Source organism: Stenella coeruleoalba, assembly GCF_951394435.1.
Source record: "Stenella coeruleoalba genome assembly, chromosome: 1".
NCBI lineage: Eukaryota > Metazoa > Chordata > Mammalia > Artiodactyla > Delphinidae > Stenella > Stenella coeruleoalba.
The window spans coordinates 32,519,632-32,624,057 of NC_137169.1; the positions used below are offsets into that span (position 1 = coordinate 32,519,632).

General features: G+C 40.4%; 4 protein-coding genes and 1 long non-coding RNA gene across 11 annotated transcripts; all 5 read left to right on the forward strand.

The window, feature by feature from the left end:
* The first annotated feature begins 4,792 nt into the window (after positions 1 to 4,792).
* On the forward strand, positions 4,793 to 18,007 carry ZFP69B (ZFP69 zinc finger protein B). Of its 3 annotated transcripts, none has more exons than XM_079926342.1 (6): positions 4,793 to 4,871; positions 5,385 to 5,818; positions 9,486 to 9,571; positions 11,552 to 11,678; positions 11,942 to 12,040; positions 15,617 to 18,007. In XM_079926342.1, the coding sequence occupies exons 2-6, from the start codon at positions 5,692 to 5,694 to the stop codon at positions 16,783 to 16,785; spliced, it is 1,608 nt and encodes a 535-aa protein (XP_079782468.1). In that variant the 5' UTR covers positions 4,793 to 4,871; positions 5,385 to 5,691; the 3' UTR covers positions 16,786 to 18,007. The 3 variants fall into 3 exon arrangements, with proteins under 3 accessions (XP_079782468.1, XP_079782470.1, XP_079782469.1); XM_079926344.1 differs by having other exon boundaries at positions 11,945 to 12,040; XM_079926343.1 differs by having other exon boundaries at positions 4,822 to 4,880.
* An 8,407-nt stretch (positions 18,008 to 26,414) lies between these two features.
* On the forward strand, positions 26,415 to 41,994 carry ZFP69 (ZFP69 zinc finger protein). 2 transcript variants are annotated; one of them, XM_079927492.1, is made up of 6 exons: positions 26,415 to 27,286; positions 28,428 to 28,921; positions 30,287 to 30,372; positions 36,068 to 36,194; positions 36,526 to 36,624; positions 39,992 to 41,994. In XM_079927492.1, the coding sequence occupies exons 2-6, from the start codon at positions 28,795 to 28,797 to the stop codon at positions 41,125 to 41,127; spliced, it is 1,575 nt and encodes a 524-aa protein (XP_079783618.1). In that variant the 5' UTR covers positions 26,415 to 27,286; positions 28,428 to 28,794; the 3' UTR covers positions 41,128 to 41,994. The 2 variants fall into 2 exon arrangements, with proteins under 2 accessions (XP_079783618.1, XP_079783619.1); XM_079927493.1 differs by having other exon boundaries at positions 36,529 to 36,624.
* Positions 41,995 to 47,887: 5,893 nt separating this feature from the next.
* On the forward strand, positions 47,888 to 55,112 carry EXO5 (exonuclease 5). Of its 3 annotated transcripts, XM_079932859.1 has the most exons (4): positions 47,888 to 48,188; positions 48,738 to 48,908; positions 49,013 to 49,069; positions 53,469 to 55,112. In XM_079932859.1, exon 4 carries the CDS (start codon positions 53,478 to 53,480, stop codon positions 54,588 to 54,590), a length of 1,113 nt encoding a protein of 370 aa, XP_079788985.1. In that variant the 5' UTR covers positions 47,888 to 48,188; positions 48,738 to 48,908; positions 49,013 to 49,069; positions 53,469 to 53,477; the 3' UTR covers positions 54,591 to 55,112. The 3 variants fall into 3 exon arrangements, with proteins under 3 accessions (XP_079788985.1, XP_079788984.1, XP_079788986.1); XM_079932858.1 differs by having other exon boundaries at positions 48,738 to 49,069; XM_079932860.1 differs by lacking the exon at positions 48,738 to 48,908.
* A 6,194-nt stretch (positions 55,113 to 61,306) lies between these two features.
* ZNF684 (zinc finger protein 684) lies at positions 61,307 to 74,546 on the forward strand. 2 transcript variants are annotated; one of them, XM_079913188.1, is made up of 5 exons: positions 61,307 to 61,443; positions 62,834 to 62,871; positions 68,347 to 68,473; positions 68,798 to 68,893; positions 73,035 to 74,546. In XM_079913188.1, the coding sequence occupies exons 2-5, from the start codon at positions 62,857 to 62,859 to the stop codon at positions 73,937 to 73,939; spliced, it is 1,143 nt and encodes a 380-aa protein (XP_079769314.1). In that variant the 5' UTR covers positions 61,307 to 61,443; positions 62,834 to 62,856; the 3' UTR covers positions 73,940 to 74,546. The 2 variants fall into 2 exon arrangements, with proteins under 2 accessions (XP_079769314.1, XP_079769315.1); XM_079913189.1 differs by lacking the exon at positions 68,347 to 68,473.
* Positions 74,547 to 86,605: 12,059 nt separating this feature from the next.
* LOC307182092 lies at positions 86,606 to 93,358 on the forward strand. The gene is made up of 3 exons (XR_013827111.1): positions 86,606 to 86,884; positions 87,569 to 87,664; positions 91,858 to 93,358. It is a non-coding gene; the product is annotated as an uncharacterized lncRNA (long non-coding RNA).
* Positions 93,359 to 104,426: the final 11,068 nt, after the last annotated feature.

Consider the following 104,426-nt stretch of genomic DNA (forward strand, 5'->3'; position numbering starts at 1 on the left):
TACATAAATAATGGTGTATTTAAAATAAATGATATTTTACAGTCAAATACATATTTTTGTCTATCTGCATTGCAAATATTTTTTTCAGATGTCATCTGTATATTGACTTTGTTTGAGTGATCTTTTGCCTACAAGAGTTTTAAATTTTTATCTAGTCAAGTATGTTGATCAAGTTTTCAGACTTTTTGTTAAAAACGTTTCTCCCACTAATAGATTGCATACGTACTTTTTTTCAACATTTTTATTGGGGTATAATTGATATACGAGAAAACTGCAAGTATTTAATGTCTACACTTGATGAGTTTGGACATGTGCATGGACCCATGAAACCATCACCACAATTAAGAAAGCAGAATCTATATAGAATCTATTTTCACCTCCAAAAGTTTCCTTGAGTCCTTCTTATTTTTGTGTGTGTGATGAGAACACATAACATGAGATCTACTCTCAACAAATTTCTAAGTGTGCGATACAGTATCGTTAACTATAGGCACAATATTGTACAGTGGGTCTTTAGAACTTATCTTGCAGAACTGAAACCTTATAGCAATTGAACAACTCCCATTTTCTTCTCTCCCCAGCCCCTGGTAACTACTGTTCTATTTGTATATGTACTCTTTTGGATTTTCTTGCAAGATTTTTGTTCTGTTATTACATGTAAGAGTTTAATACAACTGGAATATTTCTGAATATGGTTTAAGATAGGGATCTGTTTTTATTTTCTTCCAGATTGGTAAGTACTAAAATTCCATAGGCCTCACTTATTAAACAATTCACCCATTTCCTTCTGAATTGAGCTACCATCTTTGTCATTTAATAAATTCTCATATATACTAGAATCTATTTTTCGATTCCCTAGTCTGTTCCATTGGTTTATTTGTCATTTTTCACACCAGTATCATAATTATATGGCTATGATGACCCAAAGACACTCCAGAATCCTTTCAATAATCATCACCATCATTATCATCATCACCATCATCATCATCCTTTGAACTTAGAAAGCAATTCTGGTGAACTTGTTCCTTGCAAATAAAAGAGACTTAATCACAAAACTATGCATAGAATCACCTTTCTTTGAACATTTTAGTAGTTTACTTTAATAACTTTCCAGAAATTATATGATGTGTAACATGTACAGTAGAAACCCAACTTGATTTGTTCCTGTTGTGGACTGAATGTTTGTGTCCCTGCCCAATTCAAATTCAGTTTGAAGCCCTAATATGACTGTACTTGGAGATAAGATCTTAGGTTAAATGAGGTCTTAAGTAAAGGATTTGTGTCTTTATAAGAAAAAACACCAAAGAGCTCACTCTCTCTTTGTATATGCCTACAAGAAGAGGTCATGTGAGACCTCACATGAGGTCTCACACACAGCAAGATGGCAGCTACCTACAAGTCAAGAGAAGAGTCCTCAGAATGTAATACCTTGCCAGCACCTTGATCTTGGACTCCCCACCCTCCAGAACTGTAAAAAAAAAAAAAGTTCTGCTGTTTAAGCTATCCAGTCTATGGTATTTAGTTGTAGCAGCCCAAGCAGACTAATTCAGTTCCCTAAATGGCTAACTAGTTGTCCTAATGACACTTACTGAATAATTCATCATCACTCCACTAATTTGTAATGCCACTTTTATAATATTTTAAATTTAAGTAAATTACCAAGTCTGTTTCGGGGGTCCCAATTTCATTTCATTAATTTATGAGTATATTTTGGCACTAGTTTTATCTTATTTTGATTATTGTGCCTTATATTATATTGGTAAAACAATTTATACCAATTATATTGGTAGGTCAAGTCTGACATCATTATTTTTGGAAAATTTTACTGGCCATTCTGGAATACTTACCATTCCAGGTAAACTTTAGAATCATTTAATTTAATAAAAGGAAAAGTTGAGCTTTTGATTGTGGAGCATTAAAGGAGGAAAAGTGACATATTTAGAATGTTTTATTCCAATCCATGAACATGGTGTACATCATTATTCTCTCCATTTAAATCAGTAACTTTTGTGGTTTTATTTATAATGTCCTGCATAACTCTTGTTGTTCGTTCTTAGCAATATTTTTCCAATATTTTAGTATGAAAATATTTAAACATACAGGAAAGTTGAAAGAGTTTTACAGTGAGCATCCATGTACCACTACCTAGACTCTACCATTAACTTTTTACTATATTTTATGCTGTTTTTTTGTTGAGTAGTAGACAGAAGCACAGACTGCCTGGATTCACCACTTGCAAGCTGTATGATGCAGGGCAAGTTACTTAACTTCTCCAAACCTCAGTTTTCTTATCTGCAAAGTGGGAATAATAATAGCATTTACCTCAAGGGGTTGTTACGAGGACTACATTGGTTAAAATATGTAATGCGGGACTTCCCTGGTGGTTCAGTGGTTAAGAATCTGCCTGCCAACACAGGGGACACGGGTTCAAGCCCTGGTCTGGGAAGATCCCACATACCACAGAGCAACTAAGCCCGTGCATCACAACTACTGAGCCTGTGCTCTAGAGCCTGCGAGCCACAACTACTGAGCCCATGTGCCTAGAGCCCATGCTCCACAACAGAGCAGTCACTGCAGTGAGAAGCCTGGGCACCACAACAAAGAGTAGGCCCCGCTTGCTGCAACCAGAGAAAGCCACATGCAGCAACTTAGACCCAACACAGCCAAAAAAAATAATTAATTAATTTTAAAAATATGTAATGCACTTAGAACAAAGCTTCATACTCTGTAAATACTATATGCTGGTGTGTTAGTCTACTTGGGCTACTATAACAAAATATCATAGACTAGGTGGCTTAAACAATGGAAATTTATTTTTTCACAGTTCTGAAAGCTACAAGTCCCAGATCAAGATTTGGCAGGAGCTGTTTCTGATGAGGGCTCCCTTACTGTCTGTATATGGTGACTTCTTGCTAAATCCTCATATTACCTTTCCTCAGGGTCTGCCTTCAGAGAGAGATTAAGCCCTCTGATGTCTCTTCTTAAAAAGACACTAATTCTATAGGATCAGGGCCCCATCCTTATGACCTCATTTAATCTTAATTACAGACAGTCCCCAACTTATAATCTTTCAACTTTATGGTTGTGTGAAAGTGATATGTATTCAGTAGAAACCACAATTTGAATTTTAATCTTTTCCTGGGCTAGCAATATTTGGTATAATACCCTCTCATGATACTGGGCAGTGGCAGTGAGCCTCAGCTCCCAGTCAGTCACAGTCATAAGGATAAACAACCAATGTACTTACAACCATTCTGCACCCACACACCATTTTTCTCACTTTCAGTACAGTATTCAGTAAATTACATGAGATACTCAATACTTTATTATAAAATAGGCTTTGCGTTAGATGATATTGCCCAACTGTAGGGTAATGTAAGGGTTCTGAGCACGTTTAAGGTAGGCTAGGCTAAGCTATGATGTTTGGTAGGTTAGTTGTATTAAATGCATTTCTGACTTACTGTATTTTCAATTTATCATGGGCTTATCTGGATGTAACCCCATCATAAGCCCAGGAAGGTCTGTACTTTTTTTTTTAATTTATTTTATTAATTAATTTATTTTTGGCTGCGTTGGGTCTTCATTGCTGCTCAGGGGCTTTCTCTAGTTGCAGAGAGCGGGGGCTACTCTTTGTTGCAGTGCAGCCTTCTCATTGTGGTGGCTTCTCTTGTTGCAGAGCAGGGACTCTAGGCACGTGGGCTTCAGTAGTTGTGGCTCCCAGCCGCAAGGGCTTTGTTGCTCCGCGGCATGTGGGATACTCCCGGACCAGGGCTCCAACCCGTGTCCCCTGCATTGGCAGGTGGATTCTTAACCACTGCGACACCAGGGAAGTCCAAGATCTGTACTTTCTTACTCCAAATATAGCTACACTGGGGATTAGAGCTTCAACATATGAATTTGGAGAGCTGGGTGGGGAGACACAGACATTCAGTTCATAATAGCTAGCAATCACATAGGTTTTTTGTTTTGTTGTGGATTTTTGTCTTTGGCCGCACCGCGCGGCTAGCGGAACTTCCCTGACCAGGGACGGAACTCGCGCCCCCTGCAGTCCAAGCGCAGAGTCTTAACCACTGGACCACCAGGGAAGTTCAGCAATCACATAGTTTTATTCTATTTTCTGAATTGTTATTTTTGTAGGCTATTGATGTAGAAAATAAAACAGCATTACAGTATAATCGTTTTTGCAGAAAATACATAAAAATGCATTTTAAAAATTGTGTGCGTGTAGGTGTCTGTGCACCAAATGTTAGCAATGGTTACTCTGCTTGGTGAGATTACCGGTAACAGTTATTCTGTGGCATTTTAGAAATATAAGCAAAGCAATTAACGTGAGAACTTATTGAATACTAGGACAAACAACTACCTGACCGTGGTATTCTTTTAATGAAACACTGGATTCCATTCCACTTTCAGTCTTTTCCACGTACATATTAAGTGAAAGTGGTATGGATTCTTTTACACCAATGTTGTTTCGACAAAAAAGAGATACAGATGTTTCCCTTTGTCAAGGGTTTCAAATCTCCCGGCGGAAACATACACACATCTATGCCTGGCAGAGGGGAGCCGGTTCTATTCAGTAGTCTCGGCGGGGACGGGAACACAGGCTTTGTTTCCTTCCGCAGGAGCAGGCTGCTTCTCCCTGGGTTCGGGTCTCGAGCTGCGTGCAAACGGAGAGTGATGGGACAGTATCCCAGGGCGCATCCCGGGAGGCACCGGCGAGCTGGCAGGCTGCCCCGCAGGACGCCGGGAACCGCGCGCGGAGGCTGCTGCCGCGCAGGCGCACCGGCCGGGCTGCGCTACGTGGGGCATCTTGGCACTGCGCGGAGACCGGTCCGTCGCGGCGGGAGGGCTAGGGCGTGCGGCCCGAGCTGGTGAGAGGGGTGAGCCAGGGCTCCCCTGGGTCTGGGGAGGGGACAAGCCGGGTAGCGCCGCCTCGGCCCCACCCGCTGTCACCAGTGGCGCGCAGTGTGCCCCGCGCCCCAGAGTCGGCTCAGACAAAGGCTGCGAGGGCAGGGCCGGGCGGTTCAGCCCTGGAGAAAAGGTTTATCCTCTCCATTTCGGGAGGAGGAAACTGGATTAGCGGGGTTACGGGATTTGCCGCAGCCGGCAAGGGAGGGAGCTGGGATTCAAAGCCAGATCCTTTTTGATTCCAAATCTCAGACTACTTTAAACCTAGTGCTGCCTAAAACAAAGAATTGGGTTTTATTTATCCCTTTATGCTTCATGACCCCAGCACGGTGTTTTGGACCATATGGACTGTATATATCCACGGTCTCCATGTATCTTTTGTAAACAATGTTCAGTGATTGGTGCAAGTTCTAGAATTCTGACCATGTGATTGAACTTTCCTGATCCTTTTGCTGACTCTGATGTTTTCTAACCAGCATGGCTAGGGGCCTGTAGACTTGGCGATTTAGAATAAACGTCTGGAGCCTCCCGCTGCCTGCTGAGGAGACAGATGGAGCGCAAGGATGGGAGGTGTTTCTGAGAGCCTAGGGAGTAAAAAGGTCCAGACTCCGGATTTTGGTGCTGTATGTTCGCCGGGTTCCTGAGAGTGGAGGACACCCGTGCAACTGTGAAGCCTTCCGTCAGTTTCCGGCAGTTTCCTCATAAAAAGTGGACAAGCCCAGTCAGGACTCTCTGCCCTGTGAGCTGAGGTACAGTTCGCCAGAAAGGAGCGCCGAAGTTATCATGCTTCAGAGACTCCTAATCACCCTGCCCGTCGAGACCAGCACCTGGGTGAAGTTGCACCATCCAAAGAAGGCCACGGAGAGGGCGCCCCTGTGGGAGGACGTGACTAAGATGTTTGAAGGAGAAGGTGAGAATAGACTGCTGGGTGGGAGGGAGGCAAAGCAGCATCGTCTAGGGTGGGAAGGAAAGTGGGCACCTGAGCAGAAGCATCTGCTTAGGTAAAAGGTCTCTGGAGTTCTTGATTATTGCTCCTGGCTTGGGGTTTTCCCAAGTAGTAGTGGTTAGTTCAGACTAAAACTAATATTTCATAATGGCTGTGTATGTTATTTCTTTTTATCTTCCCCATGGGTGCGTGGGGCTGGGAGGACTTGCCTGATTTTCCTTATTTTACAGTGAGGAAATGTGAATCAAATGAATGACCTGTCCAGGTATTGGGTGGGTAGGTCAGAAGTAGAAGGCAGTAGGGAAAGTACCAGGTGAGACCAGAGTATCTTGTGCTAGAATAGCAAGGAAGAGCTCAAAGACCAATGGACGTCTACCAGAAGGATGCAGAAGCCCGGTTCAAATTGCGGACAGTTTAAGTGTCCAGCTTTTTTTTTTAAAGGGCCTTTTATTTATTTATTTATTATTTTATTTATTTTATTTTTGGCTGCGTTGGCTCTTCGTTGCTGGGCGCAGGCTTTCTCTAGTTGTAGCGAACGGGGGTCACTCTTCATTGCAGTGCGCGGGCTTCTCATTGCAGTGGCTTCTCTTGTTGCAGAGCATGGGCTTCAGTAGCTGTGGCTCGTGGGCTCTAGAGTGCAGGCTCAGTAGTTGTGATGCATGGGCTTAGTTGCTCTGCGGCATGTGGAATCTTCCTGGACCAGGGCTCGAACCCGTTTCCCCTGCATTGGCAGGAAGATTCTTAACCACTGCGCCACCAGGGAAGCCCTAAGTGTCCAGATTGATTGTAACACCTTAAATAAGTAAAATTCCACGCATTCATGATGACACTTAAAATAGAGAAAGAGAGTCACAGATGTAGAAAATAAACTTATGGTTATCAAGGGGGGAAGAGGGGATGGGATGAATTGGGAGATTGGGATTGACAAATATACACTACTATTTATAAAATGGAAAACTAATGAGAACCTACTCTGTATAGCACAGGGAACTCTACTCAATGCTCTGTGGTGACCTAAATAGGAAGGGACTAAAAAAGAGTGGATATATGTATATGTATTACTGATTCACTTTGCTGTACAGCAGAAACTAACACAACATTGTAAAGCAACTATACTCCAATAAAAATTTTTAAAAATGAAAAAGAATTTAGGAACCCCCCCCAAAATAAATAAATATAACAGAGGAGGGGGGGAGAAAACTCATCTGCCACATTGGAAGTGATTAATACACTGATTTCTTATGTTGAAAATAGATTTTTATGGGAATGAAGGATGCATTTACCTTGCTTTTTACATCCTTTTCAGAGAATACCTGCCAATAATAAATGTAGAAAGAATGATAGAATATTTTACTGTAAATGAAGTAATTGGAAGGTTGGTAGGGAATAGGATATTCACATGGTGTCAAGGTATGGCCCCCACAAATCACTTGCTAAATGCCAGGGAAAGGACATACTTTTTCAGTGACAAGATCTAGTGGTCACTATCTTTTGTTTTTTTATAACTGTATTTATATTTGGCTGCGTTGGGTCTTCGTTGCTGCGCCCGGGCTTTCTCTAGTTGTGGCGAGCAGGGCTATTCTTCGTTGCGGTGCGCGGGCTTCTCATTGCAGTGGCTTCTCTTGTTGCGGAGTACGGGCTCTAGGCGTACGGGCTTCAGTAGTTGTGGCTTGCGGGCTCTAGAGCACAGGCTCAGTGGTTGTGGCACACGGGCTTAGTTGCTCTGCAGCATGTGGGATATTCCCGGGCCAGGGCTTGAACCCGTGTCCCCTGCATTGGCAGATGGATTCTTAACCACTGCACCACCAGGGAGGTCCTAGTGATCACTATCTTAACCAAGTGTCCCAATGATGGGATAACCTGACATTTTGTGCCTTCTGGGTGACGTAATATAAAGCACATGGTATCACCCATGAAGAATCCCTGCCTAAAATGTTTCCTAAAATGTTTAACCTGATCCAAATTAATCTTAAAGGCTGAACTTCTGGTTTAAAGAAAATACAGGGGATGGAGAAATAAGAGAAACCCCACCATGAGGATACAGTAAGTCGATGCCAGTGTCATGAAGGAAAGGCAAGTACTGTCTAGAGTAAGAGAGACTTTGACTAATAACCACTTAAAATGTGTGAGCCTTAATTGGAAAAACTCTAGGATAAAAGACAGTTTGGGAACAATTGAGGAAATCTGAATATGGACTGAATATTTAGATGATCCTATGGAATTATTGTTAACTCTCTGAAGTGTGATAATTGGTATCATGGTTATGCAGGAGAAGACTCTTTGAAGTATTTAGGGAGGAAGTATCATAATTTCTGCAACTTTGAAATGGTTCAGAAAAAATATAGATAGATGAAACAAATATGGCAAATGTTAACAATCATTTAATGTGTTAGATATATGAGTGTTCAATATTCATGATAAAAAGTTAAGGGGAAAATACAAGGACAATAATTCATGTGCCTTAATTGCTAGTTCATATTTTTAATATGTCAAATTTCAGCCACTATTTCTTGAATTCTAGCAGCCTGGCATAATTTAGTTGTGTTTAAGTAGCAGATGGGAAAAAATGAACCAGATACAGTTTCTATGCATATACTCATACTAATACTCAATTGACAGTGATAAGTATAAAAATAAATATAATAGGAGGCAGCCTGAGATAGATACCAGAGTAGAGATAAAAACCAAGCTTTGGGGCTTCCCTGGTGGCGCAGTGGTTAAGAATCCGCCTGCTAATGCAGGCGACACGGGTTCGAGCCCTGGTCAGGGAAGATCCCACATGCCGCGGGGCAACTAAGTCCGTGTGCCGCAACTACTGAGCCTGTGCTCTAGAGCCCACGAGCCACCACTACTGAGCCCACGTGCTACAACTACTGAAGCCCACGTGCCTAGAGCCCGTGCTCCTCAACAAGAGAAGCCACTGCAATGAGAAGCCCACGCACCGCAACGAAGAGTAGCCCCCACTCGCCGCAACTAGAGAAAGCCCGCGCGCAGCAATGAGGACCCAATGCAGCCAAAAATAAATAAATAAAATAAATTAATATTTTTAAAAAAAAAGCGTTGGAGGAATTCAGGGGAGAGGAAGCTTTCCTCTCATTAAGGGGCTCTGAGAAAACTTCACTCAGACTGGTCTAGAAGGATACCTCAGTTTTTCACCGAGTGGGACTTGGGGGAAAGTACTGAGGTGGGTGCTATCCAGATATGTTCAAAGAATGGTGAATAGGATTATGTGGTGGGTGTGTCCAGAGGATGAAGGATGGTGTTTAGAGGCAGGTAATACTTGAAGAAGCAGTTTTGGACTGGTTGTGGAGGATCTTGAAGTCTATGGTAAAGTGTTTGGATTTTTCTTTCTTGAAAGTGGGGAACCTTTGAGGATTTTTGTACAAAGGAATGGCCTGTTAGGTCTGTGCTTTTGGACCAGCGTTGGCCATTGGGAAACATTAATCCCCCAATCAACGCACTGCAGATCCTCCTCATTAAGGAGGCGCCAGCCTGCTCTTGAGTTGCTCTGAATGTCCCTCATTGTATTGAATGTATTGAGAGAGGGGCCAGATTCAGCAGGTCTGCAGGCAGGTTTTCTATTTGGGGGATCTGGGAAGATGCAAACCTCATAGCTCTTTTCCTTTCCCAGTTCTGCTATCTCAGGATGCTGATGAGACCCGGGGAGAAAGTTTTGAAGATGAAGTGGCATCTGGGTCCCTGACAGCAGAATCCCAGGTAGGTTGGAGTTTCCTGTCACTTTCTTGAAATTGTTTCTCAGATTTTAAGAGCCCTGGCTTCAATTTTCTTTGACTCGACTTCCTGGATTGGATTTTCTTAACCTGTTAGAAACCAGGCTGCATGGATTGATTTCACAGGCATTTTCCCCACCTGTAGTAACCTTCCTCAGAAACCCTCTTGTTTCTAGCAAACCTCTAGCCATTTATACAACAAATTTAAAAATCATGTGTGTGAGTGTGTGTGTGTGTAAGAGAGAGAAAAAGTATATAATATAATTCTTGCCCTTAAGCATCTCAAGATGTCATCCAGGGGAAAGACAAACATTGTAAAATATTTAAAGCAACACTTTAAAATGAACAGAGAGGTTCTGATATTCTTGGAGATGTATACACTTCATTAATGACCTTTAAGAAAGGATTTTTGGTCATGTCCTGGAGCAGAATTATAGATGATAGAGAAATGAGTAGAGAAGCTACTGACAGGTCCTAAAGGACACAAACTAAACAGGCTAAGAAGAAAAGGAAGGAGAACTTCCAAGAGCAGTGTAATAGTGTCTGTGTATCATACACGAGCTCATCAGAAAACCAGTGACACTAGCAGGCAAAGCTCTGCACAGCCAAACCCCGGAAGCATAGAGAAACTCAAGAGAATTAGAGAGTAATCAGAGAAAACCATTATAGAAGGAGATATTATTAGAGAACAGAAGAGTTTTAAAGTGGAGTGATCATAACTTCCAAAATCACATGGTACAGGGTTTAGTCCCATGTCTTTAACCTTCCTCAAATTCATCAGTTAAATATGGAGGCTAGTGTCTAGTAGGCCTAAAATGCATTCCAGAATTATTTACAATACATAAAAAGCATTAAAATAGTCTTAATTCCATACTTAAGGAATTTGTTATTATCTCAGCCTTCCGGCTTCTGGGTTCTCTTTGCATTTGGTAATATTTTTAAAAAATAACCCAAATGGTTATTTAATTTGTGTAGCTCATTCATAACAGGCTCTTGTACCTCACAATGCAGTGTCTGCTTTGGTCAAGGAATCTTCCTTACTAGGCAGAATTCGTGCTCCCTCTAAAAATGTGCTGTTCTCACATACTTTTTTTACTAACAGAAATACCCAGCTAAGGGTCTTATCCATGCTGAAATGTTCTCATTTTTTAAAAAAAAATTATTTATTTGGCTGCGTCGGGTCTTAGTTGTGGCACGCAGTATCTTTCCTTGCAGCAAACGGGCTCTTCGTTGTGGCACGCGGGCTGTAGAGCGCGCAGGCTTAGTTGCCCTGCAGCACATGGGATCTTAGTTCCCTGACCAGGGATCGAGCCTGCTTTCCCTGCATTGGAAGGCAGATTCTTAACCACTGGACCATCAGGGAAGTCCCGAAATGTTCTCATTTTAACCAATTCTTTCAGCCCAACCAGGGTCCCTGTTTTCTCTTGTGGCCTTAGCCCCTTTTGAACCCTTTCCTTTCTCAAATATTCCTGATTTTTATTGTCCTTAACCTAAATTACTATATACTGTTCTGTGACCTTCTTTAATATAGTTCATGAGTATTTTGCCTTCAACCAAATTGTGAGTTGGAAAAGACAGCTTACACACTCCCTGCATTGTTTTGTAACCTCCAGCAGAGAATCAGCCAGTTTTCAAGAGGGTGTCCGTAGGAACTGGCAGAGGCTTGATGACAAAGAGATCTCTTTCTAGCCTTTCCTGCATCAGAGATGGGCTCCCACATGTGGCAGGCTACCTCATAAATTTAAGTCCTTACATACAGACTGACATAGACTAGACCTGTCTAGCCTGAGGAGAATCTCTGCTGAGTGGTGTTTCTCCAACCCTATGATGGATTTGCTTTTATTTAAAAAAAAAAAAAAAAAAAAAAAGGGTATCCAGGAAAACTTGGCTAAAATCTCTTAGCATGTAGACAAGGTTAGAACAACTTCCTAACTCTGGCTGAAAAGGAACATATTTGATGTTCTAGGAACTGTTAACCTTCAAAGACATATCTGTGGACTTCACCCAGGAGGAGTGGGTGCAGCTGGCCCCTGCTCACCGGAATCTGTACCGGGAGGTGATGCTGGAGAACTATGGGAACCTGGTCTCAGTGGGTAAGGATGGGTTCCCCTTGTAACTAGAACCTGTCTATTGGAATAACAATCTTTATTTCTAAGTTAAGTGGTATGCTTGGTCTTTGGGTTCTGTGTTAGAGATTTCTAATTCCTTCTGAACATCAAGTCAGGATTGCTGTGGTCTTTTCTGCTCTGGTCTTTCTACTCTACCCTCCAGAAGGCCTGAATAACAAAGAACTATCTTTAAATTCTTGGGATGCCTCTTTGACCTCAGCACGTGTAGTTTTCTTCTTCTTCACAAGCAGGGTATCAGCTTTCCAAACCTGGTGTGATTTCCCAGTTGGAGAAGGGAGAACAACCATGGCTGATGGAGAGAGAGATTTCAGGAGGTCCAAGTCCAGGTAAGAGCAAGGCAGATGGAGCCTTTGTCATGTTTGCCAGAGAGTTCGGCTTAAAGTCTTCTTCAGGCCACTGGGGAGGTTGCAGCCACCTGAGTGAGACCCACAAGAAACCTGATTACCACTCTGTCCCCCCTTTCCTGCACTTGCCTCTTCTCATTAGTTTCTTTGGAGTCAGAGGAAAAGAGATGCCTTTCTCATCATGGTTAGCGGCCTTCACCATTTCTCCTGACCTGACATTTGTGGTTTTCTTGCTTTCTCCAGCATTCTAAACCTTACCCTGATCATAGTTTCTTTCTCCTGTACATTCAGTTATCCATGGATCTTGCCTCATAAAGACAGTACCCTTCACCAGATCCTTATGTTATTGTATCCTGACTTTCACTTTCTGTGATGATTCCATTTAAAATTTTTTCCTAAATCTTATTTTATGACCATATCTTCAATTCTGATTCTCTTTTTAACTTGTGTAATTTAACTTTTGTTTCAGATAATTTATGACTCTTTGAGAAGTCACTACAGAATTCCTTCTTACCAAATCCAATGGCTTTTAATAGTCTTCTTCAACTTCAGTAATAATGTAACAGTAATAATGACACTGTTTTCCAAGCTGGCTTCTGCGAGTCCTGTGCCTACTTTAACCCCATCTTACAAATGAGGAAAAGAAGGCTCTTAGGTTAAGAAATCTGTACATGATTGTTTAGCTACTACTTGGGGAATCAGTATTTGTCTAATCATTCTGAATCCACAGTTTGTGTTCTTTTTTTTTTTAATTACAACCCATTTTTATTTTTAAAAAATTTTTTATTTATTTTATTTTTGGCTGCATTGGGTCTTTGTTGCTGCACACGGGCTTTCTCTAGTTGCAGCAAGAGGGGTCTACTCTTCGTGTGGTGCACGGGCTTCTCATTGCGGTGGCTCCTCTTGTGGAGCACAGGCTCTAGGCTCATGGGCTTTAGTAGTTGTGACATGGGGGCTTCAGTAGTTGTGGCTCGTGGGCTCTAGAGCTCAGGCTCAGTAGTTGTGGTGCACGGGCTTAGTTGCTTCGTGCATGTGGGATCTTCCTGGACCAGGGCTTGAACCCATGTCCCCCACATTGTCAGGCGGATTCTTAACCACTGCGCCACCAGGGAAGCTGCCACAGTTTGTGTTCTTATGGTGCTGTCCTGCAGGGCAGCATTAGGTTATATAGACCACACCACCTTCTTGGTATCTTTTCTTCCACCAGCTAATTCAATAATTTTTGTCTCCTCTGTCTCTCTTATTGCTTCTTCAATGCTTCTCATCAGTCTCCTTTTTTAATGCAGATATATAATTGACACCTTTGTTAGGCTAAGCTAAACTACTATAGTATATAGACTGTAAAGTTTGGCTCACACAGAATAGGACTTTCTTGCTCATGTATTGATCTGTTTAGTTCAGTGGACAGTTCTTTTCCCCCTGACAATTCAGGGACAGAGATTCCTTCCGCATGGTGGTTCCATCATCCTCAAGGGCCTCCTCATCAACTAAGTTTGGCCAGCAGTAGAAGAAGAGCACAGAGGGGTTCATTTGGGTGGTTTTTACGGGCCAGACTGGAATGGCTAACATCACTTTTCACTCTCATTCACTTAATGGGGGAGACCTTTGTCACTTCACTCAATCAAATTCAAGGAAGATTGAGAAATATAGTATAGTTGTGTGTCCAGAAGTAGGGAGAAGAGATTTCAGAATGGCCAACAGTCTCTGCCACAATCCCTGAGGAGACTCTGTCTTTTACACTGCTGTTCTGTTTCTGCACAAACTCCCACAAATGCATTATGATGGTCTCAACTATCCCTTTGACATCTATATTCCCCATATTTTCATCTTTGTCATATATGTTCATATGAACTCTATTCTCACATATCCCTGGTGTTTGGGACATCTCTATATAGACATGCTGTTGTTACTTCAAGCCCAGCATATCCAAAAACAGAAGCTATCTTCTCTCTCAAACAAAGTTCTTATCCTGACTCCTCCTGTTCTTTTAGCCTCTGAGACTAGAAATCATGGTATCAGCAAGAATGTATCATGCTTTCTACTCTGTTTTTCCCTCATTCTCCGTGGTTTTTTCTTTGATATTACCTGCTAGGTCCACTTCTACTCTTCATCTCTGTTGACCTTGCTAAGCCAGGTTCCCATCATCCCATGCCAATTACTATAATTTCTAGTTGCATTTGTTGATGTCTTCCTTTTCTTTCTGAATCATTTTGAATGTTACTGCCAGATTTGACCACTTGAAATATCACATTTATCTTTTTTTTACCCTAAAAAGAAAAGTTAAATGCCTTCTTATTCCCTGTAGTAAGTAATCCAAACATCTCTACTTGCTTTGTGAGTCCACTCCAAAATTTATTCAGCTATTACCAAGTACTGTGTATGTGCTATTACTAAAATGAGGTTAGACATTCTGGGGACTAAGATTTTGCTGTGAACTGGAAATATTGGTGCTTTAGGATGACAGGGTCCAGACTGGTTGGATAGGAATAGAGAGTAAAAATCCAGGAAACTCCCTCATACAAAAATGCTGTGTCATGTATACTACGGATAAAATACATATTCTCTATCTTTTAAGAGTTTACAGTGTAATTAATGTTTTGTCACAAATTAAGAAATCATTTTTCACCTCTTATGTAGGCAGAAATTTTGAAGATTGATAAAAATCCAGTGAGTTTGCAGGGAGGGGCACCCATATTCAGTGATAGCCCACATACTCATACCCAATACTTTCTTTTTAGTAAATCCTATGAAACATTGACAGGAGTGTACACAAGCTTACATATAATGACAAAGTGAAAAATCAGAGACAACCTAAATATTTTTTAGTAAAGTCAAACAAATATGTTTGTAAGTAGAATGTAGTACAATTGTTAATAAGAATGAGATAAATCTAAATGTACAGACATATAATTGAGCTTAAAAAAAAACCAGATGCCGAACTATATGTATTCCATGATCCCCTTTTTTGGGTAGAAATGTATATTTATGACCATATATACACAAATGCACACATTCACATGTGTATATTATTGAGAAATGTCTGAACAGATGCATTCCAAACTCCTAAGAGATTAAAGGAAATGGGGATGAGATTGAGAGAGGCTATCTTTTTTCAGTGAATGCATTTCTATATTATTTGATGTTTTATTTTAACATGCACAGAGTATGAGATACTTAAATTTTTCTAAGTAAATAAAATTTTATCATAGAAATATAAGCTCGAGATGATATCATGTTAGAATTCTTATCTCCTTGTCTTATCTCTGATATTTGCCCTTCCAGTGATGCTTTCATCTTAGTCCATTTCCTCTTGCAATTCTCATGGATGAACTCCTCCCAATTTTTAAAGTCACCTTACATACTTTTAACAGCTTCTTTGTGTTGACCACCTTGTTACTTTCACATCAGCTCTCTACGTGGTAGGATCCTATTTGAAGACAGTCCAACCCTCCTGTACCTAGTATATATTATTTTTTTTTCCCTCCTGTTCTCACTGTGGCCATTTATTTTTTAAAGTTCAGTGAATATGAGTTATTTATATTTTTGGATTTCTTTCAGACTTGGAGGATGAAACAGAAACCAAAGAGTCAGTCTTAAAGAGTGACATCTCATGGGAAGAATTACACCATGACCTGATGATGGAAAGGTCCACAAGAGGAAGCACCTTGGTTTCCACATTGGGAAGGGACTCCAAATGTCATAAGTTAGAAAACCACGAGGAGAACCAAGGAATGGGTGCAGGGCAAATCCCCTTGATCCACAAGAAAACACTCACACAGGAGAGAGGCCAAGAATCTAACAGATGTGTGAAAAGTATTAATGTGTGCTCAAAAGTTATTCCAGGACCAATAGATCCTCCAAGAAAAAGACACCATAAATATGACATATCTAGAAGGAAAAGTAGATACAATTTAGGTTTGATTAATCACTCAAGGAATTATACAAGAATGAAAACCTTTGAATGTAATATTTGTGAAAAAATCTTCAAACAGCTCATTCATCTTACAGAACACATGAGAATTCATACTGGAGAGAAACCTTTCAGATGTAAAGAATGTGGAAAAGCCTTTAGCCAAAGTTCATCCCTTATTCCACATCAGAGAATCCATACTGGCGAGAAACCCTATGAGTGTAAAGAATGCGGGAAAACCTTCAGACATCCATCATCTCTTACTCAACATGTTAGAATTCATACTGGGGAGAAACCCTATGAATGTGGTGTATGTGAGAAAGCATTCAGCCAGAGCATTGGGCTGATCCAGCATCTGAGAACTCATGTCAGAGAGAAACCTTTTACATGCAAAGACTGTGGAAAAGCATTTTTCCAGATTAGACACCTCAGGCAACATGAGATTATTCATACTGGTGTGAAACCCTATATTTGTAATGTATGCAGTAAAACCTTCAGCCACAGCACATACCTAACTCAACACCAGAGAACTCATACTGGGGAGAGACCATATAAATGTAAGGAATGTGGGAAAGCCTTTAGCCAGAGAATACATCTTTCTATCCATCACAGAGTCCATACTGGAGTGAAACCTTATAAATGCAGTCATTGTGGGAAAGCCTTCAGGCATGATTCATCCTTTGCTAAACATCAGAGAATTCATACTGGAGAAAAACCATATGATTGTAATGAATGTGGAAAAGCCTTCAGCTGTAGTTCATCACTCATTCGACATTGCAAAACACATTTAAGAAATACCTTCAGCAATGATATGTGAAATATGTTCGACATCAAAGAATCCCCAAATCAGAGCAAAAACCTCTAAATCTATGGTTTTCTGACTTTTGGATTTCAAGAACCAATAATTATTTTTTAATGGTTTGACCCAATGTTACAACTATTAATTTTGCCATATTAAAAAAAGAACTACCTATTATCTGCATTGTTTCAGAAAAGAAAGGGCATTTTAATATTTAAAAATACAGGAAGGATATATTCATAGAGAACAGCCCTTTACATTTGAATTAACTTAGCTTTATGAAAATCTCCCAAATTTGTCTTTATTTTTCTCATTTCACTGTGGGCCAGTGAAATCATCACAACAGGCCAGTGATCTGTGATTGGCTTTGAGAGTCACTGTTTTAAATATCCCTTTAATGAATCAGAATAAAATATAATCTTTACTATAGCTCTTTATATGGCTAGAAGAGGTATAAATAAAAATGACAGTTGTCTCATTTCTAGAAGAAATAATGTTAAAGGGGTTTTTCTAGACTTGATAGATAATGTGCTATACATGAGATACTTATATTTTATGGTTTTCTATAGAGAGGAATTGGCAAACTTTTTCTATAAAGGGCCAGATAGTAAATATGTTAGGTGTTGTAGGCCATATGGCCTCTGTCAGAACTACTCAACTCTACCATTTTAGTGCAAAAGCATCCAGAGGCAATATATAAATCAGGGTATCTCAATCTTGGTGCTGCTGATATTTTGGGACCAGATACTTTGTTATGGGCAGCCATCTTGTGCATCGTAGGGTGTTTAGCAGCATCCCTGGCCACTGGATGCCAGTAGTCCCCTCATCCATTGTGATGACCAAAACTTTCCCCAGACATTGCTAGATGTCCCCTGGAGGGCAAGGTAGTTCCTACTTGAGAACCACTGACAAATGAATGGGTGTAGCTGTGTTCCAATAAACTTTATTTAAAAGACAAGTTTGAGTTGCATTTAGCCCGAGGGTTGTAGTTTGCCACTCCTGCTATAGAGTATGTAAAATGATTGATACTGACAATGGACTGTCATTTAATGTCAAATTTGTATGTTTGTTTATATCTATGCCAAAAATCTTATTTCCTTACCAATTCCTTTGGTATTTTGTTGCAAAAAAAATTTTTTTAAATCACAATTATGATGCTATTGTGGAAACCTAGGAATTATTTATGGAGATATTTATGCAGACTTTAGTTCATAATGATGCTTTTTTGTTCATCCACAAGTGCTTTGAGATGTATCTCTAAAAGATAACCACCACTCTGTTAAGACTTAACTGCAATGCCATTATTACACGTAAGAAAATTAAGCCATAATTCCTTAATACATATTGATGTTTTTTTGAAGATAGATATATTAAGATTGGTGGCTGCCATTTTAATTGTTTTTGACTTTCCATTTGCCAAATGTACAGTATTAGATTCAAAAATGTGCTTTCTGCTGAGTGGGAGGGTCTTTGAGATAGCCCCAGAAAAACACATCCAGAGGCCCACCAAAGAGGACCAGGGAGAAAGTGACCACGGGCCAAACTGAGGCAGGGAAGTATGAGAGAAGAAGTGGAGGAGTTGATTCATAGTACTTCACTGTATTTATAAATACTGCATCCTTCCAAACATAATTGAAGATTGGTCAAGTTCAACTTCTTACTCTTAAATGGAAGAACAGACAATTCAACTGCCTGAGCATTGTGTGAACTATCAAAAGTAAAGCTGTTAATCCAGAATATATACCATTATCTCTAGATATTTTCTATTAGTATATTTACTTTAAAAAAAACAAAAAACAACTGCCTTCTAACTCTTAGGTTCTGTATGACTTTGATGGGCAGAGGACAGAGTGAGGATGCTCACTGTTCTTTATATATGTTTGTCCATGTTTCTATGGTCTTAGATTTCCCAAGAATTTGGCTTTCTCTGATTGCTTCTTTTAGTGAAAGGCATGACCATCACTTTTCTCTGCCTCAGTGAGTCCCTGCCTCAGTGATCTCATATAATGTCTTATAGCTTAAAATACTATCTCTGTTTAATTGCCAAATTCACGTCCCCAGCCTAGACCTTTCTTCTGAACTCCAACCTCTTCCTGCCATTGAGCCTTTGCACTAGCTGTTCCTTCAGACATCCTACACTTCCCTTCTCATCTTTGCTCAATGTTGCCTTTTCACTAAAGCCTGTTCTGACCATGCTACTTAATACTGCAACCTGTCCCTTACCCCCTAACTTCAATATTCCCAACCCCCCTTAATTTGTTCTATTCTTTCTTTGTCCATATCACATATCACCTAACATACTAGATAATTTACATATTTACTATGCTTATTATTTACTATTGTCTCCCCTTACTAATATGTAAGCTCCATGAGAGCAGGGATCTGTTTTGTTTGCCAGTGTATTATAAGTGCCTAGAATAGTGCCTGGCACACAGTAGGGACTCAAGAAATATTTGTTGAATTGCTTTGATTTGAACTGAATTGAATTACGTATCTATGATGACAGTAGAGAAAGACAGTTCCTATACTGTCTCACCTAGATTTTATAGGTGAGGAAACCTTTTCGTTTCCTTTTTTTTCTTTGCAAATGGATCAGAATTTATAAGCCTCTAAGAATGGTGAATCATAACTGACATACTTTTAAGATAGAAGGGTATTTTTAAGTTAATTTGTTTAAAATGCAGTTAAGTAGGGCTGATTAACTACATGACTTTATCTTTGTTTTTGTAAGAGAGTTTACATTACCACCTTCCTTCATCCCAAAGGAGACTAGAGTTTATTCTCTGGAGAAGGACAATTTGCTCTGGAATCAGAGACACCAGACACAGAAGAGACAGGGGTAAGAAACAGGGCTGAAATGGAGACTGAATGGTGGCATGCGCAGCCCCTCTCCCAGGGGAAGCCAGGCTCCACCCCTTCAACAGCCCCCCACTCCAGTTTAACTCATCCCTTCATATGTAATTTATTTGTATGACTATTGTTAGTCTTGGTATCACTGAAAAGGTTATTTCCTATATTTTGAGTTTGTGTTTTTACATCTGATGCAATTGAGGATCTAAACCCTTCTGCTTTCCAAATTTCTAGTCAATTATCCAAATACCCCTCATTGTTTGTCATCCTCTTTCAACTGATTGTTTGTGCTAAACACACTCTGTACATCTACAGAGATGACCTTATTTAAATGGCTTCATTCCTGTGAAATGGATACTATTATTTTCCCCCATTTTATAAATGAAGACACTGAAGATCTGAGGGGATAAATGATATGCCCAAGGTTGCACAGCTAAGCAGTTGAAACGCTGGATGGGTTAAACTGTTGGGACAGGAGCTGGGCTGTGTGTGACATTCACGTGTCTTTTAATTTCTCTGATGAGACATTTTTATGAAAATATATGTAGTTGATTTCAAAACACAGGTAAGTTTCCTCTATTTACCTTTATTTTTCTAAAAGTTTCTTTTCAAAATATGTATGTTGAAACTCTAACACCCAATGTGATTGTATTTGGAGAAGGGCTTTTGGAAGGTAATTAGGGTTAGATGAGGTCATAAGAGTGACCTTCATGATGGAATTAGTGCCCTTATAAGAAGAGACACCAGAGAACAAACTCCCTTTCCCTCTCCCGCCATTACTAATGGTCTGTTACTAATGGACCCTTAGTCTGTTCCGGTTGCTGTAAGAAAAATATCATAGACTGGGTGGCTTATAAATAGCACAAATTTATTGCTCACAATTTTGGAGGCTGAAAGTCCAAGATCAGGATAGCAGCATGGTCAGGTTCTGGTGAAAGCCCTCTTCTGGGTTGCAGACTACCGACTTCTCCCTGTGTTCTCACATGGTGGAAGGAGCTAGGGAGCCCAGTGGGCTCTTTTCTAAGGTCACTAATCTCATTCATGAGGGTTCCACCCCCCTGACCTAAGTGCCTCCCAATGCCCCACCTCTTAACTACTGTCAATTGGGTATTTTGGATTTCAATATATGAATTTGGAGGGGACACATTCAGATCACTGCACACCGAAATTTATGTTTCTGACCCCAAACAGCACTTCAGACTTTTAATTCCCAGTGCATAATTGACTCTTGGATGTGTATTAGGCATCTCAAATTTAACAAGTCCGTTTCTGAACCTGCTCTGTTTCCAGTATTTCCTGTCTCAGTAAATGGAAGCATCCAATTGCCCAATCAGAATCATCTTGACTCCTCAATCCCTCAGAAAATTCTGTTGGCTCTATCTTCAAAATATATCTTTTCTCATCACCCCCACTGCTGCCACTTAATCTAGTTCACTATTTTCTTTCACAATGGGTTATTGCACACTTGCATCCCCTACAGTTTATTCTCCAGATAGTACCCATATGACTTATGTTCTCACTATGATTTGCCTCAAGCAATACAGCATTTCTTGCTGGTCCATGCATATGCCCATCCCTGCTCCCACCTCAGGGCCTTCGCCTTCTCTAAGATGCTCTTTCTCCAGATATAAATGTGGCTCATTTCCTGACTTCTTTCAGGTCTCAGGTCAAATAGCATCTCATCAGACAGATCTTCCTGAGTTACCCTGTATAAAATAGCTCCCCACTTATAGCTGTTCTCTTTTGGGTTGATTATATATTATCACTTCTTTCCCCCTCTTTACTAGGTTTGAAGTTAGATATTCTACTTCTGTTCTTTTAGTGGTTACCCTGAATGTTACAACATGCTTTATTTTTTAATTTTTAAATTAAGTTTTATTGGAGCATAGTTGCGTTACAATGTTGTGTTAGCTTCTACTGCACAGCAAAATGAATCAGCCATTCATATACATATATCCCCTCCCTTTTGGATTTCCCTCCCATTTAGGACACCACAGTGCATTAAGTAGAGTTCCCTGTGCTATACAGTAGGTTCCCCTCAGTTGTCTATTTTATACATAGTGTCAATAGTGTATATGTGTCAATCCCAATCTCCCAATTCCTCCCACCCCACCCCTTTCCCCCTTGGTATCCATACATTTGTTCTTTACGTCTGTGTGTCTATTTCTGCTTTGCAACATGCATTTTTTAGAAACTTTATTAAATTATGATACTCATACAGAAAAGTGCATATATAGAGATAAATACCTTAATGAGTTTTCAAAATGTTAAACACATCTGTGTAACCAGTTCATAGGTTAAGAACAAATTATAGCCATACAGAAGCAGTGCTCCCTTCCAGTCACTATCCTCTAAAAGGTAACTTCTAACACCATAGGTTAATTTCACCTGTTTTTGTACTTTATTTAAATAGAATTACATGTATTCTTTTATATCTGGCTTCTTTTGCTCAATACTATATTTGTGAGATTCATCAATATTGTTGTGTGTAGTTCTAGTCTCTATTTTCATTGCTGTGTGTACTCTATTGTATGATATAGCAATATTTATTTGCTCAGTTCACTGCTGATCGGCATTGGGTGGTTTCCAGTTTGGGATTAATATAAAGAATGTTCTATGAACATTCTAGTATATGTCTTTTGGTAAATACATGTATCCATTTCTGTTGGTTATATAACAAAGGATAGGATTGCTGGATCGTAATGTTCAGCTTCAGTAAATGCTACTACCAAATGCTTTTCTGAAATAGTTGTACCAATTTATACCCTCACCAAAAATACCTGAAATCTCTGGTCCTTGATTTTAATCTGGGTTAACTTATTAATTTTGTCCTTTATGTTTAGCACTTTTTATTCCATGTAATAAATCTATGCCCATTTCAAGGTTGTAAAAATACTCTCCTACTTTCTTCTAAAAAATTTTGTTTTATCTATCACATTTAGATTTGAAATCCATCAGGACTGATTTTTGTTTATGTTGTAAAGTAGAGGTCAATATAAAGGTCCAACTGACCCATCACCAACTTATTTAAAAAATCTTCTTTTCCTCCACCCTTTTTCTAAATCAGGTGATGGTCTATATGTAGGTCTGAATTTGGACTCTTGTTCCTTTGTCAGTTTATCTATTCTTGCACCAATACCTACCTCATTGTCTTAATTACTGATACTATAACTTTATAATAGGTTTTCATATTCAGTAATATAAGTCTACTGGCTAACAATATACATTTTCTACTTATCAGAATGTAATGTTAATGAATACCTCTACTCTTGTCTACAATAGTCCTTAGAGCACTTTAACTATAACACTTTAACTTAGGATACTTTAACTCAATTCACCCTCTTCCCAATCTCTACGCCGTTGTTTTTGGATATTAAATCTTTTTCTTTAAACATCTTTATTGGAGTATAATTGCTTTACAATGGTGTGTTAGTTTCTGCTTTATAACAAAGTGAATCAGCTATACATATACATATATCCCTGTATCTCCAAATCTATTTTTTTAACCTCACAAATTATTAAGATTTTTACTCTACATCATTAATGCTCCTTTATAGTCACATATTTTTCCTTTGTTCTTTGTTCCTTTTTACATTTTTGTCCTTTTGTCTGGAATCATTTTCTTTCTGCCTAAAGTTCAGCCTTGAAAATTTTCTTTAATGTAGTCTGTTGGTGGCAAACTCTCTCATTTTTTTGGTCTGAAAATGTCTTTATTTCTCCTTTATTCTTGAAAGATTTTTTTTGAATTCTGTGTTGTCAATTATTTCCTCACAACACATTGAAGATTTCATCCCACTGTCTTCTGGCTTCCATTATCACAGATGATAAGTTAGCTGTCACAATGCTGCTTGTGCTAGTTATCAAAATTTGCCACTGTATTAATTAGGAATATCTGCATAATAAGTAACTCCAAAAGTTAATGGCTTAAAAAAATAAACATTTTTTAATCTCACATTTTTTAATGAGTCAGTAATTCAGAGGCTGCTTAGTTGGGAGATTCTGGCTCAGAATTCAGTCAATATGAAGTTGCAGTAAGATGTCAGCTGAGATTGGAGTCATCCGAAGGCTTGGTTGGGGCTAAAGGATACACTTCCAAGATAGCTAACTCAAATGGCTGGCAAGTTCCTCAGAGCAAGCAATCAAAGAGTGTACAAAGCAGAAGTGGCAATCTTTTGTGACTTAACTTCTGAAATCACATACTGTCACTTCCACCACATTCCACTCTTTTTTTTTTTTTTTTTTTTGCCACTCTGCATGGCATGTGGGATCTTAGTTCCAAGACCAGGGATCTAACCCACGCCCCCTGCAGTGGAAGCATGGAGTATTAATCGCTGGACTGCCAGGGAATCCCACATTTTATTCTTTAGAAGTTAGTCTGACTCACATTCAAGGGGAGAGGGAGGAAGGAATGGGCATATTTTAAAACTACCACAGACACTTTTAAGATTTTCTCTTTGTCTTTAGTTTTTTTCAGTTTCACTATGATGTGTCTAGGTGTAGATTTCTCTTTATTTAACTCATTAGAGAGTTATTTGGCTTCTTAAATATGTGATCTGTTTGCTTTCACAGGTATTAAAAAATATTTAGCCATTATCTCTTCAAATACTGTCTCTGTCTCTCCTCTTAAACTTATGCTAGATCTTTTCACTGTAACATCTATGTCTCTTATTCTCTCTTCTATATATTTCATCCTTTTGTTTCTTAATGCTTCATTCTAGATAATCTCTTCTGACCTACCTTCCATTTCATTTATTCTCTATTCATCTATGTCTAATCTGCCATTATATGCATTCAATGAATTCTTAATTTTGTTACTGTATTTCTTTGTCATAGAGTTTCTATTTAGTTTTTTAAAAATATGTTATATCACTTTTTATAGTTTCCAGGTATCTGCCAAAACTGTCTGAGTTATCTTTTATTTCTTTAAACAAAGAAAACATAAAGTGTTTTATACTTTGCATCTGGTAATTCCAAAAGCAGTTGTCTTTGTAGGTCTATTTCTGTTGTTTGTGTTTCTGCTGAAATACTCACTAGGAGTCTAGTTTCCCTGGGTACCGGCTTATCTTTAACTCTGTACTCACCATTTCTACAAAAACTTACATGTAGGAACAATCTAAGGCCTATAATTATAATGCTTTCCTCCAGAGAGGATTTGTATTTGTTTTTGCCAGGCATCTGATAGCATCTCAGTTAGAGCCCACCTTAAACCAAAATCAAGACTTGGACAGGCAATTTGACCCTAGCCTGTAAATTCCCCTGAAGCTGTTCCACTTCCAATTCATTCTTCTCCTAAGTGTATAGCCCTTTGGGGTCCCAGTTATTATACAGAGGGTCTTCTGTTTCACTCCCCACACACTGTATTTTATTTATTTTTTCTTCTCAAGTGAAAAATTATAATTTTCCAGTTAGGTAAATACCCTCAGCAAAGGCATCTTCCAAGTCATATCATGTCCCTGGATCCTGGCTTTCCAGCTTTTGGTCTGGCAATTCCCTAATATCATGCCATCTCTTAGACAGCTTGCTATGGGCTGAATAGCATCCCCCTAAAATTCAGGTGTTGGAATCCTAACCCCCAGTACTTCAGAATGTGGCTGTATTTAATCACATATTCAAGTGTTTAAGCTTGGTCACTTTAAAGAGGTGATTAATTTAGAATGAGGCATTGGGGTATACTCTAATCCAATCCAATCTTCATATGAGATTTTAAGAAGTGTCCTTATAAAAATAAGAAGAAAATTGGACACATAGAGAGACACTAGGGGCATGAAAGCGCACAGAGGAAAGACCATGTGAGGTCATAGGGAGAAGGGAGCTATTTGTAAGCCAAGCAGAATGGCCTCAGGAGAAACCAGTCCTGCTGAGACCTGGATCCTGGGCTTTTAGCCTTCAAAACTGTGAGAAAATAAATTTCTGTTATTTAAGCCACCTAGTCTGTGGTATTTTGTTGTAGCAGCCCTAGCAAATTAATACATTCCTTTAAGAACTTTACATACTCTGCATGTATTACAGAGTTTTATTTTTTAATTTGTTGTTTCCTGAGGTGGGTTTATATAAAGACTCCAGCCCACTGTTACCAGAAAGAGGAACTCCAGTCATCGCCTATCCCCCTCTCCACACGCTGCCTCCTTTTTCTTCATAGCCCTTACCATCACTTGGGGGATTATCTCTTTATTTTTCTATTTATCGTGGGCTGAAGAAAAGTGCACAACCTAAAAGTTGCATGTTAAGTTTCATTTGGGGAACTTGCTGAGGACTATAGTCTGGGAGACAGCCTCTCAGATAGCTCTGAGGAACTGCTTTGAAGAGGTAAGGGAGGAGCCAGGATACATAGGATTTTTTGCTGAAGAAAGACAGGTAGTCAAACATAAAAAGATTACTGTTAATCTACGGACATCTCAAAAAATCTTAATGATTTTAGTGCTTTCCTATCTATGGGAAGATGCAAGAGTCTGGGCTCATTGAAATTATTCCTTAGATACGCATCTTAACTATCTAGAGCCAGTATCCAGAGTGCAGAGTGTTTCCTGTTTGTCCCCATCCTGAATTCCCCTCAGTGGAGGGCTGCAGTGGCTGATGGCTTGATGGCAGGCAATTTGCTGTTTACTGGACTGGCAGGCAATATTCCCTTTCTACATTATTATTATCTATTTAATTTTGCCAGAATTAAGATCCAAGAAAGCAGGGACTGCGTTTTGATAACTGGTATCTCCCCAGAGCCTGTAACAATGTGTGGCAGATCTAGGCACTCAGAAAATAGTTGAATAAATGAACGAATGAACGACAGAGAAAGGGCTTCCCCACCAGAAGAGCTGGGCGGGCCACCTAGTCTCCTGGGACCACAGTCAGGAAACGCAGGCGGTCCGCCTGGGTGGCCGCTGACCAGGGTCTGGCAGCCCTGGGGGCACGCGTGCCGTGGGGGAGTCCGGCATAGTCCGGGTTCCGGGTTTTCCGGAGCGCCTACCTCCCTGGAGAGGGCGGGGCCCTCGCGGCTCCCCGTGGGCGGAGCGGGCGGCCAGGCGTGCTGAGCCGCCGGAAGAAGGGCGGGCGCCGGGGTTTGTGGCTGCACCGCAGCATCTGGGGCCGCACCCCGAACCCGCCAGGGCCCGGGCGAGAGCGACCGGGACACGGGCAAAGGCCACGGCGCGCCGGGAGGGTGGAGGCGCCGGGACACCCGGGCTGCGGCCCAGGAGGCTGGGCGCCGGTGGGCCTGGCTGCTGCCACCGGGCCGGCATCAAAGCAGCGGCCGGCGAGCTGTATCCTCGCCCGGGTCTGCGGGAAGCCGGTTCTGGGCACCCCTCGCATTGTGGCCCCCAAAGCCCCGCTCCCGGGGGTGCGGCCGGGAAAGGATACCTTGGAGGGGCGGTGGGTTCATCTGGTGCCGCAGCACCCGCCCTAGGCCGCCTCTTGGGAATTTGGAAAAGATTCCCCGGTCCCGTCCGGAGGCCGATAGTCCTCTGAGCTTCCGAAGGAAGCCTGCGTGAACGTTGGGCGGTTTTCAAAGAATCATTGTGTTGGGTGGGGATGTGGTCTGTCTATAAAAGGCCGGGAAAGAACAAAATCCGTCACCCACGGCCCTTCTCTAAAGAGACACCCTCTGGAGCTGAAAGCCTCAAGAACGGGCTCTCTCACGCCCCCATCTCTCGTCCTGCCAGCGTCCAAGGCCGGTCTGGTGAGTAGGAAGCTAAGCTGCCTGTGTCTGCAAGTCTTTAAGTCCGAGGGAGGCACGTCTGGGAGCAGTGAGAAGGGGCATCTCGAAATGAAGCGTCTCTGTTTTTAACCATTTCATAAGATTCGAAAGTTTCCTCACTTTGGTAACAAGCCATTTTACTTTCTATTTAATCAGGGTTAGGATATTTTCCACATGCTCCTATCCATAGGATGCTGCTCCTTTCTCTGCATCAGTCACAGCTGAAAACAAGAAGAAGCCAAACACCCTGCCCCACAAACTCCAAAAAGTTAGGCCAGCTCCCTTTTCAGGGAGCTAGGACTAGGACTGTTCTTGGGGCCGGGATACACTGGACCTGGTCGCTGTGGAGGCACATGTCCAGATGCCAGGGGTTTCGATGAGATGATGAATTTGGGCTGTTTCCAAATTTTCCTGCTACAAACAGTTATGCAATAGTCCTCATTATATTCAAAGTACTATATTTCCTCCGTTTGAAGACATACCCCTCTTCCCCAGTTGAACATTTCTGAAAGCAGGTTGTATCTTAACCCAGAGGTTAAAAGGACTTGCCAGCTTCTGGGCACCCACGTGGGTGGTGATGTGTCTGTCACTACTTGCCCGTGTGAAAACACAGCTATGTGATTATTCCATCAGTTGAGATACTTGAAGTTTAAATTCAGATCTGTAATTTTTTTTAAAAAATAATTTTAAAAGGTAATGCTATGATTGCAACATTAAAGCAAAAGGTTTCTAATAATGTCTATGAAGGCACTGTATTCCCAACATTGTTACAGCCCTATGAAGTACATCTATTATCTGCATTTTCTAGATGATGAGACTGAAGCTTAGGGAATTGAAGTGTCTTAGAGCTTTGAAGTGCAAGTGTCAGGATTCTAACCCAGGCTGTCTGGTTTCTAAACTTGCCCTCTTAACTCCCACGTCTGTATCCAGGCAGAAGATGCATGCAGCTTACAAGGAAGGAAGTCAAGGCAGGGACTGTGTATGTTTGTGTATCCTTGGTGTTTGTGTGTCACTGGCTGTTTATGAAAGTGTGTATAGAACTGGAAATTAAAGCCGCATCCAAAGCACCGATTATACTTACTTCCACACTGATGCCACATCTTTGTTTTTGGATCTTTTGCAGTTTTAAATATATTTCCGCAAGTTCTGGAGTTCTAGCTGTATGATCAGTTTTCTGGGTCCCTCCTCTCCTGCCTTTTGCTCCTCTAGAAGAATATGAAGAGGCATGTACTCAGACCTACTCAACCGGCCGCCTCCCAAGCAGGCAGTACTTAATTTCAGAAAGGAGTCACTTTTTCAGGGCTGTTAAAGCCACATTAGCCTCTAGGAGCCCCCAGGTTCTGGTGCCGCAGGGACCAAAGTCCTCAGGCCAAAGTTCTGAGGGCAGGAGATTGTGATCAGAAGAGGACCATACAACTGTGAGGCGTCTCAGCAGAGGCTCTGGCAGTGTCCTCCCCAGAAGTGGACAAGGCCAGTCGGGTGGCATCATCATGCTACAGCAGCTCCTGATTACCCTGCCCACTGAGGCCAGCACCTGGGTGAAGTTGCACCATCCACAGAAGGCCAAGGAAGGGGCGCCCCTGTGGGAGGACGTGACCAAGATGTTTGAAGGAGAAGGTGAGAGAGGCTGATGGAGGGAGGGGATGGAGGTAGAGGAAGGGGTCTCAGTTTGCTTGCAGAAAGGTAGGTACACACATCATTGAGGTGTCTCTAGGGAAGAAAGTTGGAGGAAAGGAGGTCCTTGGGGCTCATGCTTATGGCTTTGGGGAAAGGGATAGCTGTGAGAGAAAATGTTGGGCTCTGGGCACTGGATCTTTGCGACACGTGTGCCATGCTGCTCCCATCTCGTGTCCTCGAATGAACAGGACAGGAAGACAGAATTCAGGGTGTTCCCCACCAGCGGCTCCCAAGTGTGTAAGTGTGACTCACAGACATTAATTGGGGTCAAAGGTTTCTACTTTCTTAAGCCCTCCAGTGGTTTTCCTTCACAAGTTTCAGTCATTCTAACCCCAAACCAATATTTTTTTCTTTCTTTTCATCTCCTGCCAGGAAGAAGGAATGACATGCTTAGTTACTCTCATTTTACCTTGAAATATATGAGTTCAGTGGGAAACATAACCAAGATTACACAGTATTTGGTGGTTGGGTCAGAATAGATGGGTGGACAGAGGAATTTGTATGTCTCATGTGGTCTCTTAGTTCATACCTATAACACTTCAAATCCAGCTTGTATTTGTTATATTCTAACTCTGTCAGGCAGGGGACTTTGCTAAGCATCTTGATGGATGGAAAAATGAATAATGATCTCTAATGCTAATTATTAATTGATGGAGATAGACACATACTCAGATCAAAAGAATAGAAAGTAGCCTAAATACATTCTATGGTAAAATTCTTTTGGAAGACAAGAGACAGGAAACATTCTTCTGATTGTACTTATCAGAGAAAACTTCACAAAGCAGGTAGCATTGAATCGGGCCTTAAAAGATGTCTAAGCTTTTTTTACGGAAGAATTGAGGAAAAGATACAAAAGTGGGTACCTTGAAGAGTGGTTCAGAGAATGGAGACTGTTCTAGTCTAACTAAGGGTTAAGAATGTGGTCAGTGTATGTGTCCCACAGATAAAGGATGGTGGTTAGAGGAAACTAATGCTGGGGAAATGTGCTTCAGGCAGATTATAGAGTGCCTTGAAGTCCACGGGAGGTGTTTGTATTTTTCTTTCTTGTCGGGAACCTTTGAACAAAGGAGTGGCCTGGTAGGTCTGTGCTTTTGTACCAGCACTGGCCATTGGAAAGCGTTAATGCCCAAAGCAATGCCCTGCAGATCCTCCTCATTCAGGAGGCTCCAGTCTGCTCTTGAGTTGCTCTGAATGTCCCTCTGTGAATGTTTTGAGAGGGGGGCCATATTCAGCAGATCTACAGGCAGTTTTTCTATTTGGGGAGTTTGGGGAGATGCAAACTTTCTGGCTCTTTTCCTTCCTCAGCTCTGCTGTCTCAGGATGCTGATGAGACCCAGGGAGAAAGTTTAAAGGATGAAGTGACTCCCGGGACCCGGACAACAGACTCCCAAGTGGGTTGAAGTTTCCTGTCACTTTCTTGACATGCTTTTTGGTTTTTAAGATTATAACTTGCCCTTTTCTGGGGAGTTGGGGTATATTGAGGCTAACGAATTTCACCCAGGGAACTCAGTGCAAGTTAGTCTTTTACAGAAAACTGGGCCGCAGTGGCAGCAGTTTCCTTACTCATAGAAAACGCTTGTTTCTAACCAACGTCTAGATCTAACGTTGTGCGAATTTTTGTAGAGAAAGCAAAATGAGTGATATAAATTCTAGCCCCTAAAAACTTGGGACCTAAGATAAACCTCAATTTTTTAAAAATAATTTATTTATTTATTTTTGGCTGCATTGGGTCTTTGTTGCTGCATGTGGGCTTTCTCTAGTTGGGGCGAGCGGGGGCTACTCTTCGTTGCAGTGTGTGGGCTTCTCATTGCGGTGGCTTCTCTTGTTGCGGAGCACGGGCTTTAGGCACGTGGGCTTCAGTAGCTGTGGCTTGTGGGCTCAGCAGTTGTGGCTCGTGGGCTCTAGAGCGCAGGCTCAGTAGTTGTGGTGCACAGGCTTAGTTGCTCCGCGACATGTGGGATCTTTCCGAATCAGGGATGGAACCCATGTCCCCTGCACTGGCAAGCAGGTTCTTAACCACTGCGCCACCAGGGAAGTCGGATAAACCTCAATTTTTATGAGTATTTCATACTCAAAAACAAACTTAGTGAGAATAAAGTTTTGACATTTTTAGTGAGGTACATCTGTCACTTGATGAGGTGGCCCTTAGAATAGTGTCTGGAGCAGAGGTCAAACTGCAGCCAAAGACGTGAGAAGAGAAGAAATGGTCAGGCCACAGAGCATACACATTAGACAGGCTGGGCGGTTACAACAGGGTGTGGAAACTGTGTCCTTACCACCTGGTAGAAGCATAGGTGAAACAGAAGGAAAACTGTAGAATAAACGAGAAAGGAAGACTGTTAAAGAGGAGATGTTATTCGAGGACAGAAGAGTTTTAGGTGAGAACTTGGGTTCTGAAATTAGATGGTACAGGATTTGAACTCATCTCCTGTATTTACTTGCTCGGTGATTTTTTTTAGCTGTTTACAATCCCAGTTTCCTCTGTTAATTCAGATGCTAACACCTTTTAGGATTGAAATGTATTCCAGGGTTATTTCTGGTAATATGGAAGAAGTAATAATATTCTAATTATTTGAAGAGGTATCTTATATCTACCTTCCACTTATCTGGAATTCTTACCACCTGACTGACATTTGTCAAAAACTGGTGGGATTCTTAGCACTGGGATAAGATTAAATTTCCTAAAATTGAGTTGTAATTTACATATAGGAAAATACACTTAAGGGAGTACATAGTTCTATTTTGACATATGTATATACCACGTAACCAAATCAAGATATAGAGCATTTCCACCATCTCAGAATGTTCCCTTGTGCCCCTTTCCAATTAAAACTCTGTTTTACCCCCAGTAGAGACTACATGGGATCTCTGCATTATTTCTTACAACTGCATGTAAATCTACAATTAAAATTATATAATAAATCTGTAATCTCAAAATAAAAAGTTTACTTTAAAAAAGAATCTAAAAAAAAAGAATTTATATGCTGCAGTGGTTAGGTATAGTGCTCTACAAATGTCAGTTAGGTTAAGTTGGTTGACAGGTTGTTCAAATCTATATCCTTGATGAATTTTTGTCTACTTGTTCCGTCATTTACTGAGAGGAGTGTTAAAATCTCTAATTATTATAGTTTCATCTATATCTCCCTTTAGTTCTGTCAACTCTGCTTTATTTATTTTGAATTCTGTTATCAGGTGCATAAACACATAGGATTGTTGTCTTCTTGATGGACTGACCGTTTATCATTACGAAATGTCTCTTCTTTATGCCTCATAATATTCTTTTTCCTAAGCCCACTTTGATTTAACATAGCTCCTCCAGTGTTTTTAGTTATTGTTGGTATAGGATAGCTTTTTCTCATTCTTTTACTTTCTTTTTTAAAATTTATTTATTTATTTATTTTTGGCTGCATTGGGTCTTTGTTGCTGCGCCTGGGCTTTCTCTAGTTGTGGCGAGTGGGGGCTACTCTTCATTGTGGTGCGTGGGCTTCTCATTGTGGTGGCTTCTCTTGTTGTGGAGCATGGGCTCTAGGGTGCGCGGGCTTCAGTAGTTGTGGCATGCGGGCTCAGTAGTTGTGGTTCGTGGGCTCTAGAGTGCTGGCTCAGTAGTTGTGGCACACGGGCTTAGTTGCTCCGTGGCATGTGGGATCTTCCTGGACCAGGGAATCAAACCCGTGTCCCCTGCATTGGCAGGCAGATTCTTAACCACTGTGCCACCAGGGAAGTCCCTCATTCTTTTACTTTTAACTTATTTGTGCCTTTATATTTAAAGTGTGACCTTCTTAAATATAGCTGGGTTGTGCTTGCTTAGTACATTTACAGTTACATAATCATTGATGTGATGGGATTTAAGTGTATATTCTTGTTCTTTGTTTGCTGTTTGTCAAATCTGTTTTGTTTATTTGTTCCTCTCCTGCCTTCTTTTGGATTGTGCAGTTTATTTAGTATTCTATTTTATGTCCTCTAATGACTTTTTTAGCTGTTTCATTTGTTTTTAGTGGTTGCTCTAGCTATTACAATATGCATTTTTCACATGTCACAGTTGAATTATTACTATACTGTTTCACATATAATTTGAAAGCCTTATTTTCCCATTTACTCTTCCCATTCTTTGTGTATTGTCATCATGCTTTTCACTTTACATCTTATACACCCCATAATACATTGTTCTTATTTTTGCTTTTAACAGTAAATTGTCTTATAAGAAATTAAGAAAGGGAAAAAAAAACGAGCCTTTCATTTTTGCACACATTTACCAATTCAAGCACTTTTCATTCCTTCCTTTAGTTCCAAGTTTTTTTTTTTAACTTTTGAATTTTATTTTATTTATTTTTTATACAGCAGGTTCTTATTAGTTGTCTATTTTATACATATCAGTGTATATATGTCAATCAGTATCTCCCAATTCATCCCACCACCAAGTTGCAAGTTTCTAACTGACATTATTTCCCTTCAGCCTAAAGAATGTCATTTAGCATATCCTGTAGTGGGGGTGTTCTGATGATGAATTCTCACAGCTTTGGTGATCTAAAAATGTCTTTATATGGTCTTCCTATTTGAGAATCTTTTACTGAATATAGAATTCTAGGGTGACTGTTTTTTCTTTTAAGCACTTTAAAGATGTTCCATGATTTTGTGGCTTGTATTGTTTCAGATGAGAATTCAGCTATTATTCTTATTCTTTCCCCAGATGTGACATGTCTTTCTGTTTGTTCCTTTGTTTTATACCAACTTTTCTTTTTTTTTTTTTTGTTCCTCCTTTCCTACCTTTTTTTCACTACTTTTATGTTCTTCCCTTTTATCTTTGCTATTCAGCAGTTTTAGTGATGTGCATAGACATGATATTCTCTGAATTTCCCCCCCCCCATGGAGGGTTTGCTGGCTTTTGGATTTGTGGGTTGAATTTTTACTCAAATTTGGAAATTTTTCAGCCTTTATTTCTTCAAATATTTTTTTCTGCTCATTCTCTCTTCTCCTTCTTAGATTCTAATTACATGTATATTAGACTACTTGATATTATCCCAGGTTTTTTTTTGGTTTTTTGTTTTTCTTTTTCTCTCTTGGTGCTTCCATTTGAATACTATCTGTTGACCTGTGTTAAGTTTCACTGATTTTGTCTTCATCAGGGTCCATCTGTTATTAAGCCCATCCAGTGGATTTTTCAGATATTGTATTTTTCACTTGTAGAATTGTCTTATAGTTCTTTTTTAGCATTTCTCTCTCCTCAATTAACCCCACGTTTTCACCTATTCTATCTATATTTTATTGTAAATTCTTCAACATATATTTTATTTTTAAAATAAATTTATTTATTTATTTTTGGCTGCGTTGGGTCTTCATTGCTGTGTGCAGGCTTTCTCTAGTTGCGGGAAGTGGAGGCTACTCTTCCTTGCGGTGTGCAGGCTTCTCGTTGTGGTGGCTTCTCTTGTTGTGGAGCACGGGCTCTAGGGCGCGCAGGTTTCAGTAGTTATGGTTCACGGGCTTAGTTGCTCTGCAGCATGTGGGATCTTCCTGGACTAGGGCTCGAACACGTGTCCCCTGAATTGGCAGGCAGGTTCTTAACCACTGTGCCACCAGGGAAGCCCTCTTCAACATATATTTTAATAATTTATTTAAACTTCTTTTCTGCTAATTCTAATGACTTGGTTACCTAGGTGTTTGCTTCTTATGTTTTTATTTTCTTGATTATCGGTCAGATATTCCTCCTTCTTTGTATGTCTAATAATTTTTTATTGTAGTTCAGATATTATGTATAAAAGAATGGTGGAGGATGAAATATGCATAGATAGGTCCATTTCTCCATCAGCCTGGAAGGACGTTGGTGTTGAGGTGAATAACTACCATGGTTTCCAGTTCTTTGACGAAACCTCAGATGCATGGCCTCCTGGCCAAGCATCTGCTATTTCATACTGTTAGAGCATTCATTGTATCCCTGGGGGTTGCAGCTTTCTACAGGATTGCTTTGGCTGAAGCAAGAAAGAAGGCATATGCAGATTTCTACAGAAATTGTGGTTCCATGAAAAATTTTGAGGCAATGAGGAAGGCTGGTATCTTTCAGAGTGCAAAGTGATTTTAGAATGTAAAGAATTTCTTTGGGTTGAGTTGCATGAAGTTTGTCACTGACCTGTGTTCCTGAACTATGAAACATGAATATCTGGTCTAAGGAATAATTTCTCTTGTTAAATAAACAATTAACAAATAAAGGTATATATGGATAGATAGATACATAGATATTGTCTGTTTATTTCTTTTGTTTGTTCCATTTATTTACAGAAGATTCTAAGCCTTTTCCTCTGACTGGTGGTTAAGGTGAGGGACTGATTATTCACATTTTTCCTAGAGCTGTGGCTGAGCTCTGGCTGAGATACACTTTAATTCGATTGAGTTCACTTCTGATTAACCCAACTACCAGTGCCCCATGCCACCACTGCTGAGGGGCTGATCCTTTTTACCTCTTCAGTATTTGAGCTAGGGAGGGGTTAGACCACAGTCCCAGACAGTTTTGTTCATCTTGCATTAAACTCCAGCAGGGCCCCAGAATTTCAACTCAGCAGGGATGCACTGGTCTTTGTGACAATAAGTGCTAAAAGCCTCTCTTCCCTCCCCCAGCCCCTCTGATCTCATCTCCTTGCATTCCCCTTCACTAGCCCACCTCCAGCAATGCTGGCTACTCTCCTGTGCCTCAGACAAGCCAAGGACACTCTCACCTCAGGTCCTTTGTCCCCATCTGGAAGGCTCTCCCCTCAGATTTCCACATGGCTTTTCCTCACTGAGCTCATGTCTCTGTTCAAATATCACCCTTTTAGGAAGGCCTTCCCCAGCCACCCTACGTGAAAGATCCTCCCCATCCACACTGTGGCTCTCCCTGTTCCCCTTATCCTGCTTAATTTTTTTCTAAGACATATATGACCATCTGTCCTTCTGTACGTTTAATTACTTAAGGTAGTCTCCGAGAATCACCAAACAGATCCAGAGAAGGCTCCCAGTAAAACTAGTTTAGAATCTCTCAGAATTTAGAATACTGTAAGAACATCTTGGATCTTGATGGAGGTGGTCTCAGACTGAAAAGGAATATATTTGATATTCTAGGAACTGTTGACCTTCAAGGACATATCTGTGGACTTCACCCAGGAGGAGTGGGGGCAGCTGGCCCCTGCTCACCGGAATCTGTACCGGGAGGTGATGCTGGAGAACTATGGGAACCTGGTCTCAGTGGGTAAGCATGGGTTACACATACGTCCAGAAACCTACCCATTACAGGACAGTTACTATTCCTAAATTATTAAATGCTGTAGATTCCCTGGAGCCTGGCCTTGGGTTCTGTGTTGGAGATAGACGTCTCATTCCTTTGAAAATCAAGCCAGAACATACCTGAATCTCCTCCCTTGGGGGAACGGTTTTACTTTGTAGAGTGAGAACAGAAAAAAATGCTGTGGTGCCCCTTTCTGTTTTCAGAGACCCTAAATACCAGAGGATTGGAACTACATTCCAGGGATGGTTCTTAGACCTCAGAATAAATATTCATACCCTTTTTTTCACTCCATAAGTAGGATGTCAACTTTCCAAACCTAGTGTGATTTCCCAGTTGGAGAAAGGAGAAGCGCCATGGATGACAGAGAAAGAAGGCCCAGGAGATCCCAGTTCAGGTGAGACCAAGGCAGATGGTGCCTTTCGATATGTAGGCCAGAGTGCCCAGCATCTTCCCAGGCTGCGGGAAGGCTGAGAGGATGGACAGGCATGCACCGAACCCGATTTTACCCCTCCCTTTGCACCCCTTTCTTTCACCTAACCTTGCAAAAGTCTCTGAAGTTGGAGGGAAAAGAAGTCTTCTCTTCATTAAGGTTAAACTTGATTTTCCTTCTTTCTTCAGTATCCTGAAGTCTGCCAATCGAAAGCTCCCTTCCCTAAGCAGTCAGATGTACGTGGTCTCTCCTCAAAGAAAACAGGTCTCTTTTCAGGACTCTCACTGCATTCTACAAATCTTTAATCTTCTCTCTTGAATTCTATTTCTACTTTTCACCAGTTTTTCAGCTTACAATCCTAGCTTTGATTCTCACTCTCCCTTTAACTCAAGTATCTTTATTTATTGTAATAACTAGTTTATGGAAAGTCCTGCAAGAGAAATTACCACAGGATTCCTTCTCATCAAATCCAATGGTTTTTAACAATCTCCTTAAACTTTGCTTTTATTATGAAATATTTTAGATATTCAGAAAGGCATAGAGAACATTATAATAAATTTCTATGTAACTTCCACTTAGATTAAGAAATAAAACAGAGTTTAAGCCCCGCTATTCCCCTCCTACCTTTTGAAACAACCAACTCTTCTGAGTTTAAATATTTTCATTTGTATATGTATCTTCATACTTGTATTGCATGTGTATATCCCCCAAGCAATATATAATGCTGTTTTGCATGTTCTTATTCTTTAAATAAATGGTATATATACTTTTCCACTTGCTTTTCTCATTCAACACCGTTGATATTTATCCATATTGTTCTGGTTCATTCATTTCTGTTGAATTAATAAAGCACAGTTTATCCATTTTCCTGTTGATAGACATTTGTACTGTTTCTGAATTTGGGGATTACAAAGATACTGGAGTAAAACTTTGTGTAAAACTTCTCGTGTTTCTCTGAGATATTTGATAGAAGCAGACTTGTTGGGTCACCTTCATTTTGCTAGGTTTTACAGAATTGTTCTTCAAACTAGTTGCACCAATTAGTACTCCTATCAGCAGGTTTTGAGAGGTTCCAGAACTCAGCATCTTTGTCAACACTTGGCATTCTCAAAGTTTCACATTTTTATAAATTCAGTGGGTGAATATCTTGTTGGTTTTTTTCATTTTCCTGATTACTAATAAGAGGGAGCATATTTTTCATGTTTATTGGTCATCTATCCAGGATTCCTTTTCTGTAAACTACTTGTTTATATCCTTTGTGAATTTTTATATTATCTTTTTTCCTTATTGATTTATAGAAAAAATATTTTATATCTTTAAGATTTTGATTTTCATACTTAGGTTAAATCTGAATTTATTTTATATGTAGTATGAAGTGAAGCTCTAGTTTAACTTATTACATGTGGATAATCAGTCCAAGAACCAATTATTGAATAGTTAATGCCACTCTGTCACCTGCCAAGTTTCTAATGCCAGGCTGTCTTAATTACTGTATTTAATAGTGAGGCTTAATATCTTGTTCTTCAAAATTGTCCTGGCTATTGTTAGCCCCTTGCTTTTCCATATGAATTATATAATGAGTGCATCAATTATACACACACACACACACACACACACACAAATACTCTGGTGGTATTTTGATTGGAATAGAATTGAATTTATAGATCAATTTGGGAGGGAATTGATATTATGATATTGAGTCCTACTGTCCAGGAGTGTGGTATATTGCTCCACTTACTGACATTTCCTAATTTTTTTAAATAAAGTATTTTCCCCCATAAAAGTCTTGTACGCATTGAACATCTTTTGTCAGATTCATCCTGAAGAACTTATATTTTATTGCTATTTCATATTATTTTTTTGGCCACCCTGCACAGCTGGTGGGATCTTAGTTCCCCAACCAGGGATTGAACCCGGGCCCTTGGCAGTGAGAGCACGGAGTCCTAACCACTGGACCGCCAGGGAATTCCCTGCTATTTTAAATGGTATAACTTTTTTCAATTATGTTTTCTCTTTTTTGCTAGTGTGTAATAACATAACCGGTTTTGATCTTCTAGCCAGCCACCTTGTTTCACTCTGTTATTAATTCCAATAATTTGTACATTCTCCTGGGTTTTCTCTTTTTCAACTTATAATAAGGAAAATAATAATAATAGCTACCATGAATGTTCTTTCCCTGCCTCTGGATGAAATCTCAGAGAGGTCCCATAGGTGGTCCAGTCCCTTTAAATAATAACAGTCTGTCTTTTAGTGAAATATGTAATTCAGTATAATAATAAAAACTCCCAACTTCAAAGTTATATCTTCTCTCCTCCCCTAGCTTGGGCCTGCTTCAGCTTGGATACCGAATTGGGAAGGGGTCATAGATGGCCTGTTCTCTCTTCCCCTATCTTCTTCTTCTCGTCTTCCTTCTCCCTAATCCAGGACCAGAATCAGGGGCCTGCAGAACATAGACTTTATTTTTGCATCTATTCATTTAGAATTTGGAATTTGGAAGTACAAATGATCCTTCTGTGTTAACCAAAAATCCTACAAGAAGTTATACTTTTCAGGAATATGGAACTGTCAGTTGAAGTATTAGTAATGGTGCAATAAATTATTTTAAAAAACAGAATTTTAAATATCCTTTAAAGAAAGGATATTTTCATAGAACATAGCAATAGTAGCAACATAGCAGTCTGGGTTTCTTACAAGTCTCCTTTGTATAATTAACACTTCCCGGGACAGATTAATAACTACAGGAAGCAGAATAATATGTAAATATTAATATAAGCTTCAGTAAAAGACAGCTTGACATTCTTGTGAATGTCCTTAGTTCAAATTTTTTCGTTTGTTTTTTTTTTTTGGCCACACCGTGCAGCTTGTGGGATCTTAGCTCCCTGACCAGGTATTGAACCCGAGCCCTTGGCAGTAAAAGCGCAGAGTCCTAACCACTGGACCACCAGGGAATTCCCTCAAACCTTATTTTTGAACTAGCTGGAGTGGGAAGAGGGAAATCTTTTTATCTTTCTGAGAATGTTTTCCAAAAGTAGTTATCAATTAAAAAGACACTGTTAAGACATAGCCCTGAAATTTCATTATTTAGTATTAATAGAAAGAAGAGGACTAAAATATTCAAATTTTTACCCTATATATAAAATCACACTTTTACCTGGTTGTTTCTTAATTTCCCATTACCTCTCCAGAGTGCCTAACCATATTTAAATATACTCAGAACTTCATGTACTTTATATGTATTGTTATCTAAATCTCTAGTCCATACCCAGTATAATAATTGATTTTTTGAAGCGTAATGAATATGAGTTATTTGCATTTTTTCCATTTCTTTCAGACTTGAAGAGTAAAACAGAAACAGCTGCATCAACTGCAAAGAATGACGTTTTACAGGAACAGTTCTATCATGGCATGATGATGGAAAGGTTCATGAGGGATGATGTCATTTTTTCCACATTGAGAAAAGTCTCAAAATATGATCATGAGTTAGAAAGCCACCAGGATAGCCATGGAAGAGACGTGAGACAAACCATCTTGACCCATAAGAAGAGAGGCCAAGAAACTTACAAATTTGGCAAAAATATTGTGAGTTCAAATGTTGTTATAGAACAGAGACACCATAAATATGACACACCTAGAAAGAGAAACAAATACAAATCAGATTTGATTAATCATCCAACAAGTTACATAAGAACAAAAACCTACGAATGTAATATATGTGAAAAAGTCTTCAAACAACCCATTCACCTTACCGAACACATGAGAATTCATACTGGTGAGAAACCTTTCAGATGTAAGGAATGCGGAAGGGCCTTTAGTCAAAGTGCATCCCTTACCACACACCAAAGAATCCATACTGGTGAGAAACCCTTTGAATGTGAAGAATGTGGTAAAGCCTTCAGACATCGCTCATCTCTTAATCAACATCATAGAACTCACACTGGTGAGAAACCCTATGTATGTGATAAATGTCAGAAAGCTTTCAGCCAGAACATTAGCTTGATCCAACATTTGAGAACTCATTCTGGAGAGAAACCCTTTACATGCAATGAATGTGGGAAAACCTTTAGACAGATTAGACACCTTAGTGAACATATAAGAATTCATACTGGGGAGAAGCCCTATGCATGCACCACATGTTGTAAAACCTTTAGTCATAGAGCTTATCTAACGCATCACCAGAGAATCCATACTGGGGAGAGACCCTACAAATGTAAGGAATGTGGGAAAGCCTTTAGGCAAAGGATACACCTTAGCAACCATAAAACTGTTCATACAGGAGTGAAAGCGTATGAATGCAACCGCTGTGGAAAAGCCTACAGGCATGATTCATCCTTTAAGAAACATCAGAGGCATCACACAGGAGAAAAGCCTTATGAATGTAATGAATGTGGAAAAGCCTTCAGCTATAATTCATCACTTACTCGACACCATGAAATACACAGGAGAAATGCCTTCCAGAATAATGCCTAAAAACAGATTATTCAACATGAACAAAAGCCAGGTCTAAATCAGTGATTCTGTGCTTCGAATTTCAGGACTAAATTGGAGGAATTGACATAATGATGCCAACTTCTAATTTTGCCCATTGTGTAAATAAACATTACATTTATAACTACTGTCTGCTAATATCTCCACACAAAGTACTTAATCAAGAATAAAAGATGGCCCTTCAAGTTAAATTCAACATTATAGAAAATTCACACATTATTACTTTTATGATTTCATGGTAGATTAATAAATTATTCATCATGGGCATTCACTGATTTACAGACCAGCATTTGGGAACTACTGTTTAAAACATCACCACCCCTATATTTTTTTAATTAAAAAAATTTTTTTTAATGGGGAAAACTCACATGGTATAAACTTCAAAAGTTACAGTCAGTTGTATAAGTGAAAAGACTTCTTCCTCCATCACCCATCACAAAATTCTACCAGAGGCAACCATTTTTTATAACTAAGTTTTCTGTACACCCTTCCAGAGATCTTTCTGTTTAAATCCAAGAGAATACATATATACATTTTTTACTTTTGAAGCATAAATGGCAGCCCCCCATACAAACACATATTACTTTTATTACTTCACTGTATATCATGGAGGTCATTCCATATCAGTAAACAAAGTGCCTCCTCATTCTTTTTTTTTTTTTTTTTGTGGTACGCGGGCCTCTCACTGTTGTGGCCTCTCCCGTTGCGGAGCACAGGCTCCAGATGCGCAGGCTCAGCAGCCATGGCTCACAGTCCCAGCTGCTCCACGGCATGTGGGATCCTCCCGGACCGGGGCACGAACCTGTGTCCCCTGCATTAGCAGGCAGACTCCCAACCACTGTGCCACTAGGGAAGCCCCTCATTCTTTTTTTATAGCTGATAGTATTCCATGGTTTGAATGTACTTTAGCCACTTCACTATAGATGGATTTTTGAATTTCCAATCTCTTATTTATATGATATTGCAATGAATAGTCATGCATTTTTATTTCTCACAATGTAAGTACATGCATAGGGTAAATTCCTAGAACAGGAATTTCTGTGCTAAAGGGTATGCACATTTGTATGATGGATACTGCCAAATTGACCTTCATAGAGGTTGGATCAATTTATTTTCCCACCAGCAAGATACAGAACTGTGGGAACCATATCTGGTGCTGAAGCATCTCCTGAGCCAACAGCCCCATCATCCATTAAAGAAGTATCAGCTTCTCTCAATAACATAGCCTAGAAGTACCAGCCGAGCTGCATCCCCATAAAAAGCGGCACTTGCCATCCCTGGAGCCAGAGAGAAATCTGCATGTTATCAAATAGACCAACCAAAGTCTCAGCTGGAGAAGGAGAAGACATCTCTCCACCAACTGTTACAGCCCCTGACTTCTGAGTCTGGAACTGTCTGATGAAGTAGAGTTCCTTTAAAGAGACTGATCCACCTGCCTTAGCAAGTATAATCTTGGCTGCAACCCCTTTGGAATGGAGGAAAACTGACAATGGAGTCAGGGTACTTAATATAGCAGGATATACCACAGCTGATTAACTGACCATACGTAGCATTTTACAGGATGGCTGTGTTAGCGAGTTACAGTTCACATGTGGAAGGAGACAGAAACGAGGTAGGACACGACTTTCTAATTAATAAACATTAATTAATGAAGAGAGCATTAATTAATTAGTTGACATTGCTTATTATGTGTGAAAGCTGACTGCCAAGGTCAGGACCACAGTAATTTTGTATATGTTCATTTTTCATTCTGGTAAAGTTTTATTAAAGTTTTAGTGATTCTGTGAAATGTTGATGGATTTCCCCTCATCTTCATCCCCACAGCCACTACTCAGTTATAAACCAAAGCCTGGCACTTAAGATCCTTCATTACATCTAGTTGTACCTTACAGCTTCCTCTTCCATTTACTTATCTCCTTCCTCTATGGGCTCTGACTACACTCAAATATATTAGTTGAGAATCTTTAAGTTACAAGTAACAGAAATCAACTGAGGTTAGTTAAGTCTCAAAGAGAGGTGTTAATAGAGGGATATTGGGGTATCTCATGGAATTCAGGGCAGCGATACATTATAACAGTGGACTGAGACCAGGATCTGAAACGCTTTGGAAAACCCAGGCAGTTTTCTCTCCATCTCCGACCTCTGCTTCTTGTGTTTTCTTCATTCTGGCTTTTCTTTTTTGTTTTCAACACCTCATTGCAAATCACGGTTACCGTCAGCTTTAGATTTTACATATATTCGGTTTCCATCACTCAGAGAAAAACTGTCTTCTCTTTCTCACTTCTTATCTCAAAATCATGGAGAAGCTCTCTTACTGGCCCAGCTAGGTCAGGCGCCCACCACTAAACAAGACAACTGTAGGCAGAGATCTCAGCTTCTGTGGGAACCATGTGGATGATGTGGTGGTGAATGGGGCCGGGGAGGGGGGGGAGGTGCTGGAGGGGCAGGAGAGCAGAAGAAAGGGTTACTGTTCATAGCATTCCATATCCTACTCACTCTTCAATCCTGGCTCATCAGATCAGAACTTTAGAACTGGAAAGGATCTAGGAACTCACCTAATTGAAACTTCTCTCTTTATAGATAAAGAAATGGAGACTCCCCTTCTTTAATTACTCACATCTTTTCACCTAAGTCATATTTTTGAGCATTTTTTCCTGTAAGTTTGTTAGCCTGGCTTTCCAAACACTTGCCCTTAATGGCTGAACATAGCTGCTTTTCGCCATTGTAAGACTTTTACTTCTCAGATCTATTGCCCCAAGGAAGTCTTTCATAAATTATGCTTCAGAGCCTACCCACTGGCTTTGCCTTTTATCAGTGCTTATTCATTCATTCGATTTATCCCACAGGAACTTCTCCTTCTGTTGGTTATGTGAATGTTCTTCCCCAGAACTGTGTGCTTAGGCATAATTCTCTTCTCAAGCTAGACATTTTGTCTGATCTTGTTAACATCCGAACGCCTCTTACATCTACATCTATATCTTACAAATCTCTCCTGAGTTCCAGGAGAAAACATTATGTTCAATATCCCACTGGATATCTCCACTTGGGTAACTCATAGTCACCTCAAAGTGTGTCCAAAACTCAACTCAATTTTTTCAATAAAATCTGTATTCCTTAATCCAGGAAGTGGTATCACCACTCATCCAATTCTCCAGTTTAAACTTCTCCCTCTCATCCGTCACCTTTCCCAATCAGTCACCAGGTCCTATACATTCTGTTCAGGATCTCTTCAGTTTATATCCTCTGCTCTATTCCCATTGTCAGTACTTTAATCAGGCTCTTAGCATTTCCTAACTGCTTAAATAGATTCCTAAATATTTTTTATATATCTAATCTGGACTCATCTCTCTGTCATCCCCACTGCTGCCAGAGTGGTCACACTAAAACATATAACTAATCAAATTATTGCTTGAAATCCCTCAATGGTTTCTTATAACTTGAAGCTAAATGTCAGATTCCTTAATAGAATACTTGGTATAGAGCACTGCCTATTTTTCTAGTAGTGGCTCCCAAATTTCCCCCCAAGCGTACTTCTCTCCAGCCATAAACATATTATGGTCCTCCAAATATTCCATGCTATTTCATGGTTTCTGGTGATCAACTATGCTATTTTTTCCTCCTTCTGCCTAACTTCTTTTTTAGCTCCTACTCATCCTCCCAGATTTAGTTTGTGTCACATCTTCAGGGAATACTACACAAAATCTATGAAGTTTTGGATGAACAATTGAAGTCTTGGCTGAATTTACTAAATAAATATCTAGGCCTTATCCTACAGGATTTTTGACTAGAGAGTGATAGCAAGGGATTTTAATTTTATAAAATTACTCTGGAATCACTATGGAGGACCATGGCTCAACATGAAGCAATAGCCAGGGCTATTCAACTTCAATTTGCTTCACACTGTTGCTTGCTACACTTCCTTCTTTTCTTACCCTTGCTACCATGGGTTTGCACCTAAAAAAAAAAAAAAAAAATCATCGAATCCTTGCCTCAGGCTCTGTTTTCTTGAAGACTCTGGTTAAGACAAGCACACAGCCCCAATTTGAGTAATCAGGGCCAATTGGACAATTTCTGGACTTATCTTTGAGGTATTAGGGAATGGGCTTCCTTTTCTTCCACTGGACACAAATCTGGAAGACTGTGGCCCTGGAAGCTACTGGCAGTGGAAGAGGAGAAAGACTGCCTATAAATGCAAAAACACAGAGGAAATAGATCCAAGAAATGGAGAGAGAAAACTCAGTTCTGGTCTCACTGTTTGACATCTGGATCAAGCCTCACCTGAAGCTAGAGCTCTTGGGTTTTCAAACTGATAAATGAATAAAACCTAATAGATTCAAGAGTTCAAATGTCCTACATCTGAGGCTGCCTGTTTTAGCAGAAGCATGGCCCAGTCTTACATCCTTAACTCATCCCCAGCTCCCCCAACTTCCTAGCTTAGGGCTACCTTTTCTGGCTTTCTCCAACTAAGCAATGCCCTTTTCAATTACCAGAAACTGGTGTTTGGCTAAAGAGAGGCTGACCTTAATACTGGGAAGAGAAGTCTCTCAAATACAGAATATTATCAGTGGGTTTCTCTTAAGCATATAAAAATTATGTCAATAATTGTTCTAGCACCTGTAAGGAACCCAAACTTGAGCAAGATAAATTCCCTGCCCTTAGGTCTGATGCTCAAGAGCAGCACTGTCCAAGAGAAATACAATGTGAGCCACAACACAAATGCGAACCACATAAATAATTTAAAAATGTCTACCAGCCACATTAATGCAATAAAAAGCAGTAAGTAAAATTAATTTTTAAAATATATTCCATTTGATACAATATATCCAAATATTACTATTTCAACATGTAATCAATATAAAAGTTATTAGTGAGTTAACTTTTTTTTTTTTTACTAAATCTTCAAAATACAGTATTTTATAGTTACAGCAGATGTCATTTTGGACTAGCCACATTTCAAATGCTTAAGAGCCACACGTACCTAGTGGCTACTGTGTTGGACAGTGAAGCTCTTGAGAGCATTCATATAGATAAACACTTTTATCATATAAACACTTCAGTGGAAGACTGTAATCAGTGTGATTTAGAGATACAAATTCTACCCTCTGAAAGAGTAAGGAAAGTAAGATGGAAAGAGGAAAACAGACAACTTGTGTCTAACAGTATTTCCCATATTACAGATATCCCTGGAGGTGGAGGAACTAAATCAAAGGCTTTTGTATACAGATGGACCTTAAATGCCCCGACTTCTTATGATAGCCTTTTGGGGAAAGGCTATCATAATTTCAGAAAATTTCATTTTCTGAAATTTGAGAATGAAAGCTTTGGGGAACATCGTCCTGCTATCTTGGAAATTTCTTTTCCCCACGGCATGATCATTTCTGAATCGCTTCTGCTTCACTCCACCAATCAGCATTGCCCCTCAAACTCCGTTTGAAGATAACAGGTCCATGTGTGAGAGGGTTGAGGAGAGGCTTCTGTGCATTGGGAATTACATCCTGGTGAAGGAAAGTTATACTTGGGAGGAGGTAGAAACCTCCAGCCTCAATACAGCAATGCCCACCCATATTTCACTTGATGTGTAAGATTCCCCTCAACTTTCATTATTTCCAAGAACAAGGATGTTTTCCTACACAACCACAAAATCATTTTCACACTCAGGATATTGATAATTGATACTATTATCTAATATATGTCGCATTTAAATTCCCCCAACTGACCCAAAATCTCCTTTGTAGTTTTCTTTTTTATTTAACTTTTTTTTTTTTGGCCATGCTGCGCTGCTTGCGGAATCTTAGTTCCCTGACCAGCGATTGAACCCAGGCGAGGGCAGTGAAAGCACTGGACCACCAGGGAACTCCCAACATTTTTGTATTTTTTAAAAAGAAATCGGGGAATTCCCTGGCAGTCCGGTAGTTAGGACTCGCTTTCACTGCTGGTGCTGGGGTTCAATCCCTAGTGGGGGAACTAAGATCCGCAAGCTGCGAGGCCCAAAAATAAGTAAGTAAATAAATAGATTTAAAAAAAAAATCTTTCCCTATTCTGAAGTCCAAAATGTATTTAGGTTTTTAATCCTCCTGGAATTGATATTTGTGATGAAGTGAGACAAGGGGTCTCATTTTATATTTTTTTTCATAAGGATACCCTATTGTCTCAGAACCTTCATTGAAAAGGCCATCTTTTTTTCTCCATTGCTATGCGATGCCACCTTTGTCACAAATCGTTTCCAAATATGTGATGGCTGTTAAAAAAAAAATCGATGATTGTCATAAAAGTCAGACAACTGGTTTTCTCAGGAAGGAGGCATGGGAGTGTATTTGGGAATGGCACGACACTATTTTTGCTCTACATGATATGTCTGTTCAATAATTATTATACTCACCTTTCTATTTCAGAATATAATTGTGTTATATTTCCCAATAAAAGGGTTAATTAAAAAGCAAGCAAATAGAAAAAAGAAATACATTGATGAGACGAGCGTCAGCATCTTCGAAAAGTGAGCTCGTGGCTGTTCTCTCAGCTGGGAAAGTTGGTGCGAGGTGCAAAGAAAGGCGTACAAGGTGGCAAAGCGCAGACGCAGCGCTAACGGGCAGAGGCCAAGTGCACCGCGGAAAGGGACATGCCCTAGACCTTTCCCCTACACTGGCTTGGCAGTAGCCGGGAGCCGCCAGGGTGGGAGCTTCTTGGTCAGGTGACGGCGCAGTTCCGTCCCGAATGAATCCACACGCACAGCCAGCGACCCACAAGGACGACCTCCGCAGAGGCGGAACAGCATCAGGACCCTCCTCCGCCCCGCAGCTAGCGGGATTCGCGTCTGAGCCGCAGACGCGCGAAGACTAAGCGGCGCAGCTGAGGCCTCCGGGAGGGGGCGGACCTTGGGCAGCCGCTGGGCATTCTGGGCCTGGTGTCCAGGAGGCTTTTGTGCGAAGCGCGAAACCAGAGGTCCTCTGCCTGTCTTGCACTTGCGTGTCCGGGGAAAGGGTCCGGGAGCCGTTCCGAGGCCTCGGCGGAGCCGGCGGAGTCCGGGGTTCCGAGGCATATCCCAGGTTAGGGGAAGGCCGGCGAATGCCGGTGGCGGGCTGAGGGGCTGCGTTTTGGAACTCAGGGGATCTGTCTCCGCGGGTGCCGCGTCCCCCCAACCCCCTTTCTGGGTGGGAACGGCTCCGGGGCAGCGGCTTATCGCGTCTGCTCCTGTGGATTCAGGACCTTTCGAACTTGGAAGACCCTGCTGTCGGCTGGGACCCCTTCCCAAGTCCAGCAATCCTTTGCTCCCTCCTCCAGTACACTGTAGGGAGGTGCTCAGTAAACTTTCGGACATGCATAGAATTCCCGGGGAGACAGTGGTTTTGGGGCCGGTGGGAAGGTCTCCGCTTAAGGCTTTCTTGGAGCCCACAAGGCCGGGCTGCACCGAGCAAGTCAGGATGTTGAGCGTGAAGGCAGAGGCAGTTCCGCAGGCAGCAGGAACCCATCAGAGGGGAAAAACATCTGATCTGAGGTCTCTGCCCGAGCTTCTGGGCCGAAGTTGGGGCTGGAAGAGGAAACTGCTCTCGGAGCTCCTGGGGGACCTTCGTTATTGCTGACCCTTTTACTTGCAGGGAGCGGGGACTGGATCAAGTAACGGCATCCAGGGTATGGGCAAAAACGAACAAGTCACGGAGAATTTGCCTTCGGAGCCAGGCAAGCTTTACGTAGGATCTGGGGTGAGCAACAGTCTGTGCAGTGTGAATCAGAGCGGAGGAAACGCCGCAATGTGAGGGACTGGTCAGGTGAGAAAGGACCAAAAGTCTCTGTTCTAGCAAGGCCCAGAGTTGCTAATCGGGATTCTCCGATTGCAGACCTGGTCTTTCAGAGCTCTTTCCTCCTCCCCCAGCCTTGTCATTTCAGCATTTTACCTTTCCTGTGAGGAGGAAGATCAGCCAAGTCCCAGGTGAGTAGAAGTTTCTTCTCTCCTAAAATTTAATTTGTCAGAGGGAATAGGTGTACTATCTCATCTTTCGCTTGAGAAGGAGAAGGAGAGCCACATTTGTTGAGTGCCAGTGTGTGTACTTTGCCATCACTCAGTTGTTTGGGTAGCTGAGTGTGGTTGGAAGGAGTACTCTAATTTTAAAGATGTGTCAGTAGCCTCAGGAAAACTGCAAACTTGCCCAAGGATACTCATAAGGCAAGTAGCATACTAAATACTATTGACCTACTCAGGTTCAGAATCCAGATCTCTAGGACCCCCAGACTCTTGGCAGCATGCTGGTGTTTCCCAAACATCTCATTCACTTACCACCTATTTCTACCATACCTATGTACCACATGTATTGTTAGTCTCATATTTTTAATTTTTTACTTACATTTATTTAAAAAATCAAACTTGTGCTTAGAAACACTACATATGAAATTATGCCTTTGAAGAACACTCTAAGCTTTATATTTATTCTAAGATGTTGATCCATGTGCCATGTAAAATCATCTTCTGTCAAAAAGATACAAACTGAATTTGGGGACAAAGTGCACACTGCATCATGCCCTTGCCTGGATTTTTTCTGCATAGGAAAGTCCAGGCAACACATTGAGTCTGAATTGTCCATCCCCAGTGTATTGTTTTTTCCTTTTAGGTAAATAATTCCACAAAGAATGCTCTCCTTTTGTGTCTTCTTCTTTTTTTTTTTTAATATAAATTTATTTATTTTTGGCTGTGTTGGGTCTTGTTGCTGCGCGCAGGCTTTAATTGTGGTGAGCGGGGCTACTCTTCGTTGCGGTGTGTGGGCTTCTCGTTGCAGTGGCTTCTCTTGTTGCAGACACAGGCTCTAGGTGCGCAGGCTTCAGTAGATGCAGCCTGTGAGCTCAGTAGTTGTGGCTGGCGGGCTCTAGAGCGCAGGCTCAGTAGTTGTGGTGCACGGGCTTAGTTGCTCCGCGGCCTGTGGGATCTTCCTGGACCAGGGCTCAAACCTGTGTCCCTTGCATTGGCAGGGGGATTCATCATCACTGCGCCACCAGGGAAGTCCCTTGTGTCTTCTTTACAAACATTTCACTTACCTGTTAAGAGCTACCCTGTTTTGAGTGTTGTATGTAAAACAAGTAGGAAGTCCATGCATTTCAGGAGCTTACGCTCTCTTTGGGGAGTTAATAGATACATACGAAATAATTGAAACCAGTACTGTCCAATAGAACTTTGTGTGACAGGGAAGTGTTCTATATCTGTGCCTTATAATGTGGTACCCACCAACCACATGTAGCTACTGAGCACTTGAAATGTGTCTAATTTTATTTAATTTTAATTAAATTTAAATAGCTGCATGTGACTGGTGTCTACATATTGGATAGCCCAGGACTGGATATTTGAAGTAAACTATTTTCAAGGTCAGTTGATGTGGATTTAGTGCCCTCCCCTGCAGCGGGGTGGGGGTAGGGGGCAACCCGAAGTATACGTGTTAATTGCCATTTAACTTTTGTTTCTTGGTGGAGGGTAAAGATTCTCTCCCAGTTTCAGGGACTTCATAGTCCAAATAGCATTACTCATTTTGTATAAATTTATTTATTTATTTATTTTTGGCTGTCTTGGGTCTTCGTTGCTGCACACGGGCTTTCTCTAGTTGTGGCGAGCGGGGGCTACTCTTTGTTGTGGTGCACGGGCTTCTCATTGCAGTGGCTTCTCTTGTTGCAGAGCACGGGCTCTAGACGCGCAGGCTTCAGTAGTTGTGGCTCGCGGGCTCTAGAGAGCAGGCTCAGTAGTTGTGGCCTACGGGCTTAGTTGCTCCACAGCATGTGGGATCTTCCTGGACCAGGGCTCGAACCCATGTCCCCTGAATTGGCAGGCAGATTCTTAACCACTGCGCCACCAGGGAAGTCCAACATTACTAATTTTGAAACTATCATCATCTAAGGCACATTTATAGTTTAAGACACTTGTGTAAACGTGCAGCTTCTGTGTTTTATTACTGTTGAAATATCCTATAAAGCAATAACTTTATAGGATATACCCAGAAGTCTTAGCATTATATTACTTTGGTTCATTGCAAATAACTTGTTTTCCAGCTATCTGTGTTTTCCTTCATTAGGGACATTTAGACTATTTAAAAATTAGTTAAGTACAATGATAACTAATATTAATACCATTTTCAAAGTATCAGTTGTTAAGTTTTTAACATGGGAGTTGGTACATACTGCTCTTTCATTGCTTCTTAGAGTAGCAAGGAGGAAGCTTCGCTCACAGTTTTTACCTCAATCAGCTTACATTCTGTGTCAAGTTATTTTCTTGTCACCCAAAGTCAAAATACTAGTGGGCTGCTCATACCTTGTTTTGTTTTTTGGGGTATGCAGGGTTAGATATGTGAAGTAAGAAGGAAGGCTTAGAAAGAGTATCTTCACAAGATAATTTGCCTAGTTTCTTTTTTTTTCATATTTTAATTTTATTGGAGTATAGTTTTTTATTTTACATTTATTTGGTTGCGCTAAGTCTTAGTTGCAGCAGGTGGGCTCCTTAGTTGTGGCTCACCAGCTCCTTAGTTGTGGCATACAAACTCTTAGTTGCAGCATGCATATGGGACCTAGTTTCCTGACCAGAGATTGAACCCGGGCCCCCTACATTGGGAGCACGGAGTCTTAACCACTGCAGCATCAGGGAAGTCCCTTTATTGGAGTATAGCTGATTTACAATGTTAAGTTAGTTTCAGTTGTACGGTAAAGTAATTCATATACATATATTCATTCTTTTTTAGATTCTTTTTTCATATAGGTTATCACAGAATATTGGGTAGAGTTCCCTGTGCTATACAGTAGGTCCTTGTTGGTTATCTAAATATCTTATATATAGTAGTGTACATGTGCTCACCCCAAGCTCCTGATTTATCCCTCCCCGCTACTAGTTTCTTTTTTTCTGACCAGGGATTGAACCTGGCCCATGGTAGTGAAAGCCTGGAGTCCTAACCGCTAGGCCACCAGGGAACTCCCCTAGTTTCTTAAGATTAAAAATACTTGAGAGACAAAACAATCAAACATAATGTATGGTCTTTGTTTCCTGGTTTAACGAAAAGCTATCCAAATGGTTTTTAGGGCAGCTGAGGAAATTTGAATATGGACTGGAGTATTAGGGAATTATTAATTTTGGTAGATATGATAATATTGTAGTTAATGTAGGAGGCTTTGGAAAAGTATGTGAAGCATTTGTATTTGAAGCATGATGATTTCTGTAATTTATTTTAAAATAGGCTAAAAAAAAACACCTGAAAGAAGCAAACACAGCAACATGTCAACAGTTATTTATCTAGATTGTGTTCATTGTTCTATTCTGTCTCCTGTGCTTGTGAAATTGTTTGCTGTAAAAAGGGAGAGTATTTGTCCCTCAGTAGAGCACTGAGATATTGGGTGTGAAGCACTTGGCTCAGTGTCTAGCACACAATAACTGTGCAATAAATATTCACTATTATTTATAGCAAAATACAGTAATATTTTAAGAGTTTTCACTTACATATTTTCCATCATAAGCTGATTTCTTGTGGAGGGAGAAAATAAACTTAGTGGGAAACACCAATTTCTATAGTGTTAGGAGGAATTTATAGTCAGTAAAGGTAAAGTAAAACCCACCAAGAGCTTTTCCTTCTTGTCATTTTCTTAATATATCTCAAACACAAAAAACAACTGATTTCCACGTTGCTGTGAATATCCTCTCTCGTTACTTCATGCTATTACTTCATGAGTAGATCTATTTGTATTTATCTGTAGTTAGTCTTTGAATTTTGCCACACTACGTTTCTGAGAACTACATTTGAAAGCAGTCATTGTAGAGCTGATTTTTCTCAAGGAACAGTTTGTTATTGAGATTTATTTTCCTAGTCAAGGACTTTGTATCAAAAGAATTGTAGAAGTGGTCCATGGTAAACTGGCAAACATTGCTCCAACATTTATAATGATCTACATTCACTTAAAAAATGAAATAATGTCCCAAGTCAGTAGAATTTTGAAGGAAAAAAGGCAAACCTCAAATTTCCTTTTAAATGAAGAAACTGAGGACAAAGTAGATGATTTGCTTAAAGTCACATATGGTATGTTAGTACCAGATTCAGTAATAAAACTTAAGTTTTATTTTGCCCTTAAAAATTTTTGCCAAGTATTCATATATGGATGATACAATGAGTCTTATTGTTGTAAATTGTACCCGTAGTACAACTCCATAGCATTACTAATTGGTCATAAATAAATAAGCATCTTTAAAGACTGTATATAAATGATTAGTCGTGATTCTTTTTTACCTCATTGGAATTTGAAAGTGCTTTTGAGAAATTTTTCATTTGGGTAATGCATTTCTTTAACATGATATGCACGGCCTTTGCCCAATCCAGAGCTGTGCCATGGCAAAGACTAGGGAAGAGGAGACGGTGTCAGCAGAGGCCTCAGGGTTCTCAGACTTGAGTGACTCAGAGTTTCTGGACCTGGAGGATACACAAGAGTCAAGTACTTCACATAACAAGCCTGGCCCTTCTTCTGAACTCCCTGGGAAGGATCGCAAGCTCACAAGCTTACCAAAGTGGAAAAGAGGATTGGATGTCTTGTCACCTATGGAACAATTCCATCTTAAATATTTGTATGTCACTGACCTGTCTACTCAGAACTGGTGTGAACAGCAAATGGTATATGGTAAGGAGCTTCCTGGTTTCTTGACACCTGAGAAGTCATCTGTTTTGGACAGTGGTGCCAGCATCCACCTAGCTAGAGAACTAGAAGTTCATGATCTTGTGACTGTCCCCATCACCTCTAAAGAAGATGCTTGGGCAATTAAGTTTCTGAACATATTATCGATGATTCCTACCCTGCAGTCAGAAGGGCGCATCAGAGAGTTTCCAGTGTTTGGAGAAGTGGAGGGTGTGCTCCTTGTTGGAGTGATTGATGAGCTGCACTATACAGCCAGGGGGGAACTGGAACTGGCTGAACTCAAGACACGCAGGCACCCTGTGCTCCCTCCAGATGCTCAGAGAAAAAAAGACTGTTTTCAGGTCAGCCTGTACAAATATATCTTTGATGCCATGGTACAAGGGAAAGTGACCACTGCTAGCCTAATCCACCACACAAAATTGAGTCCAGGAAAGCCATTGGGACCTTCAGTGCTGAGGCATGCCCGGCAGGGAGGCTTCTCTGTGAAGTCCTTGGGTGACCTCATGGAGCTGGTCTTCCTGTCTCTAACACTGTCTGACCTCCCAGTTATTGATATGCTGAAGATTGAGTATATCCACCAAGAGACTGCCACTCTGCTGGGTACAGAGATAGTGGCCTTTGAAGAGACGGAGGTGAGAAACAAAGTGCAGCACTATATGGCCTACTGGATGGGACACCGAGAGCCTCAAGGTGTTGATGTGGAGGAGGCTTGGAAATGCCGGACATGCACCTATGCAGATATCTGTGAGTGGAGGAAGAGCAGTGGGTTGCCCAAATCCATGCTAGAGCCGCAAGCTGAAAAAGCCAAATGAACGGAAGATAGACTTTCAGGAACTTTGATCTTTCCTGCTCCTAACGTACTCAGCAGAGTGAAAGAGGACCAGTCTCTGAGCTTCACTTCCATGGAGAGTGTTCTTATTTTGGTTCTTTTCATATTTCCTCAGCCTCTTACCACACAAATCCAGGACCAAGGCTCAGGGGTGAGTGGGAGAGATCTGGGATTATACTGTCCCTGGAGCTTTGCCGTAGATTGCCAAGAAGACAGATGCTTATCATGGCTGGAGCAAGGTATCCTTCAGCAATCATTGCTTTCCTAAGAAGATTCTTCAGTTTCTTTTAAGTCTCTTCCCTATTTTTTCTCAATCAGGGTTTCTACATTTTATATAATGAAATAAAATGAAACACTGTCCAGGTTGGTTGAACTGGATTTTTTCATAATCTCAACCCTTCAAAGAGGACCACCAGAATAGTTGTGTGTGCATGTTATTCCAAGCCTTTAAGTACATACATAAACATATTTCTGAAGTAGTGAAATGAGCAGAGCAGGAATTTAAAAGAAGCCTAATTACATATGCTCAAAGAAATAAGGAAAAATGAAGCAGGAACAGGAAGTCATAAAAAATGAAAATAGTAAAAATGATATTAATATTTACAAAAGAATGTATACGTGAGTGGAAGCTTGTATTATCTTCAACCCCACAGGTACCCATCATCATCTCCTACTCTAAGACCAGAGCATAAGTGATGCCCTGGAATTAGACAGACCTGGACTCTATTCTTTACTAGCTTGGGACCTTGGGAAAGTTTCTAAGCCTTTTCTTTTTTTTTTTTTTTTCTAAGCCTTTTCTGAGCCTCAGTTTTCCAATATGGAAAATGGAGTGATGGTAATTATACTCACCTCATAGAGTTATTATGAGGATTAAATGAGATGATGCATGCAAAGAGCTTAGGACAGTACTCAGCACAGCAGACTCATTCGATGATTCAGTATATGGATGGCGCTGCTGCTACTGCTGCTGCAGCTGATAATAATGAAGATAATGTTGATGATAGTGTAAGTTGTTTCTAGTCCTTTGGTTCATTCATCTCTTTTTCCATTGAGCAACATTCTCAAATATTTTGGTCTCAGATCCTTTGCATGCTTAAAAATTATTGATGATACCAAAGACATATTGTTTATATTGGTTTTATCAATGATATTTACTATAGGTCAAAACTGAGACTCTAGGGCTTTCCTGGTGGCTCAGTGGTTGAGAGTCCGCCTGCCGATGCAGGGAACATGGGTTCGTGCCCCGGTCCAGGAAGATCCCACATGCCGCAGAGCGGCTGGGCCCGTGAGCCATGGCCGCTGAGCCTGCGCGTCCGCAGCCTGTGCTCCACAACGGGAGAGGCCACAACAGTGAGAGGCCCACGTACCGCAAAAAAATAAAAAAATAAATAAAATAAAAGAATAATAAGAGAATATAATGAACAACTTTATGCCAATACATTTGACAGCTTAGATGATACAGAAAAATTCCTTGAAAGATACAAACTACCAAAGCTCTCTCAAGAAGAAAATCTGTAACCCGAATAGCCCTATATCTAATAAAGAGATTGACTTTGTAGTTTAAAACCTTCCCAGAAAGAAAACTCCAGGTCCAGATGACTTTACTGCTGAATTCTACCCAATATTTAAAGAAGAAATAATACTAAAGTCTACACAAACTTCCAGAAAATGGAAGAGGAGGGGAACTTCCCTACTCATTCAATGATGCCAGCATTACTCTGATACCCAGACCACATATTACTGGTAGACCAGTATACCCTATGAACATAAATGCAAAGATTTTAAACAAAATTTTAGCAAACAGAATCCAACAATACAGAAAAAGGACAAGACCAAATGAGGTTTATGCCAGGAATGCAAGATTGGTTTAACATTAAAAGTATCAATGTAATTCACCATATTAATATACTAAACATGAAAAAAATATGATCATCTCAATAGATGCAAAAATTTTTTTTGAGAAAATACAGCATCTGTTCTTCAGAAAAACTCTTGGAAACCTAAAACTAAAAGGAAACTTCCTCAATCTCATGAAAAGACAATGTTTTTCCCCTTAGTTCAGAAAAAAGGCAGTTATGTCATCTGTCACCATTTCTAGTCATCATTGTAGTGATGGATAACTTATTTCCAATGCAATAAGTAAAGGAAAATTGATAAAAAGCATCCAGATTGAGGAGGAAGAAATAAAACTTTATTTGCAGATAACATGATTATCTATGTAAGAAATCCCATGGAAACTTTGAAAAGCTAACAGATCGACATTCACAAATAAATTGTATTTCTACATAGTCACAACAAACAATTGGTAATGGAAATTCAAAAATACAATTTATAATATCAAAATTATGAAATATTTAGGGATAAATCTGACCAAAAAATATGCAAGAGTTGTACACTGAAAACTAGAAAACACTGCTGAGAGAAATTAAAGTAAACTTAAATAAATGATGAGATATACCATGCTCATGGATTGGAAAACTTAATATTGTTAAGATATCAATTTTCCCCAAATTGATCTATAGATTCAAGACCCTAACCAGACAGGTTGCACTTATGGACATGAAACTATAGACAGTTTCACATTTATTCAGTATTCATAAATCTTTATTTAGCACCTATTATGTGTCAGCCTCTGGAGATATAGTCATAGACAAAACTAAAATTCTACTCACACCAATTCCAACGTGTGGTTTTTTTTCCCCATCACCAAGCAATTCTCAGACATCAGCTGAGTGTCATATAGTTCAACTCAATTCTGCCACTATCTACCTGGCAATAATGTCAGGTCTCACACGTTAAGGGTTCAGTCCTCTCAGACTGCCTGTCTAGCGCCACTTCAGATGCCAATTGCAAGTCCTGGTTGTCTACCTGTGCTTCTGACCTACCTGCTATAGACTGGAGGTTCCAACAACCCCCTCCTTGGGTTTGATTAGTTTACTAGAGTGGCTCACAGAACTCAGAGAAACATTTTACTTACTAGACTACCAGTTTATTATTAAAGGATATAACTCAAGGACAGCTATATGGAAGAGATGCATAAGGCAAGGTATGGAAAAAGGGTGCAGATCTTCTGTGCCGTCTCTGGGCACATCACTCTCCCCACACCTCCACATGTTCACCAAGCCAGAAGCTCTCTGAACCCCATCTTTTTGGGGGTTTATTACATAGACATGATTGATTAAATCATTCATTGCATAGCCATGATTGATTAAATCATTGGCCATTGGCTATTGATTCAACCTCCAGCCTCTCTCGCCTCCCCAGAGGTTAGGAGGCATGGGACTGAAAGTTCCAACCCTCTAATCACATGATTTGGTTTTCCTGGCAATCAGCCCCCATCCTTAGGTGCAGTCCAAAAGTCGCCTCATTAACATAACAAAAGACACCATGCTCATTCTCATCACTTAGGGAATTCCAAGAGTTTTAGGAGCTCTGAGCCAGAATTGGGGATGAAGGCCAAATACATATTTCTTATTATAAATCACAATATCACAAAAACGAATAAAATATATGCCCTCATAGAACATATATACTATGAGAGAAAGACAGGAAAAAGGAAGAAGAGAAATCAAGGATGGCTCCTAAATATTTGATTTGAACATGTGAAGTTGGAGGTGGCTTTTAAGCCTCTCGAAGGGGAGATTTCAGGTAGGCATAAGGAATTAGGGGTCAGAAATTCAAGGGAGAGATGAGGGCTGGAGATACAGATTTCTCAGTCAACGTCAAATAAATGGTATTTAAAGGCATGAGACTGAATGAGACCATTTGAGGAAAACTTCAGAAAGAAAAGGCCCAAGGCCAAACCCTTGAATATTCCAACATTTGGAGGCAGGACAGAGGGAGAGTATTCAGTAAAGAAAATAAAGAAGTAGTGTTAGTGAGGCGGGAGAAATGATCTTTTGTGAGATGTTCTAGAAGTCAAAATAAGGAAGTATTTCAATTTTCTTAAATGCCGTTGAGGTCAAATATGATGAGGACTAAGAAAGTCCATTTAATTTTTCAACTGAAATTTCATTGGTAACTTGACAAGAGCAGTTTTAGGAGTAGTTATGGTCAAGAAGCCAATTAGAATGGACTGAGGAGACAGTTGGAAGTGAGAAAATTTAGACAGCAACAAGAAACAACTCTTTAGAGAAAATTATTCTATGAAAGAAAGCTAGGAAATAGAGCAATTGCTCAAGTGAGCTACATGTCAAGAAAGGACTTTTTAAAGATTAGATATAAAAATATGTCTTTATGACATTGAAAATGCCAGTAAAGTTAAGGGCTACTAATATCAAGCGGGCTCTTAATGATGCCAGGCAATAGTACCACATTTCTGTAATCCATTCACTCTCACCATTCCTAAATAACATTAGGATCTCAGATGCCATTGATTATAAGATACATCATTATTTTACATATTACTAAGAAAGAAAAAATATGCTGCCAATTAAACTATGGCATGCCATCATTTGTAAGACAGCAATTTCACAGATGTTGAAATATGAAAAAGTATTAGAATCAATGTAATACACTATTTTCTTTCCTCAAACCTGTAATACCTTCTCCCTATCTTCACTTTGAGCTTCCTATTTCACTGAGAAAATAGAAGCACTCAGGTGAGGACATCCTCATTCTCCCACCATCAAATCTGTGCACGTGTCTGCATCTGTACCTATCGACTCTGCCTCTCCCCACCCCCTTTTTATAAACATCTTTATTGGAGTATAATTGCTTTACAATGCTGTGTTAGTTTCTGCTGTATAACAAAGTGAATCAGCTATATGTATACATATATCCCCATATCTCCTCCCTCTTGCGTCTCCCTCCCACCCTCCCTATCCCACCCCTCTAGGTGGTCACAGAGCACCAAGCTGACCTCCCTGTGCTATGCAGCTGCTTCCCACTAGCTATCTGTTTTACATTTGGTAGTGTATATATGTCCATGCCACTCTCTCACTTTGTCCCAGCTTACCCTTCCTCCTCCCTGTATGCCTCCCCTTTTATTTCAATGAATAAATTGTCCATACTCTTGCTTAGAACTGATCCCCCCGATTATGTACTGGATTACATCCCTTCTTTCCTCAAGGACTTTCCTCCTGCAACTGTCGTCTTTCCTGTATTGTCCATTTCCCCCTCTCCACTGTATCATTTTAATTAGGATACAAACACTAATTTCTTCCATCTTAAAAAAAAAATTCTGGACCCCAATTCCATACGCAGAGGACAGCTTTATTTTTCTACTCGTCTTAAAAAAGCAAAACTGAAGAAATTGTCTATATGTACTTGCTTTCTCCCATTGTTTCATCCCACCCTTACCTAACTCTTATCAGACTTTATCAAACTTCCATCACTACACCAAAAGGGCATGTTTCAACAACTCCCACACTGCTCAATCCACTAGCCAATTATTAGTTCACATCCTACCTGACCTATCAGCAGCATCTAATGCAGTGGATCACTCCTTCCTTCTTGGAACATTTTCTTCCCTTGATTTTGCAGATTCAAACCCTCCTTCTTTTCCACCTGCCTCACGGATTATTCCATCTCAGTCTACTTTGTCGGGTTCTTTTCATCTCCCTGACCTAAGCTAGTGTATGGCTAGAAGAAACTGAACTAAGGGTAAATTATTCTCTTTAGCATACTGCTGATTTAGATTTTCCAGTATTTAAAAATTCTGGTGTCTATACAGATGGCCAAGAGGTACATGAAAAGCTGCTCAACATCACTAATTATTAGAGAAATGCAAATGAAAACTACAATGAGGTATCACCTCACACCAGTTAGAATGGGCATCATCAGAAAATCTAAAAACAACAAATGCTGGAGAGGGTGTGGAGAAAAGGGAACCCTCTTGCACTGTTGGTGGGAATGTAAATTGATACAGCCACTATGGAGAACAGTGTAGAGGTTCCTTAAAAAACTAAAAATAGAATTACCATATGACCCAGCAATCCCACTACTGGGCATATACCATGAGAAAACCATAATTCAAAAAGACACATGCACCCCAATGTTCATTGCAGCTCTGATTACAATAGCCAGGTCATGGAAGCAACCTAAATGCCCATCAACAGATGAATGGATAAAGAAGATGTGGTACATATATACAATGGAATATTACTCAGCCATAAAAAAGGAATGAAATTGGGTCATTTGTAGAGACGTGGATGGATCTAGAGACTGTCATACAGAGTGAAGTAAGTCAGAAAGCGAAGAACAAATATCATGTATTAACACATATATGTGGAACCTAGAAAAATGGTACAGATTAACCGGTTTGCATGGCAGAAATAGAGACAGAGATGTAGAGAACAAACGTATGGACACCAAGGGGGGAAAGCGGGAGGTGGGGAGTGGTGGTGGGATGAATTGGGAGATTGGGATTGACATATACACACTAATATGTATAAAAAAGATAAGTAATAAGAACCTACTGTATAAAAAAATAAAATTTCCCAAAAAAAGCTGATGTCTTTCATTTTAAACAAAAGGGATATATACATCTCCCTTTTATAAATGACCCTGTCTCTCCAAACGGCCCCAGAGATACTAACCCAGGAATCTCCCCGCAAAGAGGCAGGAGCATGTGACGCATTCCGGAAACGAGCTCCATGGGCCTTATGGGAAATGTAGTGCCCGATGAATAGCCTGCACCGCGGGGGAACTTGGGACTCTCTGGGTGGGCAGTTACTTCCGCACACGCGCAGTGAGACAGTAGCCTGTAGTCTGTAATTTTCCAACCAGCACTGTATGAAGTGAGAGTCGGGGTTTCGCCCAGATCTGGGAGATCTCCGTAAGCTGATCTCCAGCTTAGAGTCGGAGCTGGGAGTGTGGCAGTGAAAGACTGGCAGGTATGACTCTGCAGAACTTGGGGGACATAAGGGAAGGGCGGGAAGAAAGGGACCGGTTTATTGGCTTACGGAACTGAAAAACCTTAAAACTCTCACGTGCGGTGACTTCGTGTTTGGGTGTCTGGGTCCTGTCCAATTCTGGAGTAGTTCAGAGAAAGCAAGAGAAGGGCCCGACCGCCACTCAGAGGGTTCCTAGATCCCGGGTGGGGCTAGAGCAAGCTCAGTTTGCATTCCTGCCCTTGCAAGTAAAGGACACTATGTAGAAGTCTGTGCATCAAACTACACCTTCCCTGATTACAGGAGCACAGTTGGTCCTTCCAGAACCATTTACAACCATTTACAATGATTTAAAATTAAACCATGTTAGGGATCTAGGAATAAAGCGAGCGATTCTAGAGAAACTTCGATGCACTCTTAGGGTATTATCACAACAATCATCCGAATTTTGCATATGAATTAACTGAAGCTGAGAGAGGTGAAGTTAACTTGCCTAGACTCAAACAGTTTAGTATAATAGAAGATCTGAGATTCAAATCCAGATGAGTTTTCTTCAAATTTCATTTTTTTCGCAAAACAACCTGCAAAACAAAGCGTTGGACGTATTTTCTTTTTGAAATATTTGAGTAATGTATGCTGAGTAAAATTCGGTGTGTGTTTTTTTTTTTTAAGGATCTCTTGGTGAATCTTCAGATTTTCCAGTGAAGACGAAATAAAGCTGGGGGTCCATCTTGCACATTTTAGCCTTTCTAGGGCCCTAGCAGTGCCGGTTGGAATTTCAAAAAGCCTAGCCTGGGCTCATAGGAGATGGTGAATTCCGAGGGGGAGGAGGAGGGAGAGGGAGAAACAGATTTAGAGTCTAAACTGAAGACTCCAGCTTAAAAAAAATCCTCACCTCCCCCCACTCCCCGCCGGGTCCCTGGATCCGGCCTTCTCAAGAAACCTATTTGAGATCTCTTACTCCAGCTACAGAACAGAGACCAGAGAATCACAGGAAGGAATGACTTCTAAAGATACTGAGCTTCGGAGGTCAGGCTTTTAGTTATCCTTTTAACTCATTCATTATTTACTTAGGATACAAGTATTTGTATTTACTTAGGATACGTTTCTGGGAGAAAAAAAAAAGTCACTGGTTTAAAGGTTAACGACTTGCTGTTAGGTCTGTAGGACAGAAATGTACAAGATACTTATCTAAGCTCCATATATTAATAACACAGAGATCATTGCTTATAAAATATAGACTTTTCTGACTTGCTAGAAATGTCGTTCTCCCACTGGGTGGCATTTTCTGAGACTGCAGTGTGTGTGCTTCTGTTTTCACAGAGCAGGGTTCTACACTGCAGTCCTGGTGTTTCTCACGTCTTTACTCTCTTCCCCATTTCTACTTTCATAGATCTCTGTGTAAGAGCTGCAAAAATGGTCAACTTAGAGGTAAGGCATCCATTTATTTCTATTTAAATCTCTTAAAAAATCCATATAAGGACTTCCCTGGCGGTCCAGTGGTTAAGACTCTGTGCTTCCACTGCAGGGGGCGCGGGTTCCATCGAGGAACTAAGATCCTGCATGCCGTGCGGCGCAGCCGAAAAACAAAAATCCACATAATAAAAAGGAAATGTATAGTCAGGGAAAACGTAAATTGAATAGATCAGGTCCAAAAGTGCTAAGCTGATATCCAGATTATAGGGTCTGCACTTAGCTGGAGCTGCATATGTATACCCAGTCTTTCTGGTGATCATAGAAAATGGATAGCCAACCTTTTAAAGTACTGGCTTTGTCCTTGAGAATAAAGCAGAACAATTCCCCGGATAAGTAAATTTTTTCTTGGCACAATTCTCCAAAGAAAATATCTTACAATGGGTTTTCTTTTTTTTTTTTGCCGCACCCCGAGGCTTGTGGAATCTTACTTCCCCAACCAGGGATTGAACCCACGACCCAGCAGTGAGAGTGCCGAGTCCTAACCACCGGCCCACCAGGGGATTCCCACAATGGATTTTCATAGAGATAGTGTTGGAAACAATATTGACAGTAACAATCCAGTGATGAATATAACCAGTTTTCCTATGACTTTCTTTTTATAAATTTTTATTTATTTATTTATTTGGTTGCACCAGGTCTTAGTTGCAGCAGGCGGGCTCCTTAGTTGTGGCTCGCCTGCTCCTTAGTTGTGGCATGCAAACTCTTAGTTGAGGCATGCATTTGGGATCTTGTTCCCTGACTGGGGATTGAATCCAGGCTCCCTGCACTGGGAGCGTGGAGTCCTAACCAGTGTGCCACCAGGGAAGTCCCTCCTGTGACTTTCTTAGAGTGTTCCCTAGAATAAGCAGAGAACATAGTGCCAAGAAGTGCTATATGAACTCAATTTGTAAGTCCAGGTACATATCCTTTTTAATATTCACCTGGATCCATAAGTAAACCTTGCTCCTTTTCCAGTCTTCAGCAATTCTTGAGCATTTTCTCTTCCATGTGAATTTAAAAATCAGCTTGTCAAGGTCCATAAGGGGGTATGTTACGTATTTTTATTGTGATTGCATTACACTTTTAGATTAATTTGGAGAGAATTCATAACTTTTCAATAGTGAGTTCTCCATTTTTTTAAATTGAAGTAGAGTTGATTTACCATGTTGTGCCAATGTCTGCTGTACAGCACAGTGACTCAGTTATACACATAGAGACATGCTTTTTTCATATTCTTTTCCATTTTGGTTTATCACAGGATATTGAATATAGTTCCCTGTGCTATACGTTAGGACCTTGTTGTGTATCCATTCTAAATGTAATAGTTTGCATCTATCAACCACAAACTACCAGTCCATCCCTCTCCCTCCCCTCCTCCCTGTTGGCAACCACATGTCTGTTCTCTATGTCTGTGAGTCAGTTTCTGATTTGTAGATAGGTTCATTTGTGCCATATTTTAGATTCCACATATAAGTGATATCATATAGTATTAGTCTTTCTCTTTCTGACTTACTTCACTTAGTATGATAATCTCTAGTTGCATCCATGTTGCTGCCAATGGCATTATTTCATTCTTTTTTATGGCTGAGTATTATTCCATTGTATGTATGTACCACATCTTCTTTATCCATTCATCTGTCGATGGACATTTAGGTTGTTTCCATGTTTTGGCTATTGTGAATAGTGCTACTGTGAACATAGGGGTGCATGTATCTTTTTGAATTATAGTTTTGTCTGGGTACATTCCCAGGAGTGGGGTTGCTGGATCATATGGTAATTCTATTTTTAGTTTTCTGAGGTACCTCTATACTGTTCTCCATAGTGGCTGTACCAACTTACATTCCCACCAACAGTGTAGGAGGGTTCCCTTTTCTCCACACCCTCTCCAGCATTTGTTATTTGTGAGTTCTTCATTTTATTCATTGTTTTTTGGTCCTTCATTACAGTTTTATAGGTTTATTATGATAATTCTTTTACATTTCTTATGATGTTTATTCTTACATATGGTTTAAGTTGCTATTGAGAATGGAATGGATCTTTTTTCATTATATTTTCTAATTGGCTATTCTGGTGTAGAGGAAAGTATGGATTTATCTATTTGACTTTATGTCAACTTACAGAACTCTTACTAAGTCCAAGAGTTTTTTAGTTGATTCTTAGATTTTCTAGATAGACCATCATATACTCTTCAAATGGAGTTTTGTCCCTTATTGCCTAGTATGTAGGCTCCATATTTTTTCCTTGTCTTATGTCAATGGACAGGACTTCTAGTAACTATAATTTTGAATGTAATTTCTAACCAAAATCTTTTTTGTTCCAGTTTTAGTGGGAATGCTTCCAGTGTCATACTGTTTCCTCTTGTAATCTGGTGGATAGTTGTTTTTTTGTTTCGTTTTGTTTTTTAAATCAAGTTAAGGATTTTCAGCTTGTTAAGATTGTTTTCATAAATTGGGAACTTTTTTTCTCATATCATTTTTTTATACCTGTCAATAAAATAATATATTTTTTCTTTAATATAACAGTTTAAAGAATTTCTAATACATTTCCCAATATTGAACTATCTGTGCATTCCTGGGGTAAACCCTGCCTAGTCTCTTAACTTTTTTTTTTTTTTAAATATTTATTTATTTATTTGGCTGCACCAGGTCTTAGTTGTGGCATATGGTATCTTCGTTGCCGTGTGCGGGATCTTTAGCTGTGGCATGCAGGCTTTTTTAGTTGCAGCATGTGAATCTAGTTCCCTGACCAGGGACTGAACCCAGGCCCCCTGCTTAGGGAGCGAGGAGTCTTAACCACTGGACCACCAGGGAAGTCCCTCTCTTAACTTTTTAAAGGGACAGATAGTAAATATTTTAGCCTTGAAGGCCATATAATCTCTGTGGCAACTACTCGACTCTGCTCTTGTAGTTGAAGTAAACAAATGGACATAACTATGTTCCAGTTACATTTTATTTACAAACACAGGCGGTCAACCTGTGGGTGGTAGTTTGCTGACACCTGCTTTATATGGTCTTAACTATCTCTTTGCAGTAGGCATGTTACCACATGCCTTTTTAATTTCAGTTTAAGTTAAACATGATTTTGACTTTATGGTTGAGAGGATGTATTTTATCATATTAAAAAATCTGGGGGCTTCCCTGGTGGCGCAGTGGTTGAGAGTCCGCCTGCTGATGCAGGGGACACGGGTTCATGCCCCGGTCCGGGAAGATCCCACATGCCGCGGAGTGGCTAGGCCCGTGAGCCATGGCCGCTGAGCCTGCGCATCCGGAGCCTGTGCTCTGCAACAGGAGAGGCCACAACAGTGAGAGGCCCGTGTACGGCAGAAAAAAAAAATCTGTATTTTTCTATTTTATTATGCTTATGTGAGTCTGGCGTATTAACCTTATAGCCCCTCTAACATCTTATTACCTTTACATGTTTGTTTTGCAGTGTCTAATAGATTGTAAGATCTCTGAGGGCAGTAATAATTTTATTTTTTGTTATCTCTAGTACTGTACTTGGTATGTCCTCATTGAATATTGTATGAGTGAAAGAATAAAGAACATATAAGTAATATTTTAAAATAATTTTTAGACATAATTCACATATTACAAATTGACCCCTTTAAAATGTATACAATTTAGTGGGGGTTTTTTTAGTGTATTATCATAATTGTGAAACCATCACCACTAATCTCAGAACATTTTCATTACTCTCAAGAGAAACCCCATATCCATTAGCAGTCACTCCCCATTCCTTCCTTCCCCCAGCCCTGAATTACTTTATGTTTATATGTATTTGCCTATTCTGAGCATTTCATACAAATGGAACCATACAATATGTGATTTCTTGTGACTGGCTTCTCTCACCCAGCACAAAATTTTCAAGGATCATCTATGTTGTAGAGTCCTTTTTATTGCTGAATAATATTGGATCATATGGATGTACCTCATTTTGTTTATCTATTTATTAGTTGATGGATGCCCATATTGTTGCCACTTTTGCCTATTATGAATAATTCTGCTATGGGCATTTGTGTATGGTTTTTTCTTTGGCAGGGGGATGTATGATTTCAATTCTTTTGCGTATATACCTAGGAAAAATTGCTGGGTCATATGGTGACTCTATGTTTGACATTTTGAGGAACTCCTGAACTGTTTTCCATAGTTGCTGCACCATTTTACAGTTCTACCATCAATGTATGAGAGTTCCAGTTTCTCCCTATCCTTATTAACACTTATCATTGTCTGCCTTTGATTTTAGCCATCCTAGTGGGTATAAAGTGATACCTCATTGTGGTTTTAATTTGTATTTACTAATGATGTTGAACATCTTTTCATGTGCTTATGGACCATATCTGTTTTTGGAAAAATGTCTGTTCAAATCCTTTGCCCATTTTTAAATTGGGTTTTCTTTTTATTGTTGTGTTGTAAGAATTCTTTTTATAATTTAGATGCAAATTTCTTTTTAGATATATGATTTACAAATATTTCCTCCTATTTTGTGAATTGTCTTTTTCACTTTCTTCATGGTATCCTTTGAAGCTTAAAAATGTTTAATTTTGGTGAATTCCAATTTATCTATTTTTTTTCTTTTGTCACTTACACTTTTTCTGTCATGTGTAAGAAACCATTGCCTAATCCCAGGTCATAAAGATTTACTCCCTTGTTTTCATCTAAGAATTATATACAGTTGACCCTTGAGCAACACGGGTTTGAACCGTGTGGGTCCACTTATATGTAGATTTTTTTCAATACATACATACTACAGTACTACATGACCTGTGGTTCGTTGAATTCGTGGTTGTGGAACCACAGATATGGAGGGCTGTAAAGTTATGTGGATTTTTAACTGTGGAGAGGTTGGCACCCCTAACCCCCAAGTTGTTCAAGGGTCACCTCTAGTTTTAACTCTTACACATAGGTCTCTGATCCATTTTTAGTTCTTTTTTTTTTTTTTTTTTTTTTTCCAGTACGTGGGCCTCTACCGTTGCGGAGCACAGGCTCCGGACACGCAGGCTCAGCGGCCATGGCTCACAGGCCCAGCCGCTCCGCGGCATGTGGGATCCTCCCGGACCGGGGCACGAACCCGTGTCCCCTGCATCACCAGGCAGACTCTCAACCACTGCACCACCAGGGAAGCCCCAGTTCATTTTTATATATGATGTGAGGTGTGTGTGTTGAGGGGAGTCCAACTTCATTTTTTTGCATGTGGAGATCCAGTTGTTCCAACACCATTTGTTTAAAAGACCATTCTTTCCCCCATTGAATTATCCTGGCACTAGTTGAATATTTTTAATATAATTTTTGTTTCTATCACAAAGTATATTTCTGAATCAGGTGTACAGTAGTTATACATTACTTTCTGAAAACTCAGCAATGAACATGATATGATCCTAAGAGGCTGCCATGATTCTCTTACAAGTCCCCAGATGATGCACACTTTAGTTTGAAGATCCATGTACTATTACAGGGATCAGTGACACTCCAGGATGTGGCTGTGGAATTCACCCCAGAGGAGTGGCAGCTGCTTGACTGTGATCAGAGAACCTTGTATTGGGATGTGATGTTGGAGAACTTTAGAAACCTCATCTCAATGGGTAAGGACAGTGGGTGGTAACTTTTCAGTGTAACTCATTATGTTTTAATAGTGCCCTTCCTTTAAGACCTGCGAAAGCTGTGAACATTCTGAAGCATTAGTAACTTTGTCCCTGAATTTTAGTGGTCAAAGATTCTTAATCCCCTTTGGGGATCAGATAATTTGTTTAATGCTTCTGCCTCCCACATGAAGAAGGGTCTTTTCTGTCTAAAGCTTGTCTGTCATCTTCACAGGCCCTAAGACTCCAGGAGGCAAACCCAAATTGTGAAGTAGTCGTTTGTTCCTAGCACTTTGTCCCCAGTTCTGTGTTGTTTCCCATGAACAGGGTGTCCAGTCACCAAAACAATAGTGATCTTCAAGGTGGAGCAAGGACAAGAGCCATGGATGGTGGAGGGAGAGAACCCACGTTGGCGCTCTCCAGGTGAGTCAGAGAAAGCAGGTAGATGGGAGTCTCTGGAACTGAGATCCCAGTTGGTGAGTGAGGGACAGGCACCTCTGAAATACTTTTCAGGAAGCACCTCTTAAAACCACACACCTTTGAAAGTGACTGGGTACACCTGACACAACATCCTCAGATCCCTAGGTGACACCTTCACTTCCACTCTTCCACGTGGCCGCTCTTTCTGTTTCTCAGCTCTTGTGTGGGAGGATGTCCTTCCTCTCCGCTCTGGCTCCTCGCGCTGCCTGTTCCATCGAAGTGCTTGTTGGTTCTCTCAGTCCCTAGAATCCTCATTCTTCTTCCCTCCTCAACATGATGGCAGATCTTTCCATACATCTGTTTCTAATAATGTAGTCAGATTATGTGGATTTGAAGTCTTATTCCACCAACCTCTGTCTAACCTAATTATTTTGTAGCACAACTTTATTTATAAAATAGGGATAATATGACTTTACCTGAGGTTTTTGTAAAGATTATATGAGTTAATACAAGCAAAACCCTTCATATAGTGGCAGACAGTAAGTGTTCAGCATATGTTAGTTGTTTTTATTTCAAAACTTTCATAACATGTTCTTCCTAATTTTTTTCCTTTTTTAAAAAAACTCGTTCCTTTTCTTGCAGCATATACTCCCCCTGTGTACCCTACCTTGCTCATCTTTAGTCTTATGGCTAACTTGGGGTATCTACCTTCTAGTGCGTCTTTCTGCTTCACTTGATAATATTGATATCTTTCGGAAATTGTCCTCCAACTTTATTTGAATTAGTTCCTCACTAATCTGCCCTCACTCTTTCTCACAGCTTATTCACCCTTTGCTGTTTGACTTCTCTTCCATCTTCTGAAATTCTGTCCACAGGAACTCCCTCAGAAACTTCATCACTCTAAAGACTACAGTTATTTCTTTTGTGCCATCTCCAGCATCTTTGCCTCACCAGCTTTCCATTCCCTTAATTTTACCCTACCTGGCCTTATTGTCTGTTTTATCATAGGAACCAATTTTTAATATTCTTCAACACTTTACCTTTATCCTTACAATAAAAGGTAGTGACTGGTCTCCTGGTCTGTAGTCACAAAATCACTGTGGTAAGCAATTTGGCTTTTTCTCTTAAGAATTTCTCCTTAAATACTATTGGGACTTATTACCTATAATTTCAACTATTAGTTTATCCAAGACTGACTCAAAATAAAATCTTCCCTTTGCACAGAGTCCATAAAAGAAGTATGTTTCAAATGATTAAGATACCAATTAAATGTGTTTTAGATTCCCTGGAACCCCAATTACTACTGGCATAAAACAAATGAATTTTAACTCCTGATATGGTATCTTGGCTGTTTATGTAAATACTTATATTGCCAATTCCAGCCTACTTTCTGATTTATCTTAGATGTTCTTGCAAGATTTATCTGAATTATTTCATTTTGCTTGTCACTCTTCTGACAAACATGTTATTCCTGTATCACCTATATTATGGTATTTAAATGGCTTATCCCTCTGTATGTGATCCCATGTTTATCCAGAATTGTCCATCTTTTCCCTATTCCATGCAATTAGACTCTTTAGCATCCTCTGTACACAGTTTTCTTTTCCGCCTTAGTCCTTTTGATTCTGATGTGCTCCATCTAACTAAAACCGTTACCGAAAGCTCGGCCTCTCTGTACAGCAATGCTGAATCAAATCACAGAGTTTTGGGTGAAGTAGAAGAGGATAGCTTTATTGCTTTGCCAGGCAAAGGGAGACACACTGGGCTTCAGCCTTGAAAAACTATGTGTCTCTCCCCCAGAGGATTTGATTAAGGGCTTTATAACAGGGGTTCAAAGGTGGGGTCCTGACAAGATTAGGGTGTGAACAGGGCTTGCACTCCCTCAGTCTCAGATTGTCTTCTCTTAATCTTGTTGAGCTTCTCTGGTCCCTTTAATCCTTCCTCAGGTGGTTTCTTAGCTGCTCCTCCCTTGATTAGCAACTGTTCAAATCCACCCTTTGGAACTCAGTGATGGTCATGGAGGCTGGAGTCTTGCCTGGAAGAAATGGTGGACAAAAGGAGGCCTCAGCGCTCAGGCCTCATGGTTTCATTGCCTGGGAGCCCCTCAAGGCCCCACTCGGTTTCAAAACCAGCATGCTATGAAGTCTAAATTCCGTTTTCTCCTCTTTCATGGTAACTTTAGCCTACATTGATCTCTGCCTTCTTTGAATTCCCATCCCAACTCTACTATGGCTCTGTCAACGAAAACTTTACATATACTATCTTAGATTTTTTTTTAATCCTGTGGCTTTTAAGACTTTTTTTTAAAAAAAAAACAAACCTGTGGCTTTAAGGCATGTTTTCTCATGATTACTCCCTGAAGAGAAAGTCCAGTATCATTTTTTTTCTTCACACCATAGCTGAGCACATCATGGACATTCAATGAATATTTAATTAATTCATTTTTGTAAAGTCAGGGATTGTAGGGATGTTTCTTATCCTTTCATTCAACAAGGCTTTTTAATGTTTCCTGAGAAGGATTCAAATAAAAAAAAAAATTGTTTTTCCAGGTGTGTAAATTGTAGTTGAAAAGGCAAAACATAGCCATATATTTAAAAATTTGATGAATGTGGAACATTTGTTCAATGCACAGTAACATTGTGGTTTTAATCTAGTTAGTTGTCAAAATAAATGGTTTAGGCAGCAGTGATGACTGTCTTAGAAGTTCAGAGAAACTGGAGCCTAAAGTTTAAAGTAGGCAAAGACTGGAGGAGCCTTTTTTTAAGATCATGGAACAATGGATCCTCCCTAAAGGATATCTAAATACTAGATAGGATGAGAGAGGATGAAGGAGGGCAAGTTAAGGTGGGGAAGGAACATGAGCAAATGATTGTAGCTATTTAGAATCTAGAATCCTTGGAACAGAAGTAGGTATTTGTTGAGGGCTAGAGTAGTGTATGCTTAGATACCATGAGAGAATTCATTGTATTGCATATTTTTGTTCACCAGGCTGATTACCCTGGATTTTTCAGTTGGTTATTGTTGGCCAAGGTAACACAGGATGCTGCTTCTCATTGGTTGAAGTAGAGAGGAAAGAAGACAGGAACCCAGTCCCCACTCAATAAAGGAATGTGTCTTAATGGCTATAGCCCACTACTCAGCCAGCTCCACAGAGGATAAGGCATGAAGCAAAAGGCTAGGGGTATTGTAGTAACTCCACATGGAAGGAAATTCACGAGTGGGGAATTATAACCCCCTCCCTAATTTTTTTTTGTTTTTAATGGAACAGTGGATTGGGGATTTATAGGGTTTTGAGATTAGGAGTTAAAAATGTGACTTCAGGGGCAAAGAGGCTTTCTGGGACCAGTTTGTTAGGCAGATTGAAAGAGGATGTAAAAGCAGTACTTGTCATATATCAAAACTTAGCCTGAATAAAAATGGTAACAAGCAGATAGAATCTGTGCTTGGGCTAAGAATAGCACACCCTCAAATGACCTGCTACACCTTTGTGTTCCTGGGCTTACAAGTACGTGTAAGAATGAATCCCAGCTGTAGTAGTGTTGGAGCCCTGTCTACAGATATGTCTCAGCCGTGGTTTGGATGAGGTTAGAGGGTTGGAGATAGAAAAATGTTCCTGAAGGGAAATGACATTGTGCCAGATGATCAAGAGGAAAAAGAGATATGAATGAGGGAAATAAGGAGCTATTCTACCTGGGTAATCTAGGAATTAGGTAGTAAGGACCCTGATTCTGATCTCCCTTCTCCAAATCTAGTTTTCCCTCTGATATTTTCCCTTAACTCCCTTGTCTCTTGTTCCCCTGGCTACCTGGTCCATTGATCACATCTCCACAGTGGGCTCTCATCATTCTGTGAGCTAACCATATGCCCTTGTTGAGCAATTGAGCAACTTTTTGATTTCCTTTGTACCCTCCTTACTGTACCTTGTGCTATTTTACTATCTTTCCTCAGGTCACTAGTTAAACCATCTGTTCTCATTGTCATTCTATGCTCCCATTTCCTCTTTAGCAGTTTTATTCTTAAAGCTCAGGATCAAGGCAAATACAGATTTGTTTCAGAATGAGAGACTAGATTTGGAATCATATATGTTTCTATAACCGTTGATGGCAGAGATTAACTAGGAATGTTTCACTGTACTCCTTTTTAGAAGCTGACTGCCCACTTATTGATGAATCAGACAAGCACCAGGAAAGCAAAGACAATTTTTTGAATTCAGTTTTGTTCATGTTCAATAAAATTCTGACTGTGAAGAGACTTCATGGTTATAATATGAGCACAAGTCTCAATCCTACAAGAAAAATATCATATAAATGTAAGTCATATAGGAAGAGTTTGCAACCTACTTCAGACTTACTTAATTGTAATAGATGTTATACTGGAGAAAACTCTTATGAATGCAGTGAATGTGGGAAAGCCTTCAAAACGAAGTTTCATTTTATTAGACATGAAAAAAATCATACAAGAAAAAAACCCTTTGAATGCAACGACTGTGGGAGAGCCTATAGCAGGAAGGCTCACCTTGCAACTCATCAGAAAATACATAATGGAGAGAGACCCTTTGTGTGCAGTGATTGTGGGAAAGCATTTACACATAAAGCACAACTCATGGTCCATCAGAGACTCCACACTGGAGAGAAACCTTATGAATGCGGTCAATGCGGAAAATCATTCACCTGGAACTCCTCCTTTACTCAACACGTGAAATCACATACACTTGAGAACTCATTTGAATGTAAGGAATGTGGGAAAACCTTCAGGTATAGTTCATCCCTTTATAAACACTCTAGATTTCATACAGGAGAGAAACCCTATCGATGCATCGTGTGTGGCAAAGCTTTTGGCAACACTTCTGTGCTTGTTACTCATCAAAGAATTCACACAGGAGAGAAACCTTATGGATGTATTGAATGTGGCAAAGCCTTCATCAAGAAGTGTCACCTCCTCAGACATCAGATAATTCATACAGGAGAAAAGCCCTATGAATGTAGCAAATGTAGGAAAGCATTTTCCCAGAAGTCAAATCTTATTTTACATCAGAAAATTCATATGTAATATTCACTTATGAATCTGAGAAAACTTTAAATATTTGATAAACCTTATTAAGTAGAGAATTTATGGTGAGGAGAAATCCACCAATCTGAATGAATTGGAAGAATAAATTCCCATTAAAAAAAACAATGCCAATCATGTTCTGCAAGTGATAATAAAGTTTTTAGAGAAAAGATCACAGAAAAAGTTTATTTATAAATGCACATAGAGCTTGGAAAGTAAGCATAAATTAAACAATCAAGGAAACAGTGAAAACTACATTTACCATCTCTGATTTTTAATTCTTATAACAAATTATACAATTATGCAAGTGTGAGTAAAAATATGTTTATATTATATATTATATTAAATTATATCTATTAAGAGTTTCTGCAGTAAATTTCACCATTTTTTTCTTCCAATCCTAACAGTAACATGCAAGTGAAAACATGTGGTTTAATATGTAGTATGAATTTCAGTAATATTTGCACCCATTTGCTGGCACTTTTGAGGGGTATGGCAGTGTTACTGAATCTCATTCTCAAACTTGTTATAAAGATGTATAGAATTACACACATGTATAATTTAACAAGATACCAATTGAGAGGGGGAAAGCAGTTGTATTCTGTATTACAGGAAGTACTCAGTTGAGGAAAAGAAGTATTTAAATAAGTGTGTAAATAAAACATTTGCCCTTCAAATATTCCTGTTCTTTTTCATTGATGTATTTACCTAAGGTGTAAGTATAGCTCAAGTAGTAGTTAACTAGGGTATCATCTACATTTCATTTTAATAAACTAGAGTGTCATGATACTTTGCAACTTTCAGGGAGTGAGCTTTGGGGTCTATTTTTTGTTTTCTTGTAAGAAATTGATACAGGTTTTGCTCCTAGGGGTGCCTGGAATTTACCATGTGACAGCACAGGCAGCATTAATCGAGTTGAAAAGAGCACTTTTTTTTTGCTCAGCAACTTCACTTTGGAACGTGACATTTTGTAAGTTCCACATATTCCCTTAAAAGGATGAAGCAACCTTTTTTTTTTTTTTTTGTGGTACGCCGGCCTCTCACTGTTGTGGCCTCTCCCGTTGCACAGGCTCCAGACGTGCACGCTCAGCGGTCATGGCTCACGGGGCCCAGCCACTCCGCGGCATGTGGGATCCTCCCGGACCGGGGCACGAACCCGTGTCCCCTGCATTGGCAGGCGGACTCTCAACCACTGCGCCACCAGGGAAGCCCCAACCATTATTTAAGCTACAGTTTTTTACTGCTGTTCACAATATTCTTTGATAATGTCAAAAAACTTTTATGCCTTTTCTTGAGTTGTGACAAAACAGCTTGAACCTAAATTCAGAAATCAAGCCTTTTCAAGTTTAAGCTCAGTTACAACTATATTACATTGTTTTTCTCTCATTGGCCTTTTTTTTTTTTTTTTTTTTTGCGGTACGCCAGCCTCTCACCGCTGCGGCCTCTCCTGCTGCGGAGCACAGGCTCTGGATGTGCAGGCTCAGCAGCCATGGCTCACGGGCCCAGCCGCTCCGCGGCATGTGGGATCCTCCAGGACCGGGGCACGAACCCGCGTCCCCTGCATCGGCAGGCGGACTCCCAACCATTGTGCCACCAGGGAAGCCCTTATTGGCCATTTTTTGAAGAATAATGCTGAGTAATGATTATAAATGAACGACAGTGCTTTTTTTTTGAACAAGCATACTAGCCCTTAAGGATCTAAACTATTTACTGACTTTGTTGCTTGACCAAACCTTAGTCAGGCTCCTGAACCTTTCCGAGGCCCACTTGCACACTTACTTGTAAAATCTAGTTTTAGCAAGAACACTGCTAAGTCATTTTAACCAGAACCCTCCACCCTCAATATCTGATCAGGTTCCTCATCCTCCATCATCCTTCAGGTGATGTCTGATCACCCTGGCCTGTCTTCAGCAGGAATCCTGTTAGGCGGATTCAGCCAGAACCCTCCTTACCTGTTTTCTCTTAGTAATTTTCCACCCACTGACCCCCTACCCTACTCCTTAGCTATAAATTCCTACTTGTGTATGGTGTATTCAGAGTTGAGCGCAATCTCTCCCCAACTGAAATCCTATGGCAGTGGTCCCTATACCTATCACACTGGTCCTGAGTAAAGTCTGTCTTGTCATTTGTCATCTTTAACAAATGTCACTGCATACCTTTTTTCTTTAACACTTTCCCAGTTGTTTTAGGAGGTGGCATACTAGTTACACTCTTGCAGTTTCAAAAATTTCTGTTACCTTCTTTCTTTTGGAATTGTCTTCAGAATCCATTTGTCAGCCACACAGGGAATTCTTTAGGTATGTATAGTCACGGGACTTGCCTTTTTTTTTTTGCAGCCCAACAGTTTTCTCTCATTTCCTACATGAAATCCTTGTTTTACCCTACTCAGTGCTTTCCATTCCCATCCTATCTCCCCTTCCCGTGCCCATGCTTCTCATCTGAGAAACTCAAAACTATGTAAGGCTACAGGAAGAGGACACATATTAGGAGGCAGTAGGGAGCTCTACTGTTGTCGGCATGATGTGAGGTCCCCTTGGAAGAGCAGCTGTGTAGGTCGAGGTGGCAAGAGGTGTGCAATGGTCTGCGAATAAAACAAGGGAATTTTAATTGTAATATGTCAGGAAGTATGTTATCTAGGTTCCATAAATTAATTCACTCCCTTAAGTGGAAGAAGGAATACAGTAGAGCAAGTTAAAACATACTTCCTTGGGCTTCCCTGGTGACGCAGTGGTTAAGAATCCACCTGCCAATGCAGGGGACATGGATTCAAGCCCTGGTCCAGGAAGATCCCACATGCCACGTAGCAACTAAGCCCATGCGCCATAACTGCCGAACCTGCGCTCTAGAGCCCGCAAGCCACAACTACTGAGCCCATGTGCCACAACTACTGAAGCCCACGCGCCTAGAGCCTGTGCTCTGCAGCAAGAGAAGCCACCGCAATGAGAAGCCCATTCACAACGAAGAATAACCTCTGCTTGCTGCAACTAGAGAAAGCCCACGCTCAGGAACAAAGACCCAATGCAGCCAAAAATTAAATAAATAAATAAATAAAAATATATATATATATACTTCCTTACTGGACAAATATAAACTGCCACCTTGAGAGTTTTTGTCACTGAGCTCATTGGCTTAGGCCATACGAGATTTTGGCAAGAAGAAAACCAAAACTATGCTTAGTTCCATCCAAACATCTCAGATTCCCAGAACTCTCTAGTCTATTTGTATTCTGTGGCTGAAACAGCCATACACAATCTAAATGAGAACTCCCTCGATTTTTCCCACCTCTAAGAGTCTGTCATACCTTGAGATTTTCTTTCCTTTTTTACTTTATAAAAAGATCACTGAAAAATACCTTCTTTCTCTTTTATTTATACACAGATGGCAGATAGGGTGTTTTCTCCCCCAATGAAACTTCATTTTTTTCTGATTATATCATATATACTAATTTTTAAGAATGAAATACAAAAAGTATAATGAAAAGAAGAAAACAGAAAAAGTGAGAAAGGCAGATCTAAGTTTAGGAGTCCTTGAGTTCTGGAAAAAGAGAGTTAGGCTTTATAAAGGTGTAAAAAAAGTAAGGGTAACTAGAAAAGCTTAGAAATATAATGTGTAACTTAAAAATCTGAAGAGGGCAATAATGAAAACTTCATAAATCCAACAGAGCAGGAAAGGTGAAAGTTGCAGAAAACGATATAATAAATAGAAAGCAAAAGAAAAAGTAGAAATAAATAAAAGCATATCGATAATAATATTAATTGCAAATGTGTTAAACTCACCTATGATGAGGAAGAAACAATGGTCTCTTATTTTTTTAGAAGCACTTTAGTCTTTTAGTAATTTCCTTTGCAAAACTAAAAGCGCATTACTTCCAGTGAGCTAGTGCATACCACTGAAAAGACAGATTGACACCACAGAAAACCTTGATTTACATTACCACCAAGATCTCATGTAATAGGAGCAGAGTAGTCCCCCAAAAGAAAAATAGGGACTGTTACCAAAAGAAGGAAGAAGAGGAAGTTCCCTGGTGCCTAGTGGTTAGGATTCTGGGCTTTCACTGCAGTGGCCTGGGTTCAATCCCTGGTTGGGGAACTGAGATCCTGCAAGCTGCATGCTGTGGGCAGAAAAAAAAAAAAGGAAGAAGTGAGGCTGAGATGTCCAATAACATTTCACCCCTTTGAATATGGACATTCTGTTATATGACCACAGTTCAATGATCAAAATTAAAAAAAAATTTACCACTGATATAATACTATAATCTATCATCTATAAAATTCCCCAATTGTCTCAATACTGTTCTTTTTTAAAGAAATTTTTAATTTTGGAATAATTTTAGGTTTACAGAAAAGTTTCAAAGCTAGTACCGAGAGTTCCCATATATCCTTCACCTATTGCCCCTAAAGTTAACAACTTTTATTATCAGAGCACAACTAAGAAGCCAACACCAGTTTATCACAATTAACCACAATTAATAAAATTCCAGATTTTATTCATATTTCACTAGTTTTTCAATAAATGTCCTTTTTCTGATCTAGGATCCAATCCAAGATACCACATTGCATTTAAACCAATAATGTTTTTCTTAATTTTTTTTTTCTGGTCCAGAATCCAAACCAGGATTACCCATTGTATTTAGTTCATATTTCTTCAGACTCCTTTAATCTGGAACAATTCCTCAGCATTTCAACGTCTTTCATGACATTGATATTTTTGGAGAGTACAGGCCACTTATTTTGTAGAGTGCCCTTCAGTTTTGGTTGGTGTGATGATTCCTCATGATTAGATTCAAGTTATGCATTTGGGCAAGTATATCATGTAAGTGATATTCTTAGTATTTCATGTCAGGAGGCACAATGTCAAACTTATTACTGGTGATCTTACTTTTTTAAAATTTTATTTATTTACTTATTTGGCTGAGGTGGGTCTTCGCTGTTGCACGCGGGCTTTCTCTAGTTGTGGAGAACAAGGGCTACTCTTCATTGCGGTGCACAGGCCTCTCGTGGTGGCTCCTCTTGTTGAGGAGCACAGGCTCTAGGTGCGCAGGCTTCAGTAGTTGTGGCCCACAGGCTTAGTTGCTTCATGGCATGTGGGATCTTCCCGGACCAGGGCTCAAACCCGTGTCCCCTGCATTGGCAGGTGGATTCTTAACCACTGCGCCACCAGGGAATTCCCATTACTGGTCACTTTAACTTTAATTACTTGGTTAGGGTGGCATCCACCACATTTCTACGTTGTAAAATTACCATTTTTCCCTTAATTAATTACTTAATTACAAAGGGAAAAATGGTAATTAAGTAATTTTCAGGGGAAATAATATCCTGTTCCTCATCAAACTTTCACCAAAATGCTAGTTTTAGCACTCTGTTAATCTACACATTCCCCTTCCATCTTTTGCTTTTCCTTCTTGAATTTTTTTTTTTTTCCACAGAAACCATCTCTTTGTCTCACTGAAATTCCCCCAATCTAGACTTTTCAGGTCATGTTCTCTTAAACTCATTCCAAATAGGCTTTCCCCTACACCACTCTGCTGAAACTGTTCTGGTAAAGGTCACCGATAAAATTCTACTTGCTGTATCCAATGACCAAGTCGTCGGCCTTAATTATTAACAGCTCAGGACGCGATGTAGCTCTCGGTTCTCTGTGAAGCATTTATTTCCACGTTGCTTACAGCAGCCACATTCTCCTGGTTCTCCTCCTGCTTCACTGATTTTTCCTTCTCAGTCTCCCTGCTGAGTCCTTCTCATCTCTACAAACTCTCAACTTGGGAATATCCCAGGGCTCTATCCTCAGACCTCTTCTCTTCTCTCTATATATGCTCTTCATTGGTAACCCCATTTGTCTGATGGTTTCAAAGTCTATCTATATAATGATATCTCCCAAATGTATTTCTTGTAGACATCTCTCCTGAATTCAAGCGTATTTGTCCAACTTCACCACCTGGTTTTCTCTAATCGGCATCTCAAACTAAACACGTTCACAACAGGTCCTGCTCTCTCTCCTTCTCCCTAGATGTGCTCCTCTTGCAGCCTTCTCCATCTCATCTGATGGCAATTCTGTCCTTTCACTTGCTCACACCTGGAACGTGGGAATCATCCTTGAGTTTCCTTTTTCTCTCATAACTTATATATGATCTACAGTAAATCAATATTGAGTCTGCCTTCAAACTAGACCTTGAATGCAACTACTTCTCACTAGCTCTTCTGCTACTACTTGGTCTGAGCCACCATCATCTCACTTCTTGATTATTCTAATGACCTCCTAACTGGTTGTACCCTGGCTTTCCTCCAGTTTATTCTCCACACAGCAGCCAGAGTGATCATATTAAAACTTGAGTCAGACCATGCCACTCCTCTGCTCAAAATTCTCCAGAAGCCTCTATTTTCACTCAGAGGAAAAGCTAAAGTCCTTACATTGATTACAAGTCCCTCCACAGTCTGGGCCCTCACCCCTCCTTACCTCTTTATTATTCTCCCTTCTCCAGGTACATGGCCCTCCTTGCTGTTCCTTAAATGTGTTTGGCACTTTCTGCTTCAGGTCTTTGCTCTTGCTGTTTTCTCTACCTAAAACCCTTTTTCATCTGGCATGAGTTTGCAACTTCATTTCCTTCAGGTCTTTGCTCAAATATCTCCTAAGAGGGGCCTTCCTGGACTACTCTGTTTAAAACTGCAGCCCTCCACTACTGCCTATCCCCTTTCATTGCACTATTTTTCTCCATAGCATTTATCAATATCTAAAGGTCCACAAGGCAGGCATTTTTGTCTGTTTTGCTCACTACTCCATACCCAAATCAATGTCTGGTATATAACAGGAACTCAGGCAACATGTTTTTGTTGAATGAATATTAGATATATGCTTACGATAAGGCCTGACAGTATACACACATTAAAAAAAAAGAAAAAAAAGGGACTTCTCTGGTGGTCCAGTGGTTAAAAATCTGCCTTCCAATGCAGGGGACGTGAGTTCGATCCCTGGTCAGGGAACTAAGATCCCACATGCCACGGGGCCACTAAGCCCATGTGCCACAACTACTGAGCCTGTGGGCCACAACTAGAGAGAAGCCCAAATGCCGCAACGAAAGATCGCATGTGCCGCAACTAAGACCCTATGCAGCCATAAATAAATTAATAAATAATTTTTTAAAAAAAGAGAGAGAGAGAGAGAGCTGAGGGGTGGAGGAGAGAGGTCTGAAGAAACCTATAGAAGAGAAATTGTCCCAAACCTCGTCTGGGGAAAGGGTTTTTTTTTTGCATACTATAATTCATTACTTCCTTCTGGGAAAAAATGATCATTCCTGATAAGCAATTTCTAAATGACTTTAATGGAATTAAGACTTGTTATAGAAACTAGTTATCCACCCAACCTGATGCCTGTTAGATACACTCTCATTTTTATAGCTCGCCAACGATTATGTAACCCTTCTCTTTTCCTATATAAACTCTTTTCCCTGAGTGAAACTTGAAATTGCCCTCTTGCTGTTCCCTTACAGCTAGATTGTAATAAAGCTTTGAAATATACTCATAACTAAGCTGTCTGAAACTAAAAACCTTTTTAACAGGGATCTAATATATTAATTTACATAGTTTAGATTTTAAAACTATTTACAGATGATATGTTATTACAGTGTTACTAAGTTTAATTCTTTTTAAAAATAAAATGAAAGAAGAAACTCTTCCTTTAAATAAATTACTGTTTTCTATTTACCACGTCTATATGGCATATGTTTTCTATATATCACGTTTATATTAATCAGTAAAAATTACGTACACGTTTCCTTTCAATATGATTCTCCATGAAGCCCAAACTACATCAAACTAGAAATCTCCGCTAGATGAAGAGGAAGTCCCTGAGGCCTTACGGACATAAACTCCAGGAGCCTTATGGGAAATGTAGTCTCTGGTGGATTTCCTCAGAGAATCCTGGGGGGAGGGTCTGGGTGGGTCGCTACTTCCGCACACGCTCAGTAGGGACCTCAGGAAGTGTTTTCGTTCCTCCACGTGTTTCAGTACTGAGCGGCGGGTGAGCTAGAAGGGCTTGAGGGACAGGTGGAGAGCAGAGACCGACTTCTCAGTTCATGTGAAGAAAGCAAAATTGTAGGTAACGCCTATGCGCGGGGGCATTTGGCTCAGAGGAAGCCGAGTAAGGGCTGGGCTCCTTTCTGCTCAGGTCTGGCTGGGGCGTGGCGGGCCCATCTGCGTTGCTGTGCTGTAGGTAGTGCGGCCCGCGTAGGGAGCCCCCGCCTGTGCGTTGAACCGTAACTCATCTCATTCCACAAGATTTTTGACTCGTCGAAGGCAGTAAACCCCTTCAAAGCGGCGGGGAAGAGAATCAATACAGCCAGTGCCAGACACTGTTAAGCACATTATTTTAAAGTATTGGCATTTGTTTATCACGATGACTTTGTAAGTGTACTCATCGTTTTACAGGGAGGTATGAAGCTGCTTCAAATCACACAGCTAGTTAGTGGAGGAGCGAGTATTCAAACTCAGTGCCATTTTCCCCAAATTTCATTATTTTTGCAACATAGTACTTTGCCTAAAACAAAGAGTTAGTTTGTATTCTTCTTGAGGAGTGAATGCTAAATGAACTTCAACTTGTGATCATTGTTATTGAGAGAACTCTTGGTGTCTCTGCAGGAAGACTGTGTAATTGAACCTGAGGGTCCCTCTTGCGTATTCCTGCCTGTTTCAGTTTCCAGCGGCCCTGGTTAAAATCTACAAAAAGCCAACCTAGGGCCACAGGATGGTGAGTTTAAAGAATCGCGGCCCAACGTGAAGGTTCCTGTTGAAGGAGTGTTGCTTCTCCATCAGATTAACCCTGGGAAGAGGCTCTCCTGACCTGTGACATTTTTACCCCATTTCAGTTGAGACAAGAATCAACTTCTGTCTCTACTATCTAGTGAGAGTAGGGCTTGACTCATGGCATTACATGTAAGTACCATCAAGGACTGTGTTTATGGAGGTGTTGTCCCAAATGTTTGAGGAAAGAGGTGAGAATTACAGAAAATGAAGTATGGCTTTATGTGGTCAGGCTCCACAGGAAAATGAAACTCACGGGAGGAGAATGAGGGTATGGTCAAGGGAAAGAAGAATCAAGAGCTACTACAGAAGAAATTCTGCTGCTTTCCTAAACACATTTATTCAGTCCCCCTCTCTCTTTCTGTCTCTCTCAGGCTCTCACAAACACACATTCACACCAGTGCGTTTCCTTCCTCATTGCTTCCTTCACAATTAAGCTGGCTCCTTAACTATTTTAGTTGTCATATTTGCCCCTTGGGGTTATGCTGATTCCCTTTCTCCCCTTACCTAAATGCAGAACTAGTTTACAGAGTAATCACAGCCTCAAGATGCTAGAAGGACTTTTCGGAGTCTTCTGGTTCTGCTTCTTCATTTTAAGGAGATGGCAATTGAGTGCTAGAGTCCCACAGCTTGTTAGTGGCTGAGTCAGGCCTAAAATCCAGTCTTCAATTCCCAGACTGTTCTTTTTCCTGCATCACAGTTCAGAAGTTTTGCCACGGGTCCTACCTGGTGGTGCAGTGGTTAAGAATCCGCCTGCCAATACAGGGTACACGGGTTCGAGCCCTGGTCCGGGAAGATCCCACATGCCGCGGAGCAACTAAACCCGTGCGCCACAACTACTGAGTCCCTGTGCCACAACTACTGAAGCCTGCATGCCTAGAGCCCGTGCTCTGCAACAAGAGAAGCCACCGCAATGAGAAGCCCGTGCACTGCAATAAAGAGTAGCCCCCACTCGCCACAACTAGAGAAAGCCCACGGGCAGCAACGAAGACCTAGTGCAGCCAAAAATAAAAATAATAAAAATTTTAAAAAGTTTTGCCGCACCGCAGCGGCATGCAGGATCTTAGTTCCCTGCCCAGGGATTGAACGGGTGCCCCCTGAAGTGGAAGCGTGGAGTCTTAACCACTCGCCTGCCAGGGAAGTCCTCTGCATCACAGTTCAGCTGGGCCAAAGTTGCTTAATGAGTTTCATTTGAAAACATGTAACAAGGAGTTTGAGTCATTCAGCAAATATTTGCTGAGTGTCTGTTGTGGACCAAACACCATTCTGGTACTTGGTGCACCACAGTGAGCAAAATAGCATCTATGTTTTTCATGGAGGTAGAGAAACAAAAATCAAACAGATACACAATCTGTCATTTGATAGTAGGTGCAATGGAGAAAAAGACAGAGTAAGGGTGTACAGAGTGGTGGTGACCATGAGCAAGGAAGCTCTTTTATCTGAGGTTGTCAAGAAAAGCCTCACTGCTAAGTGACTGTAAGCAGAGACCTGAAGGAATTTAGAGAGTGAGCTGTGCAGTATCTCGATTTTTCCCTGTGGGAGAACAGCCCAGGCAGAAGAGATGTGCAGAGATCCTGAGTAATCATCCTTGGTATTTTGGAGGAAGAGCAAGAAAGCTGAATGTCTGATCAGAGTGACTATAGGAGGGTGCTTGAAGGATTGAAGCAGATGAGGTTAGAAGAGGTGGAACCAAGATGTTGTAGGGCATTATAGACCTTTGTTTAAATTTTACATGTATATTTTTAAACTGTATATATTTACATGTATGTGTATATGTATGTATTTGAAAAAATAATACAGTATAAACACTTAGAAAGTACAAATATGTAAAAAAATAAAATAGAAGTTACATATGATTCTGCTGTCTTTACAACCCTAAATAACAATTATTTACATTTTGGTAAATAGCTATTATTTATTTGCAGAGACCACCAAGCTTGTGTGTCTCAGTATCTGCATACGTATTCTTTTAAAAGGGGAGGGGAGGATCATGTTATATATATATATATATATATATATATATATATATATTTTTTTTTTTTTTTTTTTTTTTTTTTTTTTTTTTTGCGATACGCAGGCCTCTCACTATTGTGGCCTCTCCCGTTGCGGAGCACGGGCTCCAGACACGCAGGCTCAGCGGCCATGGCTCACGGGCCCAGCTGCTCTGCGGCATGTGGGATCTTCCCGGACCGGGGCACGAACCCGTGTCCCCTGCATCAGCAGGCAGACTCTTAACCACTGCGCCACCAGGGAAGCCCCCATGTTATATATTTTAACGTACTTTTTTCACCTACAAATATAAATGGAACCTCTTTCCAAAGCAATATCTTTCTACAGCATCTTTTTTTTTAATCAACACTGTTAATAGACATTTAAGCTATTGTCTGTGTTTTCATATTATAAGCAATGATATAAAAACATTTTTCATCTCTCCCTTTCTCCCCTTTTTTATTTTTAAAAATAGTCACAGTCTTATTGAGTGCTTACCACATATTGTTCTGAGTGGTTTCCATGTATTCACTTATTTAATCCTCATAAAAATCCTATGATGTGTGTACTATTATCATCAGCATTTTGCAGATAAGAAAACTGAGGTATAGAGTAGTTAAGTGACTTTCTGAGGGTCATTGCTGCTAGTAAGTGGAGTAGCTGAATTTGAACTCGGTTGCCTGGCTCTAGAACTCAGGCTTTTAATCTTCATATCCATCAATTTTTATTTCTTTGGGATAAGTTTCTGGGAGAAAAGAAATCACTAGATCAGAAATTAACAATAAATTGTAATAGATCAATGGGCAGAAATGTATACATCTACCCAAGAGAGACCATCCTTATCCAAGTTTCCTGTGATCATATCAGGATTAAAAGTGGACAAGTTGGTCTTTCTATATAACATGGACTTCCCTGCTTGTTTGACAGGTCATTCTTCCCCCAGTAGCCTTTTTTGTAGCTGGCACATAGGTACTTATTCCTAGGCTGGAAAGGCAGGGGACTCCCCCTGTCTTGTTTTCGTAGATTGGTGTCCTTTCTCATGAGCCACAGAAAGCGACCAACTTCCAGGCAACATATCCATCCATCCATACGTCTATCCATCCATTTATTCATTCAAATTCCACTTTGCTTTCTGGTGAATTTGAAGTGACTTGTAAAGCTCCATATATTAAAGTGGAAAAGTATTAATAGGTAAGAATATAAATGGGAAAAATATAGATTGAAATTTAAATTGAAGAAAAATTAGAAAATTGATATAGAGGCCATAGAGTCTGCACATACTTTGTAATGTTGAGATGCAAATTTATGCTTAATCTTGGCAGTCATAAAAACAGGATACCCAATCAGTGAAGTTATTGGCCATGACCTAGAGAATAAGGTATAACAATTCCATAGATAAAGATTTTCTTGGAACTTATCGTGAAAGAAAAAAATTTGATGATTTGTCATAAATGAGTAGCCGTTTTCATATGACTGTTTTTCAGTGTCCCTTTGTATAAGCAGAATACATGAGGCCAAGACAATGCTCAGTGAACTTCGTATTATCTTATTCCTTCTCTTCCTCTCCCTCTCTCCATATATATGTGTGTATACGTATGTATATATACGTATGTGTGTATATGTATATAGTGGGACAGTTTTTTTTTTTTTTTTGCGGTACGCGGGCCTCTCACTGTTGTGGCCTCTCCCGTTGCGGAGCACAGGCTCCAGACGTGCAGGCTCAGTGGCCGTGGCTCACGGGCCCAGCCTCTCTGCGGCACGCGGGATCTTCCCAGACCGGGGCACGAACCTGTGTCCCCTGCATCGGCAGGCGGACTCTCAACCACTGCGCCACCAGGGAAGCCCAGTGGGACAGTTTTAATATGATTTTCTTCTATCACAAATTTTAATTCTAAATCAAGTACATAGTTTTTAGTTATTCTAGGTAACTTACTGCAAACTCTGAACATATGAACATAATTAGAGGAATTGGTCAGAATCCCCTCCACGTGCCCCAGTGGTGCTCACTTCAGGTCGAAGATGAATGTACTATTACAGGGATCAGTGACATTCCAGGATGTGGCCGTGGACTTCACCCTGGAGGAGTGGCAGCTGCTGGGATATTCTCAGAGGAAGCTGTATTGGGATGTGATGCTGGAGAACTTTAGAAACCTCATCTCAGTGGGTAAGGACAACTTCCCTGTGTAACTCAGGATATACTAATAGTACCCTTCCTTTAAGACTTGAGAAACCTGTGAACATTCTGAAGCATTAGTAAGTTTGACCCTGAATTTTAGTGGTCAAAGAATCTTTTTCTTTGTTTTTGCTATTTCTGTTTGTTTATTTATGGCCGTGTTGGGTCTTCTTTGCTGCGTGCGGGCTTTCCATTTCTCTAGTGTGGCGAGCAGGGGCTTCTCTTCGTTGCGGTGCATGGGCTTCTCATTGTGGTGGCTTCTCGTTGCGGAGCACGGGCTCTAGGCGCGTGGGCTTCAGTAGTTGTGGCACATGGACTCAGTGGTTACGGCTGCGAGCTCTAGAGAGCAGTCTTGGTAGTTGTGGTGCACGGGCCTCATTGCTTCTCGGCATGTGGGATCTTCCCGGACCGGGGCTCGAACCCTTGTCCCCTGCATTGGCAGGCGGATTCTTAACCACTGCGCCACCAGCTTAGTCCAGTCAAAGATTCATAATCCCCTTTGGGGATCAGGTAGTATGTTTAATGCTTCTGCCTCCCAAATGAAGAAGGGTCTTTTCTGTTCTAAAGCATGTTATCTTCACAGGCCCTAAGACTCCAGGAGGCAAACCCAAATTGTGAGGTAGTTGTTTGTTCCTAGCACTTTGTCCCCAGTTCTGTGTTGTTTCCCATGAACAGGGTGTCCAGTCACCAAAACAAAAGTGATCTTCAAGGTGGAGCAAGGACAAGAGCCATGGATGGTGGAGGGAGAGAACCCACGTTGGCGCTCTCCAGGTGAGTCAGAGAAAGCAGGTAGATGGGAGTCTCTGGAACTGAGATCCCAGTTGGTGAGTGAGGGACAGGCACCTCTGAAATACTTTTCAGGAAGCACCTCTTAAAACCACACACCTTTGAAAGTGACTGGGTACACCTGACACAACATCCTCAGATCCCCAGGTGACACCTTCACTTCCACTCTTCCACATGGCCGCTCTTTCTGTTTCTCAGCTCTTGTGTGGGAGGATGTCCTTCCTCTCCGCTCTGGCTCCTCGCGCTGCCTGTTCCATCGAAGTGCTTGTTGGTTCTTTCAGTCCCTAGAATCCTCATTCTTCTTCCCTCCTCAACATGATGGCAGATCTTTCCATACATCTGTTTCTAATAATGTAATCAGATTGTGTTTATTTGAGAAATAAGGAATGAGGTAAGAGTCCAAATTGTTACACTAATAAGGTTCTCCCTTGATGGAAGGCAGTCTCAGAAACAGTGAAGAATTGCCTTCTCCTCCATTTTCCCTAACATTATTATATCAGTGGACTTAGCATTTGTAGGGTTTTGAGCAGTGATTGTTGTTTTGGACACGGTGTGGCACCGTAGTAACAGTAGTCAGAGTTAACTTTCTTAACCACACAGTATATAAAGGCAAAAGTTGGTAAGGCCTAGCAGTCTTATGGTTCAGATCCCCAGAAATAATGGAATCTGTATGTGTGGAAACCAAAATGTGAAATTTGAGTTAAAGAGTGTGGTGTCAGGGGCAAAGCAGAGTTTTGGAGGCTAGTACATCTGGAAGGTTGAAAGAGGTTATAAAAAAAATAGGATTATTTATCAGGAAAAATTCTTATCAAGTAGTAGAAATAACTGATGATAGAAGCAAAAGAATTGACATCTGGTCTCTTTTCAACGTTCTGCTGAGCCTCTGTGTTCCTGGGTATGTGTAGGCATTGGAGAATAAATCCTAGCTAGAAGTGGAGTTGGAGAACTTTCTACAAATAGTCCTCAACTGTGGCTTGGGTGGCTAGAGAGGATATAGGAAAGTGCCTATAGGTAAAAGGGAGTTAATGGCTTGACAGTTCTTTGGTGGTTGTGTGCAGGATGAGGAAGGAGAAGGAGAATTGTGTGAAGGAGACTCGGGAGCATCCTAACAGGATAACTTAATTCTTAGATGTTGTAGATTTTGACTCTGGTCAAATTTCCCCAACCCAGTCTCGCTCTTCTCATTTCTCAGAATGCCTTTATCTCCTTGTTCCCCTGGTTACCCTCCTCATTCATTCCTCTGAAATGGCTCTCCCCATTCTCAGAGCTACTCTGCATCCTTGTTAAGAGCCCTTTTTAACTTTCTTTGTCACTGTTATAACATTACTTTGTACCTGTTTTACCATTTTTCACAGAATGGAAAGTCATATTTATAAATAGAAAAAGCTACTTGTTCTCATTATTGTTTTCCAGAAGCCTCCATTTCAGCAGTTTCTTCTTAATGCCCAGGGCAGGACAAATACAGATTTCTTTTTGGTTTTGTAGTCCAGAATGGGAGACTAGACCTGAAACCAGAGACTTTTTGCATGTGTGTGGTAGAAAAAAATGTATAATATGAAACTTACCCTCATTGGCAAACTTTTAAGTGTATAGTACAATATGGTTAACTGTATACACATTGGTGTACAGGGGATCTGTAGAACTTCCTCATCTTGCAGGACTGAAATTCTAAACCCATTGAACAACTCGCCATTTCCCACTCCTCCCTGCCCCTGGCAACCACTACTCTACTTTCTGCTTATATAGGTTTGACTATTTTAAATACCTTATGTAAGTGCTATCATGCAGTTTTTGTCCTTCTGTGACTAGCTGATTTCACTTAGCCTAATGTCCTTGAGGTTCATCCATGTTGTAGCATATGAAGGATTTCCTTCTTTTTTAAAGTATGTATATACCATATTTCCTTTATCCATTCATCTGTCAGTGGACATTTAGATTGTTTCCAACTCTTGGCTATTGCGAATAATGCTGCAGTGAGCACAGGAGTGCTAATAACTCTAGGAAATCCTGTTTTCAAGTTTTTTTGATAAATACCCAGAAGTGGGATTGCTGGATCATATGGTGGTTCAATTTTTGATATTTTGAGGAAACTCCATACCGTTTTCCATAGTGGCTGTACCATTTTACATGCACACCAACAGTGTACCAGAGTTCTAATTTCTCCACATTCTTGCCAACACTTGTTATTATTATTATTTTTTTAATAATGGACATCCTAACAGGTGTGAGGTGATATCTTATTGTGGTTTTGAATTGCAATTTCCTGATGATTAGTGATGTTGAGCATCTTTTCATATACCTGTTGACCATTTGTATGTCTCCTTTGGAGAAATGTCCATTAAAGTTCTTTGCCCGTTTTTTGCTATTGAGTTGTAAGGGTTCCTTATATATTTTGGATATTAATGACTTATCCAATATATGTTTTTAAAATATTTTTTCCCATTCTGTAGGTTGCCTTTTCACTCTATTAATTGTTTCCTTTTCTTGATGGAAACTTTTTAGTTTGCTGTAGTACCACTTGTCTATTTTTGCTCTTGTTGTCAGTGCTTTTGGTTCCCTATCCAAGAAATCATTGTGAGCACCAATATTCTGAAGTTTTCCCCTATCTTTTCTTCTAGGAGTTTTATAGTTTCAGATCTTATGTTTAAGTCTTTAATACATTTTGAGTTGATTCTTGTTTGTCGTGTAAGATTGGGGTCCAATTTCACTCTTTTACATGTGGGTATCTGGTTTTCCCAGCACTATTTGTTGAAGAAACTATTCTTTCCCCATTGTGTTGTCTTGGCACACTTCTTGAAGAACATATATGTGTGGGCTTACTTCTGGGATCTCTATTCTTTTCTGTTGGTCTATATGTCTGTCTTTATGCCAGTACCATAAAGTACAGTTTTGATTACTGTAACTTTGTGATGTGGTTTCAAGACAGGAAATATGAGGCCTGCTGCATTTTTCTTTCTCAAGATTGTTTTGGCTCTTGGGAGTCCTTCATGGTTCCATATGAATTTTAGAATTGCTTTTTCTTTCTTTTTTTTTTTTTTTTTTTAGTTAATTAATTTATTTTTAAATTTATTTTTGGCTGCATTGGGTCTTTGTTGCTGTGCGAGCCCAGACAAGGGCTCGAACCCTTGTCCCCTGCATTGGCAGGTGAATTCTTCTTTTTTTTATATATATAAATTTATTTATTTTATTTATTGATTTTTGGCTGCATTGGGTCTTCATTGCTGTGCACGGGCTTTCTCAAGTTGTGGCGAGCGGGGGCTACTCTTCGTTGCAGTGCGGGGGCTTCTTATTGGGGTGTCTCCTCTTGTTGCAGAGCATGGGCTCTAGGCACGTGGGCTTCAGTAGTTGTGGCACATGGGCTCAGTAGTTGTGGCTCGCAGGCTCCAGAGTGCAGGCTCAGTAATTGTGGCACACGGGCTTAGTTGCTCCGCAGCATGTGGGATCTTCCCACACCAGGGTTTGAACCCATGTCCCCTGCGTTGGCAGGCGGATTCTTAACCATTGTGCCACCAGGGAAGTCCCGGCAGGATGATTCTTAACCATTGCACCACCAGGGAAGGCCCCTAGAATTGCTTTTTCAAATTCTGCAAAAACTTCCACTGGGCTTGCACTGAATCTGTAGATACATTTGGGTACATTTGGGACATTTTAACAATAGTCCATGAACACAGAAAATGGAAAATGTCTTTCCATTTATTTGTGTTTTCTTTAATCTCTTTCAGAAGTGTTTTGTAGTTGTCAGTGTACAGGTCTTTCATCTCCTTGGTTAAGTTTATTTTATTCTTTTTGATGCTATTGTAAATGGATTGTTTTCTTAATTTCCTTTTCAGATTGTTTGCTTTTAGGGTATAGAAAGACAACTGATTTTTGTATGTTGATTTTGTATCCTACAACTTTGGTGAATTTATTAGTTCTAACAGTTTTTTCATGGAATCTTTAGGGTTTTCTGAATACAAGATCATGTCATCAATGAACAGAGATTCTTTTACTTCTTCCTTCCCCATTTGGATGTTGTTTTTCTTTTTCTTACCTAATTGGTCTAGCTAGGACTTTAGTACTATGTTGACTAGAAGTGGTCAGAATAGGCATAGACTTTAAAACATAGACTTTAAAAATTTCTTTCTATTACATGATATTGGAAGGAGTAACTGAGAATGTTTCATTTTACTCCTTTTTAGAAGTTATCTGCTTACTTGATGTTGAGCTAGAGGGACAGGAAGGAGAAGGAAGCAAAGACAGTTTTTTGAACCAAGGTATGTTCACCTTCAAGAAAACACTGACCAATGAGACAGTCCAAAATTGTAATCTGAATATAAATTTTATTTCTTCAAGAGAAAAACAGCATAAATGTGAATCAAATGGAAAGTGTTTGCAACCTAACTTATACTTTCTTAGTTATAATAAAAGTTATATCAGAGAAAACTCTCATGAATACAAGGAATGTGGAAAAGCCTTCAAAAACAAGTTGTGTCTTATTAGACATGAAAAAAAGCACAGAAGGAAAAAAACCTTTGGGTGCAGTGAATGTGGGAAAGCCTTCCAAAAGAAGTCTCATCTCATTAGACATGAAAAAAAGCATACAAGAAAAAAATAACCTTTGAATGCAGTGACTGTGGGAAAGCCTTTAACAGTAAGGGACACCTTGCAGCTCATCAAAAAATTCATAGTGGAGAGAGACCCTTTGTGTGCAGTGATTGTGGGAAAGCTTTTACGCATAAAGCACAACTCGTGGTCCATCAGAGACTCCACACTGGAGAGAAGCCTTATGAATGTGGTCAATGTGGGAAATCATTCACCTGGAATTCTTCCTTTACTCAGCATGTGAAATCGCACACACCCGAGAACTCATTTGAATGTAAGGAGTGTGGGAAAAGCTTCAGGTACAGTTCATCCCTTTATAAACACTCCAGAATCCATACAGGCGAGAAACCGTACCGATGCAGAGAATGTGGCAAAGCCTTTGCAGACTCATCAGTGTTGGTCATGCATCAGAGAATTCATACAGGCGAGAAACCCCACGGGTGCACTGAATGTGGCAAAGCCTTCATCAAGAGATCACATCTCCTTAAACATTACTCAACTCACAGCAGAGCAACAAAATAAATGCAACACATGTGTGAAATCTTTTAACTAGAAGACACATCTTATTCTCCATCAAAGAAGTCATAAAAACAAGGGAGCTTTGTAAATGTGGGAAAACTTAAAATTAGCCTTTTACTGAAGCAGCAAAGAATTCATCATGAGAAAAACCCTATCAGTTGAACAAATGTGGAAAAGCATGTTCTGAAATTCATGTTCTGTAAGTGATATTACTAATTTTATTGAAAAGATTGCAGAAAATTTTGAGCTACAGACAACTTTACAGTAAAACTGAGGAAGTTGTGAAAAAATTGAATAATTAAGGCATCAAACTGACTATAATTGCATGTGTACACTGCCCCTGATTTATGATTTTTACACAATTTATACAAATGTCTGCATTGCTTAAGAAATTTGTATAACCATGGGTTTGAAATATATGCTATGCACATTATACAAAATTTTATCTGTTGTAACGATGGTTGCATAACATTGTGAACGTACTTAATGCCAATGAATTGTACACTTAAAAATGGTTTAGATAGTACATTTTATGTTCTGTATATTTTGATACAATAAAAAATGTATAAATAAAACTTGAACCCCTTCTAAAATTATATCTATTAAGATCTCTGGGAAACACCATCATTGTCTCTTCAAAGCCTAAAATCACCGTAACCAGATTGCCAAATATAAATGAAATAATACGGTTTATTATGTAGGATGAAGGTCAGTGCTATGAACTTGATCTCTAACCATTTCGTGGCACTTATGAATAGTTACGGCAGTTGTTACTGAGCCTTCTTGAGCCTCCTCTTAAATAATAGTCAGGGACAGTTATGAAGTCGTCTGCTCTGCTCAGCTGAAGACATTGTGTAATATGTTTTCTTCTCTGTGCACAATGTGTGTGTGTGCATGTGTGTGTATGTGCGTGTGTGTATTTAATCCTGATTAACCGGACACTGAAGAAAGAAAACAGCTGTGTTCTGTATTACTCTAAGCACTTAGTATAGGGAAAGAGGCATTTCTCCAGATAAATAGTCATAAATAAAATCCATCCTATTTTACTGGAGTGGCTACATAAGTAGGAGTGAACCTAAAGCAGTATATAACTGGGGTACTTAGTTTAGAAAAATTAGGTGTCATAATACTTTGTGAGACCTCTGGAAGGAAATTATTAAAATCAATATTATTGATTAAAATAAAATTAAATTGTCTATATTATTATTAAAATAAATTATTACCTTTTTGTTTAGGAAATCAATTCAGAGATATCTCAGGCTTGTTTGGAAATTTCCAGGTGACTACCATAGGTATCATATCAAGCTATATTGAAAAGTGTTTCTGCTTCCTTGAACTTCTTAGCAATTCTTTTATAATTTGACATTACATAAATTCTGTGTATTCCCTTTAAAGACACATGAACTCACAATGATTTAAGTGAAAAGTCTGTATTTCACTTTAAGTGTTGCTTGCTAATATGAGTCTTTAAACCCTTTCTTCAGACTTGGTTGAAGCTTAGGTACTGCATTGAGCTTGAACCTATATTCACAAAATCAGGTTTTCTCTTGTAAGCATAAGTTTTGGGATTATGTGTGTGAACTTGGAATTGTTTTCCCTCATTAACATTTTTGCAGGGTGATGATGACAAAGACGTGAATGAGAGTGATTTTCTGAATATCCATCAAATCTAAGTGAAGCCTTGTCTTACAGAGTTTTCATTCTGAGACTGTATGCTAATTAAACTTAGGTAGTCACACCAAATCACTTGGCAAACCACAGAAGTATATATGTAAATTAATTATAAACTCAGGGATCTTTTTTCAATTTTGACTGCCTTTTCTCTCACTTCCCTTTAAAGCTGTCACTTTGCCTTATTTAACATTTTCTCTTCCCCTCCTAGCTCTTTCTCAGCTCCTGACTTTAGCAGTAATGTTAGTATCTAAGCAAATGTAAAGTTTAAGGCAGCAAGAAGACAGACACCCTTGAAGGGTGGGAACTGCCTCATTGCTGCTAGAATGAGTATTTGGTATTATGATCTGAGCTCTGAATTAAATTATTTGTTCCCTTTCTTAATTAATAGAGTAAAATAATTAGCTAAGTATGAACCATAATGAAACAAAATTAAATAGGTGTTTAAAAAGTTGAAACAAAGAAAAAATTTTTTTCTTCTGTTTAAACCAAGTCATTGTCAGGCAATAAAACAAAATCATGAATCTCACTAATTCTAATGCATTTCATGGGTCTAGAGTTCACATTTGTGAGATGTGCAGAAAATCATGTCTAATAATAATCAAATATACAAATTATTTTTATGTAAAGTCAAGTGAATTTGAAGTTCTTTTAATAAAACATATATATTTTTATTGAATAAAATAGGATAAGGGGTACTAGACATTTACATATAATTGGAAGACTCTTATATCTGCCAAGACCCTGTTGTTGGTGATTGTTGTGATCACAAGTTATTGTAGTGTTTTACTTTCTTGAACATATTTAATATATTGCTCAATTTATCTTTCTTTTTTTTTTTTTTTGTGGGGGGTGTGTGTGTGGCTTGTGGGATCTTAGTTCCCCGACCAGGGATCGAACCCATGCCCTCAGAAGTGAAAGTGCAGAGTCCTGACCACTGGACCACCAGGGAATTCCCTATCTTTTTTAAAAAGTTGAGATATAACTGACATGTAACATCATGTTTGCCTCAGGTGTACAACATGAGTCAATATTTGTATACATTGCAAAATGTTCTGCACAAGTCTAGTTAAAATCCATCACCACACACAGTTACTAAAATTTTTTTCTTGTGATGACAACTTTTAAGATCTACTCTCTCAGCAACTTTCAAATATGCAACACAGTATTATTAATTATTAACCATGCTGTGCATTACATCCCTATTACTTATTTTATAACTGAAAGTTTAAAGTTTGTACCTTTTGACCCCCTTCTCCCACTTTGCCCAGCCCCCACTCCCAGCCCTTGGTAGCCACCAATTTGTTCTCTGTAATCTGTGGGTTTGGGTTTTGTTTTGTTTATTTTACATATAAGTGAGATTACATGGTATTTGTCTTTCTCTGTCTGACTTATTTAACTTAGCAAAATGCCCTCCAGGTCTATCCATGTAGTTGCAAATGGCAGGATTTCCTTCTTTTTTATGGCTGAGTAATATTCCATTGTGTATATACCACATTTTCTTTATCCATTCATCCATCAATTGACACTTAGGTTACTTCCATGTCTTGGCTATCGTAAATAATGCTGCAAGAAAAAATTTCAAACAATAACTAGTTATGTTTTCAAATAATATGTTTAACATGTTTTCTTTCAACCTCAGACATGTTTGTGGGCAAAGTACTTCTATATTTAAAGCTAGAGATATGACCATTTATCTGAAAAAACAACAATAAAAAGTTATTTTCTCACATTTCCAGACTTCTTTGACACCTGGACTCTAGTACTGGACACATAAAAATTGCTACATGGGGAGCTTTCTACCATTGACTTCATTCTTTTCCTGTATGACCTCAACCCCAGAACATGATTTTGGCAGGAAGAAAACCAAAATGTTATTTACACTCAGGTCAAATATGATCTCAAATCCCCAGAAGCCCATTTTTCTTCGTTGGAAGCCTGTGCCTTTGTCTAGTCCGAAATGTTTGAAAATAGTCATACATAATGTAAGCAGATTATCCTTTTTCACACCCACCTTCCCTCAAGAATGTTACACTTTGAGATATTTTTACTTTGACTTTTTTCCTTTTAACAGGAACACTGAAATATGCTATTTTTTCTCTGTTTAAGTGTTTATACACGGACATTAGGTTGATTTTTTTCCAGTTTGAAGATAGGTTTATTTTTTAATGCTTTTATAATACCTGCTTATTAATATATATATATATATGTATATGTATATAGAAGGCCAAAAAACTCTCAACGAAAATATCACCTGAAATCTCATTTTCCTCAGAAACCATCATTAACATCAGCCACCCGAGAAGAGTAGGATGCAAGAAATATCGATGAACAAACAAGTTGTAAACAAGTTGGTAAAGCTGAGTTTATGTTGGGTGTAAGTAATTTAAATGATGACTGCTTTGGGAGAGGGCTAGAAATAAGGTAAAATGAATATTCTAGAGAATAAAGTTGGAAAAGTGGGAGGAATCAGGGCTAAAGTGTTATAAAATCCTTGATCTGGGAAAGGATAGAGATACTAACTTTATACCTTGTTGAATATGCATGTTAAAAATTGAAGGTTAACCACTGAAAGAAATAGACTAGGCCGTAAATCACTAGAGAGAAAAAGAGAGCTGTTGGGCTTCTCTGGTGGCGCAGTGGTTGAGAGTCCGCCTGCCGATGCAGGGGACACGGGTTCGTGCCCCGGTCCGGGAGGATCCCGCATGCAGCGGAGCGGCTGGGCCCATGGGCCATGGCCGCTGAGCCTGCGCGTTCGGAGCCTGTTCTCCGCAACGGGAGAGGCCACAACGGTGAGAGGCCCGCGTACCGCAAAAAAAAAAAAAAAAAAAAGAGAGCTGTAATTCCAATAGAAAACAGGAAAGAAAAACCAAAGCAATGAAGGAAAGGCATGGTAAATGGAAAGCAAAAATAAAACAGCAGGAATGTGTCAAAGTATATCACTAATCACAATAAATGCAAATGGATTAAATCACCTTTCCTAAGGAATAATAACGTTCTTTTTTTTTTTTTTATAAATATGTCAGAAGCACCTTATAACTTACATTGCAAAAGGTAGATAATCAGGTGCTATCCCTAACCCCAAATCAAAAGAGCTGGTGCCTTTCTGGAGAAAGGAAGGAAGAAAGAAGATAAATTGGTGATATTGTCAAATTATTTCATGAACTAATACTATCTCTTATAAAAAATGTTTTCTTCATGGGGCTTCCCTGGTGGCGCAGTGGTTGAGAGTCCACCTGCCGATGCAGGGGACACGGGTTCGTGCCCCGGTCTGGGAAGATCCCACATGCGGCGGAGCGGCTGGGCCCGTGAGCCATGGCCGCTGAGCCTGCGCGTCCGGAGCCTGTGCTCCGCAACGGGAGAGGCCACAGCGGTGAGAGGCCCGCGTACCGCAAAAAAAAAAAAAATTTCTTCAAATAATTTTTTCAAGTCTAGAAATTAGCTAGGAAGGTAGTAAATGTGTTTAATCAGTATAACAGTTACTGCTTTCTTTTGGACAGAGATGGGATTTAGTCTGATTTTTGAGCAAGACGTTTCATAGAGCACAGCAGCAGTAGAAAGTATCTTTAAGATCAGAGCAGCTGTTTCTCTTGCATCAGGGTTCTCTGTCTTCATTATATTTTAATCAAGATGGTAAAAGAAATACTCTTCATTCCTCCTTCTTTTAACCAGAAAGGCCTTAAAAATCCATACTTTTTCAGAGACCACCAGATTGTTTTTTAAAATCCAGGTATAAACTGCATACAAGAAGACTGAAGCAAAATCATACAGAAAGGATGGAAAATAAAGGAATGGAACAAGATCCACTGAGCAAATAATAGAAAGCTGATACGTCCTTATTAATTGCTATAGATCAGGAGTTGGCAAACTTTTTCTGTAAAGGGCTAGATATTAAATATTTTAGGCTTTTGTGGGCACTACAGTCTCTGTTACAACTACTTTGCTATAGCATGAAAGCAGCCATAGACACGTAAATGAACGAGTGTGGTTGTGTTCTAATAAAACTATTTACAAAAACAGTGAGCAGGGGACTTCCCTGGCAGTCCAGTGGTCAAGACTCCATGCTTCCACTGCAAGGGGCACGGGTTCCATCCCTGATTGGGGAAATAAGATTCCTCATGCTGTGCAGTGCGGCCAAAAAAAAAAGAAAAAAACAGGCAGCAAACCAGAGCTGACCCCTGTTCTGACTGTATACTGATTATATAGCAGTGAGCAAAAAAAGGCATGATGCCAGCACTCGACTCAAACAACAATAATCAAACAAATATATAATAACCCCAGGTATTGATAAGTAAAACATTAAAAAAAAAACCAAACACCTGTCAGGTGATTGAATTCATAGGAAACTAAGGTGGAGTGGCCAAGGAAGTCCTCTGAGAAGAGGAGACTTTTAAATAGAGACCTGAATGCAGCAAAGGAGGGAGCCTGGGAAAGATTGTGCACGGGTCCAGAGGCAAGAGTGAGCCTGGCCTGTGGAGAATCAGCAAGAAGTCCAGTGTGGCTGGAGCAGAGCAGTGAAGGTGAGTTTTGTGCATTAGACAGGTGCCAGATTATGTGAGATTTCCTTCTGAATGTGATGGGAAGGTTTTGAAGATTTTGAACATTTTTAGCAGAAGAGTAGTATAGTCTGGTTTATTTTTGGAAAGTTCTGTGTGTGGGAAATGGATAGTAGAGATGGCAACAGGGCAAATAGGGAGACCAGTTAAGAGGCAATTGCCTTGGAGTCCAGACCACAGAGGATGGTGTTTTAGTAGTGGAGGTGCTCTTCTAGGGGCTGGAATGTGTCAACTTTGGAAGCAATGTGTTGAAAAGGGCAGAGCCACTGTCAGTCTGGGTCACTGCTATGGTCTGAACGTTTGTGTCCCACCGCCCCCAAATTCATATGTTGAAAACCTAATAACCAAGGTGATAGTAGTAGAAGGTGTGGCCTTTGGGAATGGATTAGGTCATAAGGGTAGAGCCCTCATGACTGGGATTAATGCCTTTATAAAAGAGGCCCCACACACATACCACTGGAACACGCACCCACCCACATCCCTTCCTTCATATGCACACACAACAAACAGACTGCAGGAAATAAAAAGAAGGGAAGCTGTTACACAGCCAAAGAGGCTTAAAGGACAAAAGCAAATGCAATGTAAGGACTGTTTACATCCTGATTCAAATACACCAACTGTAAAAAGCCATCTTTGGATACAACCTGAGAAATCTGTGGATGGAAAGTTAGATGATATTAAGGAATAAGTATTCATTTGTGTAGGTATGATAACAGTAGTTATGGCTTTAAAAAATAAGTACTTAGTGATGCAAACTATAGTAATTACAGGCAAAATGACATGATGATTTCTGGTCCTGATTTAAAATTCTCCAGGAAAATAACACACATTTCCCCCTTAAATCCCTGTAATTATAACAAGATTGCCAAAATGTTGATAACTGTCAAAGCAGGTTGATGGGTACATGGAGTTCATTACACTATCCTTTTTTGTGAAGTTTGAAAATGTCTGCGATGAAAAATGTTTTCATTGTTCAGTTATTGATTGGAACTGAATTTAGGAGGTAACGTGGGCACAGCTGCCATCTTTATAATATTGGTACTTTCCATTGTGAATATGGTATGTCAGTGCACTTATTTATGTTTCCTTAAAAAGAGGCCCCACAGAGCTTACTAGCCCCTTCCACCATGTAAGGAGGAGTCTGCCACCCTGAAGAGGGCCCTCACCCGACCATGCTGGCACCCTGATCTCAGACTTCCAGCCCCCAGAACTGTGAGAAATAATTTCTCTTGTTTATAAGCCTCTAGTCTGTGGTATTTTTTTATAGCAGCCAGAACGGACTAAGACAGTCGCTGACTGACCACACAGAAAAGAGCTACCCACCAACATGGACCAGCTACCCAGACTGTGAAATGAGGAAGAGACAGACTTCTATTTTCCTGAGCCAGTGCACTGTAAGATCTATTTGTAGCAGTTTAGTCTATTATAACTAATACACGGGTTGGCATTGAAGTAGTTTAAGGAGACTAATGACCAGGTTACTATTTTTTTGAAGGATAACTTAGGCAAGCTGAGTGGCACATTGATTGCAGAAAACAAGGCCATTGAGTAGAATACTGCAGTAGGCCACATAAGGAATGATGAAGGCCTGAACCAAGACTGTGGTACCGGGAGCTAGAAACTATTATATTTAAAAGATAATTTGGCGGAGGTAATGAACAGGTTTTTTTCATCGACACATAAGTTATGACTGAAAGGTAAATAAACTGGTCAGGGTTTGGTGAATCAAACTACCCCTCAGTGGTGGAAATGTAAATCAACATAACTTTTTGGACCATTAGTTCGTAATGTACATTAAAAGTCTTAAAATGTCATACCATTTACTTATTTTTTTATTTACTTAATAAATTTATTTATTTATTTATTATTTTTGGCTGCCTTGGGTCTTCGTTGCTGCGCGCGGGCTTTCTCTAGTTGTGGTGAATGGGAGCTACTCTTCGTTGTGGTGCACGGGCTTCTCACTGTGGTGGCTTCTCTTGTTGCGGAGCATGGGCTCTAGGTGTGCAGGCTTCAGTAGTTGTGGCATGCAGGCTCAGTAGTTGTAGCTTGCGGGCTCTAGAGCACAGGCTCAGTAGTCGTGGTGCACGGGCTTAGTTGCTCCTCGGCATGTGAGATCTTCCTGGACCAGGGACCGAACCCGTGTCCCCTGCATTGGCAGGCAGATTCTTAACCACTGCGCCACGAGGGAAGTCCTTGTCATACCATTTAAATGAGCAATTCCATTTCTATGAATCTGTCCTAAGCAAATGATTAGAAATTTAGTAAATGACTTCAGTACAAAGATGTTTATCATTGCGTTATTTACACTTGCAAAGGTTAGTGTAGTACTAAACCAACCCCCCAATCTACTTAGTGGCTTGTAAGTACAAAGATTTGTTTCTCAGCCATAATACCTGCCCAGGCTGGATAGGCTGGGGCCTCAGCTCCATGTTGCCCCACTCTGGAACCATTTTGAATGTATTTGTTATCTGCTGCTGCATAGCAAATTACTCCAGAACTTAGTGGCTTAAAACAAGAAACATTTATTTTGTCGCAATTTCTGTGGGTCAGGAATCTGGGCATAGCTTCACTGGATCCTCTGGCGTTTAAGACTGCAATCGGGAATTCCCTGGCGGTCCAGTGGTTAGGACTCTATGCTTTCACCGCCGAGGGCTCGGGTTCAATCTCTGGTTGGGGAACTAAAATCCTGTAAGCCATGCTGCATGGCCTAGATAAATAAATAAACTTCATTAAACACAAAAAAAAGACTGCAGTCAAGGTGTCTGCTGGGGCTACAGTCATCTCAAGCCTCAACAGGGGAAGGACGTGCTTCCAAGTTCACTTATGTGATGATTGGCAGGCCTCAGAAAATCCATTTCCAAACTTAACTCATGTGGCTGCTGGCAGGCCTCAGGTCCTACCAGGCGGGATACATCAGCTCTTTACCACACAGCCCTCTGCAGGCACCACGTGGACATCTCACAGCAAAGCAGCTGGCTGCTCTTAAAGTGATTAAGGGAGCAGTGGAGGGTAAAGAGGCCAAGCGTGATGGAAGCCAGAGTCTTTTTGTAACCTAATCTTGGAAGTGATATCCCATCACTTTTGTCATATTCTATTCATTAGAAGCAAGTCACCAGGTTCAGTGCACATTCAAGGAGAGGGGATTATGAGGGCTTGAATACCAGGAGAAGGGGATCATTGGGGGCCATTTTAGAGGCTGCTTGCCACAAGGAACGTTACAATTTCCGGGGCAGAGGGAAAAGAAACATGACAATTTGTGCGCTGGCTCTTCAGAGGTTCCTTTTGGAGGTGGCACACATTACTTCTACTCGTATTTTGCAGCCAAACAAGTTACATTGTCACCACTAACTTCCAAGGGATGGGAAATTGCAATCCTACCATGTACTGGAAAGAAGAGGGAACCCAGAATATTTGTGAATAGGGCTGACTACCATAGCTACAGGTTCAACAATGGGAGAATAGTTTAAATTTTTTTTTTTTTTTTTTGCGGTACGTGGGCCTCTCACCTCTGCGGCCTCTCCCGCCACGAAGCACAGGCTCCGGACGTGCAGGCCCAGCGGCCATGGCCCACGGGCCCAGCCGCTCCGCGGCATGTGGGATCCTCCCGGACAGAGGCACGAACCCGCGTCCCCTGCATCGGCAGGCGCACTCCCAACCACTGCGCCACCAGGGAAGCCCTAGTTTAAATTTTTGATACAACCATGTGCAGGATGTTATGTAACTCTAACAGATGTTAAGTGGGATTTGCCCTTTAGCCTAGGATAGAAACTAGGATTTACAGGTGAGGCATCAAGTACCCCACATTGTAAAAAGAGGCACAAATAATTGGGGGTCAGACAACTTCTCTGCTTCCAGGACTTAAAGGGTGACCAAACCGACTTTTCCATCCTCAACCATCTTCTCAGACCTGCCCCATAACCCCTACAACCTCATGTAACCAGAAGATTGGTCAGAGGGTGGGGATGGGAGTCAGCAGAGTCATGAGTCAGCCCTGACAGAGACTGCCCTGGCATTTCTCTACAAAAATCAAGTGAGTGAGATAGGCTGGGACCTGGGACCCAGGACACTTTACTGGAGTGCTTGCACCTGGACAAACGTCTCCTTGAGCAACAAAGTACAAAGAAACTGTAAGGGACTAAAAATAACTGCATGCATGCGCAGTTGGGGCAAATTATGAACAATAAGATACAAAAAGGCCAAAAACCAACTACCACTCCTGAGGTGCTGAGAGCAAAAGCAGGGCACTGCCCATGCCCCCTGCGCTCAGCACCACCAGGGGGTGGGCAGATTACCTCCGCCACCCCTCCTGCCGACCCCCCCATCTGCCCCCAGCCTCACCCCCTTCCTCCGGTAGCGAGCAAGGGAATCTTTCACTTGTTTTCCCTCCCTCATGCTGCAGCACGAGTCTCAATAAAGCCTTGCCTGATTTTCTCATCTGGCCTCTTATCCATTTCTATTAATTAAAGAGCCCAAGGACCCGAGTCGGTACCATGAAGAGGGTTGCAAGAGATTCCCCCATGTAGATTGGGGCTGCTTGCAAGGAGTGAAGCCCGTATAGAAACAGCAGGGCAGAGGGGCCGCCAAGAGGACACCATATTGAGTACATTAGCCGGGGATAGGGGACGGACGCAGAGGATAGGAAGATGTCACACTGGGCCAGGCCTCCCCGTCTGAGAACCGTGCGGGAGGGCGGGCCGCACTGAGGGGTCCCTCCCCACCCTGCCTTAGAACACCTGCCTGCGCAGAGGTGCATATGAGGTGACATTCTGGAAAGGACCACTGGCCAAATGAGAGATGCCAGTCTCTTTCCCCTTCTCAGCCCCCAACCCCAAGAAACTGAAACTGAGTCCCCCTAAAAACACATTCCTCTGCTGAGTTTATGATTAATCTCTCTATCCAAAATGTTATTCCCTTTTTTGTCCAACACCTGGGTCCCCTCATGATTGAGGAGTAGCAAAGAAAAGGGGCGATTGAAACTGAGCAGGACCCCGTGGGGCCCTCCCAAGCACGAAAGCCTTTCTGTGTCCCCCATTTTTTGTTTGTAGGAAAAAGGTTGCAGCCTCTTAGACCTTCCCTGAGTTCCAAAGGGCAGATTCAAACAGTTACTAATAAGGGGAGTGAGGGAATACAGAAACAATAATGCAGCTTGTATCTCTTAGTTGTACAGGAACTAAGGTCTCCACTCAGGTAGAGGATGGTAACTTTATGCTAAGCATAAGCACATAGACCCCAAACTGGTTGGAACCAGAAGGCTGATGACTGAGATTCCTGGAACACCTCCCACCAACCAATCAGAGGAAGGTCACACACTCTGCAAGCACCCCCTTCCCCCCCCACGAAAGTTTGCGTATAAACACTCTTCCTCCAAGTCATCAGGGATCGCAGGTCTTTTGATCATGAGCCACCCTGTTGCCCTGCTC

Excerpts from the sequence above, each read along its gene's own strand:
- ZFP69B (XM_079926342.1), top strand. The coding sequence starts at position 5,692 with ATGCTTCAGAGACTCCTAATCACCCTGCCCGTCGAGACCAGCACCTGG. Across the intron at positions 5,819-9,485 it reads TAAGATGTTTGAAGGAGAAG|TTCTGCTATCTCAGGATGCT; the intron begins GTGAGAATAGAC and ends TTCCTTTCCCAG. Across the intron at positions 9,572-11,551 it reads CCCTGACAGCAGAATCCCAG|GAACTGTTAACCTTCAAAGA; the intron begins GTAGGTTGGAGT and ends TTGATGTTCTAG.
- ZFP69 (XM_079927492.1), top strand. The coding sequence starts at position 28,795 with ATGCTACAGCAGCTCCTGATTACCCTGCCCACTGAGGCCAGCACCTGG. Across the intron at positions 28,922-30,286 it reads CAAGATGTTTGAAGGAGAAG|CTCTGCTGTCTCAGGATGCT; the intron begins GTGAGAGAGGCT and ends TTCCTTCCTCAG. Across the intron at positions 36,625-39,991 it reads CCCAGGAGATCCCAGTTCAG|ACTTGAAGAGTAAAACAGAA; the intron begins GTGAGACCAAGG and ends CATTTCTTTCAG.
- EXO5 (XM_079932858.1), top strand. The coding sequence starts at position 53,478 with ATGGCAAAGACTAGGGAAGAGGAGACGGTGTCAGCAGAGGCCTCAGGG.
- ZNF684 (XM_079913188.1), top strand. Across the intron at positions 68,474-68,797 it reads TAGAAACCTCATCTCAATGG|GGTGTCCAGTCACCAAAACA; the intron begins GTAAGGACAGTG and ends TCCCATGAACAG. Across the intron at positions 68,894-73,034 it reads CCCACGTTGGCGCTCTCCAG|AAGCTGACTGCCCACTTATT; the intron begins GTGAGTCAGAGA and ends ACTCCTTTTTAG.